This window comes from Asterias rubens, chromosome 14 (genome assembly GCF_902459465.1).
Source record: "Asterias rubens chromosome 14, eAstRub1.3, whole genome shotgun sequence".
Lineage (NCBI taxonomy): Eukaryota > Metazoa > Echinodermata > Asteroidea > Forcipulatida > Asteriidae > Asterias > Asterias rubens.
The window spans coordinates 9,275,859-9,420,037 of record NC_047075.1 but is presented as its reverse complement, the minus strand read 5'-3'; the positions used below and the strand labels follow the sequence as shown (position 1 = coordinate 9,420,037).

General features: G+C 39.2%; 4 protein-coding genes, 1 long non-coding RNA gene and 1 other non-coding gene across 6 annotated transcripts; 4 read left to right on the top strand and 2 right to left on the bottom strand.

The window, feature by feature from the left end:
* Positions 1-9,805: 9,805 nt before the first annotated feature.
* Positions 9,806-34,113, top strand: LOC117299437 (ubiquitin carboxyl-terminal hydrolase 44-like). Its single transcript, XM_033782974.1, has 13 exons — positions 9,806-9,862; positions 11,163-11,323; positions 12,068-12,186; positions 13,659-13,829; positions 15,233-15,577; positions 16,163-16,298; positions 17,189-17,334; positions 20,513-20,662; positions 22,061-22,270; positions 23,675-23,905; positions 25,782-25,946; positions 31,594-31,640; positions 33,705-34,113. The coding sequence occupies exons 2-13, from the start codon at positions 11,216-11,218 to the stop codon at positions 33,896-33,898; spliced, it is 2,022 nt and encodes a 673-aa protein (XP_033638865.1). The 5' UTR covers positions 9,806-9,862; positions 11,163-11,215; the 3' UTR covers positions 33,899-34,113.
* Positions 34,114-47,883: 13,770 nt separating this feature from the next.
* Positions 47,884-53,507, top strand: LOC117299641. Its single transcript, XM_033783190.1, has 3 exons — positions 47,884-47,938; positions 52,843-53,437; positions 53,500-53,507. Exons 2-3 carry the CDS (start codon positions 52,858-52,860, stop codon positions 53,505-53,507), a joined length of 588 nt encoding a protein of 195 aa, XP_033639081.1. The 5' UTR covers positions 47,884-47,938; positions 52,843-52,857.
* Position 53,508: 1 nt separating this feature from the next.
* Positions 53,509-55,218, top strand: LOC117299112. Its single transcript, XR_004520041.1, has 3 exons — positions 53,509-53,554; positions 54,293-54,391; positions 55,138-55,218. It is a non-coding gene; the product is annotated as an uncharacterized LOC117299112 (long non-coding RNA).
* Positions 55,219-56,565: 1,347 nt separating this feature from the next.
* On the bottom strand, positions 56,566-56,638 carry Trnaf-aaa. The gene has a single exon. It is a non-coding gene; the product is annotated as a tRNA-Phe (tRNA).
* Positions 56,639-79,164: 22,526 nt separating this feature from the next.
* LOC117299640 lies at positions 79,165-133,732 on the top strand. Its single transcript, XM_033783189.1, has 19 exons — positions 79,165-80,101; positions 92,510-93,295; positions 96,137-96,301; positions 97,522-97,723; positions 100,556-100,710; positions 102,153-102,391; positions 104,207-104,398; positions 106,779-106,989; positions 108,874-109,028; positions 110,072-110,254; positions 112,158-112,278; positions 114,402-114,623; positions 116,792-116,939; positions 118,618-118,788; positions 121,520-121,620; positions 123,272-123,472; positions 124,718-124,735; positions 127,987-128,010; positions 129,670-133,732. The coding sequence occupies exons 1-19, from the start codon at positions 79,165-79,167 to the stop codon at positions 129,792-129,794; spliced, it is 4,356 nt and encodes a 1,451-aa protein (XP_033639080.1). The 3' UTR covers positions 129,795-133,732.
* Positions 133,733-139,460: 5,728 nt separating this feature from the next.
* On the bottom strand, positions 139,461-142,262 carry LOC117299358. Its single transcript, XM_033782888.1, has 2 exons — positions 141,210-142,262; positions 139,461-139,836 (listed from the first exon to the last, which is right to left on the bottom strand). Exons 1-2 carry the CDS (start codon positions 141,282-141,284, stop codon positions 139,618-139,620), a joined length of 294 nt encoding a protein of 97 aa, XP_033638779.1. The 5' UTR covers positions 141,285-142,262; the 3' UTR covers positions 139,461-139,617.
* Positions 142,263-144,179: the final 1,917 nt, after the last annotated feature.

Genomic DNA, 144,179 nt, shown 5'->3' with positions numbered 1-144,179 from the left:
GACCCCGTGTTGACCACTACTTCCGGGTCTACCAGGAGTAGGACCACATCTCAAAAACTATACAGCAGATTTTCGAACCTGTTTCGGTTCTAGACTCCTTGAGCATTGCAGATTAGCCTTCGGTAACCGTGATCCCGAGTTAACCGGAAGTGTGACCATCTGATTTTTTTTTTAGTTAGACTTATTGGGCATCGGAGATTGGTCTTGGGTAAATGTGACCTCAAGTTTACCTTTGCTTCGGGGTCAACCGGAAGTGGGACCCGTTTTTCAAATTCGTTTCAGTTATAAAACGTTTTAGCATAAAAGGGTTACCATCGTCCCGTGTTGACCTTTAATTCTGGATTAAAATTGCATGTATACTTATTATCAAAATGAAGACCGGGTTTATGTTTTAAGGTACAGTAAAGTGAAATAGGGCCCGTCAAAGATCAAAAGGCTTCTTTCTTAAAATTAAGACCAACTACAAAGCTTTAAAACACTTAATCGAAGCAAAACAACCCCGAAACAGCTTTATGTTTGTTCACAAACACCTAGTGTTTAGTTTGAAGCATTTTTTAACTCAACAAAAAAGGCAATGCAAGCATTATGAATGTATTTTGAGTGTGTGGGAAAAGTTTTGGTTGTGTATCGTAGCGTCATACGTTATCGACCCTCTATATTTTTTCGGTCCACAACTTTGATTTCTGTTTACCGCGAAATTGTGCAAGCTGCACCGGTGACAGAAGCTATGCAGTTTATTCACGGTCTGTATTTTCATCAGGCTTAATCATGCTGAGAATAAAGTTTCCTGTCGTTGGTTATGCTCAAACATTTATAAAATGATTGATTTTTGGTACTAATAACTAGTGCATTATTATGCCAACATTCAAATGAGTCAAAGAAACATCATCCAACCTCGAAAGTTCAAAACAAAATTACTATCTGCTAGATTGAGTTTTATTCTGCTTTAGTCACTAGATGGATCACGTGAGGTGGTTACTATTTGGGATTCTACGGTGTTCAAATGTGGGGAAAATACTAAAATATTTTAAGTGAAAATGACAACAATTTTTTGTTGTTGATTTACTGCATACTGTAATAAATTCCGATAAGCGTAATAAATATTAAGTCTACATTAAAGAGAAAATATCATAGATTGGTTTCTTGTCTCCTGAAACCAAACATTACTGGTCTGAAATGGGGGAAAAAGGATTTGTTGTGAAGTGTGAGTGCATCAAGGAGGGGTGGGGTGTTTTACTTTCATGCCTTATGATATCTCTGGATTTTAATATAGTAGCCATAATTCCTTAGGACAAAAATGTAACTAAATTTGTTAAGTAGTAATTGAATAATATTTTTGATTTATTTTGCAAACATACTAGCTTCTGAATATTCAATAAAATACCAACCAATGAAAGGTGTGAAAACATATGACGTTGCTCCAATGTCGTGCATGCATAAGCACTGTTAATGGCGGACTGTCTCTCGCAACGTAAAACCAAAACTTTAAAAATTTCAACACACCATAAAGTGAAATGGTTATTGTTAAAAAATTGGATAGATGATTTGAAAAAAAAAATATTTAGTTTTGGATTGTGAAAATTTTTCCTGTTATCCTACTGAAAGCACATGACACCAGGATAGTATAAAGGAATCTGAAGTTATTGGTGGCAAACGATCGTAAAGTATTCACATATCAACCATGATTTGGGAAAAGTTTCAGCATTAAAGGAGGCCCAACATTTTAGACCCCTATAAGGCTCGCGGAGAATCCTTATAGTTTGAACTGTAAATGTTTCAGAATTTGCTGTATTCTGTAGAAGCAAAAACAACCAAAACTCATGGAAACAAATTCAAGCTGAAACTGCTAAATATACAAAAGTCAATGCTTAAAACGTTTCATAGTTGTTATATTAATACAGTTATTGTCACTCTCTCTGGGACCAACCTGTGTGAGGGGGGGGGGGGGCTCATAACAAAATTCAATCTAAGGAATTTACACAAGGAAAGGTTAGTGGAAGCTTAATACTGTATTTGAAATGAACAACTGAAAAACGAAACATACTTAAGAAAAACGTCAACGCAGGGTTTACTGCGTGTCATAAAACATAGTTTACGAATGACCATTTCTGACAAGTGACACAATCAACGATCAGTTTTACCTCATCGTTCGACAGTCAATGGTCATAATACCAAACGTTCCCAAAAAGTGAAAAACATGACCACCTTCACCACTTGGTAATAACAGGTAGTATTTATAACACATTAAATAAATACTCGGTTTTTTAAAGCATTGACTTTCACACAAAGCTTACCGTTATATCACCGTGTGGCACTGCCGTTAGTTTTGGTCAAAAACACCCTTCACTGGGGGACTGATCGGTCGTTGTCACGTCTCTGCTTCTCGGTGTTTGATCAAAACATGACCCGTAATCGTCTTTTTCTGATTGCAGTGTCTCAAATAATTCAAAGGGAAAAGAGAAACAATTTGCTGCCGAACATTCAGAGGAACTCGTTGACGTGGTGTACCGCCATCGGTGATATCCGCGTAAACCAGAACGATGAATTGGCATCACGCCCTTTTCATTGGGTGAATACGCACGTGGTCGTAACAGAGTCAGTCTTTGGTGCGTGCAGGGCCCATTTCATAGAGCTGCTTAGCGCAACAAATGTCTAAGCATGACATTTCTTTCTCGATGAAATCAGGATTACAACAAATTGTCCACATGATTTTCAGGATAAGCAAACAACCGGTGATTACCAGTAACAAGCAATTTGCAACAAATGGAAGTTTGGTTGATAATCCTGTTTTTAACAAGGAAGAAATTTCATGTTTAGCAAACGTTCGTGCTTAGCAGCTCTATGAAATTAGGTCCTGGAGTGCAAATCACTGGCACACACTACACGTTGTACGTGTAAACTGTGTATGCACGATAGTATAAGGGGAAACACGTATTTCTTGAGATTTGAATTTTGTTTTAATGTTCAACTTCCGATTTGAACCAGAAGACAAAGTCAAAAACTGTGAAGTCATGTCTATGAAGCGTTGACGCAGTTTTAATGATATAAAAAATCCCTCATGATAGATCAAAATTTGTAACTTTTTTGGAAACATTAACTTTTTGAATTTTCAGATTTCAAGAATGGATAATAATAATAATTGTGGCTTCTTATATAGCACACATGTCTGTCACCCAGTGACGCTCCTGGCGCTGTAACATACAGTATTTCCTGCCAGATGTGGGATTACGTTTTGAATGATGGGACCTAATTCTTATAGCATCATGTAATGCTTTACAAGGTGCTGTGGCGCAATTTGCTGCCGATCGGCCCAGGAACACCGGGGCGAACCCAAGTGCACTGGGTTCTTTGACATGCGTTACATAACACATGGGACCAACGGCTTAACGTCCCATCCGAAGGACGAAGCAATGGTGAAGTGTTTTTCTTAAAGGCAGTGGACACTATTGGTAATTGTCAAAGACTAGCCTTCACAGTTGGGGTATCTCAACATTATGCATTAAATAACAAACCTGTAAAATTTGAGCTCAATCGGTCTTCGAACTTGCGAGATAATAATGAAAAAAAAAGCACCCATGTCACACGAAGTTGTGTGCGTTTAGATTGTTGATTTCGAGACCTCAAGTTCTAAATCTGAGGTCTCGAAATCAAATTCAGGGAAAATTACTTCTTTCTCGAAAACTACGTCACTTCTGATATACATTACAACCGATACATTATCGGAAAGGTCTTTAAAAACTGCGTGAACGCTTTTACACAGACATGACCCAATTGTCTTCCGATTCAAATCTAAAGTTGAACATTTTTAAAAACTCATGTCTAAAGAACTACGTATTTGCCAAATGCATCGGTCCTACATATAGTTTACAGGAAAACTCCCTCTGTAGCTTTAAATGTGGGCTTAAGACACATCTTTTTAGGGAAGCATTTTTAACTTAAATTATTTTTCTATGTTCTTACTGCCCTGCTGCTTCATATCATTGTTGCGGTTTTTATAATTGTTATTATCATAATTATTGTTTGTGTTTTTACTGGATCAAAAGATTTCGGTGGCTTTTACTCAATGTGTTTGATTGATTATATATTCATCCTTTTACTTGTACAGACCTTTTCATTATTATTATTATTATTATTATTATTATTATTATTATTATTATTATTATTATTATTATTATTATTATTATTATTATTATTATTATTATTATTATTATTATTATTATTATTATTATTATTATTATTATTATTATTATTATTATTATTATTATTATTATTATTATTATTATTATTATTATTATTATTATTATTATTATTATTATTATTATTATTATTATTATTATTATTATTATTATTATTATTATTATTATTATTATTATTATTATTATTATTATTATTATTATTATTATTATTATTATTATTATTATTATTATTATTATTATTATTATTATTATTATTATTATTATAGGCCTAATAGTGCAGAGTCAATTGTTCTGGGGTTCAATGGAGAACGAATAATTTTAGCTTCAATGTAAATGTATGCCATAGCGTGATACTGTCAAAACTAATGACTTAACAATTAATCGGCTCGTTCATTTAATTCCAGGTAAAAGCCGTCATAAACTAATTTTTTTCACTAAGCAACTAATCACCATTAAAATTACCAGTACCTGTTAACGAGAGGCACCTATTGTTACCTAATGACTCATCAATTCTGGACCGGAGATAATAATATCAAACGGCATCATTCACGAAAAGTACGATAACTCTACGTAAATATCAAAATATAGGGAATCTTTTGAAATTTGAGGTATCTTTTGAAATTTGAACCACGATTCTAGTATTTTACTGCAAGATTCTCGAAAAGTTCGTATCTTTTCGCCGAACTCTACGGATAGTGAAATGGTCCACTTCGTTTCTTGGTCAGATTCGGTAAATGGGCAGTCAATTTCATGTTCATGCGTTCGAATTAAAGCTTATTTTTTACCTCTTCAGTGGTTATTGCGTTTCAAATTCAGAGTTCGGACGTTCAATTTCGTTTTGATTAATCAATTTTGGTTTGATTGGCTGCATTTGCACAGCACCTTGTAATCCATTACATGATGCTATGTAAAAGGAGTAGTTTGCCCGGTGTTCCTGATTTGATTGGCTGCATATTGCACCACAACACCTTGGGAAACCATTACATGTTGCTATGTAAAAGGAGTAGTTCGCATTGGTATTCCTGGTTTGTTTGGCTGCATACTTGTAAACCATTACAATGTGAAGGGTGGTTCGCACCGGGTTTATGGTTTGATTGGCACTGCACCTTGTAGACCATAAAACATGGTGCTATGTAAAAGGAGTAGTTCGCACCGGTGTTCCTGTTTTGATTGGCTGCATATTGCGCCAAGCACCTTGGGAAACCATTACATGGTGATATGTAAAAGGAGTAGTTCGCACCGGTGTTCGTGGTTTGATTGGCTGCATATTGCACCACAACACCTTGTAAACCATTACATGGTGCGTAAAAGGAGTAGTTCGCATTGGTGTTTCTGGTTTGATTGGCTGCATATTGCACCACAGCACCTTGTAAACCATTACATGGTGCTATGTAAAGGAGTAGTTCGCATTGGTGTTCCTGGTTTGATTGGCTGCATATTGCACCACAGCACCTTGTAAACCATTACATGGTGCTATGTAAAGGAGTAGTTCGCATTGGTGTTCCTGGTTTGATTGGCTGCATATTGCACCACAGCACCTTGTAAACCATTACGTAGTGCTCTGTAAAGGAATGGGTCTTATACTTCTAGACATAGCTTTGCGTGAACGCTTTACAGACATGAACCCATTTTGACCTTGTCTTCCGGTGTGGCGGTTTCAGTCTTCCGCCGTGTTCAGTTTTCCGGGTGACGTAGTCGGACATATCAAAACGCTGCTCGAACGGTTTTAGCTTTCCGGCGTGTTCAGTTTTCCGGGTGACCTGTGAGATACCGCCGCGAGTACCCTTTAAACTCATATCTAAAGAACTACGTATTTTCCCAATGCATGGGTACTACATACAACAGAGTTTACACGTATGCCTAAAACGTATAGTGTGTACAGAGTGCAGAGTCGGCTGCTCGTAGGTTCAATGCAGAGAGAATAATTTAGATGTTAATTTGTGCCATAGCGTGATACTGTCAAGACTAATGACTTAACAATTAATCGGTTCGTTCAGTTAATTCCAGGTAAAAGCCGTCATAAACTAATTTTGTTCAATACAAACTAATCACCATTAAAATTACCAGTACCTGTTAACGAGAGGCACCTATTGTTCCGTTATGACTCATCAAATCATGAAAGTACGATAACTCTATGTAAATATCATTTATAGGAAATCTTTTGAAATTTGAGGCATCTTTTGAAATTTGAACCACGATTCTAGTATTTTACTGCAAGAGTCTCGAAAAGTTGGTATCTTTTTGCCGAACTCTACGGATAGTGAAATGGTCAACATAGGTTTTCTTGGTCAGATTCGGCAATTAATGGGCAGTCAATTTCATTTTCAAGCTTCGAATTAAAGCTTATTTGTGCTAAGCAGAAATGAGCAGGATACCAGTCACAAATTGTACTTGTGACATGGAAGTTTGGCTGGTAACCATATTCTGGTAAGCACAATTTGGTAGTGCTCAGCTAGTTCTTCTGCTTAAAGGCAGTGGACACTATTGGTAATTACTCAAAATAATTATTATCATAAAACCTTACTTGGTAACGAGTAATGGGGAGAGGTTGATAGTATAAAACATTGTGAGAAACGGCTCCCTCTGAAGTAACGTAGTTTTCGAGAAAGAAGTAATTTCCCACAAATTTGATTTCGAGACCTCAAGTTTAGAATTTGAGGTCTCGAAATCAAGCATCTGAAAGCACACAACTACGTGTGATAAGGGTGTTTTTTCTTTCATAGTTATCTTGCGACTCCGACAACCAATCGATACACCAACTATGAAGGCTAGTCTTTGACAATTATTACCAATAGTGTCTACTGGCTTTAAGCAGCTCTATCAAAATGTTCCCAGACCATGAAGGTATTTGGAGCATGATGGAGTTATTAAGCAAGATGTAAGCCAGAACATCTGACGTCATACTTCCAGGCTCATACATTTTACCAGAGATTGGGATTGAGCTTACGGGGAGATCCTCTGGCAGTCACGTGGTACATTGTGTATTGATCTGGCATTCATTTCTCAATCAAATTATACGTACACGTGTCAGATAAAACAACAAATTTAGGGCCTATGTACAATTGTACAACAAGTCATTGAATCCAATGATATCAGTGATTCTGTAAAACCAATACCTCCCTTTATCCTCGCAGATGAAGACAGGGGACCAGTCCAAAAATAATAATAAATAACGAATTCTTATTTTATAGCGCATTTCACAATAAACCGTATCAATACGCTGTACATTAGTCCCATGGTAATTGGGCCAATAAACATCCCTTTAGTCTTTCTCCGTGGCGTTCCGAAGGCCTTTTCATTCACAATATCAACCTTTTTCCTCGCAGCTACCCATAATTTTTTATATACCCTAGGTAAAGAGAAGCATTGGGGGTAAAAATGATTAACTTTGGTTTTTACCCGTACACCGATGTGTGTTAGCACCACAGAAATATAAAGAACCCTTATGTCTGTGGTTAGCACTGTATACTCAGTACATTCCCGAGTCCTGTGAAATAGTATGTATCTTGCTCAAGGACACAGGTGTCACAACCGGGATTTGAACCCACACTCCGGTGACATAGCATCAGAACTTGAACTCGGTGCTCTTAACCACTCGGCCACGACAGGTGTGAACTAGACTGGTCCCCTAGCAATGTATAGACTAGAAGTCATATCCAATGTGTTGGTCCTGAAGGTATGACATGAAGTGTTGGTTTTCTATTTCTCTGTTGGTCTTTTACCTTCACTTTTTTTTTGTAGACCGAGCAAGTCGTCTACACCGTACCGTGTGTTACAGTCGATTTCTATCACTTGATTAATTCTTTGAGTAAGGAAAACAAACTTTCGCTGGTCACTTTCGCTTCGGCCTCGGGAAATAGGTCCCTCTTCTGGTCACTCAAAGTCCCTCGTGGGAATAGACGTATACTAGTTACCTCGTTGCCAGTCAATATGTGTATATTAGTTCTTGGAATCAAGTCAGTATTGATGGGACGGCCGACCGGAAGTCAGTTTTAGTTGTTTACCCTGGCGTCCGCAACTTTTCCTGTGTCAAGAAAAGATCGTGAAATAATGTTGAAATTAAATATTCTTAAGGTAAAGCTACAACGTTCAATTATTTTACTCATAATTACTAGCATAAAACCTATCTTGGTAATGACTAATAAAATAATGGGGAGAGATTGATGGTATAAACCATTGTGAGAAACGGCTCCCTCTACTCTGAAGTGCCATCGTTCTCGAGAACGAATTTGATTTCGAGACCTCAGTTTTTTTAACTTTGAGGTCTCGAAATCAACCTTCTAAACGCACACAACTTCGTTTGAGACTAGGTTGTTTTCTTCTTTCATTATTATCTCGCAATTTTGATGACCGATTGAGCTCAATTTTTTACAGGCTTGTTATTTTATGCATATGTTGAGATAGACCAACTGTGGAGGCTAGTCTTTGACAATTACCAATAGTGTTCACTGCCTTTAAAGTGTATTAATGGTAAGAAAATATGTGTCAAACCTCGCGAAATGTTATACTGAAGCTAACGTCGTCGGTGGATGTTCACGCCTGGGGACACATTCTCCGTTGGGAGATAAAATTTCCGCTGAGCACACGAGCGGACAGAATAACCACAAGAGACAGTTACCCTGGTCTTGGGTGATGCTGCACCCTAGACAAGCCAGGTAAAGGGGTCCGGGGGACAGAATCACCGGGGGACAGATCTCCGTCCATGTACACCGGTGAGTGGCAAGATTATAAATTAGTGTCGTCCCCCCCCCCCTGCACAATTTTACGGCGAACTCGCGGTCGTGCAATAACACTCTATCACAACCTGGTATTCTCTGTCAACTTCCAAGGGGAGACTTGTTGATAATTAGGCGTTTAATAAGTTGGCCCTATTTTCTTTTTTTTCTTTTTTTTTGGGGGGGGGGGACGAGGGACAACAGTAGTCTGTTTGGAAAAAAGGTCACTTTCATGGGTACGGTGGTTTGTTTGTTTGTTTGTTTATTTGGTTGGTGTTTTTTTTTTTTTTTTTTTTTTTCCTTTTTTTTTTTGGGGGGGGGGGGCTGTGTGGGGAATCTCTGGCTAAAATTCCTAACGGTTGACCTGAAAAATTGAAAGGAATTCTGAAAATGAATAGTCTGATTCTGGTTTTCAAGCATAAGGCTGAGAGACTAACACGATTTGTTGAGTAAACTTGAAATAATTGCGTTTCCTGTGGGACTCAGGGTTAAGTTATAGATCTATTAAATTTGCACCGCCGTATCACCAGTGCGCCCTCTTATTCGTGTACAAAGTGCATGGTCAGTAAACGGCTTGTTTTGCGACTACACGCACTGGTTGGAACTCAATGTCAGTCTCCCAGAAGCCACCAACAGTATTTAGACGTGAGCATTTGTCATTATTTGGGAACCCGACTGCTCATGTGTAGGGTACCAATCATGTATCATGCTTTCAATATAAAAAGTGCGTCCGTAAACCCGCGAAGTTCGACAGAGTGTTAGGCCGTGTCCGAAACGACGACTTCGGCTACAGCTACGTCTAGATCAGCGCGTCTACCAGTGTTGAAGAATAGCAGACGCGCGCGATCTAGCCGTAGCTGTAGCCGAAGTCGCCGTTTCGGACACGGCCTTAGTTTGGGCTGAGTTTGACTTACACACAGAAAAGATGCCAAGCAAGAAAAGAGTGTTTTTGTAAGTTTATATCTTTCATTTAAATTGACCACATTGAAGACTGAACATGAACATTTAACATAAAGTATTGCTTTGGTGTCATAGGGGACGCAGCATTGAAGAGTGCCAACATTTCAGAAAACCGTTGTCATTATTAAAAATCCCAATTTAAAATTAAAAACTCAAATTTAATTTTAAAATGAATGTGGTTGGACTTGGAGAGTGCCGGTGTGTCCCCCATTGTGTGTCGTGTGTGAGGAGATTATGCCCCCCCCCCCAAAAAAAAAAAAAACCCAAAACAACCGCGAACTGTCATGACTGTTCCTGTGGGTGAAGATTCTGCATCCGACCACCAATTTAGGAATAGTTATATCGTCAGCAATTTCACGAAGAGCCAACAAGTCCCCTGCAGCCATGGGGGGGGGGGGGGGGGGGCCTAAAAAAATGTATGTCTGTATTGAGAAAACCGCGTTTAAAGTTTAGTTGGTAGACTATTCCAAATTTAATCTTGGAATTTTTTTGCATGTCGGGGAAGAAGAGATCCTAAGTCATACAAATCTGTTTATTTTTTCTTTCTAATGTGTTTAACTAATGAGTAATTTAATTATTCAATTAACAAAATGTTCTCATCGTGAAAACGTTATCAAACATGTATAAACGTGTATAAACCTTTTGGCTGTTCGTGAAAACGCAAAAGCCGGAGCACCCACTTTTTGCACCGTGCCAAGGGATAATTCCACGCGGTAGAGCAAAACACATTTCTGCACTTCGTGAAAACGCTTATCCTGAAATTCATGTGGAAATTTGTTTGGTAATCCTGTTTTTGTCAAGGCAACAATTTCATGCTAAGCAAATTGTTGTGCTTAGCAGCTCTATCTATGAAATTGGGCCCTGATCTTGCCAAAATTAACTTCACTTCACATTTTTGTTTATAAACACAAAAAAAGTACAAACAATACAACATTATATTGACTTGGTTGATTGCATGTGATGTCTGTTAAACTACTTTTATTAAAATAAAAAAAAGATCTCCTCAAACATTTTTTCACATCCCCCTTCTGCGTTCTGCTGGCCGATTAAGTTCGTACTGACTCAAACAACCTTTTTTACCACTAAATTCTACAGTCGAAGTCGGATAACTTTCAGTATGGTGCCACCACTTTCAAGCCTGCTCGAAAATAATATTTATATTATTTTAAAATTGTAATGTGTTTGTAGTTGCTAGGCACCTCTGAAAAACAGTGTTTCACTGAGAGGTTTCCCCAGGGTAAGTAAGAAATAAATAAATTAATTTTTAATGTTATTTGATTTGTGTTTCCAGATTGAACGAAAGATTTTTTATGAAGAACCGCAACAAAGTATTCACCAAGAGCTATGGACAAGTGCATCCACATCAAGAAATTAAGACTGGCTCACAACCATTGCGTCTTTAACCCACAAAAATGGCTGTGTAAAGTTTGCGGTACGACTGAAAGTGTCTGGGTAAGTACATGTACTGAGTGTAAATCGCCCCCACCCCCCAACAGCTCACCATTGCTTGTTACCAAAGAAGTTTTTCTGCTGACATTTATGAGTAATTTTGACGCTAACAATTATCTTGAGTAATTACCAGAAGAGTCCAGTGGACACTATTGGTAATAACTCATAAATGTCAGCAGAAAATTGGAGGAGTTTACGGCGAGTTGACGGCACCAAGCGAGTTGACGAGTTAACGGCAAGGAAGTATTTTGGTAGGATCGACCGTATCGACATAATATCTGTACATGTCTTTCTACCTCCGCACTTTTTCCCAAGTGTGCATTTCTGACCAAACATTTTTATTGCCAAATAAGTTTTTTAACCAACCGATCCTTAAATCATAAACCCATGAAAATTGCTATTGACGAAAAAGTGTTATTAAGGGCAGAAATTAGCAGGTAAGATCGTCCAAAAAATTTGTTTGTTCAATATACAGATTCGGTATGTTCGCCTCTGGTGACCGCAACAAATCAGTCCAGGTTTTTCCCTATATCTGGCTGCGAGGTTGGGGTGGTTTACTGCGTTAAGTGTTCAAAACGTCACCACAAAAATTTTCAGATTTTTTTGTCAACACCTGGTTGCATCTCTGGCTGATCAGAAACACCACTGGGCCACGACACTCGGTGAGTTGACATTGTTCCCTCAAACCATATTGTCTAGTTATTGTTATTAATTATAACACAGTGTTGTGGTGTTTGTTTCATACAGGCTTGTCTGAGTTGTACCAACGTGGCGTGTGGACGTTACAATGAGGAGCACGCCCTCAAACACTTCAAAGAGTCCAAACACCCACTCGCCATCGAAGTCAATGATAGATACGTATTCTGGTAAGACAACCCTTAAAAGCAGTGGACACTATTGGTGAATACTCAAAATATGTATCAGCATAAAACCTCACTTGGTAACGAGTAATGGGGAGAGGTTGATAGTATAAAACGTTGAGAGAAACGGCTCCCTCTGAAGTGACGTAGTTTTTCGAGAAAGAAGTAATTTTCCACAAATTTGATTTCGTGACCTCAAGTTTAGAATTTGAGGTTTCAAAATCAAGCGGAAAGCACACAACTTCGTGTGACAAGGGTGTGTTATCTCGCAAGGCTAATGACCAATCGAGCTCAAACTTTCACAGGTTTGTTATTTAATGCATTGTTGAGATACACCAAGTGAGAATACTGGTCTTTGACGATTACCAATAGTGTCCAGTGTCTTTAAAGGCAAGATATACTTTTGGTAATGAATCTTAAAATGTTTCTTCTTGTAAAAGTTGTAGCCCCTTACAAAGACTGGCTCTTATGCCTCGTTCCTCATAGATGCCGCTTCTTCTACCATGGAAAAGTGGCCAATAGCGCGGCCAATCAAGGGCCAGGCGTGGGGGATCTCCATGAGTGTGGTTTGGTCGGGTTAGGATCTCCTAGGAAGCGGCATTCTCTCCTAACGCTTATCTTTAACATGAGAGTAGCAGGGGTCGAAATCAAGTGTTTATTCATGGTAGTCAGTAGGGTAGTCGGCAGTGCTAGTAACCCAGAATTTTTAGTAGCCCTGATGAGATTTTGTCTTGAATCACCGCACAAACTTTACATGCACCATTAGCACAGTTCATTGCTGTTTGTAATGTTGATTTTTTGCATTATTTTTCCACTAGCCCATCTGGCTATCAAACTGGATAAATAAGTAGCCCGGCTGTAAATCTGGTAGTCCCTGGCTAGTGGCAATTTCTACCCCTGGGGTAGGCGGGTGGTAGCCAACAAAACGCGGGACAAAGTCGTAGCAGGAACGCCATTATCGTACAAGCAGCGTGGTAGCATCGCGAAGAGATCTCGGTGGTCGAAATATAAACACAGCACCATCGACAACTATTTCAAAGTAGAAACAATAACCTGGTCAGCATTGGACCGGGTGTATTCATAGTAGCAGCAAGACAGTAACACTTTTGACGTGGAAGCGTAAGAGTAGGGTGAAGTGTTTAATATGCCAAATTGCTTGATTTTGATGGCGATTGTGTCCCGACTTGATACATTGTTGAGATCGAGGGGATCGGCATGGTCTTCTTAAGGCCGGTCGTACGATGGTCTGGCGATGGAAATCTTGACGCGCGATCAAAAAAAGACACCGTTTTTAGGCCTCAGCGATGACTATAAACTGTATTGCAAGGCCATCGCGCGACCAACTAATAACCGGCCTTTAAGGTCGTAGAGCTGTGTGAACGGGGTGTAAGCCTTGTCTTGTTAAGTTGTTATGGACAAACTTATAGAACGAAAAATCTAAATTGAATTATTACCATTGCCTTATTTTCTTTTTCCAGTTATGATTGCGATGATTACATTCTGAATGACAACGCTCCCGGTGATCTCAAGTTGTTGCGTACAACCCTCGATGCGATCACCAAGCAGACTCTGTACGAGAGTCAAACGAGGAGCGGACGTCGACTCTTGAGGGCGCTCTCTGTGGACACCGGCGAACAGATTAAACACAGGTAAACAAATACGTTATCATAGGTTGCCTCAGAGGGGTGTTTAACTGTTCATGTTTAAAAGCGGTAAAGTACTTTAAATCTTTGAACAACTGTCCCATTTAAACATGTTAACAGGTACGTGATTTTCTTTTGTTTTATAACTGGATTTTGTGGGTTTTTCTGCCCTAAGAAAAACTATTCCGGTTTTATTTTGAAGTTTATACAGGGTGCTTACTCCGGTGAGCCCCTGACAAGAGGTAATCGAACGATCACACTCGCCCTCTCGTGGTGACGGCATGCACCTCAGGTCACCCTAAAGTGACCCACTCCACAAGCAGGGCACTGGGGGCTGACTCGGGTGAGCCCCGTCAAACCTATTCGAACGTACCGTGGCGAACCGGGTCGACCCAGGGAAGCTAAACGAACGCACCCTATGTGTCATAAAAAAATGATGATGCAAGTAAAACCATGTAACGCCCCATATAATGTCCCAGATAAACCAATCATTAATAGTAATATTGGGCTTAATGCTCGCAAGTTTTTTGAGCTTGCTTGTTTTACGCTTTGCGCTCACAGTTCAGGTTTTCAGCCTATCACACCCCTTCCAGCACATGTGTCACCTTGGACGCAATTATGACACTAGTAGCCCAGGCTTAAAGGAACACGTTGCCTTGGATCGGACGAGTTGGTCTATAAAAAGCGTTTGTAACCCGTTTGTTATAAAATGCAGATAATGGTTGGAAAGATGTTGTAAAATTAGAATATAATGATCCACACACATTTGCCTCGAAATTGCGTGGTTTTCCTTTTACTTTGCGAACTAACACGGTCGGCCATTTATGGGAGTCAAAAAATGGCCAGCGGTGTTTGTCAACGAATAAAAGAAAAACTACGCAATTACATGTGATACTTGTGTGGATCATTATATTCTACTTTTAAAATATCTTTCTAATCATATGCATTTTATAACAAATGGTTACAAATGCTTTTGAAAGACCAACTCGACCGATCCAAGGCAACTTGTTCCTTTAAAAATAACTCTGCCACGGTCTCAAGAAAGTGGAGATATTTCTAGATACAAGTGCTAGGCAAATCTTTGTTGTTACTATTATCTGGTTCCAGGCGTCAAGAAAGTTTAACATAAAAAAGTCATACATGAAGCCCTTTTGTTCACCAACATCTGGTTGTATAAATCGCTAACTATTATTACGTTTATGATTCCAGGCGTCAGGAAAGTTTAACATGGGAGGATATAGGCCCCTCATGCAGCCCTCGTTCACTGACGTCTCGTTTTATAAATCTCTAACCATTATTATTGTTATGATTCCAGGCGTCAGGAAAAGTTAACATGGTATAGGCCACACAGCCCTCGTTCATTGTCGTCTCGTTAAATAAATCTTGTATTAATGTTATTATGATTTCAGACGTCAGGAAAGTTTAACATGGGAGGATAAAGGTCACACCGCCCTCGTTCACCGTCGTCTCGTCCTCCTCAGTAAAATCTTCCTTCCCTGGAAGAGCCTCGTCCACGGCGACAAAATCACTGGCAAAAAACCCAAACCGACGAAGCTACCTCCAAAGCGTACTCTCCCTAAGACCGCGAAAAGCATTCCCGTGGAGTGTGAAAAGAGAAGTAAGAAACGCACGAGGCCGGACGAGTTGCGGATAGGTGAGATTAAGAGGAAGTGGACTGTGCTGACGCCCGGAGTGACGGGGCTTAGGAACCTGGGCAACACCTGCTATATGAACTCCATTCTGCAGGTGCTGGGGTGAGTCAGTTTAGTCATTTCGGTATGTGTATTCAGGGATGTAATTTCTTAGTTTTTAACCAGAAATCTGTATTTTTGTATTCCCCCCTCCCTGCCACTAAAAGAGGTTAAAAATCAAAAAAAAAAATTGACATCTTTTGTTCATCAAGTTTTTAGCCATGACATGAATATCTAATCACTATGAACAAAGATGCGTGTAACATAATTTAGCCTCATTACTGTTAAGTGAGACTTCCTCTTTTCAGCTGATACCCTCTCTTTTGGTGATGATTTTTCTCTTTTTTCTTCACTTTCTGTGTACAAAAGTACAGGAAAATTATCTTTTCCTCTTTTTTTTTGCCCAGTTTTCTCTTGTCCTCTTTTTTTTCGTGGATATAGTTACTCACATGCCTGTAGTCTTCAAGTTTTTTGAGAAAAAAAAAGTGAAAATCACAGAGCAATGTTGTCAGGAAAAAATGCAAAAGTTGAAATCTCATTTCTCAAAAGCAACAGTGCCTCAGCAAGTAAAATATTAAGAGATAAGAGACCGCTCAGCCATGAAACCCTATAAAAACCATGTTTTTTTTATACCTGCTTTTTCAACAGGCATTTACATCAGTTCCGGGAATGCTTTCTACATTTGGAGCTTAACCTCCCGCCGAGAGAGAGCAGTCACTCACACGTAGTGGGAACGAGAAGACAAACTGAGTACATGAGGCAGACCACGATAGAATGTTTTGAGGCAAGTACCGAACCCTATTGTTATACCTCGGTGACAAACTGTGAAGTTTAAATTTGTCGAGAACCAATCACGTGCGGGCAACAAAAACGCATGTACCCTGGCGCAGCAGGTAACATGAGTTTTGTTATTGCCGGTAAACATTACTTTGATCGTTCCAGCACTGGTCAATTTCCAGCGCTAAGTACGAAACGGCCACGGGTTCGAGGGGACACTGAAAAATCCTGTTAAAACAATTGTTGCACGTTGTGATTTGGGGTCCATTTGCTCCCTCTGGTGTACAAAACGCCATGGACCCCATCACAGCGTGCAACAATTGAATATTGTGAAGTGTCCATGGGTTGTGAGTTCTACTGACGCAGAATATATTGCAAAATTCAGGAAGACTACTTGTGGAAGTGCCGTGGCTCAGCAGTTAAGAGTACCCAACTGGGGTTTTCAACTGGGGTTGGTTCAAGTCCCGGTCTAGACACCTGTGTCCTAAAGCAAGACACTTAAATCCATTATTGCTTCGTCCTTTGGATGGGAGGAAAAGCTGTAGGTCCTGTGTGTTGCGTAAGGCACGTAAAAGGCACTTATTGTAAAGAGAAGGGACTTGCCCCCCCTGTTCCTGGTCCGATTGGCAGCGTATTGTGCCACAGCACCTTAAAAACCACAGAATCCTCACCCAGTGCATTGACATGGGGCTTGTCTTTAGTGCATCAAAGAAGTGTATGCCTTTCAGTGAGTAAATCCATGTCTCTCATACTTTTTCCTACAAAAATCCAAAACAAATTTTCACCTCTTAGAGAATTGTTATCGAGTTCCTGTCCTGGATTAATTTTAACCTATTTTCAATATTGTATTTTTACACGTAAGCTGTAATTCCTCTCTTCCAATTTTTTTTCCAACAGGAGGTCCAGAAACCCAAAGGTGGCGCTAAGAGCAAGGGTCGTATTCTGCGACAGCCTGGCCCCTCCTCAGGGGGTCTTAGCGGTGGTTCAGATGAAGCTGTCGACCCATCAACGTACAAAGATCCTCGAACCGTGAGGAATAATTTGTGAGTTGAGTTTTGTTTGAATTGGTTAACCTTTTCAGGAAAGTGAACCGTGCACTTCACCATAATAATAATAATAATAATAATAATAATAATAAGACTTCTAAAGCGCACATATCCACCCTGCTGGGTGTTCAAGGCGCAGTAAAACCAAAAACAAAACAACAAACAAAACACAACACAAAGAAAAACAGAAACAAAAAAATTAGTCATTGAAAACTTGCTTGAGTCGACAAACAAAGTGGGCACTAGGAGATTTTTTTATTTTATTTTTTTTTCATGCAAGTCGCCAGACAAACACGGCCTGAAGGACACTTCAAAGTGTGGGCTACAATTTTGTTGTTCATTTTCCAGAGGCCGTTGCCACCTACTCCTAGGACTGAAACAGGGTTACCCCTTTACAGTCCATAGGGATATAAGCTTGGGTGTTATCAATCCGAAGCCTGGCCGGTAGAGCAGAAAGCACTACCTCCCCAATTTTACGTAGCAAGTGTCACGACCGGGATTCGAACCCACCCTCTGCGCTGATAAAACACCAGAACTTGAATCCGGTGCTCTTAACCGCTTGGCCATTACACGCCACAAAGAACTTGGGGGTGAACGGGTTAAGGGTCAAGGGTCATAGATTCGTAATTTCTAAAAAGATTTATAACAAACATAGAGTTACAGTCGACTCCCGTTATTACGAGCTCGCATGTTACGAGGTTCCGGTTGATACGAGGTTTTTTGCCGGCCCCTTGCGTGTTTCAATGCATTAAAATACTGATTATACGAGCACGGTAGTAGCGAGAACACGGTTATAACGAGGTAATTTGGGAGACCCATTACGAGCAAAACATTGTTTAAAACCCTTCTATAACGAGAAAAATTCAAAAACCAACAAAGGAAATACCTGTACAGCTGGTAAAGTCGATATTTGTGGCTTTTTTTTAAGACATACAATAGAGGTATTAAGTGGACGCTACCGCTAGCAACACTAATCCGAAATCGGGAGTCGCGAGTCAGCAAGCAAGGTTGTTAATTCCAAACTCCGGACAATGGTGGGATTAGGAGGTTTGCATGGTTCAAACATTGGAGAAATCTTAAGAAAAGATACTGATCCACTGAGTTTATAAGCGCATTATAAATTTTCAGAAGAAAAAAAACACCCGCAACTTACAATCAAAACTAGTTGCGTGATCAATTATTGAATGCAAAAGCAAGATTTTACCTGGTATCCCACATTGGCAATGAACCATCTAACATGACAGTGTTTACCAATGAAAATCAAGATTCTATTTTTTGTTGCTGCGACGAGTGTATTGCACATGCACACACATGCACAGAACATCTTCCCTGGTATCTCGCGTTAGCAATGAACCTTCTATTATTACACTAGTCGTTACCAATGAAAATCCAGCTTTTATTTTATTTACTGAAAATTTTCACAGCGTGTGCAGTATGCATTGCAGCAGTAAGATTTCCCCTGGTGTCTCGCAGCAGCAATGAACCATCCAGCGTTAAACAGGTGGTTACCAATGAAAACCAAGACTCTATTTATTGCATTGGCAATAAACTGCCGGCGACCAAAGTTTTGTAAGAGAAACTTCCCAAAACATGAACGCAAGTTAAAATCTTACACTTTTTATCAATCTTGTAAAATATAAATTGATTTTAAAATTGAATTTAAAACTAAACCAACTTAGTTAAAACAGTTTTATAGTCCCCGCGTTAATTGTGCTTGTTTGTGCAGTACATCGCACATGCTACTCTATGCACACAGTAGTACATGTATAGTCAATTGCAGCTCTGCCATGCATCTGTGTGTGCACACGTGCGGCCATTATGTCATGTACATGTATATGCAAGTACACGTGTTGTGTGCATGCACAATGATGACGTATGTATCTATATTTAGCGCGCTGCGTTTAAGACGAGATTCGGATAATAGGAGGAAAATGGGCCAGTCCAGCGGACCTCGTTATAACGGGCGTCGACTGTATATATAAGAACTAGAGGGCGCACGAGTGATGCTTCGTGCACAAACGCCACAGGACCGCAAGATGACAAGCGCGTTATTCTGCACGTTTGAGGTTTTTTTTTATTGAACGCTCACGCAATGCTGTTTGTTCAACTTACAAAATGGCGGCACAAACACATGCTGTGTGATGCCAGTTTTGTCAACTTAGAAAATGGCCGCCTGCGCGCATGCCGGAGCGCGTATATAGGCCAGTGCGCCCTCTAGTTTTTATATATAACTCTATGATAACAAAGCACTTAAAGGCACAGAGGCTCCCCATTATATCTCAGAACTACTTGAAGTTTACACTCTGTAAAGGAATCTTTGATCAAGTCGATCAAGTTCCATGCTTCTCCTCAATGAGCCCAAGTCTTGACACTCATGGGGTGACAGGTCTTTTTCGTCAGCTGCATCTCGCATCTTGAACTCTCTATGTACCACTTAATCTTAGATCTTGTTTCTGTACCACACAATTCAAATCTCTTCTCAAAACCTGTCTTAGGCCTATGTCACAGATTTTCAAGGACTAATTTTGGGTATTTCTGTTTTTCATTTTGTTTATTGGTTTTAACTGCGCCTTGAACACCCAGCAGGGTGGATATGTGCGCTTTAGAAGTCTTTCTTATTATTATTTAACATTTATTATATATCGTTGCGGTACCCACTGCCAAAACATAGGATTCGAACTGCCTCTAGCTACCGGGCAATCTCGGTAATCTAGTTGGTAAGATAATGCTCTAGAATTGCAAGGGTAGTGTTGAATCCCACCCGAGTAATGCCTGTGATATTTTTTCACAGGACTCATCGATGCATGGGTAAAAACCAAAATTAATATTCTTTATCCCCGATCGATGCAAAAATTTAATTTATTTTATGACGTTGTGGCACCCGCTGCCAAAACATAGGATTCTAACTGCCTCTAGCTACCGGGCAATCTCGGTGGTCTAGTTGGTATGACACTGCTCTAGAATCGCAAGGGTCGTTTTGAGTATACATTGCTTACACACATCGCTGTATAGGTCAAAACCAAAATTAATATTCTTTATCTCCAATGCAAATTTAACATCTATTATTATTATTGTGCCTCTGAAGAAGGTCCGGTTTTGATCGAAAGCTAAGGCCACCTACCCTATTTATTATTATTATTTTTATTGTTAATAACATTTCTTTGTTCTGTGGCAGTCCGCTGTGTCATGAGTTGCATGTTTTATACCGTGTGATGTGGTCAGGAAAGTGGGCCATTGTTTCTCCCCATGCTATCTTGAGCAGTGTCTGGCGACTCATTCCGTCCTTTAGAGGCTACTCACAGCAAGACGCCCAAGAATTCCTCTGGTAAGTAGAGAGGTTGAGCGATTTGGTTTGATTTGAAATGGTTTATTAAAAAACAAAGACAATCACAGCCTGAATTGCTGAATAACCGTCAAACTACAAAGAGGTAAAGGCAGTGGACACTATTGTTAATTACTCAAAATAATTATCATCATAAAACCTTTCTTGATTACGAGTAATGGGGAGAGGTTGATAGTATAAAACATTGTGAGAAACAGCTCCCTCGGAAGTGACATAGTTTTCAAGGAAGAAGTAACTTTCAACGAATTTGATATGAGACCTCAAGTTTAGAATTTGAGGTCTCGAAATCAAGCTTTAGAAAGCACACAATTTCGTATGACAAGGGTGTTTTTTCTTTCATTATTATCTCGCAACTTCGACGACAATTGAGCTCAAATTTTCACAGGTTTGTTATTTTATGCATATGTTGAGAATACCAACTGTGAAGACTAGTCTTTGAAAATTACCAATAGTGTCCACTGTCTTTAAAAGTACAAGAAAGAAATAAATCATAAAATAATAATTCAATACTGAAAGGTTTGCGATAACACCATGTAATGACTCTTTCTAAATGAATTGGGGTGGTTCATTTCCAGTTGTTACAACTTGACGTTTCAATCTGTATGCTCTGATCGTCTTCTGAAAAAAAGCTGAAGACGATCAGAGCATACAGAAGCTCATTAGTCTCAGGTATAGGGGAAATGATCTCAGGGCTAAAGGCAGTGGACACTATTGGTATTTGTCAAAGACCAGTCTTCACATTTGGTGTATCTCAACATATACATAAAATAACAAACCTGTGGAAATTTGAGCTCAATCGGTCATCGAAAATGCATGATTATAATGAAAGGAAAAAACACCCTTGTCACACGAAGTTGTTTGCGTTTAGATGGTTGATTTCGAGACCTCAAGTTTTAAACCTGAGGTCTCGAAATCAAATTCGTGGAAAATTACTTCTATCCCGAAAACTATGGCACTTCACAGGGAGCCGTTTCTCACAGTGTTTTATACCATCAACCTCTCCCCATTACTCATCACCAAGAAAGGTTTTATGCCAATAATTATTTTGAGTAATTACCAATAGTGTCCACTGCCTTTAAGTAAATTAATAAAGAAATAAATTATCAACTTAAAACCTAGGAAGTTTATACTTAATGTAATAAATCTATTAATCTGCAGAACGAGTATGAAAAGATAACATAATTTTATGTTCATTAAGGGTAGATTTTGGAAATTAGTGAAGTGGAAATACATGAACATGTTACACTCACTGTAGCTGTTACATGTTACATGTTTTTCGTGTTTTTGTGTCATTTAGACGACGAGAAAGACTCTGCCAGGGTCAAAACTTTATGCCATTTACTATTTGTTTAACTTTTATTTTCTGTTCTTGTGTTACAGTGAATTTTTGGACAAGGTCCACTCTGAGCTCCAGTGTGTCGCCTCGGCGCCCCTAGTTCGGATGACCAGCGGGGCATTAGTACCAACTAAAGATATCGTAACGGAGAGCTTCGAGGGCGCTATTGTCAGTCAGGTGACGTGTCTGAACTGCCTCAACAAATCGAATACCTTTGAGCCGCTCGGAGATTTGTCGCTAGAGTTTCCTGAAAGGTGAGTTAGTTAAACTCTAGGGAAACTCCCAGGGGAAATGTTCAACTTATTTAACTGCCAGATTAAGGATAGGCAAGGTTTCATCCAGGATTTGATAAAAGGGTGGTCATTTTGTGAAAATATAAAAATTGTGTGTAACATACCCAGTACTTCTTATATGTACATGTATGTATAATGACCGCCAAGAGGTGTGCCCTTTGCTTAAAGAGACGGGACATAACTTATACAAAATTGGGGAAATGTGAACAAGTATAAGTCTTGCCGGAAGAGTTTTGAATTCATTGAAGCTTATCAAGAAGAGAGTCGGGTAACCCATACAACAGACCATTACTTTTATTAAAGACACTGGACACCTTTGGTAATTGTCAAAGACTTGTCTTCTCACTTGGTGTATCTCAACATATGCACAAAATAACAACCTGTGAAAATTTGAGCTCAATCAGTCATCGAAGTTGCTAAATAGTATTAATAATGAAAGAAAAAACACCCTTTTCACACAAAGTTGTGCGCTTTAAGACGCTCGATTCCGAGACCTCAAATTCTAAATCTGAGGTCTCGAAATCCAATTCGTGAAAAATTGCTTCTTTCTCGAAAACTACATTACTTCAGAGGGAGCCGTTTCTCACAATGTTTTATACTATCAACCTCTTCCCATTACTCGTTACCAAGTAAGGTTTTATGCTAAATAATTATTTTGAGTAATCACCAATAGTGTCCACTGCCTTTAAACATTATAGTTTGAGACGTGTCAGGAGTCCTAATAAAACACACTCTGACTTGAGTCCTGAATAACACTGACTCTCACAGAGTCTTTATGATTAAATCTGCACAGCATTTTTACATTGCATCTGTCACTTAGAATACATGTACATGTACACTTTGCTTGCCGGCGCTCTACCGACTGAGCAATTTAGTCTAATGTTGGCGGTCTACTTGGATCACATCAGAGTTTACGATACAAACTGTTGAAGCACGGAACCACCTTTAAAGAGGGATTAAAACTTTCTCAATACAATTATAAAGTAATTGACTGTGTACGCTTCAACATGCTGGAAGATTATGGTGAAAAGTTGGCTGAAATATGTGTTGTAGCCACGGTGGGCAGTGCTGGGTGGGCCTGCCCAGGGCTCTCAAATTAATGTCCAGCACTCTGAGAAAAATCCATTGTACCGCCCACAGATTTCCCCTAGATTTATCAAAATAATGGTCTACTCAGCATTGATCCAAGACACAGCTAAATGATAAGAAGTATCAAATGTCACAGAGAAAGATCACAGTCAAGAGGCCATTCAACTTTTAACACAATTAGTTTGAGTAACCTAGCCCCACAGTTGATCCGCTCGCCTTTGGTCTTGCTTCAACCTAATCTAATCTAATCTAATCTTAATCTCTTTTTAATCTTAGATATCAGTTTAGCGAGTGGAGAACCAGCCTCTCTGAAGCCAGCTGCCCTCTGACGGAGATGCTGGCAAAGTTTACGGAGCGGGAGAATCTCGGCAAAGTGTATGCGTGTGAGCGATGTAACAGTAGGAGACGGAACGCTTCGGTCAAACCAGAGATTCGGACTGAGGCAACAAAAAGACTGCTCCTCACAAAGCTACCCCAGGTGTTGCGTCTTCACCTCAAGAGATTCAGGTAGGTTCAACAGCGAAAAGAATTCTCTGCCGTTTGGTGGAATTCGACTTTGAAAAACTGTCTTTGTTTTCAGTTCCGACTTTTTGAGTTCTCCAACTTTGGCAAGTTGACTCATGAAGCGTGGGTGTGTCATACTAGGCGAATCAAAAAATTTTTTTTAGTCACAATAAATGAGGGGTATTTGTAGTAAAATCCAAAAGAGAGATTGTTTTAAAGTTTGTAAAATGTTTTTTTGACAATTCAAATTTCCGCTAGGTTTATTGTGGCTGTGATCGTGAGAAAGTGTACGCTAAGGTGTGCGCGTGTGAGCGATGTATTAGTAGGAGACGAAACGCTTCGGTCAAACCAGAGTTTCTAACCAATGCCACAAAGCAAAGAGACTGCTCCTCACTAAGCTGCCCCAGGTGTTGCGTCTTCACTTAAAGAGGTTCATTAGGTGGGTTCCATCAGGGAAGAGAATTTTCCGCAGTTTGGCGAAATTCCTACTATGAAAAAACGCCTTGGTTTTCAGTTCCGACATTTTAAGATCTCCAACTTTGGCAAGTTGACTTTTGAAACAGCGGGCGAGTCATATCTGTCCGCTGGGTGAGCAAAAAAATGTGTTTTCCTTGTTACAATTAATGAAGGGTAAAGAAGTAACCACAGGGTTTTGAAAAACCAGCTACACTTCTGACGCTAACGGCGCGCGTTAAAATTACAATACTATGACATCATTTGTGGGATGTTTTGGTGTTTCTGATCTGCAGAGTGTGGGTTTGAGTCTCAGTCGTGACACCTGTGTCCTTAAGTAAGACACTTAACCTTGATGCGTCGTCCTTTGGATGAGGAGTAAAGCCGTTGGTCCTGTGTGTTGTGAAGGGCACGCACAATAACCGAGTTACACTTGTCGCTTGAGAAGGGGTTTGTTTTTCTGGCAGTGTCTGTGAAGTCTAATCCCAGGGGTTTGGATCCTAGTTGCAGTTTTATTGTCAGCAATGACTCTTAAAGGCAGTGGACACTATTGGTAATTACTCAAAATAAATATTGGCATAAAACTTTTCTTGGTGACGAGTAATGGGGAGAGGTTGATGGTATCAAACATTGTGAGAAACGGCTCCCTCTGAAGTGACGTAGTTTTCAAGAAAGAAGTAATTTTCCACGAATTTGATTTCGAGACCTCAGATTTAAAACTTGAGGTCTCGAAATCAACCATCTCAACGCACACAACTTCGTGTGACTAGGTTGTTTTCTTCTTTCATTATTATCTCGCAACTTTGATGACCGATTGAGCTCAATTTTTCCCAGGTTTGTTATTTTATGCATATGTTGAGATACACCAGCTGTGGAGACTAGTCTTTGACAATTACCAATAGTGTCCACTGCCTTTAACCCTCATATTAATTGTGACTGCGTGATTGTAGTATATGAATCGTTTGTCAGAGAAACTAGCCAAAACAGGCAAAAAGGGGTGATATTTTCAAACAAAATATTGTTAGTTTAAATTGCCAAATTGAATCTTGTTTTATATTGCTAACTTCCTTCCTTATAAATAAAAAAAAATTTCTGAGTTTTTTTTTTCTCGTATCTCGTACTCTAACCATTTTTTTTTAACCAAAGAAGGTATATATCAACATAGGGTTTGAACAGCATTAAAGCATAGACAGATGCTCTTCTAAAATGAAAAAAAAAAAATATTACCTGGGTTGTCAAACACCTCATTTTGCTCACCAAATAATGACATTTCAGACAGAAATATTTCAAGGGATGTTTTCTTCTTGTTCATCATCATTAGGTCTGACGTATAGGTTTCATGTAAATCTGTGATCTTCACTGTTTCTTTCTTACCAATTCTGTAATGTCATTCGAATTAAGCAACAATTTTGTTTTTCTTCTGCAGATGGTGCGGACGGAATCACAGAGAGAAGATCAACGTCCATGTTGACTTTGATGAGGAGCTGAACATGCGGCCATATTGCTTCGTTGCTAAGGAAGATGAACGAAGACTGACTAATGAAGATTTTATCTATGACTTGACGACTGTCGTCATACACCATGGTAGAGGGTAAGTTTCTCTCAATGTGTACTATGGATCAATTCGTCACTGTTATAATAACTATTTTGCACAAGAACACGATCTTTGCAAACCACAAAGCATTTATCATCCAATCTCGTTCCATGTTTTATACCAACAAAACGTTGACACCAATTCAAGTACTGACTCAACGGTAGTGCAGTTAATATAGATCCTATATAAGCTAAAGTAGTAGTCCCAGCCAATTTTGTATACCTCTCGCCCGGGTAGTAGTTAAAAAGCAGGACTGTCTTTTCAGAACTGAGAAGTCTGTCAAACAATCCGATAAATCTACTCCGCGGTAGTAGAATAAAGAAAGACAGTTCTCTAACTCTACCTGGCAAGTAGATACACACATGGTGTTACCACAAACCAAATAATGTAAGGCCATAAACCATTGTAAGCAGGGATGTGATTTCAATGTTTTTAACCGGAAATGCGTTTCTTGTTTTTTTTTAGCTGAGCAATGCAAAGGTCATGGGTTTGAATCCCGTCTGAATGATTTGCGCGTAGTTTTTTTTCCCTACACATACAGATATCAGTACTGAATATACAGTGCTTTTTAACCCTCTAGAGACTTGTGAAAGATAAAAAACACCCTTGTCACACGAAGTTGTGTGCGTTCAGATGCTTGATTTCGAGACCTCAAATTCTAAACCTGAGGTCTCGAAATCAATTTCTCGGAAATTTACTTCTTTTTCATAAAACTACTCCACTTCAGAGGGAACCGTTTCTCACAATGTTTTATACTACCAACCTCTCCCCATTACTCGTTGACAAGTAAGGTTTATGGTAATAAATATTTTGAGTAGTAACCAATAGTGTCCACTGCCTTTAAAGGGTCTTTGTACTTTTTCAATATAAACTGACTGGGTAAATTTGTAAATGATTTTTGGGATTGAACAAAGAATTGACTAGAGTGGGATTCGAACCAACGAACTCAGGATTAACGTGCCGGATTACTTTTTCCTAACACAAAACACAATGTCCACAGATTTTCTTTTAAACTTACACAGTTTGAAGATTATGATAGTAGAAAGCTTCCCTTGAAATTTTACTGAGGTGCCGTAGTTTTTGAGAAATGAGTAAAGCAAATAAACTTCATCTCAGTTTTAGCATGTAAAAACGTATTAACCAGTAATGCTGTGGTTCGGTATAATGTCACAACTGGTTAATGGGATTTTACATGCTAAAATAATTTTTCGTCTTTCTGAGACGAAAAATATTTTGTGACTTGTTTTACTCATTTCTCAAAAACTACACAACCTTAGTTAGTAATATTTGAAGGGAAGCTTTCCACTATCATTTTCTGCAAACCCTGTAAGTTTAATGTAAATCTGTGGACATTTTGAAAAAGTACCCAAATCCTTTAAAAGCAGTGGACACTATTGGTTACTCAAAATAATTATCAGCATAAAACCTTACTTGGTACTGAGTAATGGAGAGATTTTGAGGTCTTAAAATCAAGCATCTGAAAGCATAAACTTCGTGTGACAAGTAGGCCTGGGCGAATTATTTGAATATCCGGTTAATGGCGAATAGGTTTTCTATTCGTAACCGCGAATGCCTTTTTTTTCTTAACCGGATATCCGCATAGGGCGCGAATACCTGTTTACAACCCGGATAGCTCTGTAATTACAACCGAGTAACCGGATATTCTTTAATATCCGAATATCCGCGGACGTCGGGCGACAACTGATATGAATGTTTAGTCTGAATCCTTATGAAACTTCTATTAAGACAGCATAAAACAGCATAAATTAAGTATTTAACTATGCTCACCTCTGTGAAGAGTTAAAACAATGACATCTCTGACGTAATTTGTTCAAAGATTACAAAAGTTTTCCTTCACGTAGAGTCAATCACGATCAAAAGAAAAAGCAAATCGCCATCTTTAAATAAGATCCGGTCATTTTTATGAATGAACCGAGTGACACTGTCTAAAACTAATATCAATCCGCCCATAAGATCTCATTCACAAAAGAACAGCGCCCTTTTTTTTTTTTTTTTTTTTTTTTTTTTTTTTTATATCGCCCTTTAGCGGCGAAAAAAAAAAACGATTCAAATATCCAGTTAATTTCGGATAGTTGGCCAGCGGTATCCGAATAACAAAATTTCACTATTCGCCCAGCACTATTCAAGGGGTTACAGTATTTGACTTGATACATTATGGGACTGTCCAGTACCAATGTTCTCGGTTTGTTGCCGAACACCGTTAAAGATCCGACGTAGACCTTTGCGAAACTGACCTAATTTCAATGCATAAATGAAAGGGTTGACGCAAGAGTTAGTAGCTACCATGGCCACAGAGAGATAATAGAACCATTCCGTCAGTTTCAATCGAAAACCCAGGTTAAACATCAGGAAGATGACCTGGTTGGGTGTCCAGCAGATTAAGAACGTGATGAAAACGATCAGGAGCATCTTGAAGGTGTTACGTCTGGCCCGAAGGAGGGACTCGGCCATGTCTGGTGCGTTTACTCTGTTTGGAAGATGCTGGGCTGGTGCCGGACCGACACAGGCCGCTCCCCGCTTCATCTCCAAACCGATGCGAATATAAGCGAAGAACATCACTACAACAGGCACGATGTACTGCAGGAGTATAATTATGATTCCGATGATTAGGGACCCAGGAATTTGATTCTGAACACATTGACCATTTTCGACTTGCGAAGCGATAGGTGTGTAGATGGTTAAGCCAAAAGCGAGAGCCCAACACACTGTCATGACTACACCGACTTTGAAACGAGGGTATGTGGAGAGTACTGCGTGGTGCTTAAAGGGGTGGACGATGGCGAAATACCTCTCCATGGTCAAGGCTAACAGATTGAGCGTCGACGTCACGAAGAAGAAGAACAGAATAAAAGGAGACCAGACGCGGCAGATGAACCATCCGAGGGCGTTGCTTGGGATGGGGTCAGGCACCGTGACTTCACTCTTCAAGAGAGTCATCGTAGAACCCAAGAAATCAATCACTGCCTGGTGGAAGATGAAAGCGTTGATACGAGTTTGCATGGCTGGTATTTTCAAGATGACAAAACAAACCAGACCATTGCCAAGGGTGCCCAGGATACCTGCGATGGTCTGGTAGATTCGCAAAGGAAGAATCTCCTCCATATTCTCCAAATCAGCTGTTAAAGTTCGCCTGACGATGACTAGAGCGAGCTAGTCGAAACGTTAAGACCAATTAACATTGTAAGAACTCACTCCTGCGTTAGTGCAGTTAATAAGGTCAACGACCCTAAGCTACATGTAAAGTAGTAGTCCCAGCCAATTATTACAAACCTTCCGCCCAGTAAATAGTTCATACATTTGTAAGCAGGACAGTTCTTTTCAGTACTGAGAAGTTTCCCAGAAAAAAATCTGATTCAAAGCTTCTTCTCAAGACTCATCAAGATCCAGTATTTTACTGCAAGGTATAGTGAAGCTAAGTTTTTGAAGTATGAGACTTTTTTAATGGTTTACTTTATGCAGCCAAAATATGCAGGCCAATCAAACCAGGAACACTGCAGGGGTGAACCACTTCTCTATTCAATAAAGTGCACTAGTTTTTTTGTTTTACGTGCTTTAAGCAACACACAAAACCAACGGATTTACGTCCCATCCGAACCACGCATCAATAACTGTTTTAGTGTCTTGCTTAAGGACACAAGTGTCTCACGACCGTGGACTCGAAACCCAGCTGATCAGAAACACCAGAGCTTGAGTTCAGTGCTCTTAATGTATATCCTCAGCAACAACACATCACGTTTCTGCGTCTGTGATACAATCTCATTTCTCATCTGCACAGAGTTGATGGTGAAGTAATTTTGTTTTTTTCAGCGAACTGCTCGTCAAGTCCTGCTTTGAAGGGTGAATTACACAATCTTTCATCTGAACAGTACAATTCATCTTTCTAGTTGACGCACCAGGCATTTACTCATGGTCTCCTCATCAGATTGTATCAAATGCTTGAATCACTGGTACCGCTCCCACCACAGCCAGTTCCAGTGCTGCTGCTTTGAGTTCGCTGGTATCACAACCTTACCATTCTCAGATGTTGTCTACCCATTGTATCTTTGGTTCGGCCTACGGAACAATAGCATCCCTCCGGCATCCCATCACTCGGTTATTGTTAAATTCTCAAAATTTCAATTCACAGCATTACCTCTCAGAAGCGTAGCTATGTGTGTACGACTTACAGTTGCTTTTCCCCCTCGAGTGTAAATCATAAATGTACAATGTGAGCAATTAGGACTGCAAAATGAACAAAAGCGTTGAAAATTTCTCATACATTTGAAAGGGGCTGCCGGAACTGCACGAAAATTAAGTGTTTATCTCTTAGTTGCAAGTACCCTGAGTGATTACAAATTGACTCAATGAATGCATTGTAGTCAATTTTCAAGGATTCTGGCATTTTGTATGATGTTCTGTTATAAAAATAGAGTTGAAATATTCGCACACAAAAAAGTCACCGTCGTGTATTAAGCAAATTCCATAGGGCCTATTTTCTATTAAAGGCAGTGGACACTATTGGTAATTACTCAAAATAACTATTAGCATAAAACCTCACTTGGTAAGAGTAATGGGGAGAGCTTGATGACATAAAACATTGTGAGAAACGGCTCCTTATGAAGTGTTGTAGTTTTCGAGTAATTTTCCACGAATTTGGTTTCGAGACCTCAAGTTTAGAATTTGAGGTCTCGAAATCAAGCATCTGAAAGCACACAACTTCGTGTGACATGGGTGTTTTTTCTTTCATTATTATCTCGCAACTTCAGTGGCCGATTGAGCTCAAATTTTCACAGGTTTGTTATTTTATGTATATGTTGAGATACACCAAGTGAGAAGACTGGTCTTTGACAATTACCAATAGTGTCCACTGCCTTTAATCGGCTTCAAAGGGACCTTGGATTTGGAAATCAAGGATTTATTTTTTATTTTTTTGTTTGTAATGCAAGTCGCCTGACACACAAGGCCTGAAGGCCCCTTCAAAGTGTTGGCTACAATCAACTATCTTTCCAGGGGCCGTTGCCACCTACTCCTGGGGCTGAAAGAGGGTTGCCCCCTGTGCGGTCCATATACATACATGTACAAATGTACAGGTGTGGGCTTGGGTATCATCCATCAGCCTGGCTGGCTGGTAGAGCAGAAAGCACTAACTCACCAACTTTACGAAGCAATCATGGTTAAATGTCTTGATTAAGGACACAAGTGTCACAACCGGGACTGGAACCAAACACCTCGAATCCGGTCCTCTTGACCCCTAGGCCATGACACGACACGGTTTCCAACAATGTTTTATACTATCTACAGCTCTCCATTGCTTGTTACCAAATAAGTTTTTATGCTTACAATTATTTTGAGTAATTACCAATAGTGTCCAGTGCCTTTATTAAAGGATTGGGGTACTGTTTTGTAACACAAAACACAATGTCTACAGATTTACATTAAACTTACACAGTTTGCTATACATGTAATGATATTAGAAGGCTTCCCTTAAAGATATTACTTGCTTGGGTGGGTGCTGTAGTTTTTGAAAAATGTCACAAAAGTCTGTTTTAGCATGTAAAACCTTTGTTTCATGCCTTGTGTTTTGTGTCGTGCAAGAAGTACTCAGACCCATTTACCTTTCTTTGTTTTTCTCTTCCATTGCTAGATTTGGATCTGGACATTACACGGCGTATTGCTGGAATACTGAAGGAGGTAGGTGTGTAGAGTAAAGCCTGGGCGACTAAAGAAATTTAGGAACTTGGGAACGTCCAATATCAAATATCAATGTTGTACAAGGTACATGTATCAATGTACCAGATAGACATTCACTCATAGAGCTACACTGTACATGTATATGGGTGAAAATTCACTAAACTGCACTAATAAGCTATGCCCTTTAAGCATGTAGCACATAAATTAAAAATCATGTCAAGATAACTAAAGCATCCATGTGAAGTACCCACCTAGAGGTACCTACAGTAGCAACAACTTTCTCATAGTTGCTTGGCAAGATTTTCAGAATGGTGGTAAAAGGCCGTTTTGTGGACGGAAATACTATATTTTTGTTTCAGTCGCCTATTATATATTGACTAGAGCGCTAACTTACTCTGCATTTTGAAGCCACCCTGGGCGCAGACATGTTTGATGTGGTGCGTGACTACGGAACAATTTTTATTATAAGAGGACACACGTTGCGTTCTTTTTTTTACTTCGGCGTGTGCGCTCACATACACATTTGTGTACGTCCGCGCTACGAAAGGCGTAAGTTCGACTCCATTGATGTTCTAAAAAAAGTATACGCGCCTTTTAAACATGACGCACATGACGCTCGCAGTTTGTATGCTGATCAGCAGATTGTGCGTTCACATTTGCTGCATTTTGGGGTTTGATGACGAACAAATGTGTTATCATGCAAATATCCGTACAAATGCCGTACAAAGTTTCAAGCTTTCGTATTGTTTTGTACATAAACATGGATGCGCCCACTCGGTGTTAGCGCTCTAGTCAATATATATAGCTCTATGCATTCACTTTACAAACCCTTGGAATGTCAAATATCCAATATCAATGTACATGTTACAGTGTAGGTACTGTATTCACTGTACGTTCCTACGGGACTGTCCAAATCCAATATCGATGTACACGGTAGACATACACTGTAAAAACCTATGTGAATGTCTAATATCCAATATCGATGTACTACTGGAATGTCCAATATCCTATATCGATCTACACTGTACAAGGTAGACATACACTGTGCATGTACGTATGTGAATGTCCAATATATGTAACATTCACTGTACAAAACTACAGGAATGTCCACTATCCAATATCAACGTACATGGTACACATCGTACATGTAGACACACTGTACAAACCTAAGTGAATGTCCAATGTTCAATTTTGATTTACAAACTAGACATACATTACAAACCCAAACGGGAATGTCGAATATCCAAGTTCAGAGTAGCATTGATAGTCATTGTACAAATCTATTTTAATGTGCAATATCTAATATAGATGTACAAGGTAACATTCACTGTACAAACCTATGTGAATGTCTAATATCCAATATCGATGTACTACTGGAATGTCCAATATCTAATACAGATGCACAAGGTAACATTCACTGTACAAACCTACAGGAATGTCCAATATCCAATATAGGTGAACAAGGTAGACACTCATTCACTGTACAAACCTACAGGAATGTCCAATATCTAATATAGGTGAACAAGGTAGACACTCATTCACTGTACAAACCTACAGGAATGTCCAATATCCAATATAGGTGAACAAGGTAGACACTCATTCACTGTACAAACCTACAGGAATGTCCAATATCCAATATAGGTGAACAAGGTAGACACTCATTCACTGTACAAACCTACAGGAATGTCCAATATCCAATATAGGTGAACAAGGTAGACACTCATTCACTGTACAAACCTACAGGAATGTCCAATATCCAATATAAGTGAACAAGGTAGACACTCATTCACTACACAAACCTACAGGAATGTCCAATATCCAATATAGGTGAACAAGGTAGACACTCATTCACTGTACAAACCTACAGGAATGTCCAATATCCAATATAGGTGAACAAGGTAGACACTCATTCACTGTACAAACCTACAGGAATGTCCAATATCCAATATAAGTGAACAAGGTAGACAATCATTTACCATGTTCACTGTACAAACCTACCTGTATGTCCAATGCACATAATACATTTAAAAAAAAAAATTGACATTCCCTTACTTTCAATTTCAGGTTTCTGGGTTCATTGCAACGACTCTCGCCTTGAGCTGTGCGCAGTCGATGATGTCACAAAGTGCCAGGCGTATATTTTATTCTACAGCAAACGGACAAGGACTGTGGCCCACGTTGGCCAACCGGTACGAAGCTCAACGGACGAAGTTGACTCTCCGTCAAGGGTAATCAGAAAAAGACGAATCACACTCTGAGAGTGTAAACAAAGAACGAAGAAAGAAGTTGGTGTTGGTAGTCGCCTCACAAGGCCGGACGGCAACTTAACTGATTTGAACTATCAACCCAAACCAACCCAAATCAACTTAGAAAAGACCCCAGAACTCTGCTAATGATGCTACTTAAAGACACTGGGCACTAATGGTAATTGTCAAAGACCAGTCTTCTCACTTGATGTATCTCAACATATGCATAAAATAACAAACCTGTTAAAATTTGAGCTCGATTGGTCGTCGGAGTTGCGAGATAACTATGAACGAAAAAAACACCCTTGTCAGACGTGGTTGTGTGCTTTCAGATGCTTGATTTCGAGACCTCAAATTCTAAACTTCAGGTCTCGAAATCAAATTCGTGGAAAATAACTTCTTTCTCGAAAACCACGTCACTTCAGAGGGAGCTGTTTATCACAACTTTTTATATTACCAACCTCTCCCGATTACTCGTTAGCAAGTGAGGTTTTACGCTGATAATTATTTTGAGTAATTACCAATAGTGTCCACTGCCTTTAAGGCTATATAAATGACTGAACAACTGAGTTTTAAGTTTGGTTAGTTGGAGAGAGAGTGTGTACTTGTTTGAGGTTCAGTAGAAAAGCATTCCAAATTCATTTTAAGACCCCCTAACATCACAAGGCCAAACGGCAACTTCAAGGTGAGGGCTACACTAAACTGATTCGAACTATCGACCCAAATCAACTGCCGCCAGGGGCACGTTGCCACCTACTCCTTGGGCTGAAACAGGGTTACCTCCTTAGGCCTGTATACTGTACTTCCGTTTTTGAAAGGGCAAGGGCACCAAGGCTTTTTTCTCTTTGGTAAAGGGCACCCTATGAGGAAATTGTAGATTTCTGCTGGAGCATTTCAAGGGCACCAAGGCTTTTTTCTCTTTGGTAAAGGGCACCCTGTGAGGAAATTGTCGATTTCTACTGGAGCATTTCAAGGGCACCAAGGCTTTTTTCTCTTTGGTCAAGGGCACCCTATGAGGAAATTGTAGATTTCTACTGGAGCATTTCAAGGGCACCAAGGCTTTTTTCTCTTTGGTAAAGGGCACCCTATGAGGAAATTGTAGATTTCTACTGGAGCATTTCAAGGGCACCAAGGCTTTTTTCTCTTTGGTAAAGGGCACCCTATGAGGAAATTGTAGATTTCTACTGGAGCATTTCAAGAGCACCAAGGCAATGACCAGGGGGCATGGAGGCGATCGCCTTCGTTGCCTCCTGAAGTATCAGGTCTGCCCCTTCAGTCTGTTAGGAATTTGAGAGTGAAAACAAGGAACTGTGTCGAACGGAAGATTAGCCTCGATAGATTGGGTTGGGTATCCTAATATCACAGGGCCGGACGGCCACTTCAAGGTGGGGGCTATACTTAAAGATGCTATGTCAGATTTTTGGCCCCAAACATTAAAAGAAAGAGTTTTTTGAGTGAATGGTATTTCAAAAAGTATCACCCACCCTAACGATTAAATGTTGTAACTTTTACTTTTAATGGTCAGGAACCATGACCAAAATTTAAAACGTTTCTTATATAAAACACATAAGAATTGGTCACGTGATATGTTGTCGGGATCTTGACAAAAACTAATTTTGAGCACTTTATTTCACTGCTACTAATAATTGGCGGACTTTTACGAGCAATGGCTCAAATGAAAGCATGTAACTTTCTCGACCCCCTTCAAAATCCCTATTGAATTTTAAATCAATTTTTTGGGGTCAAATCGGCCAAAAATCTGACATAGCATCTTCAACTGATCTGGGCTTCACAACCCAAGTCAACTGTTGCTACCTACTCCTGGTTCTGGAACAGGGTTGGCTCCTTCACTCCAACAAAAGTCACATGGTCTATAGGACTGGCACTGCCTGACAACTTAATATGAAGCAATTATTGTTAAAGGCAGTGGACACTATTGGTAATTACTCAAAATAGTTTTCAGCATAAAACCTTACTTGCTAACGAGTAATGGGGCGAGGTTGACGGTGAACAACATTGTGAGAAACAGCTCCCTCTGAAGTGACGCAGTTTTCGAGAAAGAAGTAATTTTCCACAAATTTGATTTCGAGACCTCAGATTTAGAACTTGAGGTCTCGAAATCAAGCATCAGAAAGCACACAACTTCGTGTGATGACAATGGTGTTTTTTGGTTTTTTTTCATAGTTGTCTCGCAACTCTGACGTCCAATTGAGCTCAAAGTTCCAGAGGTTTTTGATGTTATGCATATGTTGAGATACACCAAGTGAGAAGATTGGTCTTTGACAATTACCAATAGTGTCCAGTGTCTTTAAAACGAAGTCACGACTACTTTGAGGCACGACTGTAGACTTCACTAGTCACCCAGGCTTACAATGTAGTACCCGTAGCTGTAGCCGCCAATTTAGACATGACCTCTATCTTCATGTCGGATGAACTTATACATTCAGGCCAACATTTTATTCCACTTTTCAGGTAAACTTTGCCTAATAATGGTGAAAAACAATATATATATTTTGTATATTATGGACATGTATTATAATCATACCAAAGTTTGTATTTTACGGACCTTTTTGTAAAAGAAAACGTCACTATTTTGTAAATTTTGGGGTGAACATGTAAATTAAAAACTTTTTAACTTTTTGTACAGTGTTTTTATCTCAGGAATTACAGTGAATGCTGCCATGCTAGTAGGGTTTTAATAGCAGGGCTTAAAGTTTGTACCATATTAATTTTTGTATTCTCAATTCGGGTCAGATTTTATGTGGATCCCATGGTGTCTGATCCTTTTCTGTGTCAGCTTGACCTGAAATCTCGGTCAAAATGACCCAGAACAATACAGAATCCGAGGTAAAATCACCTCTTTTTTTACCGCATATAGGTAGTGTCTGGTTTGTCCATTCAGTTTGTGGGTAGGCAAACACCAGTGCTGTAATGTAGATATTTCTTTTCTCAATTCAAGTCAGTTAAATTGGCGACTCGAGTCTGACTCGTGTTCAAGTCACTGACTAGCATCAACAACACTGGCATACACAGAGTGGAATCTTTTTAAAGACCAGTTTTCTCACCAGTAACACACCTGTGAAAATTTGAGCTCAATTGGTCGTCGAAGTTGCAAGAGAATAATGGAAGAAAAAAACAACCCTCGTTGCACAATTATTCGTGTGCTTTTGAATGCCTTAAAGGGGCTTTTTAATTCAAAGGTTTGAGTGAGAAATTACCTCTTTCTCAAAAGAATTGTTACTTCAGAGGGAGCCGTTTCTCACAATGTGTTGTACTATCAACAGCTCTCTGTTGCTCGTTACCAATAAAGTTTTTCTGCTAGCAATTATTTTGAGTAATTTCCAATCGGGTCACAAAATGCCAATAAAGGGAACGTTTGCATTTGGCTATCACTCTTAAAATTAACGGCAACAAAAACCTTTTGATAGTATAAAGCATTTTGAGAGTAATTTTGCTTTGAAGCAATGTGGTTTAAATTGAAAAAAAAAAATAATAATACCAGCTTCCATCCCCAAAATTGAAATCTTTGAAATGCTTTTGTGAGATATGTTTTTCAGATTGTGTATTCCTTTTAGGGGTTATTCTTCCCGCGTGGAGTTAATCGCTCTGGATTTTCCGTCGATATCTCAAAAAAACTACCGTTGTTTTTAAATGAAACTTGCACAGATAATTATTATTGTACATTTAGGATCAAAACAACCTAACTGTTCCAAAAACCAAAGGGAAACGTTTAATTGTCTATACAAAATGTATAATAAGTTTTATTATAAATGATTTTTGGGGTTGAACAAAGAATTGACTAGAGTGGGATTCGAACCAACGACCTCCGGATTAACGTGCCGGCGCTCTACCAACCAAAAATCATTTACAAATTTACCCAGTCAGTTTCCCTTGTGGTTTATATTGATATCTGAAACAAAAAGTCGCATCCCCTTAAGGTGATCCCCTAGCTGCCGCTTCCCAGGTTGTATCGTAATTTGGGTGTGATCCCTGGCTACACGGCAGTTAACGGTTGTATGGCTTCTGACTGGCACCCCCGAACAAAGATATTGACAAAATAGGGACACCGCCAATATAGGGCTAGATCCGGAGGTCATTGGTTCGAATCCCACTCTAGTCAATTCTTTGTTCAACCCTAAAAATCATTTACAAATTTACCCAGTCAGTTTCCCTTGTGGTTTATATTGATAAGTTTTATTATAATGACAACAAAACAAAATACAATTTATACTTTAAATGTTGTTCTTGCAATGGAGTTTCTAAAGTTAAAACATTTTTACGGGAAATATTGTCAATGTGTTGTACCTTAAACAGTTCATGTTTTAGGCTAAAAAGGGTGACAACAAATAATATGGTATTGGAAACATATATAATTTGGTTGGTGTGATAGTTTTAAAGAGGAAATCCAAGGTCAAATGCAGTTTTGTGATGCAATCATTTTCCCATATTAGGGAGTTCAGACAACTCGTCCTTCAGACATCACGACAGTCTGACGAGACAACTCGACGGCTGGTACGGTTTCCAACCGTAAGACAAGTCGACTTTTTGATCAGACTGGGCATGCTGTACGTAGGTCGGTCATTCATCCGTCTCACGTCTTGGCACCCTGTCGAGTTGTCTCACTGACGTTGCAGTGAAGCGGTCGAGTTGTCTTACCAGTCAGTCATGTTGTCAGACTGGCGAGTTGTCCACCGGTCGAGTTGTCTGACAACCGGAATACGTGCAAGTCTTGCAACAATCTAAACAATCTGGAGATTTTTTTTTCAGTTTGAAGTGTCTCTTTTGATTTTCAATAATCAAAAGTATGGGTTTTTTTTCCGGCATTTGGTTATAATAATTTTCCTCAGATTTTGTAAACAGTTTGTGTTATGTAACAAAATTATGTATGATATTTTATTTTTGGATATCATCACGAAATAAAGAAATCAATGAGAAAATTCAAATAATATCATCTTAGTTTTTATGATGTTGTTCTTTGTCATTGTCTAAAGTGATAGAGTTTAGCTCCATATTATTTTTATTCTTCTTTTCATTCATAATTACTTCGAAGTGACAAATTTCTCAAAATGATAAAGTTTATACTATTGAAATCTGCGTATAAGTTTCTAAACAATAGTTAGAATATTTATTAGCATACATGTAAAACCCTACTTGGTGACGAGTAATGAGGAGAGGGTTGATAGTATAAAACATTGTGAGAAACCGCTCCCTCTGAAGTAACGTAGTTTTTGAGAAAGAAGTAATTTTCCACTAAAATATTTGAAGTTATTTTTGAGACCTGAATATTAGAATTTGAGGTCCCGATATCTGAAAGCACACAACTTCGCGTGGGGTGTTTTTTTTCTTCCATTATTATCTCACAACTTCGACTACCAATTGAGTATTTTCACAGGTTTTGTTTTTGTGCAATACGTTGAGACACACCGAGTAAGTGAGAAAACTGTTCTTTGACAATTCCCAAAGGTGCCAATCGTATACATTATCTCTTACATCCCCCATGGGTGTTTTTACACAGTACCTTGTGGAGCTTCTATCCCTAGCATCATAATAATAACAATAATAATAATAATAATAATAATAATAATAATAATAATAATAATAATAATAATAATAATAATAAGACTTGTAATGCGCACAAAGTTGTTGCTCCTTATAATTATTGTTGTCGGTCTCCATGAGCAAGTCATTATTATTACATTGCTGAAACACAATGAAAGAACAAACTACCAATTGAGTTCAAATTTCCACAGTTTTGTGTGTGTGTGGGTGCATAATGTTGAGATACACCAATTGAGAAGACTGGTCTTTGACAATTATTCCCAAAGGTTTCCATCGTATATTATACATTATCTCTAGCATCCCCAATGGGAAGGTTATGGATCGATGCTCCATCCCACATGATGAGGGATGGAGCCTTCCCCCTTGGATACGGTAACCTTCCCCTTTGATACGGTGTTGCTCCTTTATTGTTGTCGGTCCATAAGCAAGTCCTTATTAATACATTGCTGAAACACAATGAAAGAGCAAGGTCACGACTAATTATTCTTGGTGGGTCGATGGTTGCCGTTTACGGTCGTCTGCTGAGGTCGTTTTAAAGACACTGGACACTATTGGTAATCGTTAAAGACCAGTCTTCTCACTTGGTGTATCTCAACATATATGCATAAAATAACAAATCTGTGAAAATTTGGTCGTCGAAATTGCGAGATGCTAAACATTATCTTGAGTAATTACCAATAGTGTCCACTGGACTCTTCTGGTAATGATATACTCAAGATAATTGTTAGCATAAACATCTACTTGGTAACAAGCAATAGAGAGCTGTTGATACAATCCAATATTGGGAGAACGGCTCCCTCTGAAGTAACATAGTTTTGACAAAGAGGTAATTTCTCACTCAAAATAATAAAAGACTTCAGACCTTTTTTTTAGGCCTTTTTAGGCATCTGAAAGCAAACAATTCAACAATTGTGTTTTTTTCTTTTTCATTGCTTTCGAAAACGAATTGAGCTAACAGTTTTCACGGATTTGTTATTATGCATAATTTGGTGTATGGGTAAAAAACAAAATGAATATTCTTTATCCCCGATGCAAATTTAACATCTTATTATATATCGTTGCGGTACCCGCTGCCAAAACATAGGATTCGAACTGCCTCTAGCTGCCGGGCAACCTCGGTAGTCTAGTTGGTAAGACACTGCTCTAGAATCGCAAGGGTCGTGGGTTCGAATCCCACCCGAGTAACATGCCTGTGATATTTTTTCACAGGACTCGGGAAAGTACTGAGTATACAGTGCTAACACACATCGGTGTAAGGGTAAAAACCAAAATTAATATTCTTTATCCCCGATGCAAATTTAACATATATTATATCGTTGCGGTACCCGCTGCCAAAACATAGGATTCGAACTGCCTCGTAGCTATCGGGCAATCCCGATAGTCTAGCTGGTAAGCTAGAATTGCGTCGTGGGTTCGAATCCCACCCGAGTAATATGCCTGTGACAATATTTTACAGGACTCGGGGAAGCACTGCATTAGTATAGAGTGCTAGCACACATCGGGGTATAGGTAAAAACCAAAATTAACATAATGTTGGGATAACAACAAGTGAGAATACTGGTCCTTGACGCCTTTAAAGACAGTGGACACTATTGTTAATTGTCAAAGACCAGTCTTCTCACTTGGTATACCTCAACATAATATGCATAAAATAACAAACCTGTGAAAATTTGAGCTCAATCGGTCATCGAAGTTGCGAGATAATAATGAAAGAAAAAACACCCTTGTCACACGAACTTGTGTGCTTTCAGATGCTTGATTTCGAGACCTCAAATTCTAAACTCGAGGTCTCGAAATCAAATTCATGGAAAATTACTTCTTTAAAACAACTCAACTTCAGAGGGAGCCGTTTCTCACAATGTTTTATACTACCAACCTCTCCCCGAATACTCGTTACCAAGTAGGTTTGGTGCTAATAATTATTATTGCTAGTAATTACCAATAGTGTCCACTGCCTTAAACATCCCCTTCACTTTGATATAGTGTTGCTTTTATTGTTGTCGGTCTCCATAAGCAAGTCATTATTAAGCTGAAACACATTGCAAGAACAAGGTCAAGGCAAGTTACCGGTGCCTCGCGGGATGCCGCGTAGTCTGTGTATAAAATGTTGTCTGCTCAGAAGGTCATTGAAAGGCAGTGGACACTATTGGTAATTACTCAAAATAATTATCAGCATAAAACCTTACTTGATAAAGAGTAATGGGGAGAGGTTGATAGAATAAAACATTGTGAGAAACGGCTCCCTCTGAAGTGACTTAGTTTGCGAGAAAAAAAGTAATTTCCCACGAATTTGATTTCGAGACCTCAGATTTAGAATTTGAGGTCTCAAAATCAAGCATCTGAAAGCACACAACTTAGTGTGACAAGGGTGTTTTATCTCTCATCTCGCAACTTCGATGACCAATAAATTAAGCTCAATTTCCACAGGTTTGTTATTTTATGCTTTTGTTGAGCTGGTCTTTGACAATTACCAATAGTGTACGGTGTCTTTAAAGGTATTTGACACTATTGGTAATTACTCAAAATACTCGTTAGCACAAAAACTCATTAGGTAATGAGAAATAGAGAGCTGTTATGTAGTTATTTTCGAGAACACTGGATCTGACAACCCTTCAAACATGCACATCAGCAGTGCTACTTACCAAGCAGATTTTTATGACCTGTTATTATTACTTTTTGGAGTAATTACCAAAGGTACACCCTTCATCACATGCAAGGTTCCAGTTTGAGGTGGGATTCGAGCTGGGGTCTATGGCAACAAAATGAAATGCAAGGAAACCACTGTGATGTTGAAATTGACAGACTAGTGGACCAATAATAACTCTTGAGTGGTCCAAAATACCACCTCGGTGCACTTTACAGTTGAATGGTGTTTGAAGCTTTGCATGGTGTGGATAATAAGAGTAAACTTGCGTGTACAACCATGCGCACGATCTCTTTTGAAGGAGTGGGGCTCTGAAAAGAGCCGGTTTGGTCTCGACGTTTCGAACAGTAAAACGCTGCTCGTCCAGGATAAAACATCCTTCTTTACATTTGTAGTGCCCTGGTCATGGGGCCAATAAGATTCCTTCAATCTTTCTCAGCTCCCTGGGGAAATATAAAGCCTTGGGCTGCCGTGGCGCTCCAGTGGCTTTTTCATACACAATATCAACATGTACCTTTTCATGTACCCATTTATACCCCTGTATGAAGAGAAGCATTTGTAGTAAAGCATCTTGCTCAATGACAAAAATGTCGTGTCCGGGATTCGAACCCACACTCCAATGAGTTATCAACCAGGGCCACTTTGATAAGGGCTGCTTTAGCAAAAAAAAACAGCTTAGCACAACAAAATTATGCTTACTAGCATAAGGATACCAGCCACAATACCATGTCTCGTGTACAATTTGGGACTGGTATCCTGCTCGTTTCTGCTTTAAACGGGCAATTATTAAGCAAGGTTTGTTGCTCTTTGAAATTGTGCCCAGAACTTGGATTCGATGCTCTAGACCACTTGGCCATGACAGCCTATACAAACCAGACTTTCGCCAGAGGCATAAACAAGCGCAAAAGAAAAAGTATCAATTTAAAAAATACTTACCAGAGTTCATTTTAAATGCTTTTGTAAAGAGCCTAAAGCAAAAGCCACTAAGCGCATAAACAGAACAATGAACAATGCATGAAAGATACAATACAATAAGCAGATTACAAATAATCAGCTTCAAACGATGGTTTTAACCGAGTCAAAAACAGTGTAAAGAACTAGCCTAGCACAATATAATAAACAGGTCCGTAAGACTATTCGAAAGAAAAGGAGCAGCGTAAGAATTTTTTTTTTTTTTACCATTATCAACATAGTGGAAGAAGCTCTTGTAGTTGAAAGTAAAGTTCGAGTAGGAATAATGGTGAACAAGTTCAGATAAATAAGCAGGGGCTAATTTCATAGAGCTGCTTTAGCAAAAAAATGCTTAAAGGCAGTGGACACTATTGGTAATTACTCAAAATATTTATTAGCATAAAGTCTTACTTGGTAACGAGTAATGGGGAGAGGTTGGTAGTATAAAACATTGTGAGAAACGGTTCCCTCTGAACTGACGTAGTTTTCGAGAAAGAAGTAATTTTCTGAGAATCTGATTTCGAGACCTCAGATTTAGAATTTGAGGTCTCGAAATCAGGCATCTGAACGCACACAACTTCGTGTGACAAGGGTGATTTTCTTTCGTTAGTATCTCGCAGCTTCGACGACCAATTGAGCTAAAATTTTCACAGGTTTGTTATTTTATGCATATGTTGAGATACACAAAGTGAGAAGACTGGTTTTTGAATAGTGTCCACTGTCTTTAACTGTGAACCGAACGCATTTTATGCATAAGCAAATGGAGCAACAATGGAAAGGCTTACAGAAGAACAAAAGTAATTTAGCAGTAACAACGTGGTGATTGCTTTATGGTGATTAACTTGTTAAATTATTTATTAATGCATTATTTTCACATGACAACTTGGTTGCCATAGCATCGACGTGTTTTGGTTGGATACGTTGAAAAATTGATGCATGCATACGCTGCCATCCGAATTATGTGATTATTCATGTGTGTATTAATACAAAATATGGATATGTTTTTTACACATTAAATTTGCATCGGGGATAAAAAAAAACAATTGGTTTACCCTTGACACCCGATGTTTGTACTTGAATATTATGTTACATTTCCATCAGGGGTATACAAAATATTACTGGGATTGACCATTGACACCCGATGTGTGTTAGCACTGTATAATACTCAGTACTTTCCCCGAGTTTTGTGGGGGGGGGGGACAGTCATGTTTATTACTCGGGTTGGATTCAAATCCATGATCTTTTCAATTCTAGAGCAGTGTCATACCAACTACAACGCCGAGATTGCCTGGTAGCTAGAGGGTACCGCAACGATATTTAAGTTGTTAAAGATACTGGACACTTTTGGTAATTGTCAAAGACTAGGCTTCTCACTTGGTGTATCTCAACATAAAATTATGCATAAAATGACAAACTAGTGAAAATTTGAGCTCACTTGGTCGTCCAAGTTGCGAGATAATAATGAAAGAAAAAAACACCCTTGTCACACAAAGTTGTGTGCGTTTAGATGTTTGATTTCGAGACCTCAAAAAAATTCTAAGTCTGAGGTCTCGAAATCACATTCGTGGAAAAATGTCCCTTCTCACAATGTTGTATACCATCAACCTCTCCCCATTACTTGTCACCAAGTAAGGTTTCGTGCTAGTAATTATTTTGAATAATTACCAATAGTGTCCACTGCCCTTAATTTGCATCGGGGATAAAGAATATTATGCTGTTTTTATCCTTACTTGGATAAATGTAAGGAAAACCGTGCAATTTCGAGGCATGTTTGTGTGGATCATTGTATTCTACTTTTACAACATCTTTCTACCCATATGCATATTATAAAAAACGGTTACAAACGCTTTTCAAAGACCAACTCGTCCGATCCAAGGCAACGTGTTCCTTTAATGTTGTGCTCCATTTTTATATTAATATTAAAATAAGGCAAATGGGGCAATCATGTGTCCATTTTGTTAGTTCTTTAATGATAAACCAAAACTAAGGGAATTTGTGAGAAATAAAACGCATCCCCTTAAGGTGATCCCCTGGCTGCCGCTTCCCGGGTTGTACCGTAATTTCGGTGTGATCTCTGGCTACACGGCAGGTATACCGGTTTTATAACTTCCGCTGGCACCCCCACGACTGACAAAAATAGGGAGACCGTAAACATAGGACTATAACATAGCTCAGTTGGTATAGCGCTGGCGTGTTAATCCGGAGGTCGTTGGTTCAATCCGCACCCTTTTCAATTTGTCTTTGTTCAACCCAAAATCTGTTCACAGTTCTGTTACATAACGACGGCTGCGTTCAAGTATTGTAAAACAGTTATGTATGTTTGTCCAGTCGTTCTCAGTTCCCGTTACGATGGCAGACGGCGAGGAGTGTACGTATAGCTTTCTGTCTAAAATTATAGGTTTTTTTAGTCAAATTCGGCAAATGAGCAGTCAATTTTATTTGCATGCGTTCGAATTAAAGCTGTTTTGCCTCTCCAGGTGTTGCTGCGTTTCAATATTCAGAACTCGGCAATTCGGTTTCGTTTTGAGTCGAGTCAAATTCCGTTAGCACTCTGTTCAATTTAGCGTATCGTCATTCTTTTTCGTGACACACGCGGCCTCAAGAAGCGTTGCTAATTTGAATGCTGCTTTGATTAATTGTTAAATTGAGTAATTATTTTGTTAAATCGAATGACGCAACATTACATTTGACAAATCATAAAACGAAATCGAATGACCCTTTTCAGCAGCATTCGATTTCACGCGAAATAGAATAGCTTGGTGGTTAAATTGGCTGTTCATTTGCCGAAATTGACCGAGAAAACCTATAAAAAACAGTTTTGGATTTGATTCCCCCTTTTTGATTCATTTGGAGGGTATATATCCGTTAGGCTATTATAGTATTGGTTTTTAATTAGTCAAATTCAAACATATTGCAGCCCTTTTATTAAGGGTCTTGAAAAGGGTACAGTCGCCGATTTATCCAAACTCTTCACAACATAGGATTAATCTTAGGACTTAAGACGAGTTAAGTTCACTATCTGAAGACGTATGACGCATTGAACCCATCCTAAGTAAGGACGGGTTACTCGTCCTAACTCGAGTTAACATTAATCCTAGCGGCTGCAGTACACCCATGGTAATTGCCAAAGACCTGGGCCCAATTTCATAGAGCTGCTAAGCACACAAATTTGCTTAGCATGAAATGTCTTTCTTGATAAAAACAGGATTACCAGCCAACTTTCCATTTGTTGCATACTGCTCGTTACTGGTATTTAACTGTTGTTTGCTCATCTTGAAAATCATGTGAAAAATTGGTCGGTATCCTGTTTTTATCGGGGCCAAATTGTCATGCTAAGCAAATTTGTGTGCTTAGCAGATCTATAAAATTGGGCCTAGTCTTCTCTCTTTGTGCATCTCAGCATACATAACATAGAATAACAAAACCTGTGAAAATTTGAACTCAAATGATCGTCGAAGTTGCGAGGGAATACTGGAAGAAGAAAAAATCAATGTCGCACAAGTTTTGTGCTTACAGATGCCTTGAAGTCGAGACCTCAGCTTTAGGTCTCGAATTCAATTCAAATATTTTAGTGGGAAACTACTTCTTTCACAAAAACTACGGTACTGTAAAGGGAACCGTTTCTCACAATGTTTTCTACTATCAACAGCTCTCCGTTGCTCGCTACCAAGTAAGTTTTTACGCTAACAATTATTTTGAGTAGATACCAGTATATTAATTTTGGTTTAAACCCATACACCGATGTGTGTTAGCACTGTATACTCAGTACTTCCCCGAGTCCCGTGAACAAAATATCACAGGCTTGTTACTCGGGTGGGATTCGAACCCACGACCCTTGCGATTCCAGAGCAGTGTCATACCAACCAGACTACCGAGATCGGCCCGGTAGCTAGAGGCAGTTCGAATCCTATGTTTTGGCAGCGGGTACCGCAACGATATAATAGATGTGGTAAAAACCAAAATGAATATTCTTAATCCCCTATGCAAATTTGACATCTATTATAGATGCCAATAGTGTCTAGTGCATGATGTGAAATTAAAAACAATTGTTGCTGAAATTGCTTGGAAACCTGTCATTAACATAATTACCATGCTATGAAACCGTCACTGAGCCATGCACACAAAAACAGTAACAGCATAATGGGTGATTGTTCATTGCGCTTCGATGAGTCGGAAAGGACGAGACATATAAAGTGTGTCCTCCTTACAGCGCGCCAATTTATCTCCATGGCAACGGATGCTTGTTGATAAAAAACAAACCTCAATTATGGATTATCCGTGATCACGCACCATTGTCCGAAGGGGGTTTATTGTCGACATCATAAATATTAAGCATACATGGTATTTAATTGCTAAGTGCGTTAACCGCGGGATACCAGCCATGATTCGTAAATCGTACCATGCAGCTAAGGCTGGTGGCCTAATTCTGCTAAGCGAGAACTTAACTGTGCTTAGCATAGGTACCTATGGCGATCTCCAATACAGGTTTGTACCACAGTATAATACTGATGATAATCATGCAGATTATTTGCTTAGTGTGCTAACCGCGGGGCACCAGTGTTGGTTGGTATCATACGTGGAGTTATAACTGTGGGATAATTCTGCTAAGCGAGATTTGAATTGTGCTTAGCGTTGTAAGGGCCTATGACATTGTGTCAAAGCCAATACTTATTATAATTATGTAGATAAAGGTCTTAATGAATATCATCAGGACTGTATCAACTATTTATAATAACCTTGCCTCGGCTATACAACCACACAACAATTTGCAACTGCGTAGTGGATGGAAGTCTAGGACAACATTCTCTGGCTCGTGCATTTTGATGTTTTCTGGAAAAGTGGATATTATTGAGTGATTTTTGAAAAAGGGGACAATTGGAATTATTCGGATATCAGAGGTAAGACATGTTTATTTGTAAAACAAAATATATATATATATATATATATATATTATTTTAAAGGCAGTAGACACTATTGGTAATTGTCGAAGACCGGCCTTCTCACTTGGTGTATTTCAACATATGCATAAAATAACAAACCTGTGAAAATTTGAGCTCAATTGGTCGTTGAAGTTGCCAGATAGCTGAAAAAGACACCCTTGTTGCACGAAGTTGTGTGCTTTCAGATGCTCGATTTCCAGACCTCAATTTCTAAATCTGAGGTCTAGAAATCAAATTCGTGGATATTTACTTCTTTCTCGAAAACTATGGTACTTCAGAGGGAGCCGTTTCTCAGAATGTTTTATACCATCAACCTATCCCCATTACTCGTCACCAATAAAAGTTTTATGCTAATAATTATTTTGAGTAATTACCAATAGTGTTCACTGTCTTTAAACAAAATATATATATATCCTATACATGAAATTGAATTGGATTTAATTGAATGTAATTGAATAAAGGCATTTGAAACTATTGGCAATTACTCAGAAAACCTGCTCAAAAAACAGCAATCATAAAGAAAAATGCTTTCCTTCAAAAGCTGCTGTAGGCTAATTATATAAACCAAGACTTTGATTGCCATGTATTTTAAGTGTGATAAGCAAACCCTTCAAAGCACTGGACACTATTGGTAATTACTCAAAATAATAATATTGTTGGCAAAAAAACTTACCTGGTAAAGAGCAATGGAGGTGTCGAAATCTAGCATCTGAAAGCACACAATTTCGTGAGACAAGGGTGTTTTTTCTTTCAATGTTATCTCGCAACTTCGATGACCGATTGAGCTCAAATTTTCACAGGTTAGTTATTTTATGCATGTTGAGATACACCAACTGTGAAGGCTAGTCTTTGTGACAATTACCAATAGTGTCCAAGGCCTTTAATTCTATAAACGACTTGATACATGTAATCAACAATCCTGAATACAGCAGAATACAACTCACTGTTTGTGTATTGTATTGAGATAACATACGTTTAACCAAGGGCACTATTAACATGACATTTTTGTCCAATGTACCCCCCACTGCAGCCGGGCGAGAGCCCCGCAGCCCTCCTCGGCCGTACTTTAATAACGGACCGGGTCTTCACGTAACTCTCGTGGGGTCGGAGCGCCGCTGGCCCCCACGAGCCACCTCTCCGACGAGTGTACCGCTCGTGGGGACGGAGTGTCCAATGTAGCCATGGCGGCCTACACTTAAGATAGCCAACTGGTGCTGTTTTTTATTGATAAATGCAATTCATTGAAAATGTTAGGCCTACTTTAGCTATTTCTGTGACGTCACTCCATTGTTGAAAGTGTAAATTATTTTTACGCATCTCCACTTCCGCTACAAATCTACACAATCTACAGCTGAGTGTATATTCATTTCCAAATTATTGTCCACTGCCTTTAAGAGTGATAACCAAACCCTTCAAAGCACTGGACACTGTTGCCATTTTACTCAAAATATTAATATTGTTGGCATAAAAACTTACGTGGTAACGAGCAATGGAGAGCGGTAGTATTACAAACATTGTGAGAAACGGCTCCCTCTGAAGTGACGTAGTTTTTGAGAAAGAGGTAACTTCTCACTAAAATAGTTCAGTTGAATTCGAGACATTAGCTGCGAGGTTTTAAATTCAAGGCATCTGAAAGCACAGAGCTTGTGCGACAACGGTGTTTTTCTTCCATTACTATCGGGCATCTTCGACAACCACTTGAGTTAAACATTTCACAGGTTTGTTATTGTATACATAATATATGTTGAGAAGACTAATTTTTTCAATACCAAAGGAGTTAAGTGGCTTTTACTTCAAATATCGACTTTCAAAGGCAGTGGACACTATTGGTAATTACTCAAAATAATCATTAGCATAAAACCTCACTTGGTAAACGAATAATGGGGAGAGATTGATAGTATAAAACATTGTGAGAAACGGCTCCCTTTGAAGTGACGTAGTTAACGAGAAACAAGTAATTTTCCACGATTTTGATTTCGAGACCTCAGATTTTGAATTTGAGGTCTCGAAGTCAAGCATCTGAAAGCACACAGCTTCGTGTGACAAGGGTTATGTTTCTTTCATTATTATCTCGCAACTTCGATGACTGATTGATTGAGCTCAAATTTTCACAGGTTTGTTATTTTATGCATAATGTTGAGATACACCAAGTGAAAAGACTGGTCTTTGACAATTACCAATGGTGTCCAGTGTATTTAACAGGGAACCGAATGCATTTTATGCATTGAGCAAAAAGGAGCAACAAAATTAATACGGAAATGCTATGTTTCAGTACAGCAAAAGTAATTTTGCAGTAACAGCATGGTGATTGCTTTGTTAAATTATTTATTTGTGCATTAGCTTCACATGACAACTCGGTTGCCATAGCAATCGATGTGTTTTGTTCTTTATAGGTTTGTTATTTTATGCATTTGTTGAGATACACCTACCGTGAAGGCTAGTCTTTGACAATTACCAATAGTGTCCAGAGTCTTTAAGATAGGTCCCCCATACTCGCAATTCCCGTATACAAAATCTTCTTGTCCATTTCCATTTCAACATGACATCATTGTTGAGAAAAGATCTCGCCTATAGCGTGATATTATAGGGCCTTTTTTACACTAGGGGTAAAGGCCCGGTCACACAGGTCCCGATAACGAGAACGAAAACGAGAACAATACAAATGCACGCCTTCGATTGGTTGAAATGCTCCACGCAGAGTATACGCCCACGCTCATTCAACCAATCGAGGGCGTGCATTTTTATCGTTCTCGTTTTCGTCTCGTTATCGGGGCCTGTGTGACCGGGCCTTAAGAGGTTTTTCCCGGGGGAAAAAGCGGCTAGTGAGAACAATAGCGGGTTTAACTTACGAAACGACCGTGCATATTCCTGGGAAATAATACACCCGGGGGTTACCTAATTGGGACAGTGAGAACGGTTGCTGGGGGTGGCGGGGATTTTCCCAGAAGTCTGTTTCCCGAGAAATTGCTCTGATGTGAAAAGGGCTTAAAACGGATTAAAGTCTCAGCAGCACTGTTAAATTTGCCCTTTGACAATTTCTTTTTTAACAAATTAAAAGCTCGGTTCAAAAACTCTTACTGTAATGAAAGACAAATAATAGAACTAGATGATGCATAATGATTGTCTGTCGACGTTGTCAGTCCGTTGACGTTTTTGTTGCAGCGTCTGTCCGTATGAACTTTTATTTAGAAACATGTTGTCTGGTCAGTCTAGAAACCCGCGGTAAAATACAAAGTACTATAGGTTTTCTTGGTCAATTTCGGAAAATGAGCAGCAAATTTAACCACCAGTCTATTATATTTCGCACGAAATCGAATGCTACTAAAAAAGAGTCATTCGATTTCATTTAAAGACTAGTCAAATCTACTTTACGTCATTCGATTTAACAAAATAATCTTTCAATTTAACAGTTCATCGAAGCTGCATTCAAACTCGCAGGAGTGTTTTTTGAGGCGTGTGTTTAGTCATTCAATTTAATTTTGAGGCAGTCAATTCTGATATTTGTGCAGTCTTAAAAACGCTTGTTAACTTATACGAATGTTAAAGGCATGCGGTTAATTTGTTGGCACTCTTGAACATAATATGCCAAGATGTCTGGCCCGCCAACAGATGGTTGGTGAATATTTACAACAAACAACAACTGGAAAAACATTTAAAAACAAAACAAAAAAAAACATTCAAATGTCTTGGTCAGTTAACCATTGAAGGTCTCCCGAAAAAAAAATAAAGAAGAAAACAACCCGCATGGGTCCCAAGGTAAAAGTCTACTGGAAACATAAAATGAAGAAAATAAATTTTCATTTTTTGAAAGATTGATTGTAGTGTTCAACTCGACTTCGCCTTTTTGAAGGGAACATTCCATCTTGAACCTGTGAAGGTACGAAACGGTTTGCCTTATACAGTTTATCTGTTTATTCGTATTTCTTTGTAGTCGTACTTATTTGAATCCTCGGCGAGCGAAATTGATTGCCTCTTTACGAAATTGAAAATGATTAAATCAGCAAAATCTCTAGTCGAACCAGCTTTGCTAAATTGAATGATGATTGTGTGTCATGAAAAAGAATGAGTGTGCTAGGAACTTGAATGCCTCAAAACGAAATTGAATGACCGAATTCTGAATTTGAAACGCAGTAAAAACCGGAGAGGCAAAATAGCTTTAATTCGAGCGCCTGAAAATAAAATTGGCTGCTCATTTACCGAATTTGACCGAGAAAACCTATACTAATAATAAAGGAATAACTTTCTCCCATTGTCAATCATCAGACAGCAAAACAGTCCCTTTTCCAGGAAGGTTTGAATTGTATATAGGGAGGGGCGTGTGGGTGTATTTTGATTTTAATTATCTACTTTTCAACTGATGTGTGGGAGGGAGTTTGCTTTGTTTTACCTCCATGCTGCAACAAAGTGGCTATACAGTGTGGGCCCAAACCAGAGCGTCGAGAAAACAGAGAGTCGGAGCTCATAACTTGAGTGTCATACAAAATGATCTTGTGATCGCGGTCTGTTTCGTGGTGAATGTCCAATGTGTAATATTTGAAAGCAACATTGATACAAACCTATGTGAATATCCAATGGTCAGCATACACAATGCACGTTTAAAGGCAGTGGACACTACTGGTAAATACTCGAAACAAGTGTTAGCACAAAAACTTACTCGGTAACAAGAAATGGGGCGCTGTTGATGGTATAAAACATTGTGAGAAACAGCAGCTTCCTTTGAAGTAACGTAGTTTTTGACAAAGAAGTAATTTCTCACTAAAATATTTGAAATTTAATAGGAGACCTCAGTTGAGATCTTGAATTCAAGTCTCTTTTAACTCTTGATATCTTTCTTAACCTGTTATACATTTGCTTTTTTTCAGTGTGTTTACGCCAAGATGGGCACCCTCACGGGGATGTTTCAATTCCTAGTGACGACCTGGCTGGTTGCTGCCGTCTGCAACGGCCAAACCACCCAGGGGCAGCCACTCCAGGACCAGCCAACCCATGCCCCATCCACGGAGATCCTTCTCCGCGAATGCATCAACCTCACTCTTCACGAGTCACGCCGCCCCGAACCACCAGACGCCGATGTGCCCGTCCCTCTGCAAGCCGTCTTCAACAAGTCCGTTGAAGAATGGCTGACGAAAGACAACAGCTCGTTTACACTCGACAAGTTCCAAAATATTCTCGCCTTCTCCACGGAGAATCTGATCCTGCTTGACGTGTTTTCTAAGATGGCTGAACGGGTCACCGAAGCATCCTTACACTGGGGACGAGTCATTATGAACGTAACAACAAACCACGACAACGACACGGAAATGCACCAACTCGACCCGACCACTGTGGCGCCAAAACCAAAAGGTCGAGGTGACTCTGGACCTGGTGGAAACTACCCTCCTCCACCATCACTACCACCACCCGGGGAGATAAGCGTTCCAAGACGGGTGAACCATCTCCGGAAACTCGCTTCGTACGGCGTGGTGTTCTTTTATGAAGAACCGCGCCCCATGGATGGCGCGCCACCACCGTTTGAAAAGTTTCTTGACGGCCTGCTGCAAGAGCAAATATCAGAAGCCTTAAAGGGAGCACTTGGTAAGTCTTGCATGTTAACAATAACACTAGTATGAGGGTTTACTTTGACATTTACCCTCACCCCAATTGCGGGGGGCATGGTAGGTTTGTGTGTATCGCGCTCGCCTCTCGCTGGTCTCTCGCCAAGGTGACCCTGATTTGATACCCGGCCAGAGCCATTCTGCAAGTTGAGTTGTGCGTTGGTTCTCTGCTGTGCCACGAGAGTTTTCCAGACCATCCGGTTTTCCTGCCTCGGGAAATATCAATCATTTTCGATCTCTAGCTTTGTTCTGTGTCCATAGTGGGTTGATGTGGCTGGCTGCCAAAAGGCGCCATAGCATGCTGCTTCTCGAACACGTAGTAGGAGCCGCGTCCTTTGCAATTCAGCTCTTAGCTGCGAGTAAGAATGATTAGCCTCCAAAATTATCATTATAACTCGATTTCTGTAAGTGTCCACGTTGAGGGCTCTGCTCACCGAAGAACTTTGCCCGTACATTTCATATAATGATGTGCTTCACAGAGCTTTGCTTCACCATCACCTAAGTCCAATACAATCGCTAATCTTGTCAGCTCTCTTACGCTGTTATCACTCCACGCTTTGTCTACCCAGCGTTGCTTAGGGCGGCCTCTGGAAAAAAAAAGATAGCACCTAACATATCCCACCGCTGACAACATATCATGAGTTCCTATCACAACCTGTTGACACATCCCTCAAAGGCTTGATGCGATCGTGTTCAAAAACTGTTTTTCTCTCGACAGCATTTGGATACGACATGGGAAAAGAGTCAAATGGTGAAGACTATCCCACCGCTGACACTATACCGATTGGAACTTTCTTCGAAGGCTTGAACAGCTCATGTACGTAAAACTTGCTTATATTTTCCATTTATATCAATTTGACACGGGCGGGAACTGAAAGGGGTTGAATTCCAAGCCTACTGACACATTCCTTGCGTTTACACAACCTGTTTGAATGTTTTTCCATCGGTGCCTATCCCATCGCTGACGCCAACTTTCCTACGTTAAGCTGCTTGTATTTTATTTTATGACTGTACCTGCTCGTGTTCATAATGACTCTCATTTTTTACCTCGACATGATTAGGACACCAGGCGGGAAATAGGAAAAAAGACAAAATATTCCAAGTGTATCCCACCACTGACACCAATATTCACTGCATTTATACCAGAAGCTGCTGTACAGTTGTTGTTTCACTCGATGGCCACACCAGCTTTTGTATATAAACAAATGATTGTTAATTTATTCACCACAGCTTTTGGACACGAGGTGGAGAATGTAACGAAGACTGGGGGGTGCTTCCACTATTAAATTGCAATGAAGGTCATCGAGCAGAAGTGTATGCTTAACAGCTTTATAAAATTGGGCCCAGATTCCATATAGTTATACCAAAAGCGGCTTATATTTAATTCAATGGGAGACCAGCTTGTGTTTATAAACCTTTCTGGAAGTTTTCCTCGACATAATTAGGACACCAGGTGGAGAATGAAACAAAGGGTGAACTCCAAGTCTATCCCACCGCTGACACCAAATCGATGGCCAAACAACCTTTTGTTTTAAACCAATTTGTATCTTTTTTTCTCCACAGCTTTCGGACACGACGCGGAAAATTACACAGGCCATCAATTCCCAGTCTATCCCACCGCTGACACTAGTAAGTTCGACGAACTCAAGGCAAACCTAACGCACGATCTAGACTTCGTCGGTAGACTGATGACAGTAACAGAGAAAGTGCAGGCCTTGATGGCCAGTTTCAGAAAAAACGCTAGTCCCGCTTTCTTTACATATACTTGCAGCCAGATCATGGACCGCATCACCTGTAAGACATGCCCAGGCGTGAGCCAAGAAGCTAACGCGAGCCTCGAGATGCTGAAGTCTGATCTCCAAATGCCGCTTTCGATTCTTGACCAGGAGCTGCAGAGTGTGTCGCGTGACATCGGCGAGAGGTACCGAATATTCATGGCGGAAAAGCGGAGACAGGGTAAGTGCATTTTTATCTATATCCCCATGGTCCGCGATCCTGTTCTGGTAAATCCCTTCTCTGTTAAGGAACACCAGGCGGAGAATGAAACAGGGGTGAACTCCAGGCCTATCCCACCGCTGACACCAAATCGATAGCCACACAAGCGTGTGTGTACAAGATGTGTGTATATAAACCAAGACCTACTCAGCCTGCCGCTCAAATTTTATTTTTTCTGTGGCTGGACAAAAGGTTTGGAACAAAATACCAACAATTTTCAGGAAATCGAATTATACTGCAATCGTCAAGAAAAACATTATTAATCAAGTGTATTTATATTTATGTTCTTGGTTCTTTGTATATTTCTGTTTTTGTATAGCGCTTTGTTCCTTGTTAAAAGCGTTTATAAATTGTTACATTAACTGACTGGTCGGTTGCAATGTTCTTGCATCAGCAAGAATAAACAATGTTTACAAATAACCCTCAAAATGATCTTATATAGTTATTGTTTACAAAACCCAAATTTAAGATTAAGTCTGTTTTGCCATGGAATTGCCGCCTTGTACTCATACATAATGGTTTAACTTTTTTTTCCCAGGAACAAAATATCATGCTGTTTCACTTTAAAATGATGTTATTTGATGTCCTGTTTCCACATTCTTATAGAACTTGCAATCATATTAAAACGAAATACAAGAACATTTATATTGTTTTTTTTTTATATCCATATACACCGATGTGTGTTAGCACTGTATCCTCAGTACTTTCCCGAGTCCTGTTAACAAATATCACAGGCATATTACTCCGATTGGATTCGAACCCACGACCTTGCAATTCTAGAGCAGTGTCACACCAACTAGACTACCGCGGTTGCCCGGCAGCTAGAGGCAGTTCGAATCCTATGTTTTGGCAGCGGGTACCGCAACGATATAATAGATGTTAAATTTGCATCGGGGATAAAGAATATTAATTTTGGTTTTTACCCATACACCAATGTGTGTTAGCACTGTATGCTCAGTACTTTCCCGAGTCCTGTAAAAAAATATCACAGGCATGTTACTCGGGTGGGATTCGAACCCACGACCCTTGCAATTTTAGAGCAGTGTCTTACCAACTAGACTACCGAGGTTGCCCGGTAGCTAGAGGCAGTTCGATTCTATGTTTTGGCAATGGGTGCCGCAAAGATAATGTGATATTTTTTGTTCACATGACTCGGGAAAGTACTGAGTATACAGTGCTAACAAACATCGGTGTATGGGTAAATAAACAAAATTAATATTTGTTATACCTGATGCAAACTTTACATCTATTAGAAAGTCAAGAACTTCTTCCACAGTTTTTTTTCCGTAGTTAGGCACAAACAGCGTTTGTGGGTTGACTGGGCGTGTAGTTAGGCAGATAACGGTTATGGATCTTGGATTTGGCGTTGGTTTTGTTCCAATGCTGTGTAGGTTACCATGTGTGTCGTTGGGTGGGGAGTATTTTATTAGTGGGCGTTTCAAAGGATGGGGTAGGATTTAGGTACTTTTTACAGGACACAAAACACACTCTTCACATAGTTACCTTAACTTATACAATTTGAAGATAATAATAGTAGAGAGCTTCCCTTAAAATATTACTTGCTGAGGTACTGTAGTTTGTGAAATGAGTGAAACAATGTCACACAAATAAGTTTGACAAGCTTTAAAAAAAACCGTCTCAGTTGAGACAAAAATGTTAATTGTTTTACTAATTTCTCAAAAACTACAGCACCAAAGTAAATAATATTTTTAGGAAAGCCTTCTATTATAATTATCTTTAAAACTGTGTGAGTTTGGTGTACATCCTGTAGACGTTGTGTTATGTGTACTCCTACAAAAAGTAACCAAACCCTTATGATAGGTTGTTCATCAGTATGTCATCATAAGTGACGTATCCCAGAGTGTGTAGCAGCAGCCCCTCCAACCCCCCCCCCCCCCCAACAAATATATTAAAATATATTGCAACATGAATGTTTTGATACATTCAATATCCCACCTCGCGCCCATTGTGCGTTTGCAGCAACCCCCCCCCCTGTTACAGCTTTGCATCACGCCTTTATCTCTTTGCATCTTTGCCCCCTCTCCGATTACATATTTTGCCCCTCCCCAGCCTCTACCCCCACTGCCCCACCTGTAATAAAAAAAATTGTAAAACGCTTTGGTTATCGTGTGCGAAAATTAAACATGTTTTGGGGGTTGTATCTGACCATTGCTGTTGCTATTGGTAGGGGTCATTGTATGAACTATATACGCTTCATCGCACGCAATCCGGGCACTATTGTGACATTTGCGGTCTCAAAGTGATAACCACAAAAATAATGACAGTATCTGAAAAGGTTTTTAATGTGAAATTGGTTTGTACACAGCGTTCTGCGGGCAAATATTCTCTGAAAGTCGTTAAGACTGAGTCGTTGTATGAGTCGTTACAAGGATATGAGTCGTTAAATGAATTTTGTCTGAAAATGCGACAGTTTTACACCTACAAAATGTTCTGTCGCAACTCCCACCCCCAATAGGAAACTGTCCCTCATTACATATTCATGAAATAGACTGCAGTACAGGAGTGCGTTTTGGCGACCCCAACCAACAAAAAATTCGGTTGTTGGTCGTTGGTTCTTCTGTTCAGACTGAACGACAGCCGAGTTGTGAGCTCGGTTACCGACGTCAGAAACAGTTTTTGGTTGGGGTCGCCAAAACACACTCCTGGTTGTTACTGCTGACACGCCTACCGTGAGTTCTTTCAACAGCGCCCCCACAGTTCACTTTATTTTTGGGCGTTGGCTGTGATTTTACTGTTGGTATTATAAGGCAGGGGCTGCATTTTTCTCTTGTTCGTAAAATGCAGATACAATTCCGCTACTTGCTGTCAGTAATAGCGGCCCTTTTAACAGTCTTTTTGTGAGTTCAAATCAGGTTACCGATTTCACAAAGAGCTAAGATTGATCTTTAAAACTGCAGATCAATTAAAGAACTATCACTTTGGTGTATACATAACCTACATTAGGAATCTACAGGGTAGTTTAGTCACTCCAATAAGCACTGACTTTCCCATACCATAGCATCCTGTTTTAAGTATTCAACTGGCAAATATTTTAAGCAGAAAGCAATGTATATCCATGCCATAGTATCATGTGTGAAGTATGAACCGGAGGTTCGTGAAGTCTAAAATGTGAATTATGCTGGGGGGGGGGGTACCCACCCACCATGATGTAGTGGGTGGATGTCGGACTCCGAAGCGAAAGGTCCCCGGTTCGAGCCACGGTGGTGGCAGCGCACTGAGTGGCCGGCCGCGAAGTCTCGACTCACCGCGCAGTTGCACTCATTTCGCCGTTAATTTCATTTTTTTTTTTTCTTCTTTTATTTAAAGCCGCAGTGGACACTTTTGGTAAACAGTGTTGTCCAGGCCCGCACTTCGTGTATCACAACTTATATATAAAATAACAAACCTGTGAAAATTTAGGCTCAATCGGTCATCGGAGTCGGGAGAAAATAACGGGGAAAACCCACCCTTGTTTCCGCACGTTTCGCCGTGTCATGACATGTGTTTACTATAAATCCGTAGTTCTCCTTGTCGAGAATTGATAATTGTTTTAATGTTTTCTCAAAAAGTAAAGCATTTCATGGAATAGTATTTCAAGAGAAGTCTTTTGCCATTACTTTCTGTAAACCCTGTAAGTTATTTGTAAATCTGTGATTTTTTTTTTTCTGTTCCGAAAGTGTATAATGGCATTAAAGTTGTTCATAAGTACTAGGAACAGTGGCCCAGTGAAAGGGCTCCCGAAACAAATTGGTTCGAATCATGTGTCTTCTTTTACTACGTTATGATTAAAAGCTGTTCATAAAATAACAAACCTTAGACAATTTGAGCTCAATCGGTCATCGAAGTTGCGAGACAATAATGAAAGTAAAAACACCCTTGTCACACGAATTTGTGCGCTTTCAGATGCTTGATTTCGAGACCTCAAAAACACCCTTGATACACGAATTTGTGTGTTTTCAGATGCTTGATTTCGAGACCTCAAGTTCTAAATCTGAGGTCTCGAAATCAAATTCGTGGAAAAATTACTTCTTTCTCGGAAACTACTCCACATCAGAGGGAGCCGTTTCTCACAATGGGTTATACTACCAACCTCTCCCCATTACTCGTTACCAAGTAAGTTGTATTGCTAATGATTATTCTGAGTAATTACCAATAGTGTCCACTGCCTTTCATTGTGTTTTATTAATTATATCCACCGTTTATTGTCGTTGGATGAGTAGGGCCTATTGATTAATGAGCCGCAGCGTCTGCCATGACCCGCCATTTCGCACAACCACATCTTTGACTCCACAAAATGGTGGACCGATCGAGTTAGTTGACAAAGTAAAAGGAATACCACACATTTTTCGAGGCATGTTTGTTTCGGATCATTAAATGTCCACTTTCAAAACATCTATTGTTAGCCCTGCCTCTACATGTTTTGGATCGTTGATGTGTTTGATGAATATTATGTTTGTGACAGGGACCTATACTTCTCCAGTAACGTGTAAATTGTGTGTATTGATACTACACTTTTCTGAGACATAATTGTGTTCATGTACCTCAATATTTCACTACTATTATTAGGTATTTATTCATGGCAGCATTTAAATTAAAGGCAAGGTACACTATTGGTAATTACTCACAACAAATATTAACTTAAAAACTTATTGGGTAACGAGTGATGGGGAGCTGTTGATAGTATAAAACATTGTCAGAAACGGCTCCCTCTGAAGTAGCATAGATATTGAGAAAGAGGTAATTTCTCACTAAAATAATCAAAGACTTCTAGCTAGAAGTCCTTTATTCATGTCTGAAAGCACACTAATTCGTCCAGAAAGGGTGTTTTTCTTTCATCATTTTCTCGCAATTTGGATGACCAATTGAGCTAAAATTTTCACAAAGGCTTGTTATTTTGTGCTTATGTTGGGATACACTAAGAGTGAGAAGATTGGTCTTTGACAATTACCAATAGTGTCCAGTGTCTTTAATGTATTTCCTATAACGAACAATTTCAAACGCTTATTTTTTTTCAGCCATAATTGCCCAATCTATTGCGACGTGTCCCTTTTACGGCGCTTGCGGCAAGGCAGCGTGTCATGTGATTTTCTAGGCCGGCACGTCGTTGTTTTGCCATAGAAACATAATATTTGTATCGACCATTATTCCGTTGCCTAGCAGCCGTTGTTGCGGATTTTAAAAAATCTCCGTTTTTTTATGATGGCGTCTTTGTTATAGATCTCAGATTCTCCCAGTGTCATTGACGCTACTGTAGGGCCCTACTATTTCTTAAAACTAAAAGTTTTGTAACAGCAGCCTGTGAATCCTTCCAGTTTCTTAAAACATACAGTTTTTTAAACAACATGTTTATTTAATAAGGCAGTGGACACTATTGGTCGTTACTCAAAAATAATTGTTAGCATAAAACCTTTCTTGGTGATGAGTAATGGGGAGAGGTTGATATGTATAAAACATTGTGAGAAACGGCTCCCTCTGAAGTAACGTAGTTTTCGAGAAAGAAGTAACTTTCCGAGAGATTGATTTTGCGACCTCCATATTTAGAATTTGAGGTCTCGAAATCAAGCATTTGAAAGCACATAACTTCGTGTGACAAGGTGTTTGTCTCTTTCATTATTATCTCGCAACTTCGACGACCGATTGAACTCAAATTTTGACAGGTTTGTTATTGTATGCAGATGTTGAGATACACCAAGATAGAACACTTGCCTTTGACAGTTACTAGTAGTGTACAGGGTCTAGCTTTAATTTCGTCACAGCAGGGTCAATTCTAGAGTGACATTGCCTTTTGGCTGGTAAACTTGTTTTGCCTAGCATGATCCTGTATAGCTTAGCATATCTTTGTGACTAGGAGCAAAAAGGAAACATCTGTTGTCGTTTTGAAAGCCACCATCTTGTTTTAGATGGTATTGTTGACTCATATCCTTATTTTGGTTGGCACAATTATATATAGCTTAGCACATTTTTTGTCCTGAGAACATGAAGAAAAAACCTATTGTTGTTTGAAGCCACCATCTCTTCTTCTGCTTATAAAAAAAATCCCTGCTCATCAATACTATTTTGATAAATACAATGATTTTATTTAGCTTAGCATATTTTTTTTTTTTTTTTTTTTTAAGAACATACAAAAATATGGTCGTTTTGAAAGTCACCATCTCGTCTGAGATGGTATTTTTTACAGGTAACCTATTTGGGTAAGCATAACTCTGTATAGCTTAGCACATTTTTGTCAGGAGAATATAAAATTAGATACAAAACTTATGCTTGGAAGTTTGTTGAAAAACTAAACACTATTTCTTTAACATTAATTATTTGTTTACATTTGTTTTTACTCAAACACCGATGTGTTACGCTGTATACTCAGTACTTTCCCGAGTCACGTGAAAACAAAATATCACAGGAATAATACTCGTGTGGTATTCGAACCCACGACCCTTGCAAATCTAGAGCAGTGTCTTACCAACTAGACTACCTAGATTGGCCGGTAGCTAGAGGCAGTTCGAATCCTATGTTTTGGCAGCGGGTACCGATGCAAATTTAACATCTATTATACTGGTTTTTTTTTTTAGTTGTTTTGAAGCCACCATCTCGTTCTGAGCCCCCCCCCCCTCCTTCCCATTGTGTTTCTTTGATCCGCCCACTCCTTTCCGCAATACGTGCCAACAAGAACACTCCAATCATTGAAAAATAATATCTCCACGGCGATCGCAATATAATAATTGCTTAATTAAGCGCCTTGAAGATATTGCATGGCGGCTGGGAAATGTTATTGACTGTTTACTCCGGTTGCGTTGGTAACGGCTTCCAGTTTTCAACAAGGGTGGCCTTCGCGGCCATTGATAGCGATTTGAAGGAGACTGTTTTTAGGAGAGGCGATCGATAAAGCTCGCTGCCGGTAGAAGGCTTGAATCAACCCTATAGGAAATAGTAGGTCACCATGAACCAGCCACAAATAATAAAACAACTATTTTGTATAGTTAGATATTAGACGCTTTTGGCATTCACATAGGTTTGTACAGCGAATATCAAAGTTGCTTTTTTAATGTTGGATATTTGACATTCAGAAAGGTTTGTACAATGACAATATCAAGCTCGCTACCATGCATCAAACGAATTATAACAAACAGAAATTGGGGGTGGGAATTATGGGTCACCACGAAAATATTTGCATGTTAGTTTGATATTTCACATGTGTATTGGACGTTCACATAGGTTTGTAAAGCTATTAAATATCAATAATGCTTTTTCGATATCGGACATTAATGTAGGTTTATACTGTGAATATCAACTGAAAAGTATCGTGTATTTAAAGGTTAGTACCTAACTAAATAAACTCGCACAGCATATGTAACAGTGTAAAGTGCTAAATACTGAAAACAAATTCCCTATCCATTGGTGTAGTTTCCCGGACGTCTAGGCATCACTTTGACAAAAATTCCTACACCCCTCTTTAAACATATGTCACACTGTTTGGTGATAATTTAAATCTTATTTTGATACACACTTCTAAATTTGTCTGTTTATTAATAATAGCATTTGGCGCCAACCTCAAGCTTTTGAAAAACTAGAAACTCTTTGCTGGTGTTTTTTTTTTATTTTATTTTTTTTTTCCTTTTTTTTGTTTAAGCTTTGCATGTTGTATAGATAAATAGGAAGAAACTATAAATAAGAAGTACAATTGCGGATACAACATGTGTACACCTCTCTTGCGGGAGTATTTACTCGGAAAAGAGCCAGACGGGTGTGGTCTCCTGCCGTTGATGGCGTGCGTCAAAATCAAAATGCGTTGTTGTCATGTGTGGGATGATGCTTGGTTTTACCTCAATGTTGCAACAAAGCAGCTATGCGGGGTGCTACAAGAGCGTCGAGCTCATTATTCTGATGTTTGCCCTCAAAATATTGTATAATAATCATTTAAGACAGCTTTTACAGCCGGGATACGGTGTACAAACTGTGCACAATTGCTGCATTGGGTCTGTTGTTACTGGTCATAAAGAAATGAAATAAATGGTCAAATTTGGCGGGAGGTGTAGGGACTTTTTCGATGTTTTGAAACTTTCAGTGGTTTAAGGGACATTTTTATTTGTAGGGTGAACCACTCGATGGGCACTGGGACATCCTTAACTAAACTGAGCAGAGGATTAAAGTTGAATAATTTCCCCTTTACTGTAAAAATACTGTTTGCCCTATCTACTATGGAAGTTTGTGCATTAGCCTTTTAGAGGTATGGCGGACGTGATAGGAGTGCACTGTTTGGTTTGGGTGCATCAGAGACATTACCCAAACGTTATAGTGTTGTATAGTATTGTGTCCGCCGTATGAAGTAATATGAGTGCTGATGTAACATGGCCTTTTCTGCATCTTTCAGAAAAGTACTGAAGAAAGATGTTCAAAATGGTTGTTTTTTACACAACTAAAAAATAAAGTTGAATTCCGTGTGAACTCAACCCTAGAGCTTATTAATTGAAAAACAAAAAAACTTTTTGTCGGTTTCGTTCAAGTGTCCAGGGTTTCGGGTACTTTTGTATGACACAAAACATAAACATCTTCAGATCTACCTCAAACTTACACGGTTGAACGATAATGATAATAGAAAGCTTACCTTAAAATATCGTTTGCTGAGGTGCTGTACATTTTGAGAAACGAGTTAAAACAATTTCACCAAAATAATTGTCGTCTCAGTGAGATGAATTATTTTTAGCATGTAAAACGGATTTACACGACTCTCCTGAAAACGTGGCTCTGTGCAGTTCATTTTTTTTCCCCACAATTTTGACGACTATAAAAGATGCAAATTGTACGTGTGATATACATCTTTACAGTATGGTAGGTATCAATTCATGGCCAAATACTTGATCTACAAAAGGATTTAGTGGTCGCAGACAATGTTCATGTTTCTCACAATAATGTGTATTGCTATCAACAGCTCTCCATTGCTTGTTACCAAGTAACTGTTCATGCTGTAACAATTGTTTTAAATAATTACTAATAAATTGATACTTCCTGCTATCAAGCTATCTGTCATGGCTGAACTGCTCTTAACAAGAGGTTCTCTTTGTGTTACGAATGCTTTTCGTGTCAAAGTACGTTTACTCACCCACGCTTCCTCGCAGCATTTGAAAACACAGAAATACAGAAACAGGGTCAGCCATGAATGGTTTTATTATGAAAATCATCAGTTTGATTAGGTAGATTTATCTCCCCAGGAGATAGATTTATCTCATTAGGCTCCCCAGAGTCAAGCAAATCGTTTCTGTTAAAGGCAGTGGACACTATTGGTAATTACTCAAAATAATTGTTAGCATAAAACCTTTCTTGGTGACAACAAGTAATGGGGAGAGGTTGGTGGTATAAAACATTGTGAGAAACGGCTCCCTCTGAAGTGACGTAGTTTTCGAGAAAGAAGTAATTTTCCACGAATTTGATTTCGTGACCTCAAGTTTAGAACTTGAGGTCTCGAAATCAACCATTTAAACGCACACAACTTCGTGTTGCAAGGGTTGTTTTTCTTTCATTATTATCTCGCAACTTCGATGACCGATTGAGCTCAAATTTTCACAGGTTTGTTATGTTATGCATATGTTGAGATACATCAACTGTGAAGGCTAGTCTTTGACAATTACCAATAGTGTCCACTGCCTTTAAAGGATTCGCCGGGTCCTTTTTTCAAAATCTCAAGAGAATGATTTACATTAAATTTAAACAGGGTTTGAAGATAATGGTAGTGGGAAGCTTCCCTCACATAATATTAATAACTGGGGTTGTGTAGTTTTTGAGAAACGAGTAAAACGAGCCACAAAATAATTGTTTTTCTCAGTAAGACGAAAACTATTTTAGCATGTAAAATCCCATTAAAGACAGTGTACACTAATGGTAATTGTCAAAGACCAGTCTTCTAACTTTGTGTATCTCAACATATGCATACAATAACAAAGCTGTGAAAATTTGAGCTCGATCGGTCGTCGGAGTTGCGAGATAACTATGAAAGAAAAAAGTTGTGAGCGTTTAGATGGTTGATTTCGAGACCTCAAGTTCTAAATCTAAGGTCTTGAAATCAAATTCGTGGAAAACAACTCCTTTCTCCAAAACTACGTCACTTCAGAAGGAGCTGTTTCTCACAATGTTTTTTACTATCAACCTCTCCCCATTACTTGTTATCAAATAAGGTTTTATGCCAATTATTTTGAGTAATTACCAATAGTGTCCACTGCCTTTAACCAGTTATTATATATACCATAGTCATGCTAAAGCTGCAGAAAAAACTAATGCTTAGCAATTTATATATAATAGCTTGCTTTATTGAAACAACACCCAGACGGGTTTATTTTATCTTCCACATAAATGTAAACAAAGTGTGTGTAGAAATCTTGTAAGTTTGTACATTTTTTTCTGTCGTGAAACACTGTGCATTAATTGGAGTCTTTTAATCTGTAAAAATTCAGTGATGTCTCTCCTTGAAGCATAGTCATTTCTTCAAACGTGTCTTTATTTATCGTGTCCAAGGTAGCTCTTGCGCTACCTTGTTACTTGCATTTTCTCGTATTTTTTTTCTTCATTTTATTCATACAGAAACAAATAAGCGCTTGAAGAAAAAATTTTCATGAAAAAGTATAGATAACAGGTTCATATTTAATTGTATTTTTTTAGATTTGGTTATTTTTCGAATTTACAGCGTAAAATTGTCTTTATGGTCTGTAAATTGCTCTCGAAACAGGATTTTAAAGCAACACATTTTTGTTTTACCATTATTTCCTCCAAATCATGAAAAATATGCTATAAATTTCACGACTCAATCTAATTTTGCTATGCTAACGTTTTCAAAATGTAAAACCACACGTATCTGTTGCATTATATCACACTCGTTGTCGTGTTTTAGTTTCAAGGGATACAACAATCTATCCCTTCCTCTTTTTTGGTTGGTTTTGAGCAGCAAAGGATAATCAAATCTATCCCTTCCACTCTTCAGCTTGATTTGAGCCTTAAAGGATAAACAAATCTATCCCTCCTTTTTCTTGCTAAGTTTGTGCACCCGATACTGAATTTGTTCTCAAAAAAACAATTATGGAGAATAACAGCATAATTTCAACACTTTGAAAACATCTTCAAGAAAACTTGCTATATATTACCGAAAAAGGCAAAACATAAAAAATCATAGTTAATTGTGAACCTGTTAGATCCTTTTCAGGGATTTCATACAGTTTTATCGAGTCATTTCAGAGGGATATTTTTTTCTAGACTTGTTGTTTTCTAGTATGAGTTTGTAATCAGTAAGTATTCAGACTGAAATTAAACAATAAAGTTGCGAGGTTTTTTTCACCATTGTCTTCTGGGACTTTTTTTGGGCCAAGCGAACTGCACTAATGGTGTGGTACTTTCAGCTGTATTTTTCAGCTGTATGTGTAATTTTACCAAAAATCACTAATTTCAAAGTAAATTCTTTAAGAACAGAAATTTATAAAATAACGACGTGTCGTGGCCGAGCTGTTATGAGCTATAGGAACTCAAACTCTTGTGTATCTGATTAGTAGGTTTGAGTCCCAGTTGTGACACTTGTGTGTCCTTGAGCAAGACATTTTAACCATGATGTTTATCCCTTCGGATGGGAAGAAATTCGTTGGTCGCGTGTGTTGTATAACGCACGTATAAAAGAACCCAGTGCGCTTATCGAAAAGGGAAGGGGTGCAGCGTAAATTGGTCACAACACGTTGGCATACAAACCCAAGTTGCTGTTCAAAGTTTTGAAACAATTCTGGCAAATTTCAGAAGAAAACAAACTTCTAAAGGCACGTTTTACCTTGCCCTCTTCACGTGTATCATATCAAACCCACGCTAAAAATAAAATAATCAGCATCGATATGGTTGTCATGGTAATTGACCAAACAAACAGTAAATAAACCTTGAGTGTTGAAGTGTTCAATGAAGCAAGGCTTAGGCGTGACTGTTGTTGTGTGAGATTTCTAACAATAGGTGTTCATGCAAAGAAAAATATAGCACAAGGATTTAGAAAACCGTCATACAATTGGGATAGGCTTGGGGTAGGCTACTTTACACAAAACACTTTTAAAAGACCAACTCGACCGATCCAAGGCAACGTGTTCCTTTAAACAGTTTGAAGATAATGATGTTAGACGGCTTCCCTGAAAATAGTTACTTGCTGAGGTACTGTAGTTTTTGAGAAATGATTAAACAATGTCACGAGAACACGTTTTACATGCTAAAATAATTTCCGGGACTTGTTTCACTCATTTCTCAAAAACCGTCATTCTTTTTCGTGAAAAACACGCCTCAAGAAGCGTCTGTGAATATGAATGCTGTTTTGATGAATTGTTAAATTGAATGATTATTTTGTTAAATCGAATAACGTAAAAGTACATTCGACTAGTCTTAAAACGAAATCGAATGACACTTTTCAGTAGCACACAATTTCGTGCCAAATAGAATAAGCTGGTAGTTAAATTGGCTGCTCATTTTCCGAAATTGACCGAGAAAACCTATAGTAGAAAAGAAAGCTCATGTCTCGAACAGTATAATTTAAAGGAAAGGTACACGTTTGGTAAATTAATGTCAAAGACCAGTCTTCTCACTTGGTGTATCCCATCATAACCAAAAAATAACAAGCCTGTACAAATTTGGGCTCAATTGGTCATCGAAGTTGCGAGAAAATGATGAAAGAAAAACACCCTTGTTGGACGAATTTGTGTGCTTTCAGATAGGAATAAAATACTTCTAGCTAGAAGTATTTTATTATTTTAGTGAGAAATTACCTTTTTCTCAAAAACCCACGTTCCTTCAGAGGGAGTCGTTTCCCACAATGTGTTATACTATCAACAGCTCTCCAATGCTCGTTACCAAGTCAGTTTTTGTAAGTTAATATTTGTTTTGAGTAATTACCAAACGTGTACTTTCCCTTTAAAGACGCATCTTTTTGTTAAATAACCTGTGTATTTTATTGTACACACTTTATATTATTTAGTTTAATATTTTCTGTCATCGTTGTGTTCAACAGTCCTGGTTTTTTTTTTTAACTCTTTCTACTTTCCAAAAGCGTTTTGAGACTTCAAGTAATGTCGCGCTATATTCATTAAAACTGACACTTATTTCCATACCTCATGAAAACAGTACAAAAAAAACTTTGGAAAGGAATAACCAATAAACTAAGCTATTTCATGAGGCAGAGAAAAAAATGTAGAAACTGTTCAATATTATTATTATTTCCTATTTATACAATTGAATATAGGAAAACCTATATTGTTGTAAGCCTTCGCACACTTGCCACACACAAAACATGTCTTTCATAAACGCTCAACAAAAACTCAACAGGTTTCAAGCTCTACCTCCACGGCGTTTAATCTCGATGAAGGTCAATTTCGTTCCCGAACAATGCCTTCTCAAATTAGGGCCCCCTGCAATAATTCTTCCACTCGCGTCAGAAAAACCTTCAAATATTGATCTTGTGACGAGCTGCTTTTGAAATATTTTGATGCTGAAGAGCAAGACGTGCTTGATGAAGCCCTGGAAGACTTAATTTATCAAAATAGGAAAAAAGAGAAGGGAAAAGCCACGTCACTTTGGGGTAAAAGCAACAAAGACATGATCCTGGTGACAATTTTGTTTTCTTTTTTTTTCCGTTGAGGAAAACCAACAATCCTTTATGAAAACAGGTATACCTTGCCCAACCCTCTTTTATGTAAGTCTTAGTGTTTTTGGGGGTTTGTTTTGTTTTGTTTATTATATTGCTGTGTGTTTTATTGTTTAAACAAACGAACAAATATCAAACGAATGATTTAAAGACACCGGACACTTTTGGTAATTGTCAAAGACCAGTCTTTTCACTTGGTGTATCTCAACATATTATGCAGAAAATAACAAACCTGTGAAAATTTGAGCTCGATTGGTCGTCGAAGTTGCGAGAAAATATAATGAAAGAAAAACACCCTTGTAACACGAAGGTGCTTTCAGATGCTTGATTTCGAGAAATCAAAATCTAATTCTCAGGTCTCGAAATCAAATTCATGGAAAATTACTTTTTTTTCTCGAAAGCTATGTTCCTTCAGAGGGGGCCGTTTCTCACAATGTTTTATACTATCAACCTCTCCCCATTACTTGTCACCAAGTAAGTTTTTATGCTAATAATTATTTTGAGTATTAAACAAAAATAGTGTCCACTGCCTTTTAGACCCAGTGATTAGGGGTAATAATTTGAAGCGCGTTGGGACACCCTTCGGGGGTGAAAAGAATCTCGGCTCCAGAATCACCTTGGCATAGAGGACACAGCCCTAGCATGGTGCAAATCGTATCTCCACAATAGAACTCAGCATGTATGTATTGGCACTGCGATATCCGACCCTGTTGTTTTGAACTACTCTGTGCCACAGGGGTCGGTACTCGGCCCGCAGTGGTTTACGCTGTACACTTTACCGATTCGTGACATCATCCTCAAATTTAATCTGAATTACCATGTGTACGCAGACGACACTCAGCTATACATCACGTTTAAATCTTCTCAAGAAAACGCCAATGCATCTATTGCAAGACTTGAGAAATGCATCCAAGAGATTCGACGTTGGACACAACAAAACTTCCTGAAGTTAAATGATGATAAGACAGAGTTCCTTTTATTTGGGTCACGTCAACAGTTAACTAAGGTTTCAGTGCCATACATCTCCATCGGTGATGCTCGGATAGCTCCCTCGCTAAAAGCTCGGAACTTGGGGGTTATTTTTGATTCATCGATGACACTTCAGCCACACATCAACAATATTGTTCGTTTATCATCATATCACATCAGGAATATAGGTAAGATTCGCAAGTACTTGGATAAAAGTGCCACTGAAAAGGTCATTCATGCATTTGTTACTTCTCGTCTTGACAACGGCAATGCTCTTCTATACAGTCTACCTAACAACCAGATTTCCCGACTTCAACGGCTCCAAAATACTGCTGCCCGCATTGTGACACTGTCTAGAAAATCCTGTTCTATCACCCCCATTCTGAAACAACTACACTGGCTCCCTATCTCTCAACGAATCATCTTCAAGCTGATGCTCATTGTCCACAAAGCTCTAAATGGCAAGGCTCCCCACTATATTTCTGAACTGCTTCAAGTTTACACTCCATCAAGGAATCTTCGATCAAGTTCCATGCTTCTCCTCATTGAACCCAAGTCTCGACACTCATGGGGTGACAGGTCTTTTTCTTCAGCCGCGCCACGCATCTGGAACTCTCTACCACTTAATCTTCGATCTTGTGTTTGTACCGCAAAATTCAAGTCTCTTCTCAAAACTTATCTTATGTCACAGGTTTTCAATGACTAATTTTGTTGTGTCTGTTTTTCTTTGTGTTTTGTTTTTGTTTTTGTTTTGGTTTTACTGCGCCTTGAACACCCAGCAGGGTGGATATGTGCGCATTACAAGTCTTATTATTATTATTATTATTAAGGTGATATGTATTCTTCTTATCGTGACCACACACTATTATGTTGTGCTTCTGCCAGAACTGGACACATAGCAATATCATTGTACTCTGCATGGTCCTCAGTTGGGCATTCTTGCTCCAGTAGGGGGCATCTCAGGAGGTGCTCCATAGTTTGATGCTCTGTCTTAAGTATGCAGGTCACGTCTTCAGAGTCCAGATATCCTCACTTCTTGAGAGACACCTTGCACCGGCCAGTTGACGTTTTAAGTTCTAGGTGATATGTAAAAACATGTGTATATATACTTTGATTGGCTGTTATTTTCCCGCTTCTTTCTGGATCCTTTCCTTAATCCCTTTCCCCCTCTCTTTTTCTATAAATGGATCTGTATTTGTTTGTACTTGTTTTATGCCTCTGAAGAAGGTCCGGTTTGGATCGAAAGCTAAGGCCATCTACCCTATTCATTATATTATATATATACTGTTATTAATATTATAATAAATCAACCTCGTACCGACTATTTCTTCCTACTAAATGGCGTTGGCCTGGTGGGGTTTGATAAGGACTGGATCAAGAAATATAGAAACAAATGTAGAAAAAAGTAAAAGACATGTCACCTTGGGGTAAATGTAATAAAGACATGATCCTGGTGACAAGTCTTGTTTTCTTATTCTGGCTGAGGAAAAACAACAATCCTTGATATTTACTGCTTATGAAAATGTGTATATCATGCCTTTAACTTTTTTTATAAAAGTAAAAGTATATATTGGATAGGGTAGATGGCCTTAGCTTTCGATCCAAACCGGACCTTCTTCAGAGGCATAAAACAAGTTCAAACAAATACATATCCGTTTATAGAAAATGAGAGGGGAAAGAGATTAAGGGAAGGATCCAGAAAGAATCGGGAAAATACCAGCCAATCAAAGTTTCTATTTCAGAAACAATTGGTGGCTATGAAGCAATAGGAGTAAAGTGGTGAGGACAAAGGATGTTTAGTATGAAAGGATGGATTACTGGACCATGAAAGTGGTAAATGCATTGTCCGATAACATGAATTATGTATACTGTATCAGATAAGTCACACATATGTATGGATAAGCTATTTGTTCAATTCAATTCAATTCGCCTACCTATTCATCATGCCAGCATGGAAATAATTACCTCGGTTTGCATAACTAACAACAAAAATTATAGAATCGTTTTTTTAAATGACAAGGATTGTATGGTTTGTGTTTGTTTGTGTGTTTGTGTGTTTTGTTTGTTTGTCTGTGTTTTTGTTTTAGCTGTCTTTGTGTAAACCACGCATATTTATTCATATTTTAACCATAGAGTTATATATAAGAACTAGAGGGCGAACGAGTGATGCTTCGTGCACAAACGCCACGGGATCGCAAGATGACAAGCGTGCCATCCTGCCCGCGCGTTGAATATGAAATACACGTTTGAGGTTTTTTTTATTGAACGCCCACGCGATGCTGTTTGTGCACTTACAAAATGGCCGCACAAACACACGCTGTGAGATAGCTGTTTTGTCAACTTAGAAAATGGCCGCCTGCGCACATACCGGGCGCGTATATAGGCCAGAGCGCCCTCGAGTTCTTAAATATAACTCTATGATTTTAACATACCACATTAAAAAGTGGCTTAATGAAAAATTATACCATTCACAGAACAGTTTTAAGTGTTTTGGTTATACTCTTTTTTAAAGCCATTATACACTTTCGGTAAACAGTATTGTCCAAGTCCCACACTTCGTGTATCACAACTTATATATAAAATAACAATCCTGTGGAAATTTAGGCTCAATCTGACATCGGGGTCGGGAGTAAATAACGGGAAAACCCACTCCTGTTTTCGCGCGTTTCGCCGTGTCATGACATGTGTTTATAACAAATCCGTTATTCTCGCTAACGAGAATTTATATTGTTTTACCGTTTTCTCAAAAAGTAAAGCATTTCATGGACTAATATTTCAAGAGAAGTCTTTCACCATTACCTTCTGTAAACCCTGTAAATTATTTGTAAATCTATGAACTTTTTTTTTTTTTGTTCTGTACCGAAAGGGTCCAATGGCTTTAAATCAAGTTTTCGGCCATGAAAATTGAGCTCAACTGGTCTTTGAAGTTGCAAGTTTCAGTATTATTTCGCAACTTTGAACCAATTGAGCTCAAATTTTCACATGTTTGTTATTTTATGCAAATGTTGAGATAGACCAAGTGAGAAGACTGGTCTTTGACAATTACCAATAGTGTCCAGTGTCTTTAGTAAGCCCATTTTGAATTTTAATAGCGCCATCTTTGATTTTCATAGCGCCATCTTGGATTTTCATAGCGCCATCTTGGATTTTCATAGCGCCATCTTGGATTTTCATAGCGTCATCTTGGATTTCAGTCTTTAAGAGACGCCTTCTGAGTTGAAACTGTTGAAAATGATGTTCCAGTTATACATCGTATTTTGGTTCTTGGTTCTTTTTGGTTCGATTTTCGGAGAGTCCTTGGGTCCCAGTCAGAATCAGATTTAATTAAATGAAAGTGTGTGAACAAAATACAATGGAGAAGGTGAACTTGATGGAAATTTCTGTCCGATTGCTCTATTGTTTCACCCAATGCGCTGCTTTGTTATTAATTGCTTAGTGGTCGGGAGCTTCATGTGTGTCTTGAACTTAAAGACACTGGACACTATCGGTAATTTTCAAAGACCAGTTTTCTCACTTGGTGTATCTCAACATATGCATTAAATAACAAACCTGTGAAAGTTTGAGCTCAACTGGTCGTCGAAGTTGCGAGATAATAATGAAAGAAAAAACACCCTTGTCACACGAAGTTGTGTGGTTTAGATGGTTGATTTCGAGACCTCAAATTCTAAATTTTGAGGTCTCGAAATCAAATTCATGGAACATTACTTATTTCTTGCAAACTATGTCACTTCAGAGGGAGCCGTTTCTTGCAATGTTTTATACCATTACTCGTCACCAAGTAAGGTTTTATGCTAATAATTATTTTGAGTAACTACTAATAGTTTCCACTGCCTTAAACATGTTTTAAAATCAGATCATAAACCATTGTCACGGATGGCTGAACGGTCACTTCAATGCCACCTACTCCTTGTGCTAAAGAGTCCACACGAATGTAGGCATGTGTGTTATTATCTATAACCATGGAGGAAGGAGGAGAAGGAGCTAGAACAATCCACAAAACCGCAGAGTAACAAAAGAATGCCCTGACAATGCCCCTGTCTGACCAGTGGAAAAAGATAGGAGACCTCCAGCTGGACGGCCGATTAACGAGGATTAGATTTTTTGTACAGAAAGTGCGGTACCGCCGCTCTACACCATTGCCTTCGTGTAAAGTTGAATCATTGGAGACAAGAATTGTGAATGTACACGTTTTCATTTACCGTTTGTGGTGTTTCACGGAAACATCATGGCATATTTTTACATTTTTGGGGGGTTAGTATTCAATTGTGTTTTTCAATTTGGTGGGCAAAAGTGTACACCAACTTACAGGGTTTACAGACGGCAATGGTGAGATACTTCTCTCAAAATATTATTCCGTGAAATGCTGTACTTTTTGAGAAAACATTAAAACAGTACAAATTCTCGATATCGAGAATTACATGTCGGAAACAATGGTGGGTTTCCCCATTATTTTCTCCCGACTCCGATGACCGATTGAGCCTAAATTTAAACAAGTTTGTTATTTTATATATAAGTTGTGATACACGAAGTGTGAGCCTTGAACAATACTGTTTACCGAAAGTGTCCAATGGCTTTAATGTTAGTCTGGGTAAATAAAATTAATTTATTATCATCCTTTTTTTGGTACAAACTATATAAAATAAGTTTAATGCTATAAAATTGAAGAAGAGAAAAAACAACCTAAAAATGACAAAAATGCAGTTATAGGCACTGTGCACCTTTAATAATTAATCGAAATGTTATTAACATAAAACCTTACTTGGTAACGAGCAACGGAGAGGTGTTGATAGTATAGAACATTTTGAGAAATAACTCTCTCTAAAGGAATGTAGTTTTTGAGAAATAGGTAATTTCTCAATAAAATAACAAAAGACTTCTGGCCAGAAGCCTTTTATTCCTATATCCGAGAGCACACTGTTTTGTACAACAAAGGTGTTTTTTCTTGCATCATTTTCTTGCAAATTTAATTACCAACTGAGTCCACATTTACACAACTTTGTACTGGAAACAAATTAATTCATTTTGTTTTTTACAGTTGGGAGCAGAACGTGATATTGATGCTTTACAAATTTTCAACCAAAAATGAAAAATGCAGTTGATTTAGAACCTGTTGCATACATTAGTTCATACGCGTCCACCACACGGCAGCGCCAAACAAAATTTTAGCGCGTAGATTCTAAGCTGTGATTGGTAGCGGCACACTGGCCGATCTCTTGGGAATACAGGCCTCTAATTGGACGGCTCTAATTGTGGGCGTGTCTTCAACCGCTACCGGCATACTATAAGGCTGTGTGGCTCAGTCGTGTAAAGTTTAGTCGATCTTTAACGCACGGACAATTATTACACGAGGCGCTTGCGACCGGGAACGAAACCGCTGTGTTGTCTGCAAGGAATTCCTATTAACAAGAGTTGTGTATTTCTGCTCGAATTTTGTTACTCGCTGTTCAAAAAAATCAGAGTGTTTATCTGTTGTCGGAAGAGGGAGAATTGCGGGGAGTCGTGAGGAAGAATTGAGGGGAGTTGGTGGGGCGAGGAGGGGCCGACAACTGCAGTAACTCAGGTAGGCTTATCACACTTTTACTGTTGCAGATATGTAAACTGTTGTGGAGTTTTGGTATATTATTTCGTATGATAGGTCTGTACCGTTATACCCTTTAAAGTTGTTCTGAACCAATTGCCTATTAATACTCATTTGGTTGGGTTGAATAGTGTTGTTTGGCTATTACTTGGAGGCAAGTTTTGGGTGTGAATCGGTGGTCATGGCTGGCCTACAGGGTTGGCTGGTAGCCGTTTGTTCCCTGGTTGTCTGCCATTCAATACTGGCTCAGGAGATACCTAGTGTACCCGGTGTGTTGGCAGTCACGGATAACCTTTGCGATACGACTGTGTCGAATGGGGGCGTCCTTCATGACATAGAGAGCGCTATGCTCCCAGCAGAAAACACCAAGGAGTTGTCTGGGTTGTATCAAACTTGGGAGAATCGTTTCATGGGTGAGGTTCCGAGTTGGAAAGACAGCATCTCAAACGCAGTAAATGTGTCCGGGGCCGATCTGATGAAAGTTGGTGTTTACAAACGTATGTTCCTGCAATTGGCGCCAATTCTCCGGCACGTTGTACAGTACCATGCCCAAACACAAGACCAATTCCAAACACCTATCAGCAGTAGCCAAGATAACATCGACTTGGACGTCGCTGGAGAATTCGATAAATTGGGTCTGTACGGCATGCTTTTCTATCCAAACAAAGCCCTGCTACAGTTAAACAACATCAGAAGGGGAGTCTCACAGGACAGAGACGCAAACTTCGACGGGTATCTCGAGAAAATCTTCACTCTCTTCGCCAACAAGATTGTCTCTGGCAGTCACGTATCTGTCGTTTTCGAGGGCGAGTACGTAACCCTTCTCGACGCTGCGGGTAATGCTATATTACCGCAGTTTCCCATCAACAGCCCGATTGGTTTATTCAGGAGAGAAATTCTCTCGGAGTTTGAAGCGGTACCGACTCAAGCTGGCTTCAACATACCATTTTGTATTGACACCCTGGAATGTATGATCTGTCAGGGGCCAATGTTTTACGAGATCTACGAGCAGTCGATCAAGTCTTGGGTTGATGGATTTCACGACGCAATGGTGGCCATGAGTAGACAACTTCAGTATTTAGCTTTAAAAGACGTGACCAACACCAAGCAGGAAACTACAGCAGCACCAAGTGGTGATGCGAACATAAAACCCGACGACGGTGGCTTGTCACCCGGAACAGATGGTAATCCTGACGGTACAGCAACCGGAACAGATGACGGTACAGCAACCGGAACAGGTGACGGTACAGCAACCGGAACAGGTGACGATACAGCAACCGGGATAGGTGGCGATCCTGATGGCACCTCACCCGGAACGGCTGTCCACGTGGACATCCTTCCCCTTCCGAAGTCATTGTCAAACCTGCTTCAACACATGATGTGCAGCTCCTTGAAGTTCAACGAAAGAAACAACCCAGATCTATCTCAGGTTACTCCAGAACAGTTGAAACATGACTTGGCGAGTCTAATTGAGACACAGGGTTGGTCCGGCAGAATCCAGGAACACCAAGGGCAACCCAGAGAGGTACTCACCATGGCTACAGAGGGATCCGCCAAACCATTGCTGAAACTAGAAGCATTTGATCTTTGTATGAATCAAACCATCAGGACCCTACGCATTGCTGTTGACCTTAGGGCCAAAGTATATAAAGCATTGGATATGGAGGTTTACATGTATAATATACAGGGCGTTAACATGGATGAACAGGTCATGGCAAACTTCAAGAATGCTGCTCTAATTGCACTGATTCTTTACAGTGGCGAATCCACCTCTGTCTTCGGTGTCATTGACAACAATCTTGATACCTTCACAAAAGAAGCATTTCGTACAGTGAAAGACCACTTCCTAACATCGACGAACGTACAGACATTAACAACAACAACCCGTGATTCAGACGTATCTGGGTTCTTTAATGAGTTCTTTAAAATGGTCGATGAAAGTATGAACGCTGTTTTGGGGTTAGTTTCGGAATTACAAATTCCCATCCAGATAAACCCATTTTATGTGCCGGGTGATTGCACTCGCGATGCCAGCGGTTTGCTCTTGTGTGGAATTTGCAACAATCCCGAATATCTGGAGATTGATGCGACTGACCCCATCGATGTCATTGTAATCAATTACCACAACTCACTTAACGAGAAACTGACAGCCTTTCAAAAAAGGGTTTCCATGTTCATTGAAACCATGACGTATGAAGACACTCACACCGTTGACGGAGGTGGAGTCGATACTGAAGACCCAACACACACCACCGATAGAGAGGGAGTCGATACTGACGATCCGACTCACACCGTCGACGACGGAACGGGAGTCGACACTGACGGCACTCCAACTGATGAAGACGGAACAACGGAACCGGAAGAAATTTACATTCGAGATCCGGTTAAGCTCCTCGATACCTTCACCAATGCCTATTCAGGGTGCCGTGACATCAAACTAACCTCACCAACCTGGGAGCTAGATTTAATGGCGGTCATTCCCGTAGAGCTGAAGCTGGAGTTAGAGAACCTGACAACCCATCTCAACTGGGCGGATAAGGTTCTGCAAGCCATCAAGGAGACCCAATCGCCAAATGGACTCCTTGACGGTATTGCCCAGCAGTCTACACGTGAGTTGGTCTTCCTAGAAGCGTACAGTACCATACTCGACCAAACTTTCCAATCCCTCAAATTCGCCGCGGAGCAGAAGTTAGAGATCGCCGAGGTCGATGACCCAATGCTTGGTGTGATGTCGCCCTATTCGACGTACAACAAACGCAATATGGATACCGTGTTGCTTGCAAGTTTCAGGCAAGCTGTTTTGTCTGCCGTCCTTCTCTACCACCAAGAAGGAGGAGGGAGTTTCACCTCGCGTTGGAGCACAAACACCGAAGAACCGAAACCGTTCGATCTGTTTACCGAGGGTGCACTCAGCCGGCTTGAAAGTGTCTACAAAATGACACTGGGTTTCACACATTCACTTGAAGAGTCTAAGATTTCTCAAGTTTTCAGAGACTACCAAGAGGGGGTGCATGTTGCACTAACTGACGTCATGTCAAGGTTGAAGCTTGAGCAGGTATTCTCCTACAGGGGCCCCTTCAATGTTCTTGAGTGCGAAATTACGACTATGTCTGCTGACTCTGCTGATGCACAAACTTCTTACTTGTGCAGCATGTGTGTCAACCCTGACATTTGGAGTGGAATGGAGAATGCTTTTAATAATATTGACGTGTTGGTCTTGGAGTACCACCGCAAGCTGAAGCAACTTGCTGTCGGTCTGGAAGAGACGATAGAAGCGTATGGTGACCACATTGAGGGGGCCACTGGTTCGCCTTCCCCTCGAGATGAGCATCCATACGAGGCCATTGACCATAACCAATGCATAGGGTTAACAACTTCACAGCGCTGGTACATTGAGGTTCCTGGAGAAGACATGCTGAGCAACCAGGTGTTTCAGATGGTAGAGAATTTTACGGCGTCCTATTCCGAGAGGTCTTTGGAGCTTCAACGGCTGTTGGGAAGAGAGGGTGCGTTCAAAAAATTGCTCGACACATCCTTGTATTTCCAGTCTGCAGATGTGTTTAATCTCATGCTTGCCGGGAGAGTCGGTGAAGAGACCATGCGTACGCTCAAAGAGATGGGGGCTATGCTTAAGATTGCTCAGGAGGCAAGGAACAAGACAGCTGGCATGGAGACGAACCCGTACTCTGGCGGCATGTACTACGAAGAAGTAGCCCAGACAGAAACCCTCCACTACCAACAAGCGAGACAGCATGGTCTTCTGGCGAATCTGAGCATGCCCGGTGTCCTGTTTTTCCCGTCAGCTAAAACTCAACAGTACCTGAACACCACCTATTCCTTCACTCTGCCACCTTCAAATACCGCCCTCTTGCGACTCCTCTCTCCTTTCCAATCCGACTACTTCCAACCAACAATGACAGATAAATACATTTACACGATCATTGAAACCGAGATCTCAGAGTTGATTGAGAAATCCAAAATGGAACACCGCGAGGCCGATGACACAATCAAAGAATTATTGTCCGTGGCGTTTGCTGAGGTCGACCTTAGTAACACCCTTGCCCGTATTTTCGCGGCTGTGCGCGGCGTGTTCGGCGAGGAGGAGAACATGGACACTGTGTGGAACTATTATCCCACGCAGTCATCAGATGGTGGGCTAAGTCCAAGTTGTTTAAATATCGAATGCCATACCGACAGACGAAAAAACACTCAGTGTGAGGTGTGTGTTAACGACTATGGAGAAATGAAAGTCATGGCCATTAAAGAAACCACGAACTCCATCATGGAGTCACTTCGAGAGATGCTCAAAGAACGCGTCGACAAAGTACGGATGTTTCTGAACCCAGTGGGTGAGTCGCCATTTTTGTTTTCACGATACGCAGGGTGGCAGCAGACTTACCAGGTAAAAGTCAATTGTGAGCAAGCGTACAATAAAGAGCAATGGTTAGTCTGCTGCCACCTAGCGTCTCAAAGGTTGCCAATTATAGACACCTTTCATATGACGTCACAAGCCAAAGCCCAAGCAGTGCCCTCACTGGGGGTCAATTAAAGCCAATAATTTCCTGAGAATGTTTGCGCGGCGTGCATATTTTTTCATTTTCTGTCGTCACGGACATAATAGGCATCATTAATTTATTCATTCATTTATGGTTTATTGTTATGTTTAATTCCAAGGCTGAATTGCCAATGTTTTGTACATCAAGTAAAAAAGGAAAACTAGTCCAAAATGCAGTAAAGGAACCATAATAATAAAGTAAACAAAAGAGTAAAAATGTGCGAGGCACAAATGAAGACAGAAATTTGCTTTAAAACAGGAAAAGTACACAAATTAATTGTAGAAAGTACGAAAAAGCAGTTTTACCGAAAAATTTCTGGTATTTAGAATAAAGTTTTAAACGCACTGGACACTATTGGAAATCACTCAAAATACTTTTTTTTTATTACGAGTAATGGGGAGGGGTTGATGGTATAAAACATTGTGATAAACAACTCCCTCTGAAGTGACGTAGTTTTCGAGAAAGAAGTAATTTGTCACGAATTTGATTTCGAGACCTCAAGTTTAGAATTTAAGGTCTCGAAATCAAGCATCAGAAAGCACACAACTTCGTGTGACAAGGGTGTTTTTTCTTTCATTATCCTCTCGCAAACTCGACGACCGATTGAGCTCAAGTTTTCACAGCTTTGTTATTTTATGCATAAATTATGTTGATATACACCAAGTGAGAAGACTGGTCTTTGACAATTACCAATAGTGTCCACTGTCTTTGAACAACAAGTCTGTGAAAGTTTGGGCTCGATTGGTCATCGAATTTGCAAAAGATTAATGAATGAAAACAAAAAAACCTTGTTGCACAACTCTGTGTGATTTCAGATGCATAATAAAATCAGATGAAATAATTTATTATTTAAGTGAAAAGTTACCTCTCTAGAAAGAATACGTTTATTCATAGGGAGTCGTTTCTCACAATTTCTTATGTGGCCTATTTTCAACAGCTCTTCATTGCTCGTTACCAAGTATGTTTGTATGCTTACACTGACTTTTGAGTAATTACCAATAGTGTCCACTGCATTAAATATAAAATCTTTCCCATCAGATACTGTTACTAAAGCCAAACAAAATTCGTAAAACAAAATAAAAAAACATTATTTTTTTACAAAATACATATTCAGTTTGTATTATATTTTATAAACAAGTTGTTGTTACAATTAACTGCGAATCAAAATTTAGAGTTGGGATGAATTTGACGAAACCACATTTTGCGAATCGTGCCCGATCACAATGAACGTCGGTCGGGCAACATCCCTAAAGGCAGTGGACACTATTGGTAACTGTTATACACTAGCCTTCACAGTTGGTGAATCTCAACATACACATACATTTCAAACCTGTGATAATTTGAGCTCAATCGGTCATCGAACTTGCAAGATAAGAATGGAAGAAAAAAAACCTTGTCTCACGAAGTTGTGTGCATTTAGATGGTTGATTTCGAGACCTCAAATTCTAAACTTCAGGTCTCGAAATCAAATTCGTAGAAAATTACTTCTTTCTCGACAACTATGTTACTTCAGAGGGAGCCGTTTCCAAAAATGTTTCATACCATCTACCTCTCCCCATTACTCGTCACCAAGTAAGGTTTTATGGTGATAACTATTTTGAGTAATTACCAACAGTGTCCACTGCCTTTAATGCATATGTTTAGATACACCAAGTGAGAAGACAGAGTCCGGTGCATTTAGGTCTAATGATGAGCATTGTTTTTTACAACTCTGCTGCCAACGGCAAATGCAAGAGGGCGCATGTTTGTTCATTCAGGGGAGTACAACACACAAATAAACTCGCATAGCATAATACAGCGCAAAAATGCTTTCAAAAATAAACCATAAATACTTGTATGACAATTTTTTACAGTAAAGAAGAAACTATACATTGACTCTTGATGTGTCACTCTTTGATGTGGTTAGTTTTTAGGCCGTTCGAGTCCGTTTCCCTCCAAATAAAAATAAATATACAGGTGTAATTTTCCAAATTGTCCGAACATCAAATGTGACCAAAATTTATGCGACACAATGTTGTTAATAATATGTCGGGTGATTTGTACAGGTCTCTACACATTGCGATATTATATGCAATAGAAACAAAGTCACCGTGGTCAAGTGCCTAGACTGCATGACTTGCAATCACAAGGTTGTGGGTTCGAATCCCCCAGCTAACCGCTGATCTCACAATCACGAGAATAAATATTGCGTCTAGTTACTGAATCACAATTTATTTATTTGTGTAATTCATAATCATAGACGTTAAAGCCATTATACACTTTCGGTACAGAAAAACAATTAAAAGTTCACAGATTTACAAATAATTTACAGGGTTTACAGAAGGTAATGGTGAAAGACTTATCTTGAAATATTATTCCATGAAATGTTTTACTTTTTGAGAAAACATTAAAACAATATCAATTATCGATGTCGAGAATTACGGATTTATTTAAACACGTGTCATTACACGGCCAAACGTGCGGAAAGAAGGGTGTGTTTTCCCGTTATTTTCTCCCGACTCGGATGACCGATTGAGCCTAAATTTTCACAGGTTTGTTATTTTATATAGAAATTGTGATACACGAAGTGTGGGCCTTGTACAATACTGTTTACCGAAAGTATCCAATGGCTTTAAATTTAAGATAAATGTAGGCCTACATGTGCAAAGTAAAACTAATGTCTGAACATTTTTACTTCCAACAGTTGTTCGCGTTTGTTTTTTAATATAATCGCCGAAACACCGGAGCGAATAATGTCAACACAAGAAGAAAAATCTCTTGTATAGGCTTTCTCGGTCAAATTCGGCAAATGAGCAGCCGATTTCATTTTCATGTGTTCGAGTTAAAGCTGTTTTGCCTCTCCAGTTGTTGCTGCGTTTCAAATTCAGAATTCAGCCATTCAATTTCGTTTTGAGTCGAGTCAAATTCCTTTAGCACTATGTTCAATTTAGCGTAGCGTCATTCTTTTTCGAGACACACACGCCTCAAAAAGCGACTGCGAATTTGATTGCTGCTTTAAGACGAATTTGTTAAATTGAATGATTATTTTGTTACATCGAATGACGCAACATTACATTTGACTAATCATAAAACGAAATCGAACTACCCTTTTCAGTAGCATTCGATTTCGCGCAAAATAGAACAGCTTGATGGTTTAATTGGCTGCTCTTTTCCGAAATTGGCCGAGAAAACCTATAGAAAAACACGTCTAACAAAAAGCTTTTTTAATTCAAACTTTGACAGATCTGTTAAAAAAAATTAAAAAAAATTCAAAGTGAGATTTTTCTCAAAAGTGTTTACTGACGTGACGAGAGCTGCCTGCTGTTGATAGACTACTGTCTTACACACAGGTTTTTTCCCATTAATTCCAAGAGTGATAACCGAACGTGTATAGGCCCTACAGTATTATATAACTGACATACAGATCAATGTCATTTGATTGGTGAAACTTACTTCACGTGACATTCACTATTACTCCCATCCGCACCGGCGTTCAAAAAGACCTATTCGCCCATGGGGAATAGCATTTCACATTCAACAGTTAGGATCATCCTTGTTCCTAAGCGCCGCCGCGCCGCTGCTAAAAACAAAGGAGCACCTGTGCAAAAGGTTGTGATCCGAGTTGTGCATTGTTGCCGCTACGCGGCGCTATATGATTTTTGGTTGTCAGTAATTTGTGTGATTTTTCATAATGTTATACTTTTAAAATACATAATGACAAGGATCTAAAACAAATATTGAGTGGCTTTAATTCGTCGAATGGAAGGAATATTATTGCTCGGTAAAATTGTGACTGTTCCATTTCACTCGCTTCGCCTCGTGAAATGGAACAGTCCAAACTTTACCTTGCGATATTCCTCCCATTACACTCTGAGCCACTCAATATTTGTATATAATAAATTACACAGTTGGAATGGCAGTCACTAGTGCACGTCTACTGGTGCAATAGTGAAAAGTTAGACTTTAATTCAAGTCTGAGACTGCGGTCATTTCTCTGCATCAGCCACGCAGAATTCCCCTGCAGTGGTATCACAATTCGCCAGAAAGAGGGCGCTATTTCAGTCAATAATATGTTGGCTATCCGGTAGACTAAAAGCCACGATCACAGACTTGACCCAAGTTTAGACTCGAGTCGCCAATTTCACTGACTTGTGACTTGACTCGCCTTTGGGAAATATACTTGGTTACAGCACTGGTCGTCACCTCTTTTAAAAATGGAATGTACCCAACTGTGATTGCGTCTACAGTGCGCAATACTTCTCCCGCCCCCCGTGTTCTTTATTATTGGAGGAGCGTCACGTGACACAATAAAGGATGACACGTGACCGGTGTTGCGCCAATCATGAGAAGGATCTGTTAAATAGACACGCTAAATAGCCAATATGGACACGTTACCCTGGCAATCGGAGAGTGACATACTCATGATTTTGCGCCTTTTTATATTATGTCCTCATTTTCGGTTGAGCAAAATCCAAAATCGGTTTTGACTTTCTAATCTTTCTGTTACCTTAATCCTTAACCTTGATAGAAGTCAAGGGATATCCACTAACCTTTAAGATTTTTTGGTCGATGTCATTAAAAACGAGCGCAATTTACAGCGAGATCTCCTCTTTATTGATTTTTGAGCCGTGCAACAGCATAAAACGAGGCATCGATTAGCTGAGACAGTCATAAAATCAGTCGAATCTCCGAGGAGTAGTCATGCACAGCGACAGTCCGCTCCGCGGGTTGCTCGCCGTTTTCTACGGGGGTGTGATTTTGACCTGCACGCTGAGTTCAGTTCTCGGAGTTGGGTCGTTTTTGAATTCGGGGAATGAAACTGAACCGAGTACTGCGCAAGGTGACGGTGTTGCGACCACATCAGCGGGAGAAGATATTTTTCAACAGCCAAATGATGGAACTATTAACACGGAAAAACCAAATGGAGATGCTGCGTTGATGACAACCGCAGGGAGTCAACGCGATGAAAACCCAAATGTGAATGAGGCAACGACTCCAGCACTAGTTCCCGGTTCTGCGGGTGAAGTTCCCGATTCTACGGATGCAATAGAGAGCGATGGGAAATCTGCAACCACAACAGTGATGAAAGAAGGCGGAATTGGTGGTGGGAAAGATGTAACACAGTCTCCGTACAACAACTCCGCACTCGGGGCGACACCGAGTAGCAACCAAGAGGCACCCACCGAGAAAAACAGCGATGTGACGGCAGAGAAAGCTGACCCAACCACGGTAGGATTTCGCGACTCGGTAGTTGGAAAAGAGAGTGACATGACCACCAAGAAATCTGGCACCACAGCAGTCAAAGACAGCAGTTGGGTGGATGGTAGTAAAGGCGAATCGACAACGATGCTAAATGACCAATCAACTGTTTCCTCAAACAAAAACGGCGGTCCTATAAATCCTAACCAACGAGATAGCACGACCCAATCACCGGACAACGAGCAGCGTGCGACAACGGACGAAGCTACCGTCGATAACCTCAAATCCACGGCGGCTCCTTCTGGAGGCAACGGGAAACCGGCCCAAACGGATGAAGCTCCTAGCGAAAAACTCAGTACGCCGGGAACTGTTTCTTCAAATAAAGATGGCGAGCCGACCGATTCTCCGTACTACGAACGCAAAAGCACAATGACTCCATTAGCAGATACAGCTACCCGTGAAAAGCCCACTACTCCGGTAACCGTTTCTCCACAAACAGAACGTGATTCTAAAATACCTCCTAACCGACGCGATAGCACGACCCAAACACCCGACCAAAACCAATCGGTGCAAACCGATGAAGCTACCCGTGCGACACCGGATAAGGCTACCGTCGAGACACTCAAAACGACGGCAGTTCCTTCCGGAGGCAACGGGCAAGAGTCCGGCAACATGAGCGAAACTACCACCAAGCAGGCGACAAAGGGTGGCGGGCCACAGCGGCCGGACCGCCCACCAAAAGGTGGCACAACCGCAGCACCAACCACGCTTGATCCGTCAACAACCGCACACCCGAATAATACATACGACATTCGTATGGAAAACGTCACAACACCAGAGTCAAAGGTCACAACGCAAGGGTTAATGGTCAATCAAAGTGTCACATCTTATTCGAAGTTCAACAGCACAGGTGAGCTGAAAATTCAAATCGAAAATTCAAATTTCCGAAAAATTTGTATCAGTATTAGAGCCGTTTATGGTCTGATCCAGTCACCCACAATATTGGTCACTTAACATCATGTTTTTACATAGCGGCCGTATCGGTATCGTTATCGTTTTCGTAATCACTGCAGCGTTTTCCCTATGATTTTGTCTATCATACGACATAATAATAATGTTACTATCACAGTAATAAACGGATTGCGAATCTAACTGACTCGTGAATCTGTCCTAACGACTTTTTAATCAGGAACCAAATATTGTAAGTGCAGTTTTTGCAGCAGGCGCTAATTTGGGCTTTCGTAACTTCAAATAATATGGCCCGTAAAACACGCTTTACTTAGTGTGGAATTGCTTGCTTCCGTAAGCACCGATTATTATAATAACGGTAAGCAGAGCCGTGAAATTTTGCCCTGATTTACACAACCCCTTCGCAGACCAACGGCAGCGATCTAACCTCCGTTTAGATAGAGTCAAATTAAAGACACTGGACACTATTGGTAATTTTGTCAAAGACCAGTCTTCTCACTTAGTGTATCTCAACAATATTTAACAAACCTGTGAATATTTTGAGCTCAATTGGTCGTCGAAGTTGCGAGATAATAATGAAAGAAAACCACCCTTGTCACACGAAGTTGTGTGCTTTCAGATGCTTGATTTCGAGACCTCTTAATTCTAAATTTAAGTTCTCGAAATCAAATTGTGAAAAATAACTTCTTTCTCGAAAAGTACATCACTTCAGAGAGAGCCGTTTCTCACAATGTTTTATACTTACTATATCAACATCTCCCCTTATTACTCGCTACCAATTAAGGTTTTATGCTAATAATTATCATTTACCATCAACCTTTCCCCATTACTCGTCACCAAGAAAGGTTTTTTGCCAATAATTATTTTGAGTAATTACCAATAGTGTCCACTGCCTTTAATAACACATTTTGGAAGGCATTACAAAAGAAATTAATGAAACGGTTCTTCGAGCTCTTTATTTGTATTTTATTTACATGTAAAGCATTTTGTTTGGTTCACACTTAGAAATTTAATGACAATACTGACCGCGCGTTGATCTCCCAATTCGAGAAAAGGGCGATCAAGACCCCGAAAGGGCGATCAAAGAGAAATAAGCTCCAGTGGGAACGCGAGGGCGATCAGGATCTTACCGTACAATTTTGATCCCCCCACCCCTCTGCTCCGCCCCCCTCAGTAACGTTTTTACCTGCAAACACGTCACTATGGTCCAATCGATGGTTGCCTATAGTAACATATTATGGTTACAAAACAGGTAATTGAAGTGTGCTTTGTTCGGAAACTTATCTTTTGTTGAGCCTGAACTTGGTTCGGTTTTTGTGTGTTGACTAAAAATAATAGCCGCGCACAAAATATTGACGCTTGGGAATAACTGTGATTAATTGGGAACACTGAACAGGTAACTGGCTCTTAATTGCGTCAAGGCTTAATAATACACACGCTCAATTAATTAGTGACGCTTGGGTTAATGTGTTTAATTTGGAATACTGAACAAGTAACTGGTTCTTAATTGCGTCACCGTGGTTCACTAATTTGCACGATCCAATTGTTGACACTTGGGTTATTGTGAATACTGAATAAGTAACTGGTTTGGAGCACGTGGTTTATTGTTAATTTGTGACCAAGAAGTTATATATAAAATGGAGTCAAATGGGCCTTTTGCATGTATGGCCTATGTTTTACTAAAATACCTTTAAAGCGCTGGACACTATCGTCAAAGACCAGTCTTCTCACTTGCTGTATCTCAACATTATTATGCACAAAATAACAAACCTTTGAAATGTTTAACTTTCATTATTATCTCGCAACTTTGATTACCGATTTAGCTCAAAGTTTTACAGGTTTGTTATTTCATGCATATAATTCAGATACACCAACTGTGAAGGCTAGCCTTTGACAATAACCAATAGTGTCCACTGTCTTTAAATTGGGAAATCTTGAGTTTGGACTTCTTTGTTGCATCCTTCGGTAGCCGCTTTGTAACCTTGGGAAAAGGCGCCTCATAATGATGATGTATGTATGTATGTACTCGAAGTGCTTTTTAATATTGAGAATTTTTTTTTTTTTCGTTCATAAAAAGGGAACACATTCGATGGCTGCCATTAATCCATCCTTCGCTAGTAGCGCTTTACCGGCAAACACGTCACTGTGGCGCAAGCGATGGTTGCCTAGCACCATAATGCCACACAATAGGTTATAGAAGTGCTTTAATATTGTTCGTCAATTTATAGTAATTTTTAGCCTAATTTGGTTTTTATTGTTATGTGGCTCAGGAGTGCGCACGCTCAAGTTAGTGCCGCTTGGCTTGTTGTGGTTAGTAGGACGAGAACAATAAAATTGCAATATTCTGAAACTCGTGAATATTGGCCATAGGGCGTTATCTCTGGAGTTCGGTAAATCTTTTCATTATAATCACCTGCTAGATAGGACTGTCTTATTGAAATAGGCAAAATGATGTTTTAATTAGCGTCCCTGCCCACTTTGATTTTAAAGGCAGTGGACACTATTGGTAATTGTCAAAGACTAGCCTTTACAGTTGGTGTATCTCAACATATGCAGATAATAACAAACCTGTGAAAATTTGAGCTCAATCGGTCATCGAAGTTGCGAGATAAGAATGAAAGAAAAAAACACCCTTATCACACGAAGTTGTGTGCGTTTAGATGGTTGATGATTTCGAGACCTCAAATTCTAAACTTGAGGTCTCGAAATCAAATTCGTGGAAATTTACTTCTTTCTCGAAAACTATGGTACTTCAGAGGGAGCCGTTTCTCACAATGTTTTATACCATCAACCTCTCCCCATTACTCGTCACAAAGAAAGGTTTTATGCTAATAATTATTTTGAGTAATTACCAATAGTGTCCACTGCCTTTAACCATCCCAGACGAAACAAAATTTCCCAGCAGGTTGTTTTTAAACAGGTGTCGGTCAACCATTGGCAAAGAAAGGGGGAACAGGGGCATTCAAAAATGCAGGAACGCAACATCTTTTATGAAATACATTAATAATTGTTTTCTAGGCTACTTGTATTTTTCTCAATAATAAGCACCTCCTCAGCAATTAATATTTTAGAGGAAGCTTTCTACCATCATTATCTTCGACCCGTGTATGTACGTCAATCTGTGAACATTGTGTTCTGTGTTACAAAAAGTACCCATCGGCCAGCAAGCACCATGCTAAATCAATAAGCACGTCAGAAAACGTTCACTCTTTCCCTGAAAACAGACAACACTCGTGTATAGCGCCCTCTCGCACTGTTAGTTATTTTTACTTCCAACTTAAAACAAACCGAACTTTACAAACCCATGTATAGATTTCATTGCTTTCTTAGCAAGAAATATACCGTAATAATTTTCTGTGTGCAAGTTGAATTTCCCTGTGACATATTTTCGTAGGTCCTAATATCTACACGGTTTTAAAACATTAATTACTAACTCCAAGAACGTCTTGCACAAAGACTACACATCGTGTAGCGAGATCCGACGGCAGTTTGACGAAAAACTTTGTGAATTTACGACAACAGTCGTTGTATAATCGATGTACACAATGTTTACGTGACAAAAGTTTGAACGCGTGTGTGTAAAGTCGCCAGTTCTTCTCTTGTGTTTTTAATTTGAGTAGCGAGTCCTTTAAATTCATTGTTGTGACGACCAGATTCGAGTAACTGCTGTCAAAAAGGGGAGTACAATTTCGCTTTGATTATCTTTGAAAGGTTTGTGTTTTTATTCTTAACATGATTATTTTGAGTAACGAAATACGACTGTTAATGTAGTGGGAGTACATCATTTCATCAAAGTTTACGCGCTGATTGGCACAACAAGTGCACAAACACACGTTGCGGAATTTGCTCAATCTCGACATTGCGCTGCGCAATGTCGAGATCGTGCAGCTAAATGTAGAATTAATTGATTGAAGTGGAACTAGACATGCTAGACCTCCATCTCCATTTGCACTGCCATATAAAAATATATCCCCACCGTAAAAGTTTCATCAAACGCTATTTCAATTCACAGTTCATGATGATCAAAATCATGTGACTGAATGTTTTGCTGAGCATTCTTGAAAAAAAATACCGAGGCTTAAAGAAGCCATGTGCCTTATATCATTTTCTAATATTTTTGGAGATTTTTATTTTGTAACCCTCGTATCAATACTATTATTAATATTAAAATTTAAACATCAGCTTGTTGATTCAATTATCACTGTTTATTTATACGCTTTATTATAAATATTAAGAAAAAAAATATATATAAAAAATAAATAAAAATCAGATTTGTAAGCCAGTAATTATTCACACTTTTTATATTTTTTATATTTTTTTATTTTTTGCAAGTTTCCATGGTAATGTTAAAAATTTATTAAAAATATTTTGAATAAAATGAAGGCAACTGCTGGCTATACAGTCATACACAGAGTCTCAAAGAACACTTGTAGTCACTGCAGATGTTTCTTCCATGTATGGCTTCACCGGGAAACCATACTTTCTCGTTTGCCGTGAAAACAGGAAAAACTCAAAACAAATGGGGCCAGTTGAAGTCATCGAAGATCGGTGTGTGGTGTAAACATTTCAATGTCCATCAAGTTTTAATACATGTTTGCATACTTAATATTAACAAATGAAGATAACTAGGGCATCGGTTGATATATGGCATTATTTTTTCCCAATTCAAAGAAAAAGTTATAATAGCGTGAAAACTGGTAAGGGGGGGATAATATGTCCCTTGAATTTAGCTACATGTAGGGTTGTGCTGTTCACAGCAGCCGACGAGAGTGAGTTCCATAGTTTAACAGTTGATACAAAGAATGAATCTTCCTTCCTTCCTGTGATTCACAGTGTGAAATGCAGCCTCACAACAATGTGCGAGGATCTCTGGATCTGGATCAATGCGGCAATCAATCTCCCAGCTTAGAGATGTATTGCACTGCATGTTTGTTTGTGTTTGCGCATGCAACCCCAAAAAATAAGTACATAGGACATGCCGTCGAGTGTGGAAATAAATAATTAATATGAAAAGATAGTGCCAGGGCTCGCCATCGGGAGGAGGGTTATGTTACATCGCAACTAACGTCCCATATACGATGGGAAATGAAAATTATTGTACACAGCTAGAAGTTATAATGGTTAGGACCTACTTAGACCCAGTAACTGCACTGTGCTCCTTTTGTTCCAATTTTTTTGACATTTTCTACGACAGAAAATGTCAAAAAAAAAGAAAAAAGGAGTAGGCCTACCGCGCTAGCTACTGGGTCGAAGTAACCATAATAACTTCTAGCTGTGTACAATAATTTTCATTTCCCTGTGACATTGTAACACCCCCTCCAATAGGAGGCTCCCTATTAGGGTTTTACCTGCACCTCTGCAATCCATGGTTTTAAAACTTAGCTTAAAACTCAACCAACAGAATGGGAACGTCTAACACCAAGACTACCTCCAGTGCCCGGGCATGCGCATTAACCATGTGCGCGATTACTCGCGTGCGCGCTTGGTAATTAGCAAAATTAGCACCTAATAATAATAATAATTATTATTATTATTATTTTATTCGCCGTAAAAGTACAAAACAAAATACATTGACAACATTATACCCCAAGATGGGCAAGGGACATGGGCATGGGCATAACAATAATAATAATAATAATAAGACTTGTAATGCGAACATTGTATCCACCCTGCTGGGTGTTCAAGGCGCAGTAAAACCAAAAACAAAAACAAAAACAAAACACAACACAAAGAAAAACAGACACAACAAAATTAGTCATTGAAAACCTGTGACATAAGATAAGTTTTGAGAAGAGACTTGAACTTTGCGGTACAAAGACAAGACCGAAAAATTAAGTGGTAGAGAGTTCCAGATGCGTGGCGCGGCTGAAGAAAAAGACCTGTCACCCCATGAGTGTCGAGACTTGGGTTCAATGAGGAGGAAGCATAGAACTTGCTCGAAGAATAGCACATGATGATGAATGGACTGGTCAGTGAGAACTTGACTCTTGGTCATGAATAATGTGTGAGGTATAGTAGATAATTATAACTTCTACTGTGTATAATTTCAAACAGATGCAGTAGAACCAACAGATGGGGACGTCAGAGATCCAGATAACGGTGGAACTGAGGGAGGTGATGTTGTCGATGCAACAGAAAAAGGTGAAGATGACAGTGTCACAGAGAGAGATCATGGTGATGGCGTTACGGAGAGAGATGATAATGCTGGCGTCACTGAGAAAGGTGACGGTTCCAGGGTCACGGAGAGACCTGCAGACATAACAGAGAGGGATGGCAATGTCAAGGTGACGGAGAAACCTGTTGACGTAACGGAGAAGGGTGATAATGTCAGAGTCACAGAGAGGCTTGCCGATGTTACAGAGAATGGTGACAATGTCAAGGTCACGGAGAGGCCTGCCGATGTTACGGAGATGGGTGACAAGGTTACGGAGAGGCCTGCTGACGTTACGGAGAAGGGTGACAATGTCAGGGTCACGGAAAGGCCTGCCGATGTTACGGAGAATGGTGACAATGTCAAGGTCACGGAGAGGCCTGCCGATGTTACGGAGATGGGTGACAAGGTTACGGAGAGGCCTGCCGACGTTACGGAGAAGGGTGACAATGTCGGGGTCACGGAGAGGCCTGCCGATGTTACAGAGAATGGTGACAATGTCAAGGTCACGGAGAGGCCTGCCGATGTTACGGAGATGGGTGACAAGGTTACGGAGAGGCCTGCTGACGTTACAGAGAAGGGTGACAATTCCATGGTCACGGAGAGACCTGCCGGCGTTACGGAGACTCCTGCGGGCGTTACGGAGAAGGGGATCAATGTCAAGGTCACGGAAAGACCTGTTGTTGAAGGTAACGTTATTTACATCTGTTCCCAGTCTTAATGTGCGAGATAGAAGATTAAAGGCCTGATTACAAGAACAAAAACGAAAACCAAAAAATGCACGCCCTCGATTGGTTGAATGAGCTTCGGCGAATTCTGCGTGGAGCATTTCAACCAATCATGGGCGTTCATTTTTATTGTTCTCGTTATCGGGACCTTGTAACCGGGCCTTATTCCCAATCTTACGTTTCCTTTTTTTCATGGATTTATTAGAAGGACAACAAGTTATGGAAAACATGCCTTGGCATATCCCTTTCCAGGGTATCCCTACCTCGGAAAGGGATTTTACAAGGCATGTTTGCCAGAACCAGGGCCCAATTTCATAGAGCTACTAAGCACAAAATTTTGCTTTTAAGCATGAAATTTCTTCTTTGAAAAAAAAAACAGGATTACCAACCAAATTTCTATTGGTTGCATATATTGCTTGTTACTGGTATTCAGCTATTGTTTGCTTAAATCACGAGTACCACATGGAAATTTGGTTGGTAGTCCTGTTTTTATCAAGGAAGGAATTTCGTGCTATGCAAATTTGTGTGCAAAGCAGCTCTATGAAATTGGGCCCTAGTCACGTCCCACTTTGTGTGAGTGCACACTCAGATGGTGAGAAGTCCAGATAGATATTAAAAAAACTTCAGCCATCCAGCTCTCAACAAAACTTTCAGAAAAAGGACGTTGTACCTGGCGTAGAAACTTCCTGCTGTAGTGTCCCAACCAAATTTAGAACCAACACTACTCAAAAGAGATGCACACATGCTACTACCACCATAAACCTCACCTATAGATACCGGCACTTTATTAAGTGTACATTATTATTATTATTATTATACTTTCATCTGCTAAGTTTCAAATCCTAAATACTACAATGTACATGTATGTGTACATAGTTGTATTTTTATATTATACTTTTTCCTTACAAAAAAACACAATGTCCACAGATTTACATTCAACTTACACAGTTTGAAGATTATGATAGTAGAAAGCTTCCCTTGAAATTATACTTACTGAGGTGCTGTAGTTTTTGAGAAATTAAGTAAAAGTAATAATTTTCGTCTCAGTTTTAGCATGTAAAAATGTATTAACCAGTTATGCTATGGTTTTGGTAGAATATCATAACTGGTTAAGGGGATTTTACATGCTAAAATCATGTTGGTCTCATGAGACGAAAATGATTTTGTGACTTGTTTTACTCATTTCTCAAAAACTGCACAACCTTGGTTGAAGGGAAGCTTTCCACTATCATTCTCTTCATACCCTGTAAGTTTAATGTAAATCTGTGGACATTTTGAAAAAGTACCCGAATCCTTTAGAGGAGCACAATGCCTTGGATTGGACGAGTTGGTCTTTAAAAAGCTATTGAAACCGTTCAGTCTATTATGAAATGCATGGTTAGAGAGATATTTTGAAAGTAGAATAATCTACACAAGTATCACTCGAAATTGCATGGTTTTCCTTTTGCAAACTAACACGGTCGGCCATTCTATGGAGTCAAAATTTTGACTCCACAAAATGGCCGACCGTGTTTCTTCGCAACATAAAAGGAAAACCGTGCAATTTCGAGGCATGTTTGTGTGGGTCATTATATTCTACTTTTAAATTATCTATCCATTGCATTTCGTTACAAACGGTTCAATGTGCTTTTCAAAGACCAGCTCGCCTGATCCAAGGCAACGTGTCCCTTTTTTGCATCGGGGATAAGTGTGTTTATAGCACTGCAGGCCTCATACTTCAAGAAGGCAACATAGGTGATTGCCTCCATGCGCCCTTGGCACTGCCTTTAGTAGAAATTTACAAATTCCTTGTAGAGTACCCTTTATAAAGGGGATCATGCCTTTGTGCAATTTAAGCTTCGGCGATATCGATTTATTTTATTCACGATATATCGCGATATTCGATATAATCGCGATTAATTAAATTTGACATCATTAGTCTTCAAACTCCAAGTGAAAGTTGTAGAAGAGACAGTCATAGCATTAGAGAGGTGTTCTAATGACCTACATGTATTCTTTTGGTTTTACTCCAAACCTATGGGGTGCAAGATGTCTCAGCTAGCAAATACATCGCGATATTTAATCGATATCGCGATATATCGCGATAATCGCGATATATCGCGATATATCGATATTTCGATTAAAACCAAGTCCATCCGATATACGAAATCGTTTCCAAATTAATATCGCGATATTCGATAATATCGTGATATCGCCCAAGCTTAGTGCAATTGCCCTTTCATGACCAGGCGTGATACTTCACACAGGCAATGAAGGCGATCGCCTCCACGCCCCCTGGTGACTGCCTCGGTGCCCTTGAAATTCTCCAGTAGACATTTACGATTTACCCATTGGGTGCCCTTTAACAAGATAAACATTTCTCTTCGCAATTGCCCTTTCATGCCCAGGCATACTCCACAGAGGCAATGAAGGCGGTCCCCTCCATGTCCACTGGGGTGGATTTCACAAAGGTAGTCCTAACTTAGAACTAGTCCTAGGCAATGCTAAGAGATAGGACTGGTCCTAACTAGTCCTAGGCAATGCTGAGAGATAGGACCGGTCCTAAGTCCTAACTTAGGACCAGTCCTACTTAGGACCAGTCCTATCTCTTAGCATTGCCTAGGACTAGTAACTTAGGACCGGTCCTATCTCTTAGCATTGCCTAGGACTAGTCCTAAGTTAGGACTACCTTTGTGAAATCCACCCCTGGTCACTGCCTTGGTGCTCTTGAAATTCTCCAGTAGAAATTTACAATTTCCTCATAGGGTGCCCTTCAATATTTCTGAAAACCAATTTTGATATCTCACTTTGCCCTTTTCACAGAGTTCAATCTCATGGCTGCTATTTCTGGACCTTCGAGGATCCCTGAATGCGGGGACGTGAAACTGGAAGGACGAGCCCTTGGGACCAATCTACCAAGTATGCGATTCCAGTGGTCTATAGAGCCATCGACTGACGCACTCAATCAGCGGTTTGCTTCAATCAATGGTTAGTATCAGATGTTTGTTGCGATCAAGAAAGATGAATCGTTTGTCGACCCAGGTTTTGGCTTGTTTCCATTATATAGACAATGACGTTGAACGGAATATAATGAAAATGGTTTGATATATAATAGATGTTAAATGGAAATGGTTTGGTTTTACAGTACCAATGCAAAAGGTAAACATTAAACAACATAAAACATCATTACCTGTTGACGAAGATTTAACACGCTGTGATAAGGCCTTCGTCTAACGGTCTTATAAATGGAAGCCCGCAAAAATGTAAACCTGTGGACATTGTGTTTTTTGTTAGAAAAAAGTACATTAGACCCTTTAAGCAGCTCATGACATTGGGCCAAGAGCCTGGGTCCGATGAAATAGACAACTTGGCAACAACAGGCAAGTCAGGCCATGTCTGAATTGGTACCCCCAGCAACAGTCGTAGTGAGAGCTGTTGGCGCCAATTCGGATACTGCCTCAATTTTAAACGTTTAAAGACACTGGACACTGTTGGTAATTGTCAAAGACCAGTCTTCTTCACTTGGTGTATCTCTAAATGCATAAAATAGCAAACCTGTGAAGAAATGAGCTCAATTGGACATTGCAAGATAATAATGACAGAAAAAACACCCTTGTCACACGAAAATCTAATTTTGAGGTCTCAAAATCAAATTCGTGGACAATTACTTCTTTCTAGAAAACTACCTTACTTCAGTGGAAGCCGTTTTTACAATGTTTTATACCATTAACAGCTCCCCATTACTCGTTACCAAGTAAGGTTTTATGCTAATAAATATTTGGAGTAAATTACCGAAAGTGTCCACGCCATTATACACTTTCGGTACAGAAAAAAAAAATAAGTTAACAGATTTACAAATAATTTACAGGGTTTACAGAAGGTAATGGTGAAAGACTTGTCTTGAAGTATTATTCCATGAAGTGCTTTACTTTTTGAGAAAACATTAAAACAATATAAATTCTCGATAGTGAGAATTACGGATTTGCATTAAACACATGTCATGACACGGCGAAACTTGGGGAAACAAGGGTGGGTTTTCCCGTTATTTTCTCCCGACTCTGATGACCGATTGAGCCTAAATTTTCACAGGTTTGTTTTTTTATATATAAGTTGTGGTACGCGAAGTGTGAGCCTTGGACAAATTAGTGTTTACCAAAAGTGTCCATGGCTTTAAAAACATGTATGCCTGATTCCTTGTTCTTCCACAGAAAATGGCAAAATGGACGTGCTATCGTTTTCTGGTGACTTGCTGGATCCAGGCATGGATTACACTGTTACGCTGACCCTGCAAACTGACAAGGGTAACCGAGATGCAACCATTGGAATCAGTAAGATGGATTCGCTCGCACCAGGCTTGACTATCGAGGCGAGGGGTTTGAGTGCTGGAAACACAGTCCTGGCTTCACAGACGTAAGTCACAAACGAAAAGAACTACACTTCCAGCGTGGGGAGTGTGGAGAATAAAGCCTGGTTCATACTTCCTGCGAATGTGAGTTTGACGTCACAACTCTGTTTTCGCTTTGAATTTGCAAGAGAGTCATACACAAGTCAACTGCTGAAAATAATTATTTACGAATTGGTGACGTCCACATTCTCTTCGCATTCACATTCGCAGGAAGTATGGGCTTTACTGCTCAACTAGTCATGCCTCTAGGCCTGGGCGAATAATTCTAATATCCGGTTAATGGCGAATAGGTTTTCCTATCCGTAACCGCGAATGCCTTTTTTTTTTAAACCAGATATCCGCAATGGGCGCGAATACCTATTTATAACCCGGATAGTCCTGTAATTACTACCAAGTAACCGGATATTCTTTAATATCCGAATATCCGCGGACGTCGGGCGACAACTGATAGGAATGTTTAGTCTGAATCCTTATGAAACTTCTATTAAGACAGCATAAAACAGCATAAATTAAGTATTTAACTATGCTCACCTTCGTGAAGAGTTAAAACAATGACATTTCTGACGTAATTTGTTCAAATATCACGAAAGTTTTCCTTCATGTAGAGTCAATCACGATCACAAGAACAAGCAAATCGCCATCTTTAAATTAGATCCAAAACTAGCAATTTTGTTTTGCTGTATGAACAAACAATTGACACTGTAATTCAAGCAAGCAAGGCAACTTACTGATCTTAATCTACTTTATATTGAGACAAGAACTTCACTAACGAGTCTTGCAAATACCAAATAAGAATTGTTTTCAAGAGATAAGGGGTAGGCCTAATTGTTTGTGGTGTTCTCACTGGTGCAAATCTTTGTGTAAACCATTCATGGTTCTGTAACTTGATCGTTTTGATTGTTGATCATTACTGACAGTTTAGTACAGGTAACGGTAATTTTGGCACATTTGATTTGTGACTTTGCCTCATTGTCATTCATGTAGCTAAATCCAGCAACATGCCATCATTGCAAATGTGGTATCACTTTAAAGAGGAACACCTCAGCTTTGCATTGATATATAACTTAAAGCCATTGGACACTTTCGGTAAACAGTGTTGTCCAAAGGCCCACACTTGGTGTATCACAACCACATATAAAATAACAAACTTGTGAAAATTTAGGCTCAATCGGTCATCGGAGTCGAGAGAAAATAACGGGAAAACCCACCCTTGTTTCCGCACGTATCGCCGTGTCATGACATGTGTTTAAAATAAATCCGTCATTCTCAAAAATTGATAATTGTTTTAATGTTTTCTCGAAAAGTAAAGCATTTCATGGAATAATATTTCAAGAGAAGTCTTTCACCATTACCTTCTGTAAACCCTGTAAATTATTTGTAAATCTGTGAACTTTTTTTTTCTTTCTGTGGCGAAAGTGTATAATGGCTTTTCCTAACTTTTTGTGTGCAGTTTAGTTGGACAATATAATTTATCACACAAGCGCGAGTGGAATATGGAAAAATATAGCGTTTCTCCCAAAGGCTGAGTTGGATATGGGGACGCAGAAACGCTATATTTTCCATATTTCCACGAGCGCGCGTGTGATAGCAGAATTATCTTCAAGCAAACTTGGCGCCAGACATAAAGCACACAAGACGCAGGTAGTGTTATTAGCCATGCAATATAGATTTTATCACCACTCTATTCTGCGAATCTGATTTGAGGATTAGCGCGTACTTGAAGATGACGGACTGCAGCATGGCCAGCCCGCAGGGTGCTGCCCAGCCACTGGTCACGCCCGACTGGTTTATTGCATAACAATAGTTGCGTTCGATTAGCTGACCCGGTCTGCCCCTGGTATATTCGAATAGCTTTGACATCATTCCAGGGGCCCACCCGGCTCGGCCCCCAGTGCCCTGCTTGTGGAATGGTCACTTAGGGCCAGCCTGAGGTGCATGACGTCACCACGAGAGGGCGAGTGTGATCGTTGGATTAGCCCTTGTCAGGGGCTCACCCAGGTGAGCACCGCGGGGTCCACACGGGGAAGCTAATCGAACGCACCGATATTTAACCGTAATAGTCACTACATCAATCACTTCAGCGGTAACAATGAGATCAGGACTAATATATATATTTGGTTTGCGGTAACACCATGTGTGTATCTACTTGCCAGGTAGAGTTTGTTCGTAAAGATGCTATGTCAGATATTTGGCTGATTTGACCCAAAAATTTTGATTTAAAATTCAATAGGTATTTTGATGGGGTCGAGAAAGTTACAAGCTTTCATTTGAGCCATTGCTCGAAAAAGTCTGCCAATTATTAGAAGCAGTGAAATAAAGTGCTCAAAATTAGTTTTTGTCGGGATCCCAACAATATATCAGTCACGTGACCAGTTCTTATGTGTTTTATAAGAAACGTTTTATTAAATTTTTGTCATGTTCCTGACCATTAAAAGTAAAAGTTAAACATTTTTTCGTTAGAGTGGGTATAATACTCATTGAAATACCATTCACTCAAAAAAATCTATTATTTTTCATGTTTTGGGGCCAAAAATCTGACATAGCATCTTTAAGAGAACTGTCTTTCTTTATTCTACTACCGCAGAGTAGATTTATTGGATGTTCGGGAGACTTCTCAGTTCTGAAAAGAACTATCCTGCTTTTTAACTACTTCCCTGGCTGAAGGTATAGAAAATTGGCTCGGATATGTACTTTTGCTTAAAGTATTGTAATTTCTAATTAACTGCACTACCGTGGAGCCAGTTCTTGAATTATTGGTCTCAACGTATCGACTAGCTTGCTCTAGTCATCGTCAGGAGACAGGACTAATCGTGACCTTTGATCTTAACTTTATCCAGGTTTTACCTTGAAGCGAAAGTCACCTTCTATTCCTGCATCCCATCTAAGACAACAGTGTACGAATGGAGTGTCGCGGACGGCAACGGACAGACGTTCTGGGCCGGGTTTCAAGAACAATCTCTCAAACAGAAGATACAGGCCAATCGCGTACCAGGTTAGTGTCAGTGGTAGATGGGCAGTGGTGAACTAGCGAGAAAGGGCATGGAGACAAGGCCCATAACAAGCTTATATTAGGACATGTATGAAAGACCAAACAAACAGACAGACAAACAGACAGACTTTTGGAGAGTATGACAAACGTATACATTCTCTTTAAAGGGTCTATGTAACTTTTGTAGAACAAAAAACACAATGTCCACAGATTTACACTAAACTTACACAGTTTGAAGATAATGATAGTAGAAAGCTTCCCTGAAAATATTACGTGCTGAGGTGCTGTAGTTTTGGGGAAATGAGTAAAACAATGTCATGAAAATAATTTTCGTCTCATGAGACGAAAATTATTTTAATCATTTACAAACGTATTTTCATGAAATTTGTTACTAATTTCTCAAAAACTACAGCACCTCAGTAAGTAAGATTTGACAGGGAACCTTTCCACTATCAATTTTAATGTAAATCTATGGACATTTTGAAAAAACACTTAAATCCTCAGTTTAAAGTAACATTACAAATTCGTTTGTCAAACAAAACATTTGCTGGCAGTGTAAGCATTTTTCGTAATCCACCATATATAAACTGGCAAACCTGTAGAAGTTTGAGAGCAATCGGCCATCTGGGTCACAAGAAAATACTGAAAAACCAATAACACATTTTGCTTTCACATTGATGCAAGATCAAAAATGAATAAAACGCTCACTGATCGATAAACTCCCAGCTGGAAATTTGATTATATATTTCTCATCAAATATGCTATTTCAGACAGAAATATTTCAAGGGATCATCATTATAAGACCGTGTAAGTTTTTTGTTGCTCTGTGATCTTTACGATTTTTGTTTCTTACCAATTCTGCAACGTTCCTTTAATGGCAGTGGCAATGTTGGTAGTTACTCAAAATTATTATAAGCATAAAACCTTACGTGGTAACGAGTAATGGGGAGAGGTTGATAGTATAAAACATTGAAGCTCCCTCTGAAGTGATGTAGTTTTCGAGAAAGAAGTCATTTTCCACGAACTTGATTTCGATGCCTCAGATTTAGAAATTGAGGTCTCGAAATCAAGCATCTGAAGGCACACAACTTCGTGTGACAAGGGTGTTTTTTCTTTCATTGTTATCTCGCAACTTCGACGACCGATTGTGTTCAATTTGAGCTCAATTTTCACATGCTTGTTATTTTATGCTAATGTTGAGATACACCAAGTGAGAAGATTGGTTTTTGACAATTAACAAAAGTGTTCAGGGGTCGATTTCACAGAGAGTTAGGACTCCTCTTATCTCGAGTTAGGATTAATCTTAAAAGGTCTTGGGACTTGTCCTAAGCCCTAAGATTAGTCTTAAGTTAGGAAGAGTTTTTTGAAATCGACGGCAGTGTCTTTAAGAAAAAAAGAATCTGAGAAGTTAATATCTATTCATTTTTGATTTCCTTACCTCTAAGTCAATCAAGAGGTGACATTCATCGTGAAGGCTTGGCGCGAGGGTGACTCCAACAAGGCAACTTCAGAAATCAAACTCACCGTGTTGAGATCACCCCTTGTTGCGATCATCGCCGGTGGAAGTCAGCGCACGTTGGGGCGAGAGTCAAGGCTGACTTTGGATGCCTCGGGTTCCAAAGACCTGGATGATATGACAAGTTCTTCTGCGGAACTCCGATACCAGTGGCAGTGCAGTAGACCAGTAAGACGGATTTTGAATAATAATAATGTTAAGAGATGTTAAAGTTGCATCAGGGATATAGAATATTATTTTTTATTTTTACCCATACACCGGTGTGTGTTAGCACTGTGTACTCAGTACTTTCCCGAGTCCTGTGAACATATATATCACAGGCATGTTACTCGGGTTGGATTCGAACTCACTCATCTCGTTATTCTAGAGCAGTGTCTTACCAACTAGACTACAGAGGTTGCCCCATACATGTAGCTAGAGGCAGTTCGAATCCTATGTTTAGGCAGCGAGTACCGCAAAAATATAAGAGATTTAACCCGCTGCCTAAACATAGGAGTCGAACTGCCTCTAGCTACTGTGCAACCTCGGAAGACTAGTTGGTAAGACACTGCTCTAGAATTGCAAGGGTCGTGGGTTCGAATCCCACCCGAGTAACATGCCTGTGATTTTTGTTCACAGACATGACAGAACCTGGAAAAGAACTGTTCAAGTATTGACCAAATTCACCTGACGCCATTATTAGAATATTCTTGGACGCTCCAATTTTGGTGGTCAATGTCACTGTGGATTGTCCATGATATTCAGTGAAGTGCACATTTAAGGCGACGTGGCATTTACATGTGAACCTATTGACCACCAAAATGGTGACCACGGCTCAGTCGCCGCATGTGACATGCGTGCGAAGGGTCAATGCAGTGCTAAAGCCTCTGGCCTTTAATCATACGGTAATGGCCTTGCTACCCTTTAACTTCCTTAGTAAACTTGCGGGTACAACCATGTGTAAATCTCTAAATCTCTAAAAAAAAAAAAAAAAAAAATCTCTAAATCTCTAAAATGGCTCTAAAAAAGAGACCACACCGTCTCTGTTCAGAGCCAACTCTCACTTATAAGAGATTTACACGTGGTCGTACCCGCAAGTTCACTATTTATTTTTATAACACACCTCTTGCTTGTTCGGTATTCTGGTTGGCTGAAACACAGTCGCGTGGGATGAACAATAGTCTCGTGATCTCGCACGCTTTTGTTGCGGGAATAAGTACCCAGGCGGGCACTAGCCTTTAGAAATAGTGCCTGGTTACAGCGCCCTCTCTTGACTTGAACCTTGACCAACAACTACCAAACTTCCTGTCTTTTTCCAGATTTCTAATTCTTATTTCACATTTAAGACCGAGCTTTGTTATTAAACACATATTGACTGGCATAGTTCGGTAACTAGTGTACATCTATTCCCCCTCGGGTCTGTGAGTGACCAGAAGAGGGGCCACTCAAAGTCCCTCGGGGGAATAGACGTATACTAGTTACCTCATTGCCAGTCAATAGTGTGTATAATAGTTCCTTCTTATTTTTTCACACCGTGCAAAGCTTCAAACAATGTACTTTTTCCTGACACAAAAACACAATGTCCACAGATATACATTAAACTTACACAGTTTGAAGATTATGATAGTAGAAATTTTCCCTTGAAATTTTACTTACTGAGGTGCTGTAGTTTTTGAGAAATGAGAAAAAGTAATAATTTTCGTCTCAGTTTTAGCATGTAAAAACGTATTAACCAGTTATGATATGGTTTTGGTACAATATCATAACTGGTTAAGGGGATTTTACATGCTAAAATTATTTTGGTCTCATGAGACCAAAACTATTTTGTGACTTGTTTTACTCATTTCTCAAAAACTACACAACCTTAGTTAGTAATATTTGAAGGGAAGCTTTCCACTATCATTATCTCCAAACCCTGTAAAAGTTTAATGTAAATCTGTGGACATTTTGAAAAAGTACCTGAATCCTTTAATATGTTTTCTTCTTATTTATATTGATCACCAGGAGGATGCGGCTTGTGACCTGGCTGGAGCCTCCGTTACCATGGAGACATTGAGCGTTGGTCCTGGGGTTTTGTCTAACGGGATGCACACCTTTACCGTAACTGTTTCCAAACCCAATGCAGCCAATACAAATGACCATCGCGAGGCAATGGCCAGTGTTGTAGTGGACATTCAGAGTGGATCCCCTCCTGAGGTATTATTTGTATATTCATAAATACCTAAGAGAGTTTATCCATTCTAATTGGTCGAGAGGGCATCACGAGGGGTTGTTTGAACGGATGATATAACACCAGTAAAAAGTGTTATAACATGGGCGGGACATGCGACCTTGCACCTGCGCTTATACATGTACGACAGTTTCTTCATTCCTATTGGTCGAGAGCAACGGCTGAAACAGTTGTGCCACATCACGCGATACGCGCGACGCGCACAGCATTCCCTTTTAAGGAGTTGCTTACCCGAGGGCGGCGGAGGGCTCTACCATTTCATAGCTGGAGGGGTGTTGTGTTGAAAGAAAACATTTAACAATTATAATTTTTGCATTTATTTTACCTTATGACCAAAAAGTGTTGATGTTTTTTGACCGAAAAGGTATTTATGAATGGGAATCAAAGTGTGTTGAATGGGTGTTCAACATGTGGTTTAAACCCGCCGAGGCCTGGTTCTTGATAAATTATCAAGTCCAGGCCTCAGCGCGGGTTTAAACCACTAGTTGAAAACCTCTTTACCACACATTGACTCCCTTAATAATGTGTAAAGACACTGCCGTCGATTTTCACAAAACTCTTCCTATTTCAGGACTAATCTTAGGACTTAGGCAAGTCCCAACCCTGCACTACTGTAGCATGCAGACCTTAAGATTAATCCTAAGTTAGGATTACATGTAGTTACTCATCCTAACTCGAGATAAGACGAGTCAACTCAAAGGACAATGGTGGTTTGATGGGTCGTTCGATCTCCATGTATTTTCTTCCACCGTGGTGTTTCTCAACACATGCACAAACCTGTGACAATTTGAACTCAATAGGAGACTTTCCAACGCTAGGCGGCAGCAGACATACCGGGTAAATTTCCATTGTTTACGTAGTTCTGAACATGCGCATAATTCTGAGAACAATGGATTTACCCGGTAAGTCTGCTGCCCTCTATCGTCCCAGAAAGTCTCCCATTGGTCGTTTGGACGCATAATTCCAGGACTTTCATTTTGACTCTGGTCCTGTAATAACATTTCTGGTTCACTTCAGCTTTTTAAGCTCGAGCCCTGCAGTCTTGTGATCTTTTCTCCTATAACCGTCTCAATACGCTTAAAGTGCCAGGGGTCGATTTCACAAAGAGTTAGGACTCGTCTTATCTCGAGTTAGGACGAGTAACTCGTCTTAACTTAGGATTAATCTTAAGGTCCGCATGCAACAGTGCAGGGTTGGGACTCGTCCTAAGTCCTAAGATTAGTCTTAAGTTAGGAAGAGTTTTGTGAAATCGACGGCTGGGTCCTTGGGTGAATAACATTCCGTTAAGCAGCCAATAAAGGATGATCTGAAATATATAGATATTACAGTTTTCTAACAGCTGCAGATCATCCAGGAAACATAAAACAAATATAACGAGTCTCTTACCTCAAGTTAAACATGATAAAAATGGGTTTTCTCCAGAACGCTCCAAGCCAAATTTCTGAAGAACGTGGGGTCAAACAAACCCGCACGACAAAGCAATCGTGACGTCAGTGGCGGCTATTTGGTGTGGAAATGCCAAAGCTGGAGAGCTGTGTTCAAAACCAATAGGGGAAATTCGTCACTGGCGTCCAGGGTCATTATAATAGATAAGCCATTTTTGACTCTCGGCTGAAAAAGCCGCGCGGCCGGGTGCATTTTTGACTCTAGTTATTTATTACTAAATGCAAATTTTGAGAGTAAAATGGTTATTAACCGCTATCTACGATGTCTATTTGGCCATAAAAAGGTAATACTTGACATATTGAGATCATCCTTTATTGGCTCTTTAATCTTTCTCAGCTCCCTGGGGAGTCTACAACCTTGGCAACCGTGGCGCTCCAAAGGCTTTTTTCATTGACAACCTCTACCCTCCCAGGTATCCATTTATACCCCTGGGTGAAGAGAAGCGGCATGCAATTTTTTCTTGGATCAGCTGATTTCCTCTATTGTTATCTCAGTTTTACCATTCAAAATCGAAAAATACTTTAAAAAGCATGTTGCAGCACCAAGGATGTGGAATCATCTTCCTCGGAACATCAGGCAATCTTCTTCATTAGCAAATTTCAAAACTTTACTTAAATCTCATTTTTTTTTCAAAAGCCTAACTGTACGGCACTATATATGAGCAACGACTGTTGGATTAGCGCCTTATAAATTTATTGATTGATTGATTGATTGATTTTACATTTTGTAACTTTCTCTTTTTTTAGTGAAGTTTCAGTTGCATGCCTGGAAGTGATTATAGCAAAGTATCTTGCTGATGACTTAACCACCACAACTGGAATTTGATTCTGTTAGTCAGTCGACCACTTGGCCAATTTCTGATGAACTGACTGCACTCTATTCTATCCCACTTTAATACAGGCCGTCCTAACGAGGGAGTTCAACGGCATGTTCAAGCCGCGGCAGCTGATCGTGGTGACGGCTGAGATCTCAAAGAAGGGAAGCACAGACAGAGTGGAGTGGGCGATTACTAAAGGGGGTGAGACTCAAGATGTACACAGTCAAGCCGTGACCTCATTTGAGAAGAACGATGCTGATGATACTGCCATTGCGACCATCACGCTGCCTGCTGGTTAGTTTCTTAGTTGATATTTTAAAGTGCAAAAAATAATACCTTTCCATTAAATACATCAAAAAACCTTTAAAAGATGAGACGTAGCACAGACAGAGTGGAGTGGGTAACTACTAAAGGCGGTGAGACACAAAATGTGCACAGTCAAGCCGAGACCTCGTTTGAGAAGAATAATGCTGACAACGGATTTGTCCAATGTTAGAAATTCTTCTCTGCCATCCAGGCCGATCCAGGGCAGCTTGAACAGCTTGATCGTACTGTGTAGGCCAATGGCGTTGAGGTCGTCTACATATGTAGTTGACGCTACCACTCGCGCCGAACTGGTCTTGAGATGTTGTGACAACGGGTTTGTCCAATGTTAGAAATTCTTCTCTGCCATCCAGGCCGATCCAGGGCAGCTTGAACAGCTTGATCGTACTGTGTAGGCCAATGGCGTTGAGGTCGTCTACATAATGTAGACGGAGGCTTCCACCCGGAGGCTTCCACCCGGAGGCTTCCACCCGGAGGCTTCTCAGCAGGGTTGTTGTGTCAGGGTGTTATGCATACGGTGCGAGAGTTGGACGTGCGATAACAATATGCTTCCATAGATGCCCAACCAGTTCACTGCTGCCACTTCCGCAATAGAGTTTGACTGCGTATCTCTACATGTATGTTAAATGAATGTAGGTCAAAGGTGTTCAGGCTAGTTAGTTTCTGAATTGATATTTTAACATGCAAAAAAAATAATAACTTTCCATTCATAAATACCTAAGACAGTTAATCCATTCTGATTGGTCCAGAGGCCATCACGTGGGGGTGTTTAAACGGATGATTTAACACCAGTAAAAAGTGTTTAAACATGGGCGTGATACGCGAGCTTGCACCTGTGCTTTTAAAGACAGTTTATTCATTCCTATTGGTCGAGAGCAACGGCCAGGACAGTTGCGCCACATCACGCGATACGCGTCCAGAGGCCATCACGTAGGGGTGTTTAAACGGATGATTTAACACCAGTAAAAAGTGTTTAAACATGGGCGTGATACGCGAGCTTGCACCTGTGCTTTTAAAGACAGTTTATTCATTCCTATTGGTCGAGAGCAACGGCCGGGACAGTTGCGCCACATCACGCGCGACGCGCACAGCATTCCCTTATAAGGAGTTGTTTACCCAAGGGCCTTACCATTTCATAGCTGGAGGGGTGTTTTGTTGAAAGAAATCATTGAACAATTGTTACACTTTTTTTTAAACTTTAGGACCAAAAAGTTTTGATGTTTTTTGACCGAAAAGGTATTTATGAATGGGAATAAAACCGGTTGCAGTGTGGATGCTGATAACTACCCTCTCCTCCACCTCGGGTAATTATGACATCCAGACTGCAACCGGTATTAAACAGAGTGTTTAAAACCAGCCAAGCACATATTTATTCTCTTATTAAAAACATCGAAGCGGGTTAGTTTCTGAATTGATATTGTAAAGGATTTGGGTACTTTTTGTAGGACACAAACATGACAAAACACAATGTCCACATTTTACATTCAACTCACGTGGTTAGATAGAAGATGATAGTGGAAAGCTTCCCACAGATGTTCAAGGCGCAGCAAAGACAATGAAAACAAAACAATACGTGACTATATCCAGTGAATGCCAAGTAAACAATAATAATAACACCATTTTAAAACAACAACATAGGGAAAAAAATCAGAACCAGAAGGGAAACCACGACCAGGCCCGCAGCATTGAGCTAAAGAAAGTCCCGCCAAAGCCTCTGACGAGAACGTGCAAGCCAAGCTGAGCGATACGGGACACACACTAAAACATAATATAAAAGAAGAAGAAAAAAATGAAAAAACATTTGAAAGAAACAAATATTCAACTCGCTTCGATTATTTATTTTTTTTAACTCAGGAACTTTGACCGCTGGATCTGACTACGAGATTAAGGCCATGATGGTTGGCATCATGGATACGGAGTTGTCGTCTGCGGCGACCAAGATCACCATCTACAGAGAGATCTCTGGTTGCCAAGTCAGTCTGCAGAGCGAATACTTGACACTTTCACCGGTAAAAATAATCGTCAGTCTTGTTGACTCAAGTCGGTGACTTGGACTCGAGTCAGACTTGAGTCACCAATTTTGTTGATTTTAGACTTGACTTGACTTGGACAAAAAAATGACTTGTGACTTGAATTGACTTGAGCAAAAATGACTTGTGACTTGACTTGACTTGCGCAAAAATGACTTGAGAGTTGAGAAGTGACTTGAATATTGAATAAACTTGATTTTATGACAATAATTGTTGTTTAAAATAATCAAGTCCTCGGCGACAGCGTCAATGCAGCTGCTACATGTATCTGGATGTTTACCACATTGCGCATGCCTACATGTATATGGACGTATGTAACACGCACATGCATACAGAGTAAACAAAGTAACACCCCAACAAACAAACAGACATACAGACAAACAAACAAACAGCCTAACACCCCAACAAACAAAGTAACACCCCAACAGACAAACAGACATACAGACAAACAAACAAACAGCCTAACACCCCAACAAACAAAGTAACACCCCAACAGACAAACAGACATACAGACAAACATACAAACAGCCTAACACCCCAACAAACAAAGTAACACCCCAACAGACAAACAGACATACAGACAAACAAACAAACAGCCTAACACCCCAACAAACAAAGTAACACCCCAACAAACAAACAGACATACAGACAAACAAACAAACAGCCTAACACCCCAACAAACAAAGTAACACCCCAACAGACAAACAGACATACAGACAAACAAACAAACAGCCTAACACCCCAACAAACAAAGTAACACCCCAACAGACAAACAGACATACAGACAAACAAACAAACAGCCTAACACCCCAACAAACAAAGTAACACCCCAACAGACAAACAGACATACAGACAAACATACAAACAGCCTAACACCCCAACAAACAAAGTAACACCCCAACAGACAAACAGACATACAGACAAACATACAAACAGCCCCAACACCCCCAAGAAACAAAGTAACACCCAAACAAACAAATAAACAAATTAAAGATTGATTGATTGTTTTTTTTCTTCCTTAGGGTAAAATCAAAGTAGACGGTTGTGTTGGCAGCGACGGGCTGACCTACCAGGCCTTCGTAGCATCGACAAACACCCCAACGAAGAAGATCCCTCTGATGACAGTCCCAGTGGATTCCAACTTGCTGAATATTGAGTTCTTTTGGGAAGTGGAAGGTGCCGAGTATGTTAACATCATAGTACGGGTAAGTGTTAAAGGCAGTGGACACTATTGGTAATTGTCAAAGGCTAACATGCATAAAATAACAAACTTGTGAAAATTTTGACTCAATTGGTCATTGGAGTTGCAAGAAGCAGTCAATATTTGTATAACAGCTCTCCAATGCTCTTTACCAAGTCAGTTATTAAGTTAATATTTGTTTTGAGTAATTACCAAATGTGTACCTTCCCTTTAAAGGCAGTGGACACTAGTGGTAATTACTAAAAATAATTATTAGCATAAAACCTTTCTTGGTAACGAGTAATAGGGAGAGGTTGCGGTTCCCTCTGAAGTAACATAGTTTTCGAGAGAGAAGTAATTTTCGACAAATTTTATTTCGAGACTTCAGATTTATACTTATTAAATGTATTTCCTAAGAAACATATTTTAACAGCCTGATGAACTTCTTTCATGATATTCAGATTTATAATTTTTAGGTCTCGAAATCAAGCATCTGAAAGCACACAACTTCGTGTGACAAGGGTGTTTTTTTCTTTCATTATTATCTCGCAACTTCTATGACCAATTGAGCTCAAATTTTCAAAGGTTTGTTGTTTTATGCATTTGTTGAGATACACCAAGTGGGAAGGCTGGTCTTTGACAATTCAATTACCTATAGTGTCCAGTGTCTTTAAAGGCACTTAACAGGTTGGGTAATTGTCAAAGACCAGTATTCTCACTTAGTGTATCCCAAACATGGGCATAGAATTTGGGCTCAATAGGAGACTTTCCAACGCTAGGTGGCAGCAGACATACTGGGTAAATTTCCATTGTTTACGTAGTTCTGAACATGCGCATAATTCTGAAAACAATGGATTTACCCGGTAAGTCTGCTGCCCTCTATCGTCCCAGAAAGTCTCCCATTGGTCATTGAAGTTGTTATAAAATTATGGGGAAAAAACACCCTTGTTGTTAAAAAAAGTGTGCTTTCAGCTAGACGTAAAAGGCTTCTGGCCAAAAGTATTTTATTATTTTAGTGAGAAATTATCTCTTCCTCAAAAACTATGTCACTTCAGAGGGAGTAGTTTCTCACAATGTGTTATACTATCAACAGCTCTCCTATGCTTGTTACCAAGTAAGTTTTTATGCTAATATATATTTTTAGTAAATACCAAACGTGTACAGTGCCTTTAATAACCCTTTGGTGCAAAGATTAATTTAAACAAATAAAAATAATAAAGAAGGCAATGGTGAAAGACTTCTCTTGAAATGTTATTCCATGAAATGCTTTACTTTTTGAGAAAACATTACAACAATTATCAATTCTCGTTGTCGAGAATTTCGGATTTATTTTGAACACTGTCATTACACGGCGAAACGTGCGGAAACAAGGGTAGGTTTTCCCGTTATTTTCTCCCGACTCCGATGACCGATTGAGCCTAAATTTTCACAGGTTTGTTATTTGATATATAAGTTGTGATACACGAAGTGTGGGCCTTTCGACAATACTGTTTACCGAAAGTGTCAAATGGTTTTAACTATGTAACTCATAATTAACATCATAAATGGCCACTGTTATTTATTATTATTTATTAATTTTGGTTTTTTACCCATACACCGATGTGTGTTAGCACTGTATACTCAGTACTTTCCCGAGTCTTGTGAAGAAATATCACAGGCATGTTACTCGGGTGGGATTCGAACCCACGACCCTTGCAATTCTAGAGAAGTGTCTTACCAACTAGACTACCGAGGTTGCCCGGTAGCTAGAGGCAGTTCGAATGTCACCCGAGTAACATGCCTGTGATATTTGTTCACAGGACTCGGGAAAATACTGAGTATATCCAGTGCTAACCCACATCGGTGTATGGGTAAAAAAAAAAATAATTAATATTCTTTATCCCGATGCAAATTTAACATCTCTTATTTTTGTTCTTGTTGACTTTCAGGTTTGTGGCAAGAAAGGAAGATGTAAGGAGTTCACTGAAGCATCTATCCGACAGGTGCAGCAGATTACCGAGGCTGCCATTCAAGCCATCACTGACGATATCCAGAAAGACAAAGAATCTGGTAAATGAATAAATCTTGTACTATCAATCAAGAATACTTAAAAAAGACACTGGACACTATTGGTAATTGACAAAGACAAGTCTTCTCACTTGGTGTATCTCAACATATGCATAAAATAACAAACCTGCATGAACATTTGAGCTTGATTGGTCGTCGTAGTTGCAAGATTTTAATGAAAAAAAAAAACACCCTTGTCACACGAAGTTGTGTGCTTTTACAGAGCTGCCAACTCTTCCGGATTTTGCGGAAGACTCCCGTATTTGACGGCAATCTTCCGTCATCCCGCAAGCAGTCAAAATCTCCTGGATCCCCAACCTGTTAATGAAAAAATAATAAAATTGACGAATTTCGTAGCCCTCCGCCGTGGCCCGTGTGTGTATAACGTTTGTGCGCGTGCATATTTAATTGCATAGATGCGCAGAAAAAGTTGTTCTAACCGTAGTTTCGTCTTCTGCGCATCCATACATGTGCATGCACTGATCAACCTCGCCACCATGGGTAGCGCGCTATATCGATACCTCTCGTCACTAACCCCTGGAATAGATGATTGCACTTACAGTGGCGTATACTCGTTACGACGCACTGCCCACGATCGAGCAAATGACGCTGCTACATCGTACACCACTGGGAACGTGGTTGGGAATGTAAAGCAAAATGGCGCCGCCCAGCAGAGCAACTGGTAAGTCGGTGAAGAAAATTAAATACGCTCAAAAATACAAAGAAGACTACCACAAAGAATGGCCTTGTATAAAGAAATCATCAAAGGATGAAAACCATGCCTTTTGCACTACGTGCAATTCAGAGGTATCTGTGAAATACGGCGGACGAAACGACATATTGAGACACATAGATTCCGACAAACATTGCAGTAGTGCAACAGCACGATCCAACACGCTAGGCATTGCAGATTTTTTTAGAAAATCGGGCTCTGATGACAGCAGTATAATAAAGGCGGAAACTTTATTCACAGGGTTTATAATTGAACATAACTTAAACGTTGCATCTTCTGACCATGTTGGTCCTCTTTTTAGACGAATGTTACCCGACAGTGCTTCAAAACTAGAAACATGTGCAAAACATTTAAAACATAAACAGCAATATTCTTTAGTAATATTTCAAATGTATATGTCTGTACATGAATATTGGTTTTTATGTCCGCAAAAATCGTCGTGACTCGTGCTGAGATTGAGTCTTTCTGACTTAAAAATAAAATCTTCGTGATTTTCAAAAACCAATGTTGGCAGCTCTGCTTTTAGATGCTTGATTTTGAGACCTCAACGTCTAAACTTGAGGTCTCAAACTCTTCAAAGATGTTAAATTTGCATCGTGGATAAGGAATATTAATATTTATTTTTTTTGCTATCCCTGTGATATTTTGTTCACAGGACTCGGGAAAGTACTGAGTATACAGTGCATCGTGGATAAGGAATATTAATATTTATTTTTTTTGCTATCCCTGTGATATTTTTTTCACAGGACTCGGGAAAGTACTGAGTATACAGTGCTAACACACATCGGTGTATGGGTAAAAACCAAAATTAATATTCTTTATCCTCGGTGCAAATTTAACATCTCTTATATCGTTGCGGTACCCGCTGACAAATCACAGGATTCGAACTGCCTCTAGCTACCGGGCAATCTCGGTAGTCTAGTTGGTAAGACACTGCTCTAGAATTGCAAGGGTCGTGGGTTCGAATCCCACCCGAGTATCATGCCTGTGATATTTTCACAGGACTCAGGAAAGTACAGTACTCAATATACATGTACACGTACAGTGCTAACACACATCGGTGTATGGGTTAAAAAAAAAAAATGGCAAAACTACAGTAACAATTACAATTTAATCAAAAATAGTTTCCATACAAATATTTTTTACATATAAATTATACAATTAGCATAATAACAAATATATCGCCATTGGAGGCAATAAATAAATTTAAAAAAAACATCTAGTACATACATGTACATGTACAACCAGAAGGTATGGTAACATAAACCTACTGTAGGACAAACAAAGACAAGGGGCAACAAGGACAGACGACCACATGTATGGTGAACCAAAAGTATACCAAAAAGGGAGTCATCTTTAAAAATGACTCTTCAAATATATTTTTCATTCCTAGGTGATTACGTGCAAGCTTTTCACAAGAATAGCAGAGTCATGAAGTCAGTGGCCACAACATCAGGAAACCGTCGACGAAGAGCAACTGCAGATGGGATTGCAGAGCACTACAGCCTTTTGACAGATGCTACCAGTCTACTCGGTTCTATCAGCGCAGCTGAGCGCTCAACCATATCATTAGACTTGGAAACGTTTCCAGATGTGCAGACGGAAGATCAGAGCAGTAAGCCCTATTGACCTATATCACGCTGTCACCATTTTGGTCATGTGCCCTGTTTCTATAACAGTAATGAATGCTAACATTCATTGCGCAAACATGGCACCAGACTATTCGTCCAGCCAATAGAGTTATGTATAAGAACTAGAGGGCGCACTGGCCTATATACGCGCCCCGGCATGCGCGCAGATGGGCATTTTCTAAGTTGACAAAACAGCCATCTCACAGCGTGTGTTTGTGCGGCCATTTTGTAAGTTGACAAACAGAATCGCGTGAGCGTTCAATAAAAAAAACCTCAAATGCATACATAATTGCGCGCTTGTCATGTTGCGGTCCCGTACCGTTTGTTCAAGCAGCATCACCAGTGTGCCCTCTAGTTCTTATAATATAACTTTATGGTCCAGCCCCAGTTTGGTTTCAATGAGTTGGAATGGAGTAAAATCAAGATGGCCACACCTTGATAAAGATCTATTAAGTATTAGTATTCATAAATACTTGAGAAAGTTTTGCTATTCCAATTGGTGGAGAGCACATCTTGTGGGAGTCAGATTTGATTGTTATATATAGGGCCACTGATTTTCCATTTCAGAAAAGTGCAAATTCCGTTTGACAAAAACATGAATTCCGTTTCAGGCACAAAAAATTCCGTTTCATGTTTTTTAATTAGATAAAAGGTTGTTTAATACCCAGGGAGACACTTATGAACGTAAATTTTGGATAAGTTGCACTGCTGACTTCCTAAATTTTAATTTGAACTGACATTTTTCTAAAAAACACTAAAAAAAAAGATTTTTTAATTTTTTTTATTTTTATTAAATTGTGTCTGCTGATCGATGCAACAGAAACATGTAAACAGCCGTTGCACTGTGGCTGCAGTATCAGCCCACATGACGTGATAGACTTGATTCTAAAAACTGCAGTTTGTCTCTGCGTCAGCCACATTGCATGCATTTGTAGGCTAATGACGGAAGTGTATCCACAAGAGGGCGCTGTTTTAGGATGATCACAGACTTGGGACCAAGTCTATGATTCTCCCTCCACAAACAAAGTGTCAGCCATTTTGTTTTCGCTTTGGCGACAGAATGTTGACAGTTTACGCTTTCATTTTAGACCTTTCCGAGATGAAAACACATTGTATGGGTTCTTATGGATCAGTAAGCTAGTTTGTGTATTATTGTTGGTAAAAGGGAGGGAGAAAATGCAATTTGTGTGAAACAAAAATGTAAAAAACGTGCCGTGAATAATGCCCTCCGCATGTTAACAGCGTGTGTACTGCACTGGGTTGAAATTGGAATAGAATGATCCACGATTACAATCTCATACTTTTTAATGGTCTGATTTCTGATGCTTTTTTAGTTTGACAAAAAGATCCTTAATAGAGAATGCAATTGCAATAGTTTTGGCCTGAAGAACATGAACAAAAACATTTAAAAAAATCTTTTTTTTTTCTTCCTAAAACTGAATGCCGTTTTCCGTTTCAAAGGGCGAATTCCGCGAATTCCGTCCATTTTCCGCGATCGCGGAAAATCAGTGGCCCTATATATATGATTTGAGGCAATGCATGGTGAGGTATCAATGGGGGTGTTCGTTTAGCTTCCCTGGGTCGACCCCGGTCTGCCCCGATACGTTTGAATAGCTTTGACGGGGCTCACCCGGGTCAGCCCCCAGTGCCCTGCTTGTGGAGTGGGTCACTTGGGGGTGACCTGAGGTGCATGCCGTCACCACGAGAGGGTAAGTGTGAATGTTCGATTAGCTCTTGTCAGGGGCTCACCCCGGGGTCGACCCAGGGAAGCTTATATATTTGGTTTGCGATAACACCATGTGTGTATCTACTTTCCAGGTAGAGTTTGTTCTTTAGAGAACTGTCTTTCTTTATTCTACAACAGCGGAGTAGATTTATCGGGTGTTCAGGAGACTTCTCAGTTCTGAAAAGAACTGTCCTGCTTTTTAACTGTTACATAGGCGGATGGTATAGAAAATAGGCTGGGACTACTACTTTAGCTTATAGGATCGTGATTAGCTGTGCTACCACAGAGTCAGTTCTTAGTTGGTCTCAACAAGAGCTAATCGAACGATCACCCTCGTGGATTACATCAAGTGCCTACATTGCCAGCAACTTCTTTGTGAGCCAAACCAATTCTGTAATGTTGCTCTACTTTCCTCTCTGTCCTCAGTGACGATGTTAAATAACCTGAAGGCTTTGATCAGATCCTATATTGGTGACGATCCAGAGCATATAAGAGAAACTTTTGAGGAACTGAGTGAGGAGATAGCTGAGACACACGCTGGTTTGGCGCTACCTGAGGACAGACGGGAACTCAGGTAAAAACCCTCTGAATACCACTTGTAAGGCCAAATAAATAAAAACATGTGTATTGTCCTCCCTTTTCAAAAAAATGAAGGAGTTTTTTTTTACACTTTCAAGAACCAACTCAAGACCCACCTCATCACACAAGTTGCTTCTCCTTCTGTTTAGTTTGTTTATTTAGTTCCTTCAGTCGTTGGCTTTGTTAGGGTTCCTGCGCCAGGAGTGTCACCTGTGACAGACATGGCGCATTACAAGTTTCCTTTATTATTATTACTTACATGTAGGCCAAAAAAAAAAAAAAACATGTTTGGCATCCTCTCTTTTTGAAAAAAAAAACAGGATTTTTTTTTTTTTTTTTTTCAAAATGGCCGCTTGTCACATTTTTGGCTTGGGGCGTCCTCAGGACAGGCGAGAGCTCAGGAAAAAATCCTCTTCACCCTTAGCCCCAAAAAATAAAAACATGTTGTGTGCCTCCCTTTTGGAAAAGAAGGTGGAGGGTAAGCAAGGTTGTAGCTAGGGCAAATTGGGTGCTGGCTAATTTTGTCGAGGGTGGGTGTATCAGGGTCAGCGTAGCGCCTCACAACCCGGGTCCGCTTAAAGGCCCCTGGTGGGATCAAGGGGCAGCATCCTTTGAAGTTGACGGGTTTAAGTTTTTTTTTATAGCTTTGATGGGCTCCCCAGGCTCTTTCCTGCCCCATATTTGTGCATTTTGAAGTAAAACATTAAAAAGAGTTTTTATTTTGGTGAATTTTTTTTTATTTTATTTAAATGCATTTTTTCAATTTTATTGATCAATACAAATATAAGATTGCAATAAAGAAACTTTGTTTTCACAATACAATACACTAAAACTTTATTGTCCCTGCATCTGGATATTCCTTTGGCCTTTTTTTCTCCTGATTAAAACATGGTCACCAATTAAAAGGTACAATGGTAAAAAGGGGTTAAACTGACCACAGTGGAAAAATTGACCTTTTTGTTCTGAGCAGTCGACATTCTATTATGAGGCGGTTGAGGGCGCAAGGATTAAAGCCAGTGGACATTATTGGTAATTGTCAAAGACCAGTCTTCTCACTTGGTGTTTCTCAACATATGCATGAAACAACAAACCTGTGAAAATTTGAGCTTGATTGGTCGTCGGAGTTGCGAGATAACTATGAAAGAACAAAACACCCTTGTCACACGAAGTTGTGTGCTTTCAGATGCTTGATTTCAGGACCTCAAATTCTAAACTTGAAGTCTCGAAATCAAATTCGTGTAAAATTACTTCTTTCTCGAAAACTACTCCACTTTCAGAGGGAGCCGTTTCTCACAATGTTTTATACTACCAATCTCTCCCCATTACTCGTTACAAAGTAAGGTTTTATGCTAATAATTATTTTGACTATAATTACCAATAGTGTCCACTGCCTTTAATAAGAAAAAACTTTCTGGTTTTGTTTGTATAGCGATGCACAAAATCTTACACAACACTAAGGAACTGTACTGCAAAATCGTGAGGCAAGCAACAGTCGTACGATTATAAGAAATAATTTTATCAGAAATATTTTTTGATTTTGTTTGTGTAGATGCCATGCGCAAAATCTTACACGGCATCTTGGAACCGTACTGCAAAATCGTGAGGCGAGCTTCAGTCATACGATAATAAGAAAAAATGTTCATAAGAAATATTTTTTTATTTTGTTTGTGTAGACGCCATGCGCAAAATCTTACACGGCACCTTGGAACCGTACTGCAAAATCGTGAGGTGAACATCAGTCGTACAGAGCTCGTACATTCTAGGATAAGAAGAGGTAGACTCGAGAGGGCCATCCAGTTTGACAGAGTCAACATCAGCTTTCCTTTATCGGTGATCAATGAAAGGTATTTAGTTTCATTTTATTTTTATAAATATATGATTTGAGGCATTGCATGGTGAGGTATCAATGTTATATAAATAAAATAAAAATTTGGGGTTGAACAAAGAATTGACTAGCATGACTAGGGTGGGAACCAACGACCTCCGGATTAATGTGCCGGCGCTCTACCAACTGAACTATCTAGCCCTATATTGGCGGTGTCCCTATTTTGTCAATATCTTTGTTTGGGGGTCCCTATGCGCTGTACATGTAAAAGGAAATCAACAATTGTACAAAGAAAACAGATGTATGTTTTTAATCGGGTTTTGAATTGTTCTGATGTCCCAGCCTGTTTGACAACCTCTGGAAGACTGTTCCATAACTGAACTGCTGCATATTGGAAAGAGTGTGAACCATACGACTTTGTTTTGATAACTGGGGGAGTCGGAAGGGATTTATTTGAAGATCGCAGATTTCTGGTGGTTTTGTACTCCTGAACTAAGCTTTGGAGATAAACAAGGGCAATACCGTGGATACAGTGATAAGTCAGAACAAACGTACGGCGAGGTCATCAAAAGTGTTTGTGCATGCACACTATTTGTTTAAAAAACTAAATTAATATTCTTTATCCCGATGCAAATCTTTTACATCATTGCGGTACCCGCTGCCGAAACATACGGACTGCCTCTAGCTACCGGGCAATCTCGATAGTCCAGTTGGTAATACACTGCTCTAGAATTGCAAGGGTCGCGGGTTCGAATCCCACCCGAGTAATAAGCCTGTGATATTTTTTCAAAGGACTCTGGAAAGTACCTGTAGTGAGTATACAGTGCTAACACACATCGGTGTATTGGTAAAAAAAAAAAAAAATTAATATTCTTTATCCCGATGCAAATTTAACATCTATAATATTTGCCAAAAGAAGTTGTAAGTATTAGTTATGCCCTGCAGTCCTGTAAACTATTTACCCGATTCGAACCCTACATTGCAACTTTTCTCATTTTCCTTCCCCTTTTAAAAACGTTGGACACTTTCGGTAAACAGTATTGTCCAAGGCCCACACTTCGTGTATCACAACTTCTATATAAAATAACAAACCTGTGAAAATTTAGGCTCAATCGGTCTTCGGAGTCGGGAGAAAAATAACGGGAAAACCCACCCTTGTTTCTGCACGTTTCGCCGTGTCATGACGTGTGTTTAAAAATAAATCCGTAATTCTCAGTATCGAGAATTGATATTGTTTTAATGTTTTCTCAAAAAGTAAAGCATTTCATGGAATAATATTTCAAGAGAAGTCTTTCACCATTACCTTCTGTAAACCCTGTAAGTTATTTGTAAATCTGTGAACTTTTATTTTATTTTTCTGTACCGAAAGTGTCCAATGGCTTTAATATCAGGGATGAGATTTGTCAGACTTTTATCTGAATTCAGACTTTTTAAGTCAGCCTGGTGAAGAAAAACAGCCGTTCCTTTTTTTCCATAATATAACAAAATCCTGCTCTTTGATCTACTTCTTTAGTGATGAGAACACTGTTCCTAAAAGCTCAGTGGAATCTATAACTCCAGGGGTTACCATACAGGTGTAATTGCCATCTACCTTCTGAGATCTACCATTCAGGTGGAAGAGCCATAAGTTCAACATACATCAGCAGAATTTGTATCCTAATAATAATAATAACAAATAAAACTTATAAAGCGCATTTTACAAAGATACAATGCGATGGTATAAAGAAAGCTACGAAAAAAGTAAGTTTATGAGCGAGAAGAGAACAGATGGGATTTTAGTTTACTCTTGAATGTCTTAAGTGAGTTGGTGTTGGGTATGATTTGGTAGTGAGTTCCAGCATGCATGGCATGGGGACCAGCAACTGAGAAGGACCAGTCCCCTCTCCTTTTGTGAGTGGGAGGGATTGTGATAATAATAATAATAATAATATTTACAATTTATATTGCGCCCCTTACATACAAAATGATCAGAGGCGCAGAGCACACATGTTAAAAAGCACAGAGTGGAAGAAAAAGACAAAGAAAAAAGACTGGTCACCAGGCCAGTGCCCAAACAAAAGTATGGGGATACGTCTGTCCCGCCAACAGAGAACTAATTAATTACTTATTACATAGGCCTATCTCTGCTGGCATCGGTAATGTTTTGATCTTTTCAGGAGACAGACGCCTCTAACCCTATCTATGCTAAAATTCTAAACTAACTGGCAAGGTGACCTTAGAAGAAGACATTAAAAAGCTAAAAAGCGGTTTTATATTACATTTAAAGGCAGTGGACACTATTGGTAATTACTCAAAATAATTATTAGCGTAAAGCCTTTCTTGGTGACGAGTAATGGAGAGAGGTTGATGGTATAAAACATTGTGAGAAACGGCTCCCTCTGTAGTGCCATAGTTTTCGATAAAGAAGTAATTTTCCACAAATTTGATTACGAGACCTCAACATTAGAACTTGAGGTCTCGAAATTAACCATCTAAACGCACACAACTTCGTGTGACAGGGTGATTTTTTCTTTCATTATTATCTCGCAAGTTCAATGATCGATTGAGCTCCAATTTTCACAGGTTTGTTTTAAATTTAGGCATATGTTGAGATACAACAACTGTGAAGGCTAGTCTTTGACAATTACCAATAGTGTACACTGCCTTTAAAAGAGATGAGTTTCTGTTCGCTACGTATGTGAAGCGGTAGCGCATTGTTTAGTTTCAGACCTTTAGTGAGCAATGACTCTCATCCCTTTTTATATTATCAGATTGGGCGGTCAGGAAGTTCTACTTCATATTGAGGATTACCAGAGCGAAGAAGTGGCTGACTTTGATTACATCCAGTCAATAACCGTCCTTGACGTCTCTGGTAAGGAAATCACCAAAATAATAATATGAGAATCAATGTGTGGTGAAGAGGTTTTAATTTACCTTGACTTTGTCTCGGGTAAAAATTATCAAGAACCAGGCCTCGGCGGGTTTAAACCACTAGTTTAAAACCGATTCAACACACTTTGATTCCCATTCATAAATACTTTTTCGGTCAAAAAGTTTTTAAAAATGCAAAAATTATAATTGTTTAATGATTTCTTTCAACACAACACCCCTCTAGCTATGAAATGGTAAGGCCCTCTGGTGAAAACTTCTTATAAGGAGATTGGCGTGTGCGTCGCGCGTATCGAGTGATGTGGCACAGGTGTTCCAGCCGTTGCTCTCCACCAATAGGAATGAATAAACTGTCGTATATGCACAGGTGCAAGCTCGCGTGTCACGCCCATGATTAAACACTTTTTACTGGTGTTACGTGTATATCATCCGTATAAACACCCCCACGTGATGTCCTCTCGACCAACTAGAATTGATAAACTGTCTTGGGTTTTTATGAATAAAAGTTATCACAAAGCGTGAGTGGAGTAATAGTAATAAGAATAAAACTGCTTTTATGGTGTCATTTCACCATTAAAATGTTCAAAAGCGCAACACAAAAGTCTACAACAGCAAAGAAAAATCAGCATAATCGAGAAACACCGCAAAGAGTAACCAAATCCAAAAGCTCGTCTAAAAAGGAAAATTCTTTAGCTTGGCCTTAACAATCGAAACAGACTGTACATGACGCTTCTGCGTTAGTTATTAAACGCAGACACACTGAATTTGTTGGTTTTTTCCTGAGTGTGATAACAGATTTATTTTCCAGCAAACTTGACCAGGGTAAAAATTGATGTGGCAATGACTTACTTGTACACAAGGATAAAAATAATTGCATTTTGCGCATAGCTTATAAAAGCGCAATACACAGAGTTAGAAAACACAATACACATGGTGTGACTTTGGCTGTGCGATGTAAGTTTTTATAACACCCCCTTACAAATGTTCTGCCTTTTCATTGGTTTAGAGCGCGTCACATGATTTGTCTTAGTTTTACTAGAAACGGCAGCCGTGTGATAGTGCATCGTTTGCCATGTGATAGTCCGACGACTATCACATGGCGTGCAGTACCCAGACGTCTTTTTACCCACCTCGAACTCAATCAGTTGTGCATCTGTTTATCTAAAACGCGCGTACGAATGTTATGTGTATGAGGATGATAAATAGTCTGTTGGGGTGTTATCAAACAAATATTGACTGCATTTACTCGTGCTATAGTTAAAACTCTGACTCCCTCGGTGATCCCTGGAGCGTTCCACTTTCCCTTGGCTGCACCTCGGGGGGAAAATAGAACACTCCGGGAATCACCTCCGGAGTCGCAGTTTTAAACCATAGCGCTCGAAGCAGTCAATATTTGTATAATATCACACTCCTTGTTGCTATGCAGTCAATATTTGTATAATATCACACTCCTTGTTGCTATGCAGTCAATATTTGTATAATATCACACTCCTTGTTGCTATGCAGTCAATATTTGTATAATATCACACTCCTTGTTGCTATGGATCCACCAATCAGAATCAAGGATTCAAGCCTGCTTGAAGATAATCGTTGTTATTACTATTATGCCATTCTCTTCCTTTGTCTCGAAACAGGGGTACCAATTCCTTTGGCGAACTTGTTGGAACATATCAACTTGACGTTCCCGGCCACACAAAGAAAAAGTACCTGCAAATACTTGGATGAGAACACAAACACCTGGTCCACGTCTGGTGTCCTGACTACTCATGAATCACAGAATGAACGTGTGATATGTCGGACCAACCACCTGACTGAGTTTGCTCTTGAAGTCTCAGGTAGGTACTGTTCACTGATAATATACAAATAACAAAGTTAAAGTCACCTGGAAATAAAAAAAAAAATTCTTCAAACATTAGAGTATATTTTTCTGAACAATAAAATCATTTTTTGAGTAATTGTTTTTAATGATTTATATGTTTAAAAAATTTAATAAAGTCGTGTGGGGTGACTCCGCCTGCCCATTTTGTGATGTCAATCGAGGAAGACTTTGCCTCGATCGAACATCGAACACATGTACATGCAAGTACATTCAAGTCCTAGTCATGAGTCAATTCGAAAAAAAGTTTTTTTCTTGCATTTTTCCGGCAATGTGGACTAGGTGTATTGCTGCTGTATTGCTGCTGGATGCAGCAATACAACTAAAGATTGGGTCAGTGTGCAAGTCTTTTACAGCGCTGTGCAGCAAACGCTTCCAGCCGTCGTGCTTCAAGAATACGGAATACACTGCACATTTTGACATGAAGAAAAAAGTTCTTTTCTAAAACATGACGCAATCCCAACAATTTTTCCAACTACATGTAGTGGGGAAGTCGAAGAAGGTACATGTCACTGAAAGACGTAACGAACCTAAAGGAGAATTTGCCTAACGTGAAAAAAATCAGGTATTGTTTCAACTTTGAGGGCATGTTTTTAGCCTGGGCCAGGCGTCACTATCTTGTGTTGGCACTTCATGCGATTCATCGCGCCTCGATTGACGTCACGAAAAGCGCCCTCTCGGGTCGGGCTTATTTTTCAAATTTGTAAATAACATGGAAACTAATTTTTTTTAACCTTAGTTAATTGTTTATTCATATGCCACTCATCAAAACACATATTTTAGTGACAAAAGTATTATTTTGACAAAATACCACTTCCAGGTGACTTTAATGAGTGCAATGGTTCAACTATGCATAAAATAACAGATCTTTGAAACAAATTTGCTCAATTGGTTGTCGAAGTTGCAAGAATATATTGATATAAAAATATCTGTGCTTTCAGATGCTTGAAAGATTTAAATATTTTAGTGAGCAATATATTCTCTTTCTCGAAAACTTTGTGACTTCAGAGGGAGCCTTTTTTCTCAAAATTGTATACTATCAACAGCTCTCCGTTGCTGGTGACCAAGTAGCTTTTTCAACTATATTGTATTTTTAGTAATATTATTACCAATCGTGTCCAGTGACTTTAGTTTTACATATTTTTGTTATAATTAGTTTTCAATTTTTAACCTTGTATCCTTTTTGTATTTTCTTTCATTACAGTTGACCCGTTTGATTTGGGTATGTGAAATTTTGTATTTTATAAGACATTAAAACGTATTTCGTACTTGGTTCAATTCAATGTCGAAAGCTTGTGAAAGCGACCCCATTGATGGTGACTGTTTCTTTTTCACGTATTTTGGAGCAAGCTGTTACGCCTGCTGCACATTAATGCAACATTAAAGCCATTGGACACTTTAGGTAAACAGTATTGTCCAAGGCCCACATTTGTGTATGACAACTTACATATAAAATAACGAACCTGTGAAAATTTAGGCTCAATCGGTCATTGGAGTCGGGAGAAAAAACCGGGAAAACCCACCCTTGTTTCCGCACGTTTCGCCGTGTCATGACATGTGTTTAAAATAAATCCGTAATTCTCGATATCGAGAATTGCTAATTGTTTTAATGTTTGCTCAAAAAGTAAAGCATTTCATGTAATAATATTTCAAGGGGAGTCTTTCACCATTATCTTCTGTAAACCCTGTAAGTTATTTGTTGATCTGTGAATCTTGTTAATCTATTTTTTTTTAAGTTTCGAAGAGGCCCTTACATCGTACGCCATCGCTGAAGAAAAACGTCGCGCACCCATAAAAGGCTATCGTTGGCTTAGAGTCATGCAAAGCGAATACACATTTCCATCGAAGATGGCAGTCAATGACATCATGTGCAATTTTTCTGTAGGCTTTTGTGTAGAAACAGGTTTTGGAATTTATTTTATTTTTATTTTATTTTTTTTTCGGGGGGATAATGGTTTATTGTTGACATTTCAAAAAATCATACATCAAATAACTAAAACATCCATATGAGAAAAGTGTTAACAAGTCGATGAAGAGAATTAACACTTTGAGCATTAGTCTTGGAATATTGATCGTGTGGCTGCCGGTTTTACCTTGCGCCACGACTGTCAACAAAGTTATGATAAATTTCCTTAAAAAATGTTGTGTTAAAAGGATACGTGGTACATCCACCTAATTCACCTCATTATCACAACTCATTTGCAGGGTCTGGGTAGTTTTGGTAACACAAAACACAATGTCCGCAGATTTACTATAAACTCACACAGCTTGAAGTTAATGACAGTAGAAAGCTTCCCTGAAAATATTACCAGTAATAACACACCTCTTGCTTGTTCTGTATTCTGGTTGGCTGAAACACGGTCACGTGGGATGAACTAATATAGTTTATAACACACCTCTTGCTGGTTCTGTATTCTGGTTGGCTGAAACACGGTCACGTGGGATGAACTAATATAGGCTAGTGAACGCGCACGCGTGTTTTGCGGGAACTAGTTCACGAGCGGGCACTAGTCTTTGAAAATAATGCCCGGTTACAGCGCCCCCTCTTGACTTGAACCGTGAACAGCAACTACAAAACTTCCTTTATTTTCCAGATTTCTGTTCTTATATTTTGATATTAAGACCGAGCTGTGGTTTAAAACACATATTGACTGGCATAATTCGGTAACTAGTGTACGTCTATTCCCCCTCGGGCCTGTGAGTGACCAGAAGAGGGGTCACTCAAAGTCCCTCGGGGCAATAGACGTACACTAGTGACCTCATTGCCAGTCAATAGTGTGTATACCAAGGTGCTTTAGTTTTTGAGAAATGAGTGAAACAAGTCACAAAAATAATTTTCGTCTGTAAAGACAAAAATCATTCAGCATGTCAAACATATTTTCATGACATGGTTGTAATCATTTCTCAAAAACTACAGCACCTCAGTAAGTAATATTTGAAGATGCGCTTTCTACTATCGCTATCTTCAAAATGGTGTAAGTTAAAAAATTCATGTAAATCTTTGAACTTGTGTTTTGTGAAAAAAAAAAGTACCCAAATCCTTAAAGCCATTGGACCCTTTCAGTACCGGGAAAAAAAAAAAGGTTCACAGATTTACAAATAACTTACAGGGTTTACAGAAGGTAGTGGTGAAAGACTTCTCTTGAAATATTATTCCATGAAATGCTTTACTTTTTGAGAAAACAGTAAAACAATATCAATTCTCGGTAGCGAGAATTACGGATTTATTTTAAACACATATCATGACACGGCGAAACGTGCGGAAACAAGGGTGGGTTTTCCCGTTATTTACTCCCGACTCCGATGACCGATTGAGCCTAAATTTTCACAGGTTTGTTATTTTATGATAAGTTGTGATGCACGAAGTGTGGGCCTTGGACAATAATACTGTCTACCGAAAGGGTCCAATGGCTTAAAAAAAAAATATATACTCAAAAGAATACCTGGTACACGTCATTCACAATGAATACAAAATATTTTGTACAGTGCCTAAATCAAAAATTTGGGCGCTGAGGCACGGAAGAAATAACAAGTCATTGATGGTACATGTAGGCCTCATGAAACAAGTGAGCTTTCAAAAGTGCCTTGAATGTGTTAAATAAGCTTGGGCGATATCGATTTATTTTATTCACGATATATCGCCAACAATATATCGCGCTATTCGATATAATCGCGATTAATGAAATTTGACATCATCAGTCTTAAAACTCCAAGTGAAAGTTGTAGAAGAGACAGTCCTAGCATAAGAGAGGTGTTCTAATGACCTATTCTTCTGGTTTTACTCCAAACCTTGGGGTGCAAGATGTCTCAGCTAGCAAATGCAAGATGTCTCAGCTAGCAAATACATCGCGATATTTAATCGATTTATCGCGATATATCGCGATATATCGATATTTCGATTAAAACCAAATCCATCCGATATCGAAATCGTGTCCAAATTAATATCGCGATATTCGATAATATCGTTATATCGCCCAAGCTTAGTGTTGAATGATGTTGTGTCCCTGATGTGATTGGGAAGTTTATTCCAGAGTTTGGGTCCATATACCGAGAAGGCTCCATCGACAACTCAGTAGCATATGTATATCGTAATTATTATTTAACCAGTCTCCTGACAATGACTAGAGCAAGCTAGTCGAAACGTTGAGACCAACTCAAGAACTGACTCCGCGGTAGTACAGTTAATTATGATCCTATAAGCTAAAGTAGTAGTCCCAGCCTATTTCTATACCATCCGCCCGGGTAATAGTTAATCAGCAGGACAGTTCTTTTCAGAACTGAGAAGTCTTCTGAACACCCGAACAATCTACTCCACGGTAGTAGAATTAAGCAAAACAGTTCTCTAAGAACAAACTCTACCTGGCAAGAAGATTTACAGATGGTGTTACCGCAAACCAAATATATATTGATACCTCACCATGCAATGCCTCGAATCCTATCTAACCCTTTTTTATATTTATTTTTGTGTTGAAGGTGGTGGAATAGTACCAATAGCAGGTGAGTTTATTTGTCTTTTCTAGTTGAATTTAAAGGAACATTACAGAATTGGTTTTTGCTAACAAAACAGCTGCTGGAACTGTAAGCACTTTATGTATTCCGCCATATACATTAACTGACAAACCTGTAGAAGTTTGAGATCGATCGGCCATCTGGGTCGCGAGAGAATAGTGAAAAACCGATTACAAATTTTGCATTGCATCGATGCCAAAACAAAAATGAATAAAATGCTCACTGAGCGATAAACGCCAAACGCGAAATTAGATTATTTATTTCTCATCAAATATGACATTTCAGACAGAAATATTTCAAGGGATGTTTTCTTCTATCATCAGCATTAGACCGTGTAAGTTTTATGTAAATCTGTGATCTCCACGATTTTTGTTTCTTACCAATTCTGTAACGTTCCTTTAAGATATTTTGTTTGTTGTTTGTTGATTGCTGTTATATTGAACGGTTGAGCTGTTAATCTGCCTGGGCAGTCCCCAGTAGTACTGGCTTGTTCATGATCCAATTAAAAGATCAGGGTTCACTATTCAGATAAGGAATTTCATGCCAATAACAGGTGGGAGTTGGTGAAGACAAAAAGGATGTGTTAATCTGGCCTCTTTCTTTAATGGAGCCTTGCAATGCCAGCCTACATGCATGGACTGTTGATCAATAGCTGGTTTTATATCTGTTTTTTTTTATAAAAAAAAGGTTAAAGCCGTCAGACACTTTCGGACCAGAAAAAATGAAAAAGTTCACAGATTTACAAATAACTTACAGGGTTTACAGAAGGTAATGGTGAAAGACCTCTCTCGAAATATTATTCCATGAAATGCTTTACTTTTAGAGAAAACATTAATACAACTCCATAGCGAGAATTACAGATTTATTTTAAACACATGTCATGACACGGCGAAACGTGGGGAAACAAGGGTCGGTTTTCCCGTTATTTTCTCCCGACTCCGATGACCGATTGAGCCTAAATTTTCACAGGTTTGTTATTTTATATATAAGTTGTGGTACATGTACACAAAGTGTGGGCCTTGGACAATACTGTTTACCGAAAGTGTCCAATGGCTTTATTGTACAAAAAGTCGCCCGTCGCGTTGACATTCACATACCTTAAGTTTGTATGACCCTTTAACTTGTGTGTGCATGCACTACGTAAGTCAATCAACAACCACTAGTTAATAACCATAATAATAACCAGTTTTTATGTAGCGCTTTTCACACCCAAAGGGCGTCTCAAAACGCTTCCAACATTATTACCCCTGGTCACTGGGCCTTAATTCACTCCTTAAACCATCTCAGCTCCCTGGTGGGGAGTCTGCAGCCTGTGCAACATTAATATGCGCTACTCGGCTAAATCAATCACAAGAACCATCTCTGCCCTCACAGGTACCCATTTACCCCTGGGTGGAGAGAAGCAGTTATACATGTAGTTGAGTGTCCTGCTCAAGGACACTAGTGTCAAGACGGGGATTCAAACCCACACTCTGCTGAACAGAAACACCAGAGCTTGTACCCGGTGCTCTTATCTTCATAGCTATGACACCCTATAGTTGACCGTTGGTCCTTACACAAATTTGATACAGAACGACCCAACATGATTGGCATTTATAAATGTACGTCTCTAAAAAAAAAAAATGGTATGTTTGGTTTTTTCTTCAGGTCTGACGGTAGGAGCAGTTATTGGAATCATCATTGGTGTCTTGGCTCTCCTGGTTATCGTCATCATCATCGTCTTCATGGTCATGAAGATGTCCAAGAACAAGAAGGTCAATCCACAAGAGTAAAACCAAGTTGTGGTAAGTTAAACCATGTTAACCTGGTTTGAAACCAGTAAACTGGGTTAACAGTGGTATCACAATCCACACAAGTTAGACCCATTTGTGGTAAGTTAAGCCATGTTAACCTGATTTGAACCAATTAGTCATGATTAGCTAAACTGGGTTAATATTGGTATCACAATCTGCAAGAGTAAGGCCGAGTTGTGTTGAGTTAAACCATGTTAACCTGGTTCAAACTAGTAAACTGGGGTAATAATGGTATCACAATCCACACACAAGTAAAACTGATTAGTCCTGGTTAAGAATTAACTGGGTATCACAATCCCCAGAAGCAGACCCACCTGAATGTGAACATTAATTCAGTGTTTAACTGAGTTAATAATCCACATGATAACTATAACTATAACTAAACCTTGGAAGTGTAACTTGGTTAACTTTGATAACTGTTTCTGTAAAATAAACCTTAGGAGTTTAAATGGGTTAACTCAAAATAATCCACATGATAACTAAAACTATGACTTATTTTAGGGAATTAACTGGGTTAACTTGTTAAAATCCACATGATAAATATAACAATAGCTAAACCTTAGTAAAAACTATAGATTATTTGGTCAACTAAATTGGTTAAATAATGGGTTTTAAAATCCACAGGAGTTGACCCATTGGAATGTACATTTTGTTTGGAGTTTAACTTGCTTAACTAATCCTATAACTAAACTAAAACAATTAGCTAAACTGGTTTAACAGGTATCACAACTCACAGAAGTAAACACACTGAACTGTGAATTTTTAGTTGGGTGTTTAAGCAAAATGTAAATGAACAATGAACAAAGAACGCAATAAAACCAAATAGTGGTTAAATTTTTGTATGTACATTATTATGAATGTTTTAAATTGCCTTTCTGGAAACTGGGAAACTAAGTTATAAAACAACAACAAAATACATGATTTAAATTTACAAAAAATGAAAAGTCATTTAAATGTAGCCAAAAGAAACAAGTGCTGTAATTAATACAGGGTTTTACATTATACTAAGACACTTGAAGTCTGATTTTTTTTTTTGAAATTTTAAAAAGAGGCAGTCTAAACTTAAAGGCCTATCTTTTATATTCTTTCAAAACTTTTTTTTCAATCGCTTAGAAAAATCATCAAGCAGCACTTTGATTTGTTGTAAATTAATGTCAGTTCATTAAGGGGGAAAAAAACGAAAACCAGTTCGACTGAAATTTGCAATCGTCCATCTGAAATTTTGTACAAATATGACTAAAAGAGTTACCTTAATTTTGTCTTACAATAACTTCTTAATTTACCATTAAAGCTCCCCTTTGTTTACATTTTTTATGAGTATTAAGAAAAGAAAAAAAAAGAACTAATTTCACCATTTCCCCTCCCCTTTTTTTTCAAAATTTCCAAAATGAAAATATTGAAGATATTATAAATACAGGATTAGTATAGCTGACAAACTAGTCACAGACAGTGGTCATGTTTATTGTGATCAACAAGACATAGAAATTACAAAATCAAGCCCCATTTTCAGCTTGGTAACACATTGTCCTTAATTTGGGTCATAACAACCCAAATCATATGTTTGTTTTTTAAGTTTTCGGATTAAGTTTTTTTCATACATTACTTCTTTTAGAGGGAAATGTTTCACAAACAAAATGATATTATATTAACTAGTTCTTATCTTTCGCGTTTTACAATAACCGTATCAATGCGCTTATTATTGCCCTAGTCATTAGTGCCCTGGTCTTTAGTGCCCTGGTCTTTAGGCCAATAGCATTCTTTCAAGCTTTCTAAGCTCCTTGCGGAGTATACAGCCCAAGATGAGGTGTCGCTCAGAAGGATTTTTCAAACACACAATATCAAACTCCATCCTCACAGATTCTAGCATAAATTTCATAATCTGCAAGCTTTCAGAATAATATTACACAATAAAGTTGTTCATCCCTACCAATTCTGTTTAACACCTTGAAACATGTTCACAGTCGTGGCACACATTATTTACTGCCTTTCAAGGAAGAATTTATTTACAAACTTTCATACATTTTTAAAATTTTCTAGAATGAGTGCCTTATTCTCTTCATAGTTTGCACCAAGTGTTTACAAGGAAATATTGTTGGACTTTTGTGTTCACCAAATTCACCACGAGTAATACAGACGGCACTTTATAAACTTTGAGCACTTTTATCATGTTACAGCACTGCACTCGCACTTTATTTTGATTCAACAATAATCTGATTACCAATTGGAAAAAACTTAATGTTCCCCAATCAATCAATCAATCAATCAAAAGAAATTTATGAAGTGCCAAAATCATGAGTTTGGTCTTAGGCAACGAGAACTTACGGAAACCCTCAAAGCCAGTTGCGAGTTAATGTGTGGTACCATGACTTGCTTGATCACAAGTTACCGCAAAATTTTAACCATTCAACCCCATAGAAAATTAATTTACCAAATGACCAAGTCAGTTTCCCTTGAGTTATTCAAGTGCAATTCACAATCGAGTTATTGTATAAATTATCAATCCTGTAAAAAAAGTGAAAACAGGATCATTGGGATTGAACTTTCGAACTCTAAATAACTGCATTTCTGAAGAATAAGCTTTAAATACAAATTTGATCGCCTCTGTCCACTACCAGCCCAACACATCCGTATGGATATTAATGATGATACAGGACACCTTAATCAAACAACCCCCATCCTACCCTAAGCCTCTCAAGCAACTGAATTTATAGACAAGCAACATTGACAATGTTTCCCTTCGTCTTGAAGATGAATTGAGCCAGCTGCCATCTTAGAAACATGAGTGTGGCGACCAGTCACCCCTTTTCTTTCCCTTTTTTAAAGGCACAATCCCAAACAAGTTTTGTGGTTTTGGAGGGTTTGGGGTCAGTTTTTGTCCACCATTTATGCTTACCAGAGTACTGAAATATTTGTCAGACCTTTAAATTTGTTAAAATTGGTTTTTTTTAAGTGTGCACTCTCTAAAAGTCCAATGAATGAGATATTGAAAGTAACATTGAAGTAAAAAAAAGAAACAATGCCAAAAGAAAAACATTGATAGAAACTTTTCACAAAATTGACTTGTTTAGTCACAAATTGTAAAGTTATTTTAAAGCACAAGGCACTGCACGTTTGCACACTTTGTACATTTTTGTTAAAATAAAATAAAAGTAATTTAAAATTATTGTAAATAGTTGTGTGATAAAGAGTAGACATTTTACAGAATGGTATGGAAGAGTTGGTAAGAAAACCTATCATGATGCAGCCATCTTTGTACAGATCCCAGTGTTGAACAACATTATATCTATTGCTCTTTAGATGCTAAAGGGGACCTGACTATTTACGGGTGGTTTTGGTTCCATGGGGTTGGTTCTATCGTAAGTATTCAAACATAAAGTTGAATTTGTAAACAAACAAGCAACAAATCATATTTTACTTGAAAGGTCGCAGGAAATGTAATTTTTTGTTGAAAAACGTCTGTTAACACGATTGGGTGTCTACTAACATTCGACCATCCATGCCAACCAATGCGGTTTGTTTATCAACATTGGAAAGTTCTATATAATTCCTTGCTTTGGCGGCCTTCTTTAATGTCAAGCAACGGAAACGTGCTAATGAAATTTCTAATGATAGCTGATCAATGGGGCTTGGTTCAATGGCTGTAAAGTATACCTTACACTGGCCGCCATCTTTGATGACCAACAATGTGCGCGCACGACTCTCGGCCAATGGTAGCTCTTCATTAACCTCAGTTAGAAGACTGTTTGGGGCTTGTGACTTAATATGCACGGTACTATACTGAGTTAGTTGCACGTGAATAGGCTAGTAATGGGCATAAAGAAAAATGGTGGATTTTAATTTCGACTTAAGACACTCATAAAGCAGGATTTGAAACTTTGAATGATGGGAGTACAATCAGATTTGCTCAACACACTTGTTCAGGCAAACAGTTTTATTCAAACAACACGCCAACAAAAATTATCACAAGCTGGCAAACAAAAACAAATTATTTAACAAGATTCTAATTATAGCAATATCATATTCAGAGATCTATGAAATATTTATTTATTTTTCTAAGAAATATTTATGACATAATTTGTTTTATTTTTTGTTGCCAAAATATTTATATCTATACATATTTTTGTTTGTTTCTCAAACTTATTCATATTCTTTTAAGTGTCATCGTTTATGGACCGGTCTCCAACTTTACGCACACTTAATGATACAACAAGTCTAAGTTTTGAAAGGTTTTGAAAGAGGGATGTTTTTGTGGGAGACTACGAACGATATCAGATGTTTTACTATCAAAATAGATACTTTTACTGCTATGCACAAGGCTGTTAGCTTTAGATATCTCATTTTAAAATGTTGTATTTAGTCAATTATTGTACTTAAGCCAGACAGTCTAAATTTAAAGTGTCGAAACTAGTAACTTATTGTACCACAAGAGAGAAATGAAAAAGCATCTGGGGCAAGGTTTTGCAAAACAAAATAATGTCCAACGAATCTGATAAAAGATTTTTTTTTTTTTTTTTTTTTTTTTTTTACTTGTTTATTGAAATATTTGTTTTACCGCCCAAAACGTTATACAACTGCAGCTGAATTTGCCACGTTTTAAAATTCGGTTCTAAATTACGATTAAAAAGCAAGACACTATTTTAACAAATGTGAACACATTGTTTAAACCGAACAGCGTGAGCGTTCAGTACCATACACACATGAATGATACACAAACCTCAAAGCAGTTTCATTTAACAAGCACAAAAACACACACAAACTATGTACACATACAATAAGAAACATTATGTTTATAATAGTCAGTTGACAAACTAGAATGCTTATTGTGCCATAAAGCGGGCCCTGGCTATTTATTTTATTTATGTAATGCATGACTGTGCCTTTAACCTCCCCGCCAATCTTTAAAATTATCCAATGTGCCAAAAAGTGTCCGCTGCCAAATACTGTTATGCAATGTCCATTGTGCCAAAAAGTGTCTGCTGCCAAATAATGGCACGCAACAGGATGCATGCTCAACACCGACACTATTCTGGCAAGTCTACGAAACCCTGTGACATCGTAGGGGCTTATCACACGAGGCAACTTGGCTGCAACCAACTGCAGTGCATGACAAAGAACTACTTTTGTACACATGAGTCATTCTTCAAACAGTGTCTGACGATCCCCCAGAAAATTAAGAACATTCAAATGTGAAGACAATCTTTTCTCACAGATTGCCTGGAACTGGTTGTAAATTCCATCATGTGACATGACCCTTAGCCGCAAGACCAATCAGACCACAGTATGCAAATGTGGCGGGCACTTTTTGGCACAGCACTGTGATGGTATTCGTGAAGCAATTATTTAGTCAACAACATTGGAGGATGTGATGAATGTTCGGTTAGAGCGGGTTTCTAATTTAGATGTAAATAAATAGTGTGTATCGAGCCAACTGCAATCTTGCCAGTCGACCATGTCAAAGTGTATTTTACACTGCGACCAATGGAGTCTTGTATCCTAAGTGGAAAGTTTGTTTGCAGTGATAAAGAGGTTTGTCTCCATGGCCGTTCAAAATCAAACTCCAAATACTTTTTTTCAAGTTAAAGAAAAGTTATAAAAAGAATATTAAGCTTGTTTAGTGAAACACACAAAATTAATTTTTTTTTAAAGATACCAGGTATGTTATTCCATACCTTTAAACAAACTTAAAGGAACTATGTCAAAATATTTAATATTTTTTCACTGACTTGGGCGACTGTGTGTAATTGCAGATGGGACGATGCATAGATAGTTTAAATTGTGTATTAGCAATACCTTTAAGTGATCATTCGTGTTTACAGTTATTTTATTATGTTTTCCCGGCCAATTCCAACATAAACTCATTCAATAATATTCGATTTATTTTATTTCTGTTTGAGAATTAAAACTTAGTTGCGTCAGATCTTTTAATTCAACAGTTTAGCATCCACTGGTCACATAAGATAACTCTAATTTATTTGGTCGCAGTTATTCAAATTCACCAAAAGCCAACCATTCTGCTTCAACAAGTGTAACTAGGTTTTATAAATTCAACCGAAAAATGGTGAAAAAAGTAGTATTGAGTTTCTATTAATGAAAATGACTAAAAACGTTTCTGAATGAGGAAAACGAAATCATATGCGCAGAAAAAGAAAAAAAATGAATGCTAAAACGAAACCCAAAGGAAACATGCATGAATTTAGGTGTTTATGAAAAAGTTGTGTTGTCTTGACCGGAAAAACCTATAATAAATATCATCATATTATTTATATATATTTATTAAAGTATATGTGATATAATTTATATAGTAATATATTAATGTTTTACACAAAAAGTGTTGTGTTAGTGGGAGGTTTATCCTGTTCGTAGGTCATTTACGTCACACGCATGCGTATCAGCTACATGCCCCAATACTTACACAACTTCCGGTTCCAAAGCTTGCATATTTTTGTTTACCTAAAAAATCACACATTTCACTGGTCCATTTCTTATGATAACAACTTAGTATTTTAAAGAACGTATATAAAAACAAGGATAAAAGCAGTGATTTTACTTCTCTTGCATAAAATCTTCAAAGAGAAACTAGCTGCATGCATGCTTCCACTACTTCCGGTGCCGAAGCTTGCATAAATTTGTGAGTTATTTTGACCAAAAATCTACAACTTACAAAATCATTTCCTTTGACAAAAACTTTAACCGAAGTCTTTTGAAGAACGTATGTAAAAGCAAAGACGCATTGTTTAACCGTTTTCTTGCACAACATATCATCAAATGAAAACAAACTCAATACAAAAACATATGAGATTATGTTCATCAGTAGAGTCAGTTAGTGAGCGTGGCTAACAATTTGTTTAATTGCCATCCTCAAAAATTGTCCAGGTTTTATTATTTTTTAATTTCGCTTTTTTAATCGATTTAGAAGAAAACAATCCCCATTGAAAAGCACAACGACAGTGGCAAGTTTGTAGTGCAGAAAAAAATGCGCGCGGCTCACAGTGGAACTACGTCACACTTATTGACAGGATAAACCTCGTACACTTAATGGAGAAGACATATCAGATTCAACCGTATTGCCATGACAACTAAAATGCAAACAGATTTTTACTTTTTTTTTTTCATTTAATTTTTTTTACTTTTTTTCAAATCAATTTTCTTTCATTTTTTGTATTTCTTTATTAAAAAATGTTGAGAACATAACATTTTTTTATTCTCGTTATTTTTATTATTAATATTTTTTCGTAATTTTTTTAAAGACTTTCCCACCTCTACTGAGCAATTTAAAATGGCATCCTATTTTGTTGTTATAGCAATATGGTTGGACTGGTGACAAAGGGTTCGCTGTGGTCATTACAATCATAAACTGAACGTTACATTATTTTAATGAACAATACATATTTATCATAATGTTTAACAATTACCATTAGCTCAAGATCATGCTATGAAAATATGCAGTTTGTGTGAGTAATGGCCAAAAGGGTATATATTCGTGTTTCAGGCAACAAAAAGCACAGCATAAACAACTGCTTTAACACCAGATTTCAAAATAAATATTTGTATAGACGATGTGACCTCTGACGTCACTCGAAAACCATAACCTGATTCGCGCGCATACCGCCGGGCAAAACAAATGACCGCGTCTTTTTGCCATGCGAAACATGACGTGTACAGTGTTTTGTCAACAGAGGGCGGTTTGAATGTAAACATAGGTCACATCGTCAACCAGTTTGGATTTGTCCTCTGTTTGAGCGAAACGAGGTTCGAATATGCACCCGACGGTATGTAGTACTAAAAAGGTTACCGCACGTTTAAAATAAATTTGTGGAAAAAACAAAAACAACAGTGGATAAATGAGTGTTCTTTCATGTATTGTGTGGCGTCTCAGAAGCCTGGAATTAAATCTTTGAGAGGGCAGGGCCATGCTCATTTTGCTCAAGGGAACTTCCATTGGAAATCTTTAAAGGCAGTGGACACTATTGGTATTTACTCAAAATAATTATTAGCGTAAAACCTTTCTTGGTGACGAGTAATGGGGAGAGGTTGATGGTATAAAACATTGTGAGAAATGGCTCCCTCTGAAGTGCCATAGTTTTCGAGAAAGACGTAATTTCCCACGAATTTGAATTCGAGACCTCAAGTTTAGAACTTGAGGTCTCGAAATCAAATCTAAACGCACACAACTTCGTGTGACAAGGGTATTTTTTTCTTTCATTATTATCTCGCAAGTTCGATGACCGATTGAGCTCAAATTTTCACAGGTTTGTTATTTTATGCATTTGTTGAGATACACCGACTGTGAAGGCCAGTCTTTTACAATATTACCAATAGTGTGCACTGCCTTTAAAGTGTATAGAGAAATTTTGAAGGGGCACCAAGGCCAAGACGTGGGCGACCCAGGCAATTGATGTCTGCGGTTTTTAACCTAGTTTGATTTGAAAACCACCCCATTTTTGAAAACCATAAAAACCCAGTTTTATTTGAAAATCACCCCATTTTTGAAAAGCATATTGTAGGCATAATGATCAATAAATCTGGAAAACATTGAGAAGTGCAAGCAAGATAAAACTTCACAAGCACATTCACAAGAGGGCGCTATCAAACGAAATTTGTACACTTGCCGTATGGTTGCATGCATCCGTTCACAGCATAGGCCTACTGTGCAAAGTGCTAATATTAAAATCAAAAACACACGAAAATACGTGAAAGTCTCAAAGCTTTTTACAGAGTATTCATTGACTCTTGAACTGAACTTTAATCTTCTGCTTAAGTTGAAATAGGGAGTCTCAGAGGGCCCGTGGAGTTTTGCTCTCTCCAAAATAAAAACACTTCTACATCACCTGTGTAACGTCTGAGCCTGAAGACACGGGAAACTATTGGGTAATTGTCATAGACTAGCCTTCACAGTTGGTGTATCTCACTGCACAAAATAACAAACCTGTGAAAACTTGAGCTCAATCGGTCATGGAAATTGCGAGATAATAATGGAAGAAAAAACACCATTCACGCGAAGTTGTGTGCTTTCAGATGCTTGATTTTGAGACCTCAAATTCTAAATCTGAGGTCTCGAAATCAAGTGCGTGGAAAATTACTTTTTTCTCGGAAACTACATTACTTTCGAGGGAGCCGTTTCTCACAATGTTTTATATTACTATCAACCTCTCCCAATTACTCGTTACCATAAAAGGTTTAATATTAATAATTATTTTGAGTAATTGCCAATAGTGTCCACTGCCTAGTTAATCTTGAAGTCCCCACATCTCTCGGCAAATAAAATCATTATTTTATTTTAGGGCCTATGCCATTCAAAGTAGCGTAAGTTTGAAGTCAGCAACCAGGTCACAAAATTGTTGGGCAATATTTTTTACATGAACCCCCCCCCCCTCCATTATTGAACTATCAATGTTGGGGGTTACCAGGGAAATTTGTCCGGATTTTCTGTCTCCTACAATTATGGGAAATTAACATACTAAGGTTGACGAGGGAATGCTTCAAAAGAGGGCGCTATCAAAAGAAGCATGGGTGCGTTCGTTTAGCTCCCCCGGGTCGACCCCGGTGTGTGGCGTTTTTTTTTTTTTTTTCCAGGACGAACGTGTGCAGATAATTACCCACATTTGTCCTGGGAAAACAAAAAACGCCACACATCGGGGTCGACCCAGGTAAGCTAAACGAACGCACCCACAGTTTGCCGTACGGGGGAGGGGAAGGGGGACGGGAAGGGGGACATAGTGCATGGTTAATGATTTTACCCTCACATTATCGCACCAGCATGCAGTAAGAGAGACAGGGAACCATGCCATCTTGCTGTAGGTCGTCAAGCATCAGTGACCAGTCGTTGACCGTCATTGGTGTTGCTGTTGGTAGTCTGGTCACCTGGGGGTGCTGGGGTGCCCGCCTGGGCCACTCTTCGTCGTTTAGCCAGTCGTGTGTGCAAAACGAACACTGTAACTATGATGAGCAGTATGAGTACGACCGCTGCACCCGCACTTATTCCTATGTACCCTGCTAAGGGCATAATGAATGCATTACTTTCCTGAATGGTGTAAAAAAAAAAAATTAAAAGCCATTTTGAGATGGAAAACACTAGCTCATAATATTACACGTTGGGTATAATATAGGGTGCATTCATAGAGCTATAGCTCTATGGGTGCATTCGATTAGCTTCCCCGGCCGCTAATTTTGTTTCCCCAAACGACATTGCAATGATTTGGTAAAAGAGCAGTCCAATTTCATTATGGCGTAATTTTGACGGAAAGAGCCAGTTTTGACGGAAAGGGGAAAACATTATTGCAATGTCGTTTGGGAAAAAAAATCGCTCCCCGGCCGTGTCGACCCCAGGGTGCTCATTCCGGTGAGCCCGTGGCCAGCGCTACACGTCTCACCCTCTCATGACGTCACGCACTCCGCGCCAACCCCCAAGACCCGTACAACAAGCGAACCGCTGAAATAACGTCAAGCTATTCGAACGCACCGGGGGCAGATCGGGGTCGACCCGGGGAAGCTAATCGAACGCAAGTTCTATGGCGCTTTGTTTGGAGAAAGCACAGCATATTCTTCTCACTCGTGGCCATTGTGCGAAGCAAGGAACATTCCTCGCGCTCCAGTTCACTGCTGCATGCAGTGGTCATCGTGCTCGGACTGCAAGGGTTTCGGATGGTCGCTTCATGGAGGTATTTCTACCTCCATGGTCGCTTTCAGACATTGTGTTGACCAGCACTGAGTCTATGGTCTATCTTTGAGAGGAATTATTGACTGACACGAGCACAGGAAAGGCTTCTCAGCTTATATATAAGCATGGCTGTGACACTTGGTGAGTACTTCAATGATTTTGAAATGTTTAGTGTTGTGATGTGGGTTTTGGTGATGAGGCATTGCGTAGTGTGCGGTCCTGGGTCGACCCCGGTCTGACCCTGGTGCGTTTGAATTTGACGTCATTCCAGGGGCTAATTACCCGGGCTTGTAGAACGGGTCAATTGGGGCTGACCGAGGTGCATAACGTCACAGAAAGAGGGTGAGTGGTCGTTCGATTAGCATTTATCGGGGGCTCGTTGATCACCCGAATGAGCACCGCGGGATCGACCCTGGGAAACTACCGAATGCACCCGGCCCGTTGTGAGGAATAGACCGTTGTCATGATGCCTCCGTCATGGTCGTGTCCCTTGACTAACAATAATGTAAACCAACGGTTGGAAGACTCAGCTTCGCTTCTGGTTTTGACATCACCAAGGGCCTATAATTTTAACTGTGCCCCTCATCGCAGTCAATATTTCCATAAATGCAACAAATGAAGATTTGGTTGGTAATCCTGTTTTAACCAAGGAGGAAATTTAATGCCTAGCAAAATTGTTGTGCTTATACAGGCTTTATGAAATTGGACCATGGTATAAAATGCCAAACTAAGCTTACCGTGCCGTTTATTCCCATATCGGTTGTGATGGTCAACATGCCGGTTACCATACCTGTTGCCTTTATTGTATTCATAGTGGTCGTATAATTTGAAATGTTGAATTCAGTGTTAATGATGTCCAATTGTTTATACACGTCTGCACCACTGCACTACCGTAGATACATTCAGTAGTTCCACTGGTATTTTTTTTTCTTCTTCAAATGTAGTAGCACCGGGGTAGAAAAGCTTTCGCCCTGACATGGGTTGTTGAAAAAATAGACCAAGGATAGCACTATCACTGATAACAGCTGAATAAAATGCCTGACGAAGAAACTCATGCGAAGTAAGTTCACTGTAGGCCCCCTATGTATATTAAAAACTCTTTTTTTTTCCTGTCCAAAGTTACAATTAACAGCGGATGCAGACAAGATTTCCCTAGCTGGCTCGTTGAATTAAACCAAAATTTACCCAAAGATCACTAGCAAAACGGCTACAGAAAATGCCCGATCGAGAAGTTCACTGTAAAACTTTCACCGCTCTTTTTCTGTCCAAAGTTAAAAAGAACCGGATGCAGAAAAGCTATCCCCGGTCCGTTGAAAACAATTTACCAACGATAAAGTCACTATCGTAAAACAGCTGATGGAAATGCCCGATCGAACGAGCTCAACTGCGAACTTATAAAGTTCACTGTAAAACAGTTTCAATCATCACTAGTATTATTATAAGCACCAGATGCAGAAAAGCTTCCCCTGGCTCGTTGAAAACTAAATGACCACGGACAAAAAAGCCATCGTTGAATACAAAGTAGCCGAAAAAATGCCGGAATCAAACGAAATACTGCTGAGTATCGTTCTTTGTATAGTTCAGCACTTTTCGAGCCCAAATGCCAGCCTATCTTGGGACCGTTTCACGAACTACTGCGAATTATAGTGCGATACAAAATAGTCCATTTGTCGCAAAACAGCTGAAGAAAATGCCAGATTGAATGAAATACTGCCAAGTATAGTCTTTTGTAAAGTTCAGCACTTGTCGATCCCCCAAAAAATACCAGCCTATCTCGGCACCTTTTCACGCACACACTGGTTATGGGTCTCGTTTTTTAGTAGACGTGGAGGGCACGCGGTGATATCAAATTTCATGATGTTTCCAACCAAACAATACCCGTTGCTAGGTATAGAGTGTCAGTTTGCTACACCCTTGGTGACCTTAAAGAGGTACTTGTATCCAGGTTGGTGTTCTTAGAATTTTAAACTCGTTTTCATTTCGTTTATTTATTTATTTATTTAATAAATTAATTGTCTTGTCAGTGAGGACTGCTGTATGGAGGACCTGTCCAGATTTCAACTTTGAAAATCGCAACTAAATCATACTATGCCAGTTGCATCTATGTTTGTGTCTACCGCAGTGATTCTCTCTTATTACACACAAATCATATTAATAACAAATAGCAACAATAATGGAAGGAAAAAAGGGAGAAAAGTCCAATTATTTTGGAACAAGTTGACAATTACAACCTCCTGTGAGTTCACCTTCCCAGCATAGCAGCCCTGTGCTTGAATTTGAAAGTGGGCTGTACGCGAGCGACTCATTTCGAATAATTTTTTTGTTTTTTTCATTTGAGTGAGTATTCTGGTAATAAGACCAGGCCCCAGGCCTACTAATATTGTTTTGTTTCTGCTTGAGGTTTTTCAATTGAATAAAAACTGCGATAGATTTCAACCACTTTTAGTCTCACGACACACTCTGGCCGGGTGGGTGCGCCATGTTCGATGTAGTTAATCATCGGGCACAATCACAAGTTCCTCTAAATTTCTCTAAACTTTCCCTTATTTCCCCAATCTGTGATTCCGCGAAACCGACTCGGATCCTGGTATGATTAAAGAACCATTACAGAAATGGCATGAAAGATATCGTCTGAGATCACAGATTTCCATACGAAAACACACAGTGCAAAATGATGATGATGATGATAGTAGAAAATTCCCTTGTAATATTTCTGTCTGAAATGTCATACTAATTTTTCGTTTGGAGTTTTATTAAAAAAAAACAAAAAAAAAACACGATGTCACGCGCGAAATGTGTAATCGTTTTTTCGCTACTTGTGTGACGGTCTCAAACTCAGGTTTGTCGTTTGTTTATTATATTGAGGTGGATTACATAAAGTGCTTAATACACTGCCAGCAACTGTTTTGTTAGCAAACAACAATTATCTAATGTTCTTTTAAAATCGAAACTTTTAGGAAGTTGGTTGATGCATTGGACTAAGAGATCCACAACAGACCTAAAATTAGACTTGAAAATACAAGTCGAGACTGCGGTTATTTCTTTGCATCATCGGCCAAGCATAATGAGTAATATCGGGCAGACTAAAAGCCACAATCACAGCTTGGAACCAAGTCTAATGAAAATAAAGTTGAAGATTCGACCTCCCCGGCTGTTGTTGTTGCTGTCTAAGTTTGTTTACTAGCCGCTGTCATGGCGACTGATCAAAATAAACCTCCATCGTCTAGGGAGGTCAACAACTGACATTCCAACTCAATATCACACAGACATTGCGGTGTTCACCCTAAACGGCGAGTGGTTTGTTTTTTGCCAAGCACTCAATTTCATCAACATTATGCCCTTTTATTTTCACACTACAGAGAAATTTCCCGTGAAATAAAAAGCGTTTAAGCACACCTCCACCACCCCAGCAACCCTTGCAGTCACAAGGTTGTGGGTTCGAATCCCCCAGCTAATCGCTGATTTCATAATGACTATAAATATTGTCGTCTAGTTGCTGAATCACAATTTCTTGATTTCTGTGCAATTCATAATCATAGCCGTTAAAATGTTTGTTTGAGTGAGATAGCTTTATATCCCCCCTGTGCAGGAGTTTGCCGAGTTCCCTTGATATAATGGGAAATGGAAGGTCATCTCAAATCAAATCACTCAACATTTATTTCCTTACAAACACAATATTATACAAAAACAAACAAAAGGATTTTACA

Coding starts and splice junctions, on each gene's coding strand:
- LOC117299358 (XM_033782888.1), bottom strand. CDS start 141,284: ATGAATACAATAAAGGCAACAGGTATGGTAACCGGCATGTTGACCATC. Junction 139,837..141,209: donor ATATGGGAATAAACGGCACG/GTAAGCTTAGTT, acceptor TACACCATTCAG/GAAAGTAATGCATTCATTAT.
- LOC117299641 (XM_033783190.1), top strand. CDS start 52,858: ATGGGCACCCTCACGGGGATGTTTCAATTCCTAGTGACGACCTGGCTG.
- LOC117299437 (XM_033782974.1), top strand. CDS start 11,216: ATGGACAAGTGCATCCACATCAAGAAATTAAGACTGGCTCACAACCAT. Junction 15,578..16,162: donor TCCATTCTGCAGGTGCTGGG/GTGAGTCAGTTT, acceptor CTTTTTCAACAG/GCATTTACATCAGTTCCGGG. Junction 16,299..17,188: donor CCACGATAGAATGTTTTGAG/GCAAGTACCGAA, acceptor TTTTTCCAACAG/GAGGTCCAGAAACCCAAAGG.
- LOC117299640 (XM_033783189.1), top strand. CDS start 79,165: ATGCTGAGCAACCAGGTGTTTCAGATGGTAGAGAATTTTACGGCGTCC. Junction 110,255..112,157: donor ATGTTAACATCATAGTACGG/GTAAGTGTTAAA, acceptor GTTGACTTTCAG/GTTTGTGGCAAGAAAGGAAG. Junction 114,624..116,791: donor GCAGACGGAAGATCAGAGCA/GTAAGCCCTATT, acceptor CTCTGTCCTCAG/TGACGATGTTAAATAACCTG.